This window comes from Schistocerca americana, chromosome X, assembly GCF_021461395.2.
Source record: "Schistocerca americana isolate TAMUIC-IGC-003095 chromosome X, iqSchAmer2.1, whole genome shotgun sequence".
In the NCBI taxonomy this organism is placed as follows: Eukaryota; Metazoa; Arthropoda; class Insecta; order Orthoptera; family Acrididae; genus Schistocerca; species Schistocerca americana.
This window is the reverse complement of record NC_060130.1, coordinates 70479819-70623997: the sequence shown is the minus strand read 5'-3', so window position 1 is coordinate 70623997 and position 144179 is coordinate 70479819.

Here is a 144179-nt window from a genome sequence, read left to right as displayed (position 1 = left end):
ACATAAGTCGGCATTGTACCTTTTGTATTAAATTCTGATGCAATTTCTGTGTTTCATTGGCAATAAGAAGGTGCTAGAGATACAGTAAACCTGAAGTGAAGCATCGGAATCTAAAACTGGACACACAGGAGAGGTTCAAATCATAGAATGTTAGTCAGTCCTCTTGTACTTAAGTCGGCATTGTGCCTTTTGTATTAAATTCGGATGCAATTTCTGTGTTTCATCGTGAATAAGAAGCTCCAAGGGAGACAGTAAACCTGAAGTGAAGCATCGGAATCTAAAACTGGACTCACAGGAGAGTTTCAAATCATAGAAAGTTAGAGTGTCAGTCCCCTTGTACTTAATTCGGCATTGTGCCTTTTGAATTTAATTCCAGTGCAATTTCTGTGTTTCATTGTCTATAAGAAGTTCCAAGGTATACAGTAAAAATGAAGTGAAGCATCGGAATCTAGAACTGGAATCCCAGGACAGGTTAAAATCATAGAAAGTGTAAGTGTCAGTCCTCTTGTACGTAAATCGGCATTGTGCCCTTTGTATTAAATTCGGATGCGATTTCTGTGTTTCATCGTCAATAAGAAGGTCCAAGGGATACAGTGTACCTGAAGTGAAGCATCGGAATTTAAAACTGGACACACAGGAGAGGTTCAAATCATAGAATTTTAGTCAGTCCTCTTGTACATAAGTCGGCATTGTGCCTTTTGTATTAAATTCGGATGCAATTTCTGTGTTTCAACGTGAATAAGAGGCTCCAAGGGAGACAGTAAACCTGAAGTGAAGCATCGGAATCTAAAACTGGACTCACAGGAGAGGTTCAAATCATAGAAAGTTAGAGTGTCAGTCCTCTTGTACTTAAGTCGGCATTGTGCCTTTTGTATTAAATTCGGATGCTAATTTTGTGTTGCATCGTCAATAAGAAGGTCCAAGGGATACAGTAAATTGAACTGAAGCATTGGAATCTAAAACTGGACTCACAGGAGAGGTTCAATTCATGGAAAGTTAGTGTGTCGGTCCTCTTGTACTTAAGTCGGCATTGTGCCCTTTGTATTAAATTCTGATGCGATTTCTGTGTTTCATCGTCAATAAGAAGGTCCAAGGGATACAGTAAACCTGAAGTGAAGCATCGGAATCTAAAACTGGACACACAGGAGAGGTTCAAATCATAGAATGTTAGTCAGTCCTCTTGTACTTAAGTCGGCTTTGTGCCTTTTGAATTTAATTCCGATGCTATTTCTGTGTTTCCTCGTGAATAAGAAGCTCCAAGGGATACAGTAAACCTGAAGTGAAGCATCGGAATCTAAAACTGAATTCACAGGAGAGGGTCAAACCCTAGGAAGTTAGAGTGTCAGTCATCTTGTACTTATGCCGGCATTGTGTCTTTTGTATTAAATTCGGATGCAATTTCTGTGTTTCATCGTTAATAAGATGGTCCAAGGGATACAGTAAACCAGAAGTGAAGCATCGGAATCTGAAACTGGACTCACAGGAGAGGTTCAAATCATAGAAAGTTAGAGTGTCAGTCCTCTTGTACTTAAGTCGGCATTGTGCCTTTTGTATTAAATTCGGATGCTATTTTTGTGTTGCATCGTCAATAAGAAGGTCCAAGGGATACAGTAAATTGAAGTGAAGCATCGGAATCTAAAACTGGACTCACAGGAGAGGTTCAATTCATGGAAAGTTAGAGTGTCAGTCCTCTTGTACTTAAGTCGGCATTGTGCCTTTTGAATTTAATTCTGATGCAATATCTGTGATTCATCGTCAATAAGAAGGTCCAAGGGAAACAGTAAACCAGAAGTGAAGCATCAGAATCTAAAACTGGACTCACAGGAGAGGTTCAAATCATAGAAAGTGAGAGTGTCAGTCCTCATGTACTTAAGTCGGCATTGTGCCTTTTGTATTAAATTCGGTTGCACTTTAAGTGTTTCATGGTCAATAAGAAGGTCCGAGGGATACAGTAAACCTGAAGTGAAGCATCGGAATCGAAAACTGGACACACATTAGAGGTTCAAATCATAGAAAGTTAGAGTGTCAGTCCTCTTGTACTTAAGTCCGCATTGTGCCTTTTGAATTTAATTCCAATGCAATTTCTGTGTTTCATCGTCAATAAGAAGTTCCAAGGTATACAGGAAACCTGAAATGAAGCATCGGAACCTAAAACTGGACTCACAGGAGAGTTTCAAATCATAGAAAGTTAGAGTGTCAGTCCTCTTGTACTTAAGTCGGCATTGTGCCTTTTGTATTAAATTCGGATGCAATTTCTGTGTTTCATCGTGAATAAGAAGCTCCAAGGGAGACAGTAAACCTGAAGTGAAGCATCGGAATCTAAAACTGGACTCACCGGAGGGGTTCAAATCATAGAAATTTAGAGTGTAAGTCCTCCTGTACTTAAGTCGGCATTGTGCCTTTTGTATTAAATTCGGATGCTATTTTTGGGTTGCATCGTCAATAAGAAGCTCCAAGGGATACAGTAAATTGAAGTGAAGCATCGGAATCTAAAACTGGACTCACAGGACAGGTTCAAATCATAGAAAGTGTGAGTGTCGCTCCTCTTGTATTTAAATCGGCATTGTTCCTTTTGTATTAATTTCGCATGCAATTTCTGTGTTTCATGGTCAATAAGAAGGTCCTAGGTATACAGTAAACCTGAAGTGAAATATCGGAATCTTAAACTGGACTCACAGGTGGGGCTCAAATCATAGAAAGTTAGAGTGTCAGTCCTCTTGTACTTAAGTCGGGATTGTGCCTTTTGAATGTAATTCCGATGCAATTTCTGTGTTTCATCGTCAATAAGAAGTTCCAAGGTATACAGTAAACCTGAAGTGAAGCATCTGAATCTAAAACTGGACTCACAGGAGAGGTTCCATTCGTAGAAAGTGAGAGTGTCAAGCCTCTTGTACTTAAGTTGGCATTGAGCCTTTTATATTAGATTCGGATGCAATTTGTGTGTTTCATCGTCTATAAGAAGGTACAAGGGATACAGTAAACCTGAAGTGAAGCATCGGAATCTAAAACTGGACTCACAGGAGAGGTTCAAATCATAGAAAGTGAGAGTGTCATTCCTCTTGTACTTAAGTCGGCATTGTGCTTTTTGTATTAAATTCGGATGCAATTTCTGTGTTTCATCGTCAATAAGAAGGTCCAAGGTATACAGTAAACCTGAAGTGAAGCATCGGAATCTAAAACTGGACTCGCAGGAGAGATTCAAATCATAGAAAGTTAGAGTGTCCTCTTGTACTTAAGTCGCCAAAGTGCCATTTGAATTTAATTCCGATGCAATTTCTGTGTTTCATCGTCACTAAGAAGTTCCAAGGTATACACTACAACTGAAGTGAAGCATCAGAATCTACAACTGGAGTCTCAGGACAGGTTCAAATCATAGAAAGTGTGAGTGTCAGTCCTCTTGCACTTAATTAGGCATTGTGCCCTTTGTATTAAATTCGGATGCGATTTCTGTGTTTCATCGTCAATAAGAAGGTCCAAGGGATACAGTAAACCTAAAGTGACTCATCGGAATCTAAAAGTGGACACACAGGAGAGGTTCAAATCATAGAAAGTTAGAGTGTCAGTCCTCTTGTACTTAAGTCGGCATTGTGCCTTTTGTATTAAATTCGGATGCAATTTCTGTGTTTCACTCGTCAATATGAAGGTCCAAGGGATACAGTAAACCTGAAGTGAAGCATCGGAATCTAAATCTGGACTCACAGGATAGGTTCAAATCATAGCAAGTTACAGTGTCAGTCCTCTTGTACTTAAGTCGGCATTGTGCCTTTTGAATTTAATTCCGATGCAATTTCTGTGTTTTAACGTCAATAAGAAGTTCCAAGGTATACAGTAAACCTGAAGTGAAGCATCGGAATCTAAAACTAGACTCACAGGAGAGGTTCAAATCATGGAAAGTTAGAGTGTCAGTCCTCTTGTACTTAAGTCGGCATTGTGCCTTTTGTATTAAACTCGGATGCAAATTCTGTGTTTCATCGTGAATAAGAAGCCCCAAGGGATACAGTAAACCTAAAGTGATGCATCGGAATTAAAAACTGCACTCACAGGAGTGGTTCAAACCATAGAAAGTTACAGCGTCAGTCCTCTTGTACTTAAGTCGGCATTGTGAATTTTGAATTTAATTCCGATGCAATTAATGTGTTTCATCGTCAATAAGAAGTTCCAAGGGATACAGTAAAACTGAAGTGAAGCATCGGATTCTAAAACTGGACTCACAGGAGAGGTTCAAATCATAGAAAGTTAGAGTGTCAGTCCTCTTGTACTTAAGCCGGCATTGTGCCATTTGTATCAAATTCGGATGCAATTTCTGTGTTTCATCGTTAATAAGAAGGTCCAAGGGATACAGTAAACCTGAAGTGAAGCAGCGGAATCTAAAACTGGACTCACAGGAGAGGTTCAAATCATAGAAAGTTAGAGTGTCAGTCCTCTTGTACTTATGTCGGCAATGTGCCTTTTGAATTTAATTCCGATTCTATTTCTGTGTTTCATCCTCAATAAGAAGTTCCAAGGTATACAGTAAACCTGAAGTGAAGCATCGGAATCTAAAGCTGGACTCACAGGAGAGGTTCAAATCATAGAATGTTAGAGTGTCAGTCCTCTTGTACTTAAGTCGGCATTGTGCTTTTGTATTAAATTCGGATGCAATTTCGTTGTTTCATTGTCAATAAGAAATACCAAGGTATACAGTAAATCTGAAGTGAAACATCGGAATCTAAAACTGGACTCACAGCTGAGATAGATATCAGAGAAAGTGAGAGAGTTAGTCCTCTTGTACATAAGTTGGCATTGTACCTTTTGTATTAAATTCTGATGCAATTTCTGTGTTTCATTGTCAATACGAAGGTCCTAGGGATACAGTAAACCTGAAGTGAAGCATCGCAATCTAAAACTGGACTCACAGGAGAGTTGTAAATCATAGAAAGTTAGAGTGTCAGTCCTCTTGTACTTAAGCCGGCATTGTGCCTTTTGTATAAAATTCGGATGCAATTTCTGTGTTTCATCGTTAATAAGAAGGTCCAAGAGATACAGTAAACCTTAAGTGAAGCATCGGAATTTAAAACTGGACTCACTGGAGAGGTTCAAATCATAGAAAGTTAGAGTGTCACTCCTCTTGTACTTAAGTCGGCATTGTGCCTTTTGTATTAAATTCGGATGCAATTTCTGTGATTCATCGTCAATAAGAAGGTCCAAGGGATACAGTAAACCTGAAGTGAAACATCGGAATCTAAAACTGGACTCACAGGAGAGGTTCAAATCATAGAATGTTAGTGTGTCATTCCTCTTGTACTTAAGTCGGCATTGTGCCTTTGTATAAAATTCGGATGCAATTTCTGTGTTTCATCGTCAATAAGAAGGTCCAAGGTATACAGTAAATCTGAAGTGAAGCATCGGAATCTAAAACTGGACTCACAGCAGAGATTGAAATCATAGAAAGTGTGAGTGTTAGTCCTCTTGTACATAAGTCGGCATTGTACCGTTTGTATTAAATTCTGATGCAATTCCTGTGTTTCATTGTCAATAAGAAGGTCCTAGAGATACAGTAAACCTGAAGTGAAGCATCGGAATCTAAAACTGGACTCACAGGAGAGTTTGAAATCATAGAAAGTTAGAGTGTCAGTCCCCTTGTACTTAAGTCGGCATTGTGCCTTTTGAATTTAATTCCGATGCAATTTCTGTGTTTCATTGTCTATAAGAAGTTCCAAGGTATACAGTAAAACTGAAGTGAAGCATCGGAATCTAGAACTGGAATCCCAGGACAGGTTCAAATCATAGAAAGTGTAAGTGTCAGTCCTCTTGTACGTAAATCGGCATTGTGCCCTTTGTGTTAAATTCGGATGCGATTTCTGTGTTTCATCGTCAATAAGAAGGTCCAAGGGATACAGTATACCTGAAGTGAAGCATCGGAATCTAAAACTGGACACACAGGAGAGGTTCAAATCATAGAATGTTAGTCAGTCCTCTTGTACTTAAGTCGGCATTGTGCCTTTTGTATTAAATTCGGATGCAATTTCTGTGTTTCATCGTGAATAAGAAGCTCCAAGGGAGACAGTAAACCTGAAGTGAAGCATCGGAATCTAAAACAGGACTCACGAGAGAGGTTCGAATCATAGAAAGTTAGAGTGTCATTCCTCTTGTACTTAAGTCGGCATTGTGCCTTTTGTATTAAATTCGGATGCTATTTTTGTGTTGCATCGTCAATAAGAAGGTCCAAGGGATACAGTAAATTGAAGTGAAGAATCGGAATCTAAAACTGGACTCACAGGAGTGGTTCAATTCATGGAAAGTTAGTGTGTCAGTCCGCTTGTACTTAAGTCGGCATTGTGCCCTTTGTATTAAATTCGGATGCGATTTCTGTGTTTCATCGTCAATAAGAAGGTCCAAGGGATACTGTATACCTGAAGTGAAGCATCGGAATCTAAAACTGGACACACAGGAGAGGTTCAAATCATAGAATGTTAGTCAGTCCTCTTGTACTTAAGTCGGCTTTGTGCCTTTTGAATTTAATTCCGATGCAATTACTGTGTTTCATCGTCAATAAGAAGTTCCAAGGTATAGAGTAAACCTGAAGTGTAGCATCGGAATCTAAAACAGGACTCACAGGAGAGGTTCAAATCATAGAGAGTTAGAGTGTCAGTCATCTTGTACTTCAGTCGGCATTGTGCCTTTTGTATTAAATTCGGAAGCTATTTTTGTGTTGCATCGTCAATAAGAAGGTCCAAGGGATACAGTAAATTCAAGTGAAGCATCGGAATCTAAAACTGGACTCACAGAAGAGGTTCAATTCATGGAAAGTTAGAGTGTCAGTCCTCTTGTACTTAAGTCGGCATTGTGCCTTTTGAATTTAATTCTGATGCAATATCTGTGTTTCATCGTGAATAAGAAGGTCCAAGGGAAACAGTAAACCTGAAGTGAAGCATCGGAATCTAAAACTGGACTCACAGCAGAGGTTGAAATCATAGAAAGTGAGAGTGTTAGTCCTCTTGTACTTAAGTCGGCATTGTGCCTTTTGAATTTAATTCCGATGCAATTTCTGTGTTTCATCGTCAATAAGAAGTTCCAAGGTATACAGTTAACCTGAAGTGAAGCATCGGAATCTAAAACTGGACTCACAGGACAGGTTCCAATCATAGATAGTGTGGGTGTCAGTCCTCTTGTGCTTAAACGGCTTTGTGCCTTTTGTATTAAATTCGGATGCAATTTCTGTAATTCATCGTCAATACGATGGTCCAAGGGATACAGTAAACCTGAAGTGAAGCATCGGAATCTAAAACTGGACTCACAGGAGGGGTTCAAATCATAGAAAGTCAGAGTGTCAGTCCTCTTGTACTTAAGTCGGCATTGTGCCTTTTATATTAAATTCGGATGCAATTTGTGTGTTTAATCGTCAATAAGAAGGTACAAGGGGTACAGTAAATCTGAAGTGAAGCATCGGAAACTAAAACTGGACTCACAGGAGAGGTTCAAATCATAGAAAGTTAGAGTGTCAGTCCTCTTGTACTTAAGTCGGCATTGTGCCTTTTGAATTTAATTCGGATGCAATTTCTGTGTTTCATCGTCAATAAGAAGGTCCAAGGGAAACAGTAAACCTGAAGTGAAGCATCGGAATCTAAAACTAGACTCACAGGAGAGGTTCAAATCAAGGAAAGTTAGAGTGTCAGTCCTCTTGTACTTAAGTCAGAATTGTGCCTTTTGAATTTAATTCCGATGCAGTTTCTGTGTTTCAACGTCAATAAGAAGTTCCAAGGAATACAGTAAACCTGAAGTGAAGCATCGAAATCTTACAATGGACCTACAGGAGAGGTTCAAATCATAGAAAGTTAGAGTGTCAGAGTTCTTGTACTTAAGTCGGCATTGTGCCTTTTGTATTAAATTCGGATGCGATTTCTGTGTTTCATCGTCAATAAGATGGTCCAAGGGATACAGTAAACCTGAAGTGAAGCATCGGAATCTAAAACTAGACTCACAGGAGAGGTTCAAATCATAGAAAGTTAGAGTGTCAGAGTTCTTGTACTTAAGTCGGCATTGTACCTTTTGTATTAAATTCGGATGCGATTTCTGTGTTTAATCGTCAATAAGAAGGAACAAGGGATACAGTAAATCTGAAGTGAAGCATCGGAAACTAAAACTGGACTCACAGGAGAGGTTCAAATCATAGAAAGTTAGAGTGTCAGTCCTCTTGTACTTAAGTCGGCATTGTGCCTTTTGAATTTAATTCGGATGCAATTTCTGTGTTTCATCGTCAATAAGAAGGTCCAAGGGAAACAGTAAACCTGAAGTGAAGCATCGGAATCTAAAACTGGACCCACAGCGGAAGTTGAAATCATAGAAAGTGAGAGTGTTAGTCCTCTTGGACTTAAGTCGGCATTGTGCCTTTTGTGTTAAATACGGATGCAATTTTTGTGTTTCATCTTCAATAAGAAAGTCCAAGGGATACAGTAAACCTGATGTGAAGCATCGGAATCTAAAACTGGACTCACAGGAGAGTTTCAAATCATAGAAAGTTAGAGTGTCAGTCCTCTTGTACTTAAGTCGGATTTGTGCCTTTTGAATTTAATTCCGATGCAGTTTCTGTGTTTCATCGTCAATAAGATGTTCCAAGGAATACAGTAAACCTGAAGTGAAGCATCGAAATCTTAAACTGGACCAACAGCAGAGGTTCAAATCATAGAAAGTTAGAGTGTCAGAGTTCTTGTACTTAAGTCGGCATTGTCCCTTTTGTATTAAATTCGGATGCGATTTCTGTGTTTCATCGTCAATAAGAAGGTCCAAGGGATACAGTAAACCTGAAGTGAAGCATCGGAATCTAAAACTAGACTCACAGGAGAGGTTCAAATCACAGAAAGTCAGAGTGTCAGTCCTCTTGTACTTAAGACGGCATTGTGCCTTTTGAATTTAATCCCGATGCAATTTCTGTCTTTCATCGTCAATAGGAAGTTCCAAGGTATACAGTAAACCTGAAGTAAAGCATCGGAATCTAAAACTAGACTCACAGGAGAGGTTCAAATCAAGGAAAGTTAGAGTGTCAGACCTCTTGTACTTAACTCGGCATTGTGCCTTTTGTATTAAATTCGAATGCAATGTCTGTGTTTCATCGTGAATAAGAAGCTCCAAGGGATACAGTAAACCTGAAGTGAAGCATCGGAATCTAAAACTGCACTCACAGGAGAGGTTCAACCATAGAGAGTTAGAGTGTCAGTTCTCTTGTACTTAAGTCGGCATTGTGCCTTTTGAATTTTATTCCGATGCAATTTCTGTGTTTCATCGTCAATAAGAAGGTCCAAGGTATACAGCAAACCTGAAGTGAAGTATCGGAATCAAAAACTGGACTCACAGGTGAGGTTCAAATCATAGAAAATTAGAGTGTCAGTCCTCTTGTACTTAAGTCGGCAGTTTGCCTTTAGAATTTAATTCCGATGCAATTTCTGTGTTTCATCGTCAATAAGAAGTTCCAAGGTATACAGTAAACCTGAAGTGAAGCATCGGAATCTGAAACTGGACACACAGGAGAGGTTCAAATCATAGAAAGTTAGAGTGTCACACCACTCGTACTGAAGTCGGCATTGTGCCTTTGTATAAAATTGGGATGCAATTTCTGTGTTCCATTGTCAATACGAAGGTCCAAGGGATACAGTAAACCTGAAGTGAAGCAACGGAATCTAAAACTGGACTCACAGCAGAGATTAAAATCATAGAAAGTGAGAGTGTTAGTCCTCTTGTACATAAGTTGGCATTGTTCCTTTTGAATTTAATTCCGAAGCAATTTCTGTATTTCATCGTCAATAAGAAGTTCCAAGGTATACAGTACACCTGAAGTGAAGCTTCGGAATCTAAAACTAGACTCACAGGAGAGGTTCAAATCAAGGAAAGTTAGAGTGTCAGTCCGCTTGTACTTAACTCGGCATTGTGCCTTTTGTTTTAAATTTGGATGCGATTTCTGTGTTTCATCGTCAATAAGAAGGTCCAAGGGATACAGTAAACCTGAAGTGAAGCATCGGAATCTAAAACTAGACTCACAGGAGAGGTTCAAATCATAGAAAGTTAGAGTGTCAGTCCTCTTGTACTTAAGTCGGCATTGTGCCTTTTGAATTTATTTCCGATGCAATTTCTGTGTTTCATCGTCAATAAGAAGTTCCAAGGTATACAGTAAACCTGAAGTGAAGCATCGGAATCTAAAACTAGACTCAAAGGAGAGGTTCAAATCAAGAAAAGTTAGAGTGTCAGTCCTCTTGTACTTAACTCGGCATTGTGCCTTTTGTATTAAATTCGGATGCAATATCTGTGTTTCGTCGTGAATAAGAAGCTAAAAGGAATACAGTGAACATGAAGTGAAGCATCGGAATCTAAAACTGCACCCACATGAGAGTTCCAAATCATAGAATGTTAGAGTGTCAGTCCTCTTGTACTTAAGTCGGCATCGTGCCTTTTGAATTTAATTCCGATGCAAAATCTGTGTTTCATCGTCAACAAGAAGTTCCAAGGCATACAGCAAACCTGAAGTGAAGCATCGGAAACTAAAACTGGAGTCACAGGAGAGGTTCAACTCATAAAAAGTTAAAGTGTCAGTCCTCTTGTACTTAATCGGCATTGTGCCTTTTGCATTAAATTCGGATACAATTTCTGTGTTTCATCGTCAATAAGAAGGTCCAAGGGATACAGTAAACCTGAAGTGAAGCATCGGAATCAAAAAGTGGACTCACAGGAGAGGTTCGTATCATAGACAGTTAGAGTTTCAGTCCTCTTGTACTTAAGTCGGCATTGTGCCTTTTGATTTTAATTCCGATGCAACTTCTGTGTTTCATCGTCAATAAGAAGTTCCAAGGAATACAGTAAACCTGAAGTGAGGCATCGGAATCTATAACTGGACTTACAGGAGAGTTTCAAATCATAGAAAATTTGTGTGTCAGTCCTCTTGTACTTAAGTCGGCATTGTGTCTTTTGAATTTAATTCCGATGCAATTTCTGTGTTTCATCGTCAATAAGAAGGTCCAAGGGATACAGTAAACCTGAAGTGAAGCATCGGAATCTAAAACTGGACCCACAGGAGAGGTTCAAATCATAGAAAAATAGAGTGTCAGTCCACTTGTACTTAAGTCGGCATTGTGCCTTTTGAATTTAATTCCGATGCAATTTCTGTATTTCATCGTCAATAAGAAGTTCCAAGGTATACAGTAAACCTGAAGTGAGGCATCGGAATCTATAATTGGACTTACAGGAGAGTTTCAAATCATAGAAAATTAGAGTGTCAGTCTTCTTGTACTTAAGTCGGCATTGTGTCTTTTGTACTAAATTCGGATGCAATTTCTGTGTTTCATCGTTAACAAGAAGGTCCAAGGCATACAGTAAACCTGAAGTGAAGCATCTGAAACTAAAACTGGAGTCACAGGAGAGGTTCATATCATAAAAAGTTAAAGTGTCAGTCCTCTTGCACTTATGTCAGCATTGTGCCTTTTGCATTAAATTCGGATGCAATTTCTGTGTTTCATCGTCAATAACAAGGTCCAAGGGATACAGTAAACCTGAAGTGAAGCATCGGAATCAAAAAGTGGACTCACAGGAGAGGTTCAAATCATAGAAAGTTAGAGTGTCAGTCCTCTTGTACTTAAGTCGGCATTGTGCCTTTTGAAATTAATTCCGATGCAATTTCTGTGTTTCATCGTCAATAAGAAGTTCCAAGGTATACAGTAAACCTGAAGTGAAGCATCGGAATCTAAAACTAGACTCAAAGGAGAGGTTCAAATCAAGAAAAGTTAGAGTGTCAGTCCTCTTGTACTTAACTCGGCATTGTGCCTTTTGTATTAAATTCGGATGCAATGTCTGTGTTTCATCGTGAATAAGAAGTTCCAAGGAATACAGTGAACATGAAGTGAAGCATCGGAATCTAAAACTGCACCCACATGAGAGTTTCAAATCATAGAATGTTAGAGTGTCAGTCCTCTTGTACTTAAGTCGGCATTGTGCCTTTTGAATTTAATTCCGATGCAAAATCTGTATTTCATCGTCAACAAGAAGTTCCAAGGCATACAGTAAACCTGAAGTGAAGCATCGGAAACTAAAACTATAGTCACAGGAGAGGTTCAACTCATAAAAAGTTAAAGTGTCAGTCCTCTTGTACTTAAGTCGGCATTGTGCCTTTTGCATTAAATTCGGATACAATTTCTGTGTTTCATCGTCAATAAGAAGGTCCAAGGGATACAGTAAACCTGAAGTGAAGCATCGGAATCAAAAAGTGGACTCACAGGAGAGGTTCAAATCATAGACAGTTAGAGTTTCAGTCGTCTTGTACTTAAGTCGGCATTGTGCCTTTTGAATTTAATTCCGATGCAACTTCTGTGTTTCATCGTCAATAAGAAGTTCCAAATAATACAGTAAACCTGAAGTGAGGCATCGGAATCTATAACTGGACTTACAGGAGAGTTTCAAATCATAGAAAATTTGTGTGTCAGTCCTCTTGTACTTAGGTCGGCATTGTGCCATTTGTATCAAGTTCGGATGCAATTTCTGTGTTTCATCGTTAATAAGAATGTCCAAGGGATACAGTAAACCTGAAGTGAAGCAGCGGAATCTAAAACTGGACTCACAGGAGAGGTTCAAATCATAGAAAGTTAGAGTGTCAGTCCTCTTGTATTTTAGTCGGCATTGTGCCTTTTGAATTTAATTCCGATGCAATTTCTGTGTTTCATCGTCAATAAGAAGTTCCAAGGTATAAAGTAAACCTGAAGTGAGGCATCGGAAACTATAACTGGACTTACAGGAGAGTTTCAAATCATAGAAAATTAGAGTGTCAGTCCTCTTGTACTTAAGTCGGCATTGTGTCTTTTGTATTAAATTCGGATGCAATTTCTGTGTTTCATCGTTAATAAGAAGGTCCAAGGGATACAGTAAACCAGAAGTGAAGCATCGGAATCTAAAACTGGACTCACAGGAGAGGTTCAAATCATAGAAAGTTAGAGTGTCAGTCCTCTTGTACTTAAGTCGGCATTGTGCCTTTTGTATTAAATTCGGATGCTATTTCTGTGTTGCATCGTCAATAAGAAGGTCCAAGGGATACAGTAAATTGAAGTGAAGCATCGGAATCTAAAACTGGACTCACAGCAGAGGTTGAAATCATAGAAAGTGAGAGTGTTAGTCCTCTTGTACTTAAGTCGGCCTTGTAACTTTTATGTTAAATTCGGATGCAATTTCTGTGTTTCATCTTCAATAAAAAAGTCCAAGGGATACAGTAAACCTGAAGTGAAGCATCGGAATCTAAAACTGGACTCACAGGAGCGGTTCAAATCATGGAAAGTTAGAGTGTTTGTCCTCTTGTACTCAAGTCGGCATTGTGCCTTTTGAATTTAATTCCGATGCAATTTCTGTGTTTCATAGTCAATAAGAAGTTCCAAGGTACACAGTAAACCTGAAGTGTAGCATCGGAATCTAAAACTGGACTTACAGGACAGGTTCAAATCATAGAAAGTGTGAGTGTCAGTCTTCTTATACTTAAACGGCATTGTGCCTTTTGTATTAAATTCGGATGCAATTTCTGTAATTCATCGTCAATATGAAAGTCCAAGGGATACAGTATACCTGAAGTGAAGCATCGGAATCTAAAACTGGACTCACAGGAGAGGATCAAATCATAGAAAGTGAGAGTGTCAGTCCTCATGTACTTAAGTCGGTTTTGTGCCTTTCATATTAAATTCGGATGCAATTTGTGTGTTACATCGTAAATAAGAAGGTACAAGGGATACAGTAAACCTGAAGTGAAGCATCGGAAACTAAAACTCGACTCACAGGAGAGGTTCAAATCATAGAAAGTTAGAGTATCAGTCCTCTTGTACTTAAGTCGGCATTATGCCTTTTGAATTTAATTCGGATGCAATTTCTGTGTTTCATCGTCAATAAGAAGGTCCAAGGGAAACAGTAAACCTGAAGTGAAGCATCGGAATCTAAAACTAGACTCACAGGAGAGGTTCAAATCATAGAAAGTTACAGTGTCAATCCTCTTGTACTTTAGTCGGCATTGTTCCTTTTGAATTTAATTCCGATGCAATTTCTGTATTTCATCGTCAATAAGAAGTTCCAAGGTATACAGTAAACCTGAAGTGAAGCATCGGAATCTAAAACTAGACTCACAGGAGAGGTTCAAATCAAGGAAAGTTAGAGTGTCAGTCCTCTTGTACTTAACTCGGCATTGTTCCTTTTGTTTTAAATTCGGATGCGATTTCTGTGTTTCGTCGTCAATAAGAAGGTCCAAGGGATACAGTAAACCTGAAGTGAAGCATCTGAATCTAAAACTAGACTCACAGGAGAGGTTCAAATCATAGAAAGTTAGAGTGTCAGTCCTCTTGTATTTTAGTCGGCATTGTGCCTTTTGAATTTAATTCCGATGCAATTTCTGTGTTTCATCGTCAATAAGAAGCTCCAAGGTATACAGTAAACCTGAAGTGAAGCATCGGAATCTAAAACTAGACTCACAGGAGAGGTTCAAATCAAGTAAAGTTAGAGTGTCAGTCCTCTTGTACTTAACTCGGCATTGTGCCTTTTGTATTAAATTCGGATGCAACGTCTGTGTTTCATCGTGAATAAGAAGCTCCAACGGATACAGTGAACATGAAGTGGAGCATCGGAATCTAAAACTGAACTCACAGGGGAGGTTCATACCATAGAAAGTTAGAGTGTCAGTCCTCTTGTACTTAAGTCGGCATTGCGCCTTTTGAATTTTATTCCGATGAAATTTCTGTGTTTCATCGTCAATAAGAGGGTCCAAGGTACACAGTAAACCTGAAGTGGAGCATCGGAATCTAAAACTGGACTCACAGGTGAGGTTCAAGTCATAGAAAGTTAGAGTGTCAGTCCTCTTGTACTTAAGTCGGCAATGTGCCATTAGAATTTAATTCCGATGCAATTTCAGTGTTTCATCGTCAATAAGAAGGTCCAAGGGAAACAGTAAACCTGAAGTGAAGCATCGGAATCTAAAACTAGACTCACAGGAGAGGTTCAAATCATAGATAGTTAGAGTGTCAATCCTCTTGTTCTTAAGTCGGCATTGTATCTTTTGAATTTAATTCCGATGCAATTTCTGTATTTCATCGTCAATAAGAAGTTCCAAGGTATACAGTAAACCTGAAGTGAAGCATCGGAATCTAAAACTAGACTCACAGGAGAGGTTCAAATCAAGGAATGTTAGAGTGTCAGTCCTCTTGTACTTAACTCGGCATTGTGCCTTTTGTTTTAAATTCGGATGCGATTTTTGTGTTTCATCGTCAATTAGAAGGTCCAAGGGATACAGTAAACCTGAAGTGAAGCATCGGAATCTAAAACTGGACTAACATTAGAGGATCAAATCATAGAAAGTGAGAGTGTCAGTCCTCTTGTACTTAACTCGGCATTGTGCCTTTTGTATTAAATTCGGATGCAATGTCTGTGTTTCATCGTGAATAAGAAGCTCCAAGGAATACAGTGAACATGAAGTGAAGCATCGGAATCTAAAACTGCACTCACAGGAGAGGTTCATACCGTAGAAAGTTAGAGAGTAAGTCCTCTTGTACTTAAGTCGGCATTGTGCTTTTTCAATTTTATTCCGATGCAATCTCTGTGTTTCATCGTCAATAAGAAGGTCCAATGTATACAGTGAACCTGAAGTGAAGCATCGGAATCTAAAACTGGACTCACAGGTGAGGTTCAAATCATAGAAAGTTAGAGTGTCAGTCCTCTTGTACTTAAGTCGGCAATGTGCCTTTAGAATTTAATTCCGATGCAATTTCTGTGTTTCATCGTCAATAAGACGTTCCAAGGTATACAGTAAACCTGAAGTGAACCATCGGAATCTGAAACTGGACTCACAGGAGAGGTTCAAATCATAGAATGTTAGAGTGTCAGTCCTCTTGTACTTAAATCGGCATTGTGCCTTTTGAATTTAATTCCGATGCAAATTCTGTGTTTCATCGTCAATAAGAAGGTCCAAGGGATACAGTAAACCTGAAGGGAAGCATCGGAATCTAAAACTGGACTCACAGCAGAGATTAAAATCATAGAAAGTGAGAGTGTTAGTCCTCTTGTACATAAGTCGGCATTGTGCCTTTTGTATTAAATTCTGATGCAATTTCTGTGTTTCATTGGCAAAAAGAAGGTAAAAGGGATACAGTAAACCTGAAGTGAAGCATCGGAATCTAAAACTGGACTCACATGTGACTTTCAAATCATAGAATGTTAGAGTGTCAGTCCTCTTGTACTTAAATCGGCATTGTGCCTTTTGAATTTAATTCCGATGCAAATTCTGTGTTTCATCGTCAACAAGAAGTTCCAAGGCATACAGTAAACCTGAAGTGAAGCATCGGAATCTAAAACTGGAGGCACAGGAGAGGTTCAAATCATAAAAAGTTAAAGTGTCAGTCCTCTAGTACTTAAGTCGGCATTGTGCCTTTTGAATTTAATTCCGATGCAATTTCTGTGTTTCATCGTCAATAAGAAGGTCCAAGGTATACGGTAAACCTGAAGGGAAACATCGGAATCTAAAACTCGACTCACAGGTGACATTTAAATCATAGAAAGGTAGAGTGTCGGTCCTCTTGTACTTAAGCCGTCATTGTGCCTTTTGTATTAAATTCGGATGCAATTTCCGAATTTCATCGTTAATGAGAAGGTCCAAGGGATACAGTAAACCAGAAGTGAAGCATCGGAACCTAAAACTGGACTCACAGGAGAGGTTCAAATCATAGAAAGTTAGAGTGTCAGTCCTGTTGTACTTAAGTCGGCATTGTGCCTTTTGTATTAAATTCGGATGCTATTTCTGTGTTGCATCGTCAATAAGAAGGTCCAAGGGATACAGTAAATTGAAGTGAAGCATCGGAATCTAAAACTGGACTCACAGGAGAGTTTCAAATCTTAGAAAGTTAGAGTGTCGGTCCTCTTGTACTTAAGCCTCCATTGTGCCTTTTGATATTAAATCCGATGCAATTTCTGTGTTTCATCGTCAATAAGATGTTCCAAGGTATACAGTAATCCTGAAGTGAAACATCGGAATCTAAAACTGGACTCACAAGACAGTTTCAAATCATAGAAAGTGTGAGTGTCAGTCCTCTTGTACTTAAGTCGGCATTGTGCCTTTTGTATTAAATTCGGATGCTATCTCTGTGTTGCATCGTCAATAAGAAGGTCCAAGGGATACAGTAAATTGAAGTGAAGCATCGGAATCTAAAACTGGACTCACAGGAGAGGTTCAAAACAAGGGAGTGTCAGTCCTCTTGTACTTAAATCGGCATTGTGCCTTTTGAATTTAGTTCTGATGCAATATCTGTGTTTCATCGTCAATAAGATGGTCCAAGGGAATCAGTAAACCTGAAGTTTAGCATCGGAATCTAAAACTGGACTCACAAAAGAGGTTGAAATCATAGGAAGTGAGAGTGTTAGTCCTCTTGTACTCAAGTCGGCCTTGTAACTTTTGTGTTACATTCGGATGCAATTTCTGTGTTTCATCTTTAATAAAAAGAAGTCCAAAGGATACAGTAAACCCGAAGTGAAGCATCGGAATCTAAAACTGGACTCACAGGAGCGGTTCAAATCATGGAAAGTTAGAGTGTTTGTCCTCTTGTACTTAAGTCGGCATTGTGCCTTTTGAATTTAATTCCGATGCAATTTCTGTGTTTCATCGTCAATAAGAAGTTCCAAGGTATACAGTAAACCTGAAGTGAAGCATCGGAATCTAAAACTGGACTCACAGAACAGGTTCAAATCATAGAAATTGTGAGTGTCAGTCCTCTTATACTTAAACGGCATTGTGCCTTTTGTTTTAAATTCGGATGCAATTTCTGTAATTCATCGTCAATACGAAAGTCCAAGGGATACAGTAAACCTGAAGTGAAGCATCGGAATCTAAAACTGGACTCACAGGAGAGGATCAAATCATAGAAAGTGAGAGTGTCACTCCTCTTGTACTTAAGTCGGTTTTGTGCCTTTCATATTAAATTCGTATGCAAATTGTGTGTTTCATCGTAAATAAGAAGGTACAAGGGATACAGTAAACCTGAAGTGAAGCATCGGAAACTAAAACTGGACTCACAGGAGACGTTCAAATCATAGAAAGTTAGAGTGTCAGTCGTCTTGTACTTAACTCGGCATTGTGCCTTTTGAATTTAATTCCGATGCAATTTCTGTGTTTAATCGTCAATAACAATTTCCAAGGTATACAGTAAACCTGAAGTGAGGCATCGGAATCTATACCTGGACTTACAGGACAGTTTCAAATCATAGAAAATTAGAGTGTCTGTCCTCTTGTACTTAAGTCGGCATTGTGCCTTTTGAATTTAATTCCGATGCAATTTCTGTGTTTCATCGTCAATAAGAAGTTCCAAGGTATACAGTAAACCTGAAGTGAAACATCGGAATCGAAAACTGGACTCACAGGAGAATTTCTAATCATAAAAAGTTGGAGTGTCAGTCCACTTGTACTTAAGTCGGCATTGTGCCTTTTGTATTAAATTCGGATGCTATTTCTGTGTTGCATCGTCAATAAGAAGGTCCAAGGGATACAGTAATTTGAAGTTAAGCATCGGAATCTAAAACTGTACTCACAGGAGAGGTTCAAAACAAGGAAAGTTAGAGTGTCAGTCCTCTTGTACTTAAGTCGGCATTGTGCCTTTTGAATTTAATTCGGATGCAATTACTGTGTTTCATCGTCAATAAGAAGGTCCAAGGGAAACAGTAAACCTGAAGTGAAGCATCGGAATCTAAAACTAGACTCACAGGACTGGTTCAAATCATTGAAAGTTAGAGTGTCAATCCTCCAGTATTTAAGTCGGCATTGTGCCTTTTGAATTTAATTCCGATGCAATTTCTGTGTTTCATCGTCAATAAGAAGTTCCTAGGTATACAGTAAACCTGAAGTGAAGCATCGGAATCTAAAACTAAACTCACAGGAGAGGTTCAATTCAAGAAATGTTAGATTGTCAGTCCTCTTGTACTTAACACGGCATTGTGCCTTTTGTATTAAATTCGGATGCAATGTCTGTGTTTCATCGTCAATAAGAAGCTCCAAGGGATACAGTAAACCTGAAGTGAGGCATCGAAATCTAAAACTGCACTCACAGGAGAGGTTCAAACCATAGAAAGTTAGAGTGTCAGTCCTCTTGTACTTAAGTCCGCATTGTGCCTTTTGAATTTTATTCCGATGCAATTTCTGTGTTTCATCATCAATAAGAAGGTCCAAGGTATACAGTAAACCTGAAGGGAAACATCGGAATCTAAAACTGGACTCACAGGTGACATTTAAATCGTAGAAAGTTAGAGTGTCAGTCCTCTTGTACTTAAGTCGGCAATGTGCCTTTTGAATTTAATTCCGATGCTATTTCTGTGTTTCATCGTCAATAAGAAGTTCCAAGGTATACAGTAAACCTGAAGTGAAGCATCGGAATTTAAAACTGGACTCACAGGTGAGGTACAAATCATAGAAAGTTGGAGTGTCAGTCCTCTTGTACTTAAGCCGTCATTGTGCCTTTTGTATTAAATTCGGATGCAATTTCCGTGTTTCATCGTTAATAAGAAGGTCCAAGGGATACAGTAAACCAGAAGTGAAGCATCGGAACTAAAACTGGCCTCACAGGAGAGGTTGAAATCATAGAAAGTTAGAGTGTCAGTCCTCTTGTACTAAGGTCGGCATTGTGCCTTTTGTATTAAATTCTGATGCAATTTCTGTGTTTCATTGTCAATAAGAAGGTCCAAGGGATACAGTAAACCTGAAGTAAAGCATCGGAATCTAAAACTGGACTCACAGGAGAGTTTCAAATCATAGAAAGTTAGAGTGTCAGTCCTCTTGTACTTAAGTCGGCATTGTGCCTTTTGAATTTAATTCCGATGCAAAATCTGTGTTTCATCGTCAACAGAAAGTTCCAAGGTATACAGTAAACCTGAAATGAAGCATCGGAATCGAAAACTGGAATCACAGGTGAGTTTCAAATCATATAAAGTTGGAGTGTCAGTCCTCTTGTACTTAAGTCGGCATTGTGCCTTTTGAATTTAATTCCGATGCAATTTGTGTGTTTCATCGTCAATAAGAAGTTCCAAGGTATACAGTAAACCTGAAGTGAATCATCGGAATCTAAAACTGGACTCACAGGTGAGGTTCAAGTCATAGAAAGTCAGAGTGTCAGTCCTCTTGTACTTAAGCCGTCATTGTGCCTTTTGTATTAAATTCGGATGCAATTTCCGTGTTTCATCGTTAATAAGAAGGTCCAAGGGATACAGTAAAACAGAAGTGAAGCATCGGAATCTAAAACTGGACTCACAGGAGAGGTTCAAAGCAAGGAAAGTTAGAGTGTCAGTCCTCTTGTACTTAAGTCGGCATTGTGCATTTTGAATTTAATTCTGATGCAATATCTGTGTTTCATCGTCAATTAGAAGGTCCAAGGGAATCAGTAAACGTGAAGTGTAGCATAGCAATCCAAAACTGGACTCACAGCAGAGGTTGAAATCATAGAAAGTGAGAGTGTTAGTCCTTTTGTACTTAAGTCGGCATTGTAACTTTTGTGTTAAATTCGGATGCAATTTCTGTGTTACATCTTCAATAAAAAAGTCCAAGGTATACAGTAAACCTGAAGTGAAGCATCGGAATCTAAAACTGGAGTCACAGGACACGTTCAAATCATAGATAGTGTGAGTGACAGTCATCCTATACTTAAACGGCATTGTGCCTTTTGTGTTAAATTCGGATGCAATTTCTGTAATTCATCGCCAATAAGAAAGTCCAAGGGATACAGTAAACCAGAAATGAAGCTTAGGAATCTTAAACTGGACTCACAGGAGAGTTTCAAATCTTAGAAAGTTAGAGTGTCGGTCCTCTTGTACTTAAGCCTCCATTGTGCCTTTTGAATTTAATTCCGATGCAATTTCTGTGTTTCATCGTCAATAAGATGTTCCAAGGTATACAGTAATCCTGAAGTGAAGCATCGGAATCTAAAACTGGACTCACAAGGCAGGTTCAAATCATAGAAAGTGTGAGTGTCAGTCCTATTGTACTTAAATCGGCATTGTGCCTTTCGTATTAAATTCGGATGCAATTTCTGTGTTTCATCGTCAATAAGAAGGTCCGAGGGATACAGTAAACCTGAAGAGTTGCATCGGAATTTAAAACTGGACTCACAGGAGAGGTTCAAATCATATCAAGTTAGAGGGTCAGTCCTCTTGTACTTAAGACGGCATTGTGCCTTTTGAATTTAATTCCGATGCAATTTCTGTGTTTATCGTCAATAAGAAGTTCCAAGGTATACAGTAAACCAGAAGTGAAGCATCGGAATCTAAAACTGGAATCACAGGAGAGGTTCAAATCATAGAAAGTTGGAGCGTCAGTCCTCTTGTACTTAAGTAGGCATTGTGCCTTTTGTATTAACTTCGGATGCCATTTCTGTGTATCATCGTCAATAAGAAGGTCCAAGGGATACAGTAAACCTGAAGTGAAGTTCGGAATCTAAAACTGGACTCATAGGAGAGGTTCAAATCATAGAAAGTTAGAGTGTCAGTCCTCTTGTACTTAAGTCGGCATTGTGCATTTTGTATTAAATTCGGATGCAATTTCTATGTTTCATCGTTAATAAGAAGGTCCAAGGGATACAGTAAACCCGAAGAGAAGCATCAGAATCTAAAACTGGACCCACAGGAGAGGTTCAAATCATAGAAAATTAGAGTGTCAATCCTCTTGTACTTAAGTCGGCATTGTGCCTTTTTTATTTAATTCCGATGCAATTTCTGTGTTTCATCCCAATAAGAAGTTCCAAGGTATACAGTAAACCGGAAGTGAAGCATAGGAAACTAAAACTGGACTCACAGGAGAGGTTCAAATCATAGAGAGTTAGAATGTCAGTCCTCTTGTACTTATGTCAGCATTGTGCCTTTTGTATTAAATTCGGGTGCAATTTCTGTGTTTCATCGTCAATAAGAAGGTCCAAGGGTTAAAGTAAACCTGAAGTGAAGCATCGGAATCTAAAACTGGACTCGCAGGAGAGGTTCAAATCGTACAAAGTTAGAATGTCAGTCCTCTTGTACTTAAGTCGGCATTGTGCTTTTGTATTAATTTCGGATGCAATTTCTGTGTTTCATCGTCAATAAGAACGTCCAAGAGATACAGTAAACCTGAAGTGAGGCATCGGAATCTAAAACTGGACTCACAGGAGAGGTTCATATCATTGAAAGTTAGATTGTCAGTCCTCATGTACATAAGTCGGCATTGTGCGTTTTGATTTTAATCCCGATGCAATTTCGGTGTTTCATCGTCAATAGGAAGTTCCAAGGTATTCAGTAAACCTGAAGTGAAACATCGGAATCGAAAACTGGACTCACAGGAGAATTTCAAATCATAAAAAGTTGGAGTGTCAGTCCTCTTGTACTTAAGTCGGCATTGTGCCTTTTGTATTAAATTCGGATGCTATTTCTGTGTTGCATCGTCAATAAGAAGGTCCAAGGGATACAGTAAATTGAAGTTAAGCATCGGAATCTAAAACTGTACTCACAGGAGAGGTTCAAAACAAGGAAAGTTAGAGTGTCAGTCCTCTTGTACTTAAGTCGGCATTGTGCCTTTTGAATTTAATTCTGATGCAATGTCTGTGTTTCATCGTCAATGAGAAGGTCCAAGGGAATCTGTAATCCTGAAGTGTAGCATCGGAATCTAAAACTGGACTCACATGTGACTTTCAAATCATAGAATGTTAGAGTGTCAGTCCTCTTGTACTTAAATCGGCATTGTGCCTTTTGAATTTAATTCCGATGCAAATTCTGTGTTTCATCGTCAACAAGAAGTTCCAAGGCATACAGTAAACCTGAAGTGAAGCATCGGAATCTAAAACTGGAGGCACAGGAGAGGTTCAAATCATAAAAAGTTAAAGTGTCAGTCCTCTTGTACTTAAGTCGGCATTGTGCCTTTTGAATTTAATTCCGATGCAATTTCTGTGTTTCATCGTCAATAAGAAGGTCCAAGGTATACGGTAAACCTGAAGGGAAACATCGGAATCTAAAACTCGACTCACAGGTGACATTTAAATCATAGAAAGGTAGAGTGTCGGTCCTCTTGTACTTAAGCCGTCATTGTGCCTTTTGTATTAAATTCGGATGCAATTTCCGAATTTCATCGTTAATGAGAAGGTCCAAGGGATACAGTAAACCAGAAGTGAAGCATCGGAACCTAAAACTGGACTCACAGGAGAGGTTCAAATCATAGAAAGTTAGAGTGTCAGTCCTGTTGTACTTAAGTCGGCATTGTGCCTTTTGTATTAAATTCGGATGCTATTTCTGTGTTGCATCGTCAATAAGAAGGTCCAAGGGATACAGTAAATTGAAGTGAAGCATCGGAATCTAAAACTGGACTCACAGGAGAGTTTCAAATCTTAGAAAGTTAGAGTGTCGGTCCTCTTGTACTTAAGCCTCCATTGTGCCTTTTGATATTAAATCCGATGCAATTTCTGTGTTTCATCGTCAATAAGATGTTCCAAGGTATACAGTAATCCTGAAGTGAAACATCGGAATCTAAAACTGGACTCACAAGACAGTTTCAAATCATAGAAAGTGTGAGTGTCAGTCCTCTTGTACTTAAGTCGGCATTGTGCCTTTTGTATTAAATTCGGATGCTATCTCTGTGTTGCATCGTCAATAAGAAGGTCCAAGGGATACAGTAAATTGAAGTGAAGCATCGGAATCTAAAACTGGACTCACAGGAGAGGTTCAAAACAAGGGAGTGTCAGTCCTCTTGTACTTAAATCGGCATTGTGCCTTTTGAATTTAGTTCTGATGCAATATCTGTGTTTCATCGTCAATAAGATGGTCCAAGGGAATCAGTAAACCTGAAGTTTAGCATCGGAATCTAAAACTGGACTCACAAAAGAGGTTGAAATCATAGGAAGTGAGAGTGTTAGTCCTCTTGTACTCAAGTCGGCCTTGTAACTTTTGTGTTACATTCGGATGCAATTTCTGTGTTTCATCTTTAATAAAAAGAAGTCCAAAGGATACAGTAAACCCGAAGTGAAGCATCGGAATCTAAAACTGGACTCACAGGAGCGGTTCAAATCATGGAAAGTTAGAGTGTTTGTCCTCTTGTACTTAAGTCGGCATTGTGCCTTTTGAATTTAATTCCGATGCAATTTCTGTGTTTCATCGTCAATAAGAAGTTCCAAGGTATACAGTAAACCTGAAGTGAAGCATCGGAATCTAAAACTGGACTCACAGGACAGGTTCAAATCATAGAAATTGTGAGTGTCAGTCCTCTTATACTTAAACGGCATTGTGCCTTTTGTGTTAAATTCGGATGCAATTTCTGTAATTCATCGTCAATACGAAAGTCCAAGGGATACAGTAAACCTGAAGTGAAGCATCGGAATCTAAAACTGGACTCACAGGAGAGGATCAAATCATAGAAAGTGAGAGTGTCACTCCTCTTGTACTTAAGTCGGTTTTGTGCCTTTCATATTAAATTCGTATGCAAATTGTGTGTTTCATCGTAAATAAGAAGGTACAAGCGATACAGTAAACCTGAAGTGAAGCATCGGAAACTAAAACTGGACTCACAGGAGACGTTCAAATCATAGAAAGTTAGAGTGTCAGTCGTCTTGTACTTAACTCGGCATTGTGCCTTTTGAATTTAATTCCGATGCAATTTCTGTGTTTAATCGTCAATAACAATTTCCAAGGTATACAGTAAACCTGAAGTGAGGCATCGGAATCTATACCTGGACTTACAGGACAGTTTCAAATCATAGAAAATTAGAGTGTCTGTCCTCTTGTACTTAAGTCGGCATTGTGCCTTTTGAATTTAATTCCGATGCAATTTCTGTGTTTCATCGTCAATAAGAAGTTCCAAGGTATACAGTAAACCTGAAGTGAAACATCGGAATCGAAAACTGGACTCACAGGAGAATTTCTAATCATAAAAAGTTGGAGTGTCAGTCCACTTGTACTTAAGTCGGCATTGTGCCTTTTGTATTAAATTCGGATGCTATTTCTGTGTTGCATCGTCAATAAGAAGGTCCAAGGGATACAGTAATTTGAAGTTAAGCATCGGAATCTAAAACTGTACTCACAGGAGAGGTTCAAAACAAGGAAAGTTAGAGTGTCAGTCCTCTTGTACTTAAGTCATCATTGTGCCTTTTGAATTTAATTCGGATGCAATTACTGTGTTTCATCGTCAATAAGAAGGTCCAAGGGAAACAGTAAACCTGAAGTGAAGCATCGGAATCTAAAACTAGACTCACAGGACTGGTTCAAATCATTGAAAGTTAGAGTGTCAATCCTCCAGTATTTAAGTCGGCATTGTGCCTTTTGAATTTAATTCCGATGCAATTTCTGTGTTTCATCGTCAATAAGAAGTTCCTAGGTATACAGTAAACCTGAAGTGAAGCATCGGAATCTAAAACTAAACTCACAGGAGAGGTTCAATTCAAGAAATGTTAGATTGTCAGTCCTCTTGTACTTAACACGGCATTGTGCCTTTTGTATTAAATTCGGATGCAATGTCTGTGTTTCATCGTCAATAAGAAGCTCCAAGGGATACAGTAAACCTGAAGTGAGGCATCGAAATCTAAAACTGCACTCACAGGAGAGGTTCAAACCATAGAAAGTTAGAGTGTCAGTCCTCTTGTACTTAAGTCCGCATTGTGCCTTTTGAATTTTATTCCGATGCAATTTCTGTGTTTCATCATCAATAAGAAGGTCCAAGGTATACAGTAAACCTGAAGGGAAACATCGGAATCTAAAACTGGACTCACAGGTGACATTTAAATCGTAGAAAGTTAGAGTGTCAGTCCTCTTGTACTTAAGTCGGCAATGTGCCTTTTGAATTTAATTCCGATGCTATTTCTGTGTTTCATCGTCAATAAGAAGTTCCAAGGTATACAGTAAACCTGAAGTGAAGCATCGGAATCTAAAACTGGACTCACAGGTGAGGTACAAATCATAGAAAGTTGGAGTGTCAGTCCTCTTGTACTTAAGCCGTCATTGTGCCTTTTGTATTAAATTCGGATGCAATTTCCGTGTTTCATCGTTAATAAGAAGGTCCAAGGGATACAGTAAACCAGAAGTGAAGCATCGGAACTAAAACTGGCCTCACAGGAGAGGTTGAAATCATAGAAAGTTAGAGTGTCAGTCCTCTTGTACTAAGGTCGGCATTGTGCCTTTTGTATTAAATTCTGATGCAATTTCTGTGTTTCATTGTCAATAAGAAGGTCCAAGGGATACAGTAAACCTGAAGTAAAGCATCGGAATCTAAAACTGGACTCACAGGAGAGTTTCAAATCATAGAAAGTTAGAGTGTCAGTCCTCTTGTACTTAAGTCGGCATTGTGTCTTTTGAATTTAATTCCGATGCAAAATCTGTGTTTCATCGTCAACAGAAAGTTCCAAGGTATACAGTAAACCTGAAATGAAGCATCGGAATCGAAAACTGGAATCACAGGTGAGTTTCAAATCATATAAAGTTGGAGTGTCAGTCCTCTTGTACTTAAGTCGGCATTGTGCCTTTTGAATTTAATTCCGATGCAATTTGTGTGTTTCATCGTCAATAAGAAGTTCCAAGGTATACAGTAAACCTGAAGTGAATCATCGGAATCTAAAACTGGACTCACAGGTGAGGTTCAAGTCATAGAAAGTCAGAGTGTCAGTCCTCTTGTACTTAAGCCGTCATTGTGCCTTTTGTATTAAATTCGGATGCAATTTCCGTGTTTCATCGTTAATAAGAAGGTCCAAGGGATACAGTAAAACAGAAGTGAAGCATCGGAATCTAAAACTGGACTCACAGGAGAGGTTCAAAGCAAGGAAAGTTAGAGTGTCAGTCCTCTTGTACTTAAGTCGGCATTGTGCCTTTTGAATTTAATTCTGATGCAATATCTGTGTTTCATCGTCAATTAGAAGGTCCAAGGGAATCAGTAAACGTGAAGTGTAGCATAGCAATCCAAAACTGGACTCACAGCAGAGGTTGAAATCATAGAAAGTGAGAGTGTTAGTCCTTTTGTACTTAAGTCGGCATTGTAACTTTTGTGTTAAATTCGGATGCAATTTCTGTGTTACATCTTCAATAAAAAAGTCCAAGGTATACAGTAAACCTGAAGTGAAGCATCGGAATCTAAAACTGGACTCACAGGACACGTTCAAATCATAGATAGTGTGAGTGACAGTCATCCTATACTTAAACGGCATTGTGCCTTTTGTGTTAAATTCGGATGCAATTTCTGTAATTCATCGCCAATAAGAAAGTCCAAGGGATACAGTAAACCAGAAATGAAGCTTAGGAATCTTAAACTGGACTCACAGGAGAGTTTCAAATCTTAGAAAGTTAGAGTGTCGGTCCTCTTGTACTTAAGCCTCCATTGTGCCTTTTGAATTTAATTCCGATGCAATTTCTGTGTTTCATCGTCAATAAGATGTTCCAAGGTATACAGTAATCCTGAAGTGAAGCATCGGAATCTAAAACTGGACTCACAAGACAGGTTCAAATCATAGAAAGTGTGAGTGTCAGTCCTATTGTACTTAAATCGGCATTGTGCCTTTCGTATTAAATTCGGATGCAATTTCTGTGTTTCATCGTCAATAAGAAGGTCCGAGGGATACAGTAAACCTGAAGAGTAGCATCGGAATTTAAAACTGGACCCACAGGAGAGGTTCAAATCATATCAAGTTAGAGGGTCAGTCCTCTTGTACTTAAGACGGCATTGTGCCTTTTGAATTTAATTCCGATGCAATTTCTGTGTTTATCGTCAATAAGAAGTTCCAAGGTATACAGTAAACCAGAAGTGAAGCATCGGAATCTAAAACTGGAATCACAGGAGAGGTTCAAATCATAGAAAGTTGGAGTGTCAGTCCTCTTGTACTTAAGTAGGCATTGTGCCTTTTGTATTAACTTCGGATGCCATTTCTGTGTATCATCGTCAATAAGAAGGTCCAAGGGATACAGTAAACCTGAAGTGAAGTTCGGAATCTAAAACTGGACTCATAGGAGAGGTTCAAATCATAGAAAGTTAGAGTGTCAGTCCTCTTGTACTTAAGTCGGCATTGTGCATTTTGTATTAAATTCGGATGCAATTTCTATGTTTCATCGTTAATAAGAAGGTCCAAGGGATACAGTAAACCCGAAGAGAAGCATCAGAATCTAAAACTGGACCCACAGGAGAGGTTCAAATCATAGAAAATTAGAGTGTCAATCCTCTTGTACTTAAGTCGGCATTGTGCCTTTTTTATTTAATTCCGATGCAATTTCTGTGTTTCATCCCAATAAGAAGTTCCAAGGTATACAGTAAACCGGAAGTGAAGCATAGGAAACTAAAACTGGACTCACAGGAGAGGTTCAAATCATAGAGAGTTAGAATGTCAGTCCTCTTGTACTTATGTCAGCATTGTGCCTTTTGTATTAAATTCGGGTGCAATTTCTGTGTTTCATCGTCAATAAGAAGGTCCAAGGGTTAAAGTAAACCTGAAGTGAAGCATCGGAATCTAAAACTGGACTCGCAGGAGAGGTTCAAATCGTACAAAGTTAGAATGTCAGTCCTCTTGTACTTAAGTCGGCATTGTGCTTTTGTATTAATTTCGGATGCAATTTCTGTGTTTCATCGTCAATAAGAACGTCCAAGAGATACAGTAAACCTGAAGTGAGGCATCGGAATCTAAAACTGGACTCACAGGAGAGGTTCATATCATTGAAAGTTAGATTGTCAGTCCTCATGTACATAAGTCGGCATTGTGCGTTTTGATTTTAATCCCGATGCAATTTCGGTGTTTCATCGTCAATAGGAAGTTCCAAGGTATTCAGTAAACCTGAAGTGAAACATCGGAATCGAAAACTGGACTCACAGGAGAATTTCAAATCATAAAAAGTTGGAGTGTCAGTCCTCTTGTACTTAAGTCGGCATTGTGCCTTTTGTATTAAATTCGGATGCTATTTCTGTGTTGCATCGTCAATAAGAAGGTCCAAGGGATACAGTAAATTGAAGTTAAGCATCGGAATCTAAAACTGTACTCACAGGAGAGGTTCAAAACAAGGAAAGTTAGAGTGTCAGTCCTCTTGTACTTAAGTCGGCATTGTGCCTTTTGAATTTAATTCTGATGCAATGTCTGTGTTTCATCGTCAATGAGAAGGTCCAAGGGAATCTGTAATCCTGAAGTGTAGCATCGGAATCTAAAACTGGACTCACAGCAGAGGTTGAAATCGTAGAAAGTGAGAGTGTTAGTTTTCTTGTACTTAAGTCGGCATTGTGCCTTTTGTATTAAATTCGGATGCTATTTCTGTGTTGCATCGTCAATAAGAAGGTCCAAGGGATACAGTAATTTGAAGTGAAGCATCGGAATCTAAAACTAGACTCACAGGAGTGGTTCAAATCATTGAAAACTAGAGTGTCAATCCTATTGTACTTAAGTCGGCATTGTGCCTTTTGAATTTAATTCCGATGCAATTTCTGTGTTTCATCGTCAATAAGAAGTTCCTAGGTATACAGTAAACCTGAAGTGAAGCATCGGAATCTAAAACTAAACTCACAGGAGAGGTTCAAATCAAGGAATGTTAGATTGTCAGTCCACTTGTACTTAACTCGGCATTGTGCCTTTTGTATTAAATTCGGATGCAATGTCTGTGTTTCATCGTGAATAAGAAGCTCCAAGGGATACAGTAAACCTGAAGTGAGGCATCGGAATCTAAAACTGCACTCACAGGAGAGGTTCAAACCATAGAAAGTTAGTGTGTCAGTCCTCTTGTACTTAAGTCGGCATTGTGCCTTTTGAATTTTATTCCGATGCAATTTCTGTGTTTCATCGTCAATAAGAAGGTCCAAGGTATTCAGTAAACCTGAAGGGAAACATCGGAAACTAATACAGGACTCACAGGTGACATTTAAATCATAGAAAGTTAAAGTGTCAGTCCTCTTGTACTTAAGTCGGCAATGTGCCTTTTGAATTTAATTCCGATGCAATTTCTGTATTTAATCGTCAATAAGAAGTTCCAAGGTATACAGTAAACCTGAAGTGAAGCATCGGAATCTGAAACTGGACTCACAGGAGAGGTTCAAATCATAGTAGTTAGAGTTTCACTCCTCTTGTACTAAAGTCGGCATTGTGCCTCTGTATAAAATTGGGATGCAATTTCTGTGTTTCATCGTCAATAAGAAGGTCCAAGGGATACAGTAAACCTGCAGTGAAGCATCGGAGTCTAAAACTGGACTCACAGCAGAGATTAAAATCACAGAAAGTGAGAGTGTTAGTCCTCTTGTACATAAGTCGGCATTGTGCCTTTTGTATTAAATTCTGATGCAATATCTGTGTTTCATTGTCAATAAGAAGGTCCAAGCGATACAGTAAACCTGAAGTGAAGCATCGGAATCTAAAACTGGACTCACAGGAGAGTTTCAAATCATAGAAAGTTAGAGTGTCAGTCCTCTTGTACTTAAGTCGGCATTGTGCCTTTTGAATTTAATTCCGATGCAAAATCTGTGTTTCATCGTCAACAGGAAGTTCCAAGGTATACAGTAAACCTGAAGTGAAGCATCGGAATCGAAAACTGGAATCACAGGAGAGTTTCAAATCATATAAATTTGGAGTGTCAGTCTTCTTGTACTTAAGTTGGCATTGTGCCTTTTGAATTTAATTCCGATGCAATTTCTGTGTTTCATCGTCAATAAGAAGTTCCAAGGTATACAGTATACCTGAAGTGAAGCATCGGAATCTAAAACTGGACTCACAGGTGAGGTTCAAATCATAGAAAGTTAGAGCGTCAGTCCTCTTGTACTTAAGCCGTCATTGTGCCTTTTGTATTAAATTCGGATGCAATTTCCGTGTTTCATCGTTAATAAGAAGGTCCAAGGGATACAGTAAACCAGAAGTGAAGCATCGGAATCTAAAGCTGGACTCACAGGAGAGGTTCAAAACAAGGAAAGTTAGAGTGTCAGTCCTCTTGTACTTAAGCCTCCATTGTGCCTTTTGAATTTAATTCCGATGCAATTTCTGTGTTTCATCGTCAATAAGATGTTCCAAGGTATACAGTAATCCTGAAGTGAAGCATCGGAATCTAAAACTGGTCTCACAAGACAGGTTCAAATCATAGAAAGTGTGAGTGTCAGTCCTCTTGTACTTAAATCGGCATTGTGCCTTTCGTATTAAATTCGGATGCAATTTGTATGTTTCATCGTCAATACGAAGGTCCAAGGGATACAGTAAACCAGAAGTGAAGCATCGGAATCTAAAACTGGACTCACAGGAGAGGTTCAAATCATAGAAAGTTAGAGTGTCAGTCCTCTTGTACTTAAGCCGTCATTGTGCCTTTTGTATTAAATTCGGATGCAATTTCCGTGTTTCATCGTTAATAAGAAGGTCCAAGGGATACAGTAAACCAGAAGTGAAGCATCGGAATCTAAAACTGGACTCACATTAGAGGTTCAAATCATAGAAAGTTAGAGTATCAGTCCTGTTGAACTTAAGTCGGCATTGTGCCTTTTGTATTAAATTCGGATGCAATTTCTGTGTTTCATCGTCAATAAGAAGGTTCAAGGGAAACAGTAAACCTGAAGTGAAGCATCGGAATCTAAAACTAGACACACAGGTGTGGTTCAAATCATTGAAAGTTAGAGTGTCAATCCTCTTGTACTTAAGTCGGCATTGTGCCTTTTGAATTTAATTCCGATGCAATTTCTTTGTTTCATCGTCAATAAGAAGTTCCAAGGTATACAGTAAACCTGAAGTGAAGCATCGTAATCTAAAACTAGACTCACAGGAGCGGTTCAAATCAAGGAAAGTTAGAGTGTCAGTCATCTTGTACTTAAGTCGGCATTGTGCCTTTTGAATTTTATTCCGATGCAATTTCTGTGTTTCATCGTCAATAAGAAGGTCCAAGGTATACAGTAAACCTGAAGGGAAACGTAGGAATCTAAAACTGGACTCACAGGTGACATTTAAATCGTAGAAAGTTAGAGTGTCAGTCCTCTTGTACTTAAGTCGGCAATGTGCCTTTTGAATTTAATTCCGATGCAATTTCTGTGTTTCATCGTCAATAAGAAGTTCCAAGGTATACAGTAAACCTGAAGTGAAGCATCGGAATCTAAAACTGGACTCACAGGTGAGGTTCAAATCATAGAAAGTTGGAGTGTCAGTCCTCTTATACTTAAGCCGTCATTGTGCATTTTGTATTAAATTCGGATGCAATTTCCGTGTTTCATCGTTAATAAGAAGGTCCAAGGGATACAGTAAACCAGAAGTGAAGCATCGGAATCTAAAACTGGCCTCACAGGAGAGGTTGAAATCATAGAAAGTTAGAGTGTCAGTCCTCTTGTACTAAAGTCGGCATTGTGCATCTGTATAAAATTGGGATGCAATTTCTGTGTTTCATCGTCAATAAGGAGGTCCAAGGGATACAGTAAACCTGAAGTGAAGCATCGGAGTCTAAAACTGGACTCACAGCAGAGATTAAAATCACAGAAAGTGAGAGTGTTAGTCCTCTTGTACATGTGTCGGCATTGTGCCTTTTGTATTAAATTCTGATGCAATTTCTGTGTTTCATTGTCAATAAGAAGGTCCAAGATATACAGTAAACCTGAAGTGAAGCATCGGAATCTAAAACTGGACTCACAGGAGAGTTTCAAATCATAGAAAGTTAGAGTGTCAGTCCTCTTGTACTTAAGTCGGCATTGTGCCTTTTGAATTTAATTCCGATGCAAAATCTGTGTTTCATCGTCAACAGAAAGTTCCAAGGTATACAGTAAACCTGAAATGAAGCATCGGAATCGAAAACTGGAATCACAGGAGAGTTTCAAATCATATAAAGTTGGAGTGTCAGTCCTCTTGTACTTAAGTCGGCATTGTGCCTTTTGAATTTAATTCCGATGCAATTTGTGTGTTTCATCGTCAATAAGAAGTTCCAAGGTATACAGTAAACCTGAAGTGAATCATCGGAATCTAAAACTGGACTCACAGGTGAGGTTCAAATCATAGAAAGTCAGAGTGTCAGTCCTCTTGTACTGAAGCCGTCGTTGTGCCTTTTGTATTAAATTCGGATGCAATTTCCGTGTTTCAGCGTTAATAAGAAGGTCCAAGGGATACAGTAAATCAGAAGTGAAGCATCGGAATCTAAAACTGGACTCACAGGAGAGGTTCAAATCATAGAAAGTTAGAGTGTCAGTCCTGTTGTACTTAAGTCGGCATTGTGCCTTTTGTATTAAATTCGGATGCTATTTCTGTGTTGCATCGTCAATAAGAAGGTTTAATGGATACAGTAAATTGAAGTGAAGCATCGGAATCTAAAACTGGACTCACAGGAGAGGTTCAAAGCAAGGAAAGTTAGAGTGTCAGTCCTCTTGTACTTAAGTCGGCATTCTGCCTTTTGAATTTAATTCTGATGCAATATCTGTGTTTCATCGTCAATAAGAAGGTCCAAGGGAATCAGTAAACGTGAAGTGTAGCATAGCAGTCCAAAACTGGACTCACAGCAGAGGTTGAAATCATAGAAAGTGAGAGTGTTAGTCCTTTTGTACTTAAGTCGGCATTGTAACTTTTGTGTTAAATTCGGATGCAATTTCTGTGTTACATCTTCAATAAAAAAGTCCAAGGGATACAGTAAACCTGAAGTGAAGCATCGGAATCTAAAACTGGACTCACAGGAGCGGTCCAAATCATGGAAAGTTAGAGTGTCGGTCCTCTTGTACTTAAGCCTCCATTGTGCCTTTTGAATTTAATTCCGATGCAATTTCTGTGTTTCATCGTCAATAACAAGTTCCAAGGTATACAGTAAACCTGAAGTGAAGCATCGGAATCTAAAACTGGACTCACAGGACACGTTCAAATCATAGAAAGTGTGAGTGTCAGTCATCTTATACTAAAAACGGCATTGTGCCTTTTGTGTTAAATTCGGATGCAATTTCTGTAATTCGTCGCCAATAAGAAAGTCCAAGGGATACAGTAAACCAGATATGAAGCGTAGGTATCTAAAACTGGACTCAGAGGAGAGTTTCAAATCTTAGAAAGTTAGAGTGTCGGTCCTCTTGTACGTAAGCCTCCATTGTGCCTTTTGAATTTAATTCCCATGCAATTTCTGTGTTTCATCGTCAATAAGATGTTCCAAGGTATACAGTAATCCTGAAGTGAAGCATCGGAATCTAAAACTGGACTCACAAGACAGTTCAAATCATAGAAAGTGTGAGTGTCAGTCCTATTGTACTTAAGTCGGCATTGTGCATTTTGTATTAAATTCGGATGCAATTTCTGTGTTTCATCGTCAATTAGAAGGTCCAAGGGATACAGTAAACCTGAAGAGTAGCATCGGAATTTAAAACTGGACTCACAGGAGAGGTTCAAATCATATCAAGTAAGAGGGTCAGTCCTCTTGTACTTAAGACCGCATTGTGCCTTTTGAATTTAATTCCGATGCAATTTCTGTGTTTATCGTCAATAAGAAGTTCCAAGGTATACAGTAAACCAGAAGTGAAGCATCGGAGTCTAAAACTGGAATCACAGGAGAGGTTCAAATCATAGAAAGTTGGAGTGTCAGTCCTCTTGTACTTAAGTCGGCATTGTGCCTTTTGTATTAAATTCGGATGCCATTTCTGTGTTTCATCGTCAATAAGAAGGTCCAAGGGATACAGTAAACCTGAAGTGAAGTTCGGAATCTAAAACTGGACTCATAGGAGAGGTTCAAATCATAGAAAGTTAGAGTGTCAGTCCTCTTGTACTTAAGTCGGCATTGTGCATTTTGTATTAAATTCGGATGCAATTTCTATGTTTCATCGTTAATAAGAAGGTCCAAGGGATACAGTAAACCCGAAGAGAAGCATCAGAATCTAAAACTGGACCCACAGGAGAGGTTCAAATCATAAAAAATTAGAGTGTCAGTCCTCTTGTACTTAAGTCGGCATTGTGCTTTTTGTATTAAATTCGGATGCAATTTCTGTGCTTCATCGTCTATAAGAGGGTCCAAGGGATACAGTAAACCTGAAGTGAAGCACAGGAATTTAAAACTGGACTCACAGGAGAGGTTCAAATCATATAAAGTTAGAGTGTCAGTCCTCTTGTACTTAAATCGGCATTGTGCCTTTTGAATTTAATTCCGTTGCTTTTTCTGTGTTGATCGTCAATACGAAGTTGCAAGGTATGCAGTAAACCTGAAGTGAAGCATCGGAATCTAAAACTGGACGCTCAGGAGAGGGTCAAATCATAGGAAGTTAGAGTGTCAGTCCTCTTGTACTTATGTCGGCATTGTGCCTTTTGTATTAAATTCGGATACCATATCTGTGTTTCATCGTCAATGAGTAGGTCCAAGGGATACAGTAAACCTGAGGTGAGGCATCGGAATCTAAAACTGGACTCACAGGAGAGGTTCAAATCATAGAAAGTTAGAATGTCAGTCCTCTTGTACTTAAGTCAGCATTGTGCCTTTTGTATTAAATTCGGGTGCAATTTCTGTGTTTCATCGTCAATAAGAAGGTCCAAGGGTTAAAGTAAACCTGAAGTGAAGCATCGGAATCTAAAACTGGACTCACAGGAGAGGTTCAAATCGTACAAAGTTAGAATGTCAGTCCTGTTGTACTTAAGTCGGCATTGTGCTTTTGTATTAAATTCGGATGCAATTTCTGTGTTTCATCGTCAATAAGAACGTCCAAGAGATACAGTAAACCTGAAGTGAGGCATCGGAATCTAAAACAGGACTCACAGAAGAGGTTCATATCATTGAAAGTTAGATTGTCAGTCCTCATGTACATAAATCGGCATTGTGCGTTTTGATTTTAATCCCGATGCAATTTCGGTGTTTCATCGTCAATAGGAAGTTCCAAGGTATTCAGTAAACCTGAAGTGAAACATCGGAATCTAAAACTGGACTCACAGGAGAGGTTCAAATCATTGAAAGTTAGAGTGTCAGTCCTCTTGCACTTAAGTCGGCATTGTGCCTTTTGTATTAAATTCGGATGCAATTTCTGTGTTTCTTCGTCAATAAAAAGGTCCTAGGGATACAGTAAACCTGAAGTGAAGCATCGGAGACTAAAACTGGACTCACAGGAAAGTTTCAAATCATAGAAAGTAAGAGTGTCAGTCCTCTTGCACTTAAGTCGGCATTGTGCATTTTGAATTTAATGCCGATGCAATTTCTGTGTTTCATCGTCAATAAAAAGTTAAATGGTATACAGTAAACCTGAAGTGAAGCATCGGAATCGAAAACTGGACTCACAGGAGAGGTTCAAATCATAGAAAGTTAGTGTGTCAGTCCTCCTGTACTTAAGTCGGCATTGTGCCTTTTGAATTTAATTCCGATGCAATTTCTGTGTTTGATCGTCAATAAGAAGTTCCAAGGTATACAGTAAACCAGAAGTGAAGCATCGGAATCTAAAACTGGACTCACAGGAGAGGTTCAAATCGTAGAAACTTAGAGTGTCAGTCCTCTTGTACTTAAGTCGGCATTGTTCTTTTGTATTAAATTCGGATGCAATTTCTGTCTTTCATCGTGAATAAGAAGGTACAAGGGATACAGTAATCCTGAAGTGAAGCATCGGAATCTAAAACTGGACTCACAGGAGAGGTCCACATCATAGAAAGTTAGAGTGTCAGTCCTCTTGTCCTCAAGTCGGCATTGTGCCTTTGAATTTAATCGGATGCAATTTCTGTGTTTCATCGTCAATAAGACGTTCCAAGGTATACAGTAAACCTGAAGTGAAGCATCGGAATCTAAAACTGGACTCACAGGAGAGGTTCAAATCATAGAAAGTTAGAGTGTCAGTCCTCTTGTACTTAAGTCGGCATTGTGCCTTTTGAATTTAATTCCGATGCAATTTCTGTGTTTCATCGTCAATAAGAAGTTCCAAGGTAAACAGTGAACCTGAAGTGAAGCATCGGAATCTAAAACTGGACTCACAGGAGAGGTTCAAATCATAGATACTTAGAGTGTCAGTCCTCTTGTACATAAGTCGGCATTGTGCCTTTTGAATTTAATTTCGATGCAATTTCTGTGGTCCATCGTCAATACGAAGTTCTAAGGTATACAGTAAACCTGAAGTGAAGCATCGGAATCTAAAACTGGACTCACAGGAGAGGTTCAAATCATAGAATGTTAGAGTGTCAGTCCTCTTGTACTTAAGTCGGCATTGTGCCTTTTGTATTAAATTGGGGTGCAATTTCTGTCTTTCATCGTCAATAAGGAGGTCCAAGGGATTCAGCAAACCTGAAGTGAAGCATCGGAATCTAAAACTGGACTCACAGGACAGGTTCAAATCATAGAATGTTAGAGTGGCAGTCCTCTTGTACTTAAATATGCATTGTGCCTTTTGAATTTGACTCCGATGCAATTTCTGTGTTTCATCTCAATAAGAAGGTCAAAGGGATACAGTAAAATTGAAGTGAAGCATCGGAATCTAAAACTGGACTCACAGGAGAGGATCAAATAATAGAAAGTTAGAGTGTCAGTCCTCTTGTACTTAAGTCGGAATTGTGCCTTTCGATTTTAATTCCGATGCAATTTCTGTGTTTCATCGTCAATGGGAAGTTCCAAGGTATACAGTAAACCTGAAGTGAAGCATCGGAATCTAAAACTGGACCCACAGGAGAGGTTCAAATCATAGAAAGTTAGAGTGTCAGTCGTCTTGTACTTAAGTCGGCATTGAGCCTTTTGTATTAAATTCGGATGCAATTTCTGTGTTTCAACCTCAATAAGAAGGTCCAAGGGATACAGTAAACCTGAAGTGAAGCATTGGAATCTAAAACTGGACTCACAGGAGAGGTTCAAATCGTAGAAAGTTAGAGTGTCGGTCCTCTTGTACTTAAGTCGGCATTGTGCTTTTTGAATTTAATTCCGATGCAATTTTTCTGTTTCATCGTCAATAAGAAGTTTCAAGGTATACAGTAAACCTGACGTGAAGCATCGGAATCTAAAACTGGACTCACAGGAGAGGTTCCAATCATAGAAAGTTAGAGTGTCAGTCCTCTTGTACTTAAGTCGGCATTGTGCCTTTTGTAGTAAATTCGGATGCAATTTCTGTGCTTCATCGTCAATAAGAAGGTCCAAGGGTTACAGTAAAGCTGAAGTGAAGCATCGGAATCTAAAACTGGACTCACAGGAGAGGTTCAAATCATAGAAAGTTAGAGTGTCAGTCCTCTTGTACTTAAGTCGGCATTGTGCCTTTTGAATTTAATTCCGATGCAATTTCTGTGTTTCATCGTCAATAAGAATTTCCAAGGTAAACAGTGAACCTGAAGTGAAGCATCGGAATCTAAAACTGGACTCACAGGAGAGGTTCAAATCATAGATACTTAGAGTGTCAGTCCTCTTGTACATAAGTCGGCATTGTGCCTTTTGAATTTAATTTCGATGCAATTTCTGTGGTCCATCGTCAATAAGAAGTTCTAAGGTATACAGTAAACCAGAAGTGAAGCATCGGAATCTAAAACTGGACTCACAGGAGAGGTTCAAATCATAGAATGTTAGAGTGTCAGTCCTCTTGTACTTAAGTCGGCATTGTGCCTTTTGTATTAAATTGGGGTGCAATTTCTGTCTTTCATCGTCAATAAGGAGGTCCAAGGGATTCAGCAAACCTGAAGTGAAGCATCGGAATCTAAAACTGGACTCACAGGACAGGTTCAAATCATAGAAAGTTAGAGTGGCAGTCCTCTTGTACTTAAATATGCATTGTGCCTTTTGAATTTGACTCCGATGCAATTTCTGTGTTTCATCGTCAATAAGAAGGTCAAAGGGATACAGTAAAATTGAAGTGAAGCATCGGAATCTAAAACTGGACTCACAGGAGAGGATCAAATAATAGAAAGTTAGAGTGTCAGTCCTCTTGTACTTAAGTCGGAATTGTGCCTTTCGAATTTAATTCCGATGCAGTTTCTGTGTTTCATCGTCAATGAGAAGTTCCAAGGTATACAGTAAACCTGACGTGAAGAATCGGAATCTAAAACTGGACGCACAGGAGAGGTTCAAATCATAGAAAGTTTGAGTGTCAGTCCTCTTGTACTTAAGTCGGCATTGTGACTTTTGTATCAAATTCGGATGCAATTTCTGTGTTTCTTCGTCAATAAGAAGGTCCAAGGGATACAGTAAACCTGAAGTGAAGCATCGGAATCTAAAACTGAACTCACAGGAGAGGTTCAAATCATAGAAAGTTAGAGCGTCAGTCCTCTTGTACTTAAGTCGGCATTGTTCCTTTTGAATTTACTTCCGATGCAATTTCTGTGTTTCATCGTCAATATCAAGTTCCAAGGTATACAGTAAACCTGAAGTGAAGCATCGGAATCTAAAACTGGACTCACAGGAGAGGTACAAATCATAGAAAGTTAGAGTGTCAGTCCTCTGGTACTTAAGTCGGCATTGTGCCTTTTGTATTAAATTGGGGTGCAATTACTGTCTTTCATCGTCAATAAGGAGGTCCAAGGGATTCAGCAAACCTGAAGTGAAGCATCGGAATCTAAAACTGGACTCACAGGACAGGTTCAAATCATAGAAAATTAGAGTGGCAGTCCTCTTGTACTTAAGTCGGAATTGTGCCTTTTGAATTTAACTCCGTTGCAATTTCTGTGGTTCATCGTCAATAAGAAGTTCCAAGGTATACAGTAAACCTGACGTGAAGAATCGGAATCTAAAACTGGACGCACAGGAGAGGTTCAAATCATAGAAAGTTTGAGTGTCAGTCCTCTTGTACTTAAGTCGGCATTGTGAAATTTGTATCAAATTCGGATGCAATTTCTGTGTTTCTTCGTCAATAAGAAGGTCCAAGGGATACAGTAAAGCTGAAGTGAAGCATCGGAATCTAAAACTGGACTCACAGGAGTGATTCAAAACATAGAAAGTTAGAGTGTCAGTCTTCTTGTTCTTAAATATGCATTGTGCCTTTTGAATTTGACTCCGATGCAATTTCTGTGTTTCATCGTCAATAAGAAGGTCAAAGGGATACAGTAAAATTGAAGTGAAGCATCGGAATCTAAAACTGGACTCACAGGAGAGGTTCAAATAATAGAAAGTTAGAGTGTCAGTCCTCTTGTACTTATGTCGGAATTGTGCCTTTTGAATTTAATTCCGATGCAATTTCTGTGTTTCATCGTCAATGGGAAGTTCCGAGGTATACAGTAAACCTGAAGTGAAGCATCGGAATCTAAAACTGGACTCACAGGAGAGGATCAAATCATAGAAAGTTAGAGTGTCAGTCGTCTTGTACTTAAGTCAGCATTGTGCCTTTTGTATTAAATTCGGATGCAATTTCTGTGTTTCAACCTCAATAAGAAGGTCCAAGGGATACAGTAAACCTGAAGTGAAGCATCGGAATCTAAAACTGGACTCACAGGAGAGGTTCAAATTGTAGAAAGTTAGAGTGTCGGTCCTCTTGTACATAATTCGGCATTGTGCTTTTTGAATTTAATTCCGATGCAATTTTTCTGTTTCATCGTCAATAAGAAGTTTCAAGGTATACAGTAAACCTGACGTGAAGCATCGGAATCTAAAACTGGACTCACAGGAGAGGTTCCAATCATAGAAAGTTAGAGTGTCAGTCCTCTTGTACTTAAGTCGGCATTGTGCCTTTTGTAGTAAATTCGGATGCTATTTCTGTGCTTCATCGTCAATAAGAAGATCCAAGGGTTACAGGAAAGCTGAAGTGAAGCATCGGAATCTAAAACTGGACTCACAGGAGAGTTTCAAATCATAGAAAGTTAGAGTCTCAGTCTTCTTGTACTTAAGACGTCATTGTGCCTTTTGAATTTGATTCCGATGCAATTTCTGTGTTTTTTTCTTCAATAAGAAGTTCCAAGGTATACAGTAAACCTGAAGTGAAGCATCGGAACCGAAAACTGGACTCACAGGAGAGGTTCGAATCATAGAAAGTTAGAGTGTCAGTCCTCTTGTACTTAAGTCGGCATTGTGCCTTTTGAATTTAATTCCGATGCAATTCCTGTATTTCATCGTCAATAACAAGTTCCAAGGTATGCAGAAAACCTGAAGTGAAGCATTGGAATCTAAGACTGGACTCACAGGAGAGGTTCGAATCATAGAAAGTTAGAGTGTCAGTCCTCTTGTACTTAAGTCGGCATTGTGCCTTTTGAATTTAATTCCGATGCAATTTCTGTGTTTCATCGTCAATAAGAAGTTCCAAGTTATACAATGAACTTGAAGTGAAGCATCGGAATCTAAAACTGGACTCACAGGAGAGGTTCAAATCATAGAAAGTTAGAGTGTCAGTCCTCTTGTACATAAGTCGGCATTGTGCATTTTGAATTTAATTTCGATGCAATTTCTGTGGTCCATCGTCAATAAGAAGTTCTAAGGTATACAGTAAACCTGAAGTGAAGCATCGGAATCTAAAACTGGACTCACAGGAGAGGTTCAAATCATAGAATGTTAGAGTGTCAGTCCTCTTGTACTTAAGTCGGCATTGTGCCTTTTGTATTAAATTCGGATGCAATTTCTGTCTTTCATCGTCAATAAGGAGGTCCAAGGGATTCAGTAAACCTGAAGTGAAGCATCGGAATCTAATACTGGATTCACAGGAGAGGTTCAAATCATAGAAAGTTAGAGTGGTAGTCCTCTTGTACTTAAATCGGAATTGTGCTTTTTGAATTTAATTCCGATGCAATTTCTCTGTTTCAGCGTCAATAAGAAGTTCCAAGGTTTACAGTAAACCTGAAGTGAAGAATCGGAATCTAAAACTGGACTCACAGGGGACGTTCAAATCATAGAAAATTAGAGTGTCAGTCCTCATGTACTTAAGTCGGCATTGTGCCTTTTGTGTTAAATTCGGATGCAATATCTGTGTTTCATCGTCAATAAGAAGGTCCAAGGGATACAGTAAACCTGAAGTGAAGCATCGGAATCTAAAACTGGACTCACAGGAGAGGTTCAAATCATAGAAAGTTCGAGTGTCACTCCTCTTGTACTTAAGTCGGCATTGTGCCTTTTGAATTTAATTCCGATGCAATTTCTGTGTTTCATCGTCAATAAGAAGTTCCAAGGTATACAGTAAACCTGAAGTGAAGCATCGGAATCTAAAACTGGACTCACAGGAGAGGTTCAATCATAGAAGGTTAGAGTGTCAGTCCTCTTGTACATAAGTCGGCATTGTGCCTTTTGAATTTAATTTCGATGCAATTTCTGTGTTCCATCGTCAACAACAAGTTCTAAGGTATACAGTAAACCTGAAGTGAAGCATCGGAATCTAAAACTGGACTCACAGGAGAGGTTCAAATCATAGAATGTTAGAGTGTTAGTCCTTTTGTACTTAAGTCGTTATTGTAACTTTTGTGTTAAATTCGGATGCAATTTCTGTGTTACATCTTCAATAAAAAAGTCCAAGGGATACAGTAAACCTGAAGTGAAGCATCGGAATCTGAAACTGGACTCACAGGAGCGGTCCTAATCATGGAAAGTTAGAGTGTCAGTCCTCTTGTTCTTAAATATGCATTGTGCCATTTGAATTTGACTCCGATGCAATTTCTGTGTTTCATCGTCAATAAGAAGGTCAAAGGGATACGGTAAAATTGAAGTGAAGCATCGGAATCTAAAACTGGACTCACAGGAGAGGATCAAATAATAGAAAGTTAGAGTGTCAGTCCTCTTGTACTTAAGTCGGAATTGTGCGTTTCGATTTTAATTCCGATGCAATTTCTGTGTTTCAACGTCAATGAGAAGTTCCAAGGTATACAGTAAACCTGAAGTGAAGCATCGGAATCTAAAACTGGACTGACAGGAGAGGTTCAAATCATAGAAAGTTAGAGTGTCAGTCCTCTTGTACTTAAGTCGGCATTGTGCCTTTTGTATTAAATTCGGATGCAATTTCTGTGTTTCAACCTCAATAAGTAGGTCCAAGGGATACAGTAAACCTGAAGTGAAGCATCGGAATCTAAAACTGCACTCACAGGAGAGGTTCAAATCATAGAAAGTTAGAGCGTCAGTTATCTTGTACTTCAGTCGGCATTGTGCCTTTTGAATTTAACTCCGTTGCACTTTCTGTGTTTCATCGTCAATAAGAAGTTCCAAGGTATACAGTAAACCTGACGTGAAGAATCGGAATCTAAAACTGGACTCACAGGAGAGGTTCAAATCATAGAAAGTTAGAGTGTCAGTCCTCTTGTACTTAAGTCGGCATTGTGACTTTTGTATCAAATTGGGATGCAATTTCTGTGTTTCTTCGTCAATAAGAAGGTCCAAGGGATACAGTAAAGCTGAAGTGAAGCATCGGAATCTGAAACTGGACTCGCAGGAGTGATTCAAAACATAGAAAGTTAGAGTGTCAGTCTTCTTGTTCTTAAATATGCATTGTGCCTTTTGAATTTGACTCCGATGCAATTTCTGTGTTTCATCGTCAATAAGAAGGTCAAAGGGATACAGTAAAATTGAAGTGAAGCATCGTAATCTAAAACTGGACTCACAGGAGAGGTTCAAATAATAGAAAATTAGAGTGTCAGTCCTCTTGTACTTATGTCGGAATTGTGCCTTTTGAATTTAATTCCGATGCAATTTCTGTGTTTCATCGTCAATGGGAAGTTCCAAGGTATACAGTAAACCTGAAGTGAAGCATCGGAATCTAAAACTGGACCCACAGGAGAGGTTCAAATCATAGAAAGTTAGAGTGTCAGTCGTCTTGTACTTAAGTCGGCATTGTGCCTTTTGTATTAAATTCGGATGCAATTTCTGTGTTTCAACCTCAATAAGAAGGTCCAAGGGATACAGTAAACCTGAAGTGAAGCATTGGAATCTAAAACTGGACTCACAGGAGAGGTTCAAACCGTAGAAAGTTAGAGTGTCGGTCCTCTTGTACTTAAGTCGGCATTGTGCTTTTTGAATTTAATTCCGATGCAATTTTTCTGTTTCATCGTCAATAAGAAGTTTCAAGGTATACAGTAAACCTGACGTGAAGCATCGGAATCTAAAACTGGACTCACAGGAGAGGTTCCAATCATAGAAAGTTAGAGTGTCAGTCCTCTTGTACTTAAGTCGGCATTGTGCCTTTTGTAGTAAATTCGGATGCAATTTCTGTGCTTCATCGTCAATAAGAAGGTCCAAGGGTTACAGTAAAGCTGAAGTGAAGCATCGGAATCTAAAACTGGACTCACAGGAGAGTTTCAAATCATAGAAAGTTAGAGTCTCAGTCTTCTTGTACTTAAGACGTCATTGTGTCTTTTGAATTTGATTCCGATGCAATATCTGTGTTTTTTTCGTCAATAAGAAGTTCCAAGGTATACAGTAAACCTGAAGTGAAGCATCGGAACCGAAAACTGGACTCACAGGAGAGGTTCGAATCATAGAAAGTTAGAGTGTCAGTCCTCTTGTACTTAAGTCGGCATTGTGCCTTTTGAATTTATTTCCGATGCAATTCCTGTATTTCATCGTCAATAACAAGTTCCAAGGTATACAGTAAACCAGAAGTGAAGCATCGGAATCTAAAACTGGACTCACAGGAGAGGTTTAAATCGTAGAAATTTAGAGTGTCAGTCCTCTTGTACTTAAGTCGGCATTGTTCTTTTGTATTAAATTCGGATGCAATTTCTGTGTTTCATCGTCAATAAGAAGGTACAAGGGATACAGTAATCCTGAAGTGAAGCATCGGAATCTAAAACTGGACATACAGGAGAGGTCCACATCATAGAAAGTTAGAGTGTCAGTCCTCTTGTCCTCAAGTCGGCATTGTGCCTTTGAATTTAATCGGATGCAATTTCTGTGTTTCATCGTCAATAAGACGTTCCAAGGTATACAGTAAACCTGAAGTGAAGCATCGGAATCTAAAACTGGACTCACAGGAGAGGTTCAAATCATAGAAAGTTAGAGTGTCAGTCCTCTTGTACTTAAGTCGGCATTGTGCCTTTTGAATTTAATTCCGATGCAATTTCTGTGTTTCATCGTCAATAAGAATTTCCAAGGTAAACAGTGAACCTGAAGTGAAGCATCGGAATCTAAAACTGGACTCACAGGAGAGGTTCAAATCATAGATACTTAGAGTGTCAGTCCTCTTGTACATAAGTCGGCATTGTGCCTTTTGAATTTAATTTCGATGCAATTTCTGTGGTCCATCGTCAATAAGAAGTTCTAAGGTATACAGTAAACCTGAAGTGAAGCATCGGAATCTAAAACTGGACTCACAGGAGAGGTTCAAATCATAGAATGTTAGAGTGTCAGTCCTCTTGTACTTAAGTCGGCATTGTGCCTTTTGTATTAAATTGGGGTGCAATTTCTGTCTTTCATCGTCAATAAGGAGGTCCAAGGGATTCAGCAAACCTGAAGTGAAGCATCGGAATCTAAAACTGGACTCACAGGACAGGTTCAAATCATAGAAAGTTAGAGTGGCAGTCCTCTTGTACTTAAATATGCATTGTGCCTTTTGAATTTGACTCCGATGCAATTTCTGTGTTTCATCGTCAATAAGAAGGTCAAAGGGATACAGTAAAATTGAAGTGAGGCATCGGAATCTAAGACTGGACTCACAGGAGAGGATCAAATAATAGAAAGTTAGAGTGTCAGTCCTCTTGTACTTAAGTCGGAAATGTGCCTTTCGAATTTAATTCCGATGCAGTGTCTGTGTTTCATCGTCAATGAGAAGTTCCAAGGTATACAGTAAACCTGACGTGAAGAATCGGAATCTAAAACTGGACGCACAGGAGAGGTTCAAATCATAGAAAGTTTGAGTGTCAGTCCTCTTGTACTTAAGTCGGCATTGTGACTTTTGTATCAAATTCGGATGCAATTTCTGTGTTTCTTCGTCAATAAGAAGGTCCAAGGGATACAGTAAACCTGAAGTGAAGCATCGGAATCTAAAACTGAACTCACAGGAGAGGTTCAAATCATAGAAAGTTAGAGCGTCAGTCCTCTTGTACTTAAGTCGGCATTGTGCCTTTTGAATTTAACTCCGTTGCAATTTCTGTGGTTCATCGTCAATAAGAAGTTCCAAGGTATACAGTAAACCTGACGTGAAGAATCGGAATCTAAAACTGGACGCACAGGAGAGGTTCAAATCATAGAAAGTTTGAGTGTCAGTCCTCTTGTACTTAAGTCGGCATTGTGAATTTTGTATCAAATTCGGATGCCATTTCTGTGTTTCTTCGTCAATAAGAAGGTCCAAGGGATACAGTAAAGCTGAAGTGAAGCATCGGAATCTAAAACTGGACTCACAGGAGTGATTCAAAACATAGAAAGTTAGAGTGTCAGTCTTCTTGTTCTTAAATATGCATTGTGCCTTTTGAATTTGACTCCGATGCAATTTCTGTGTTTCATCGTCAATAAGAAGGTCAAAGGGATACAGTAAAATTGAAGTGAAGCATCGGAATCTAAAACTGGACTCACAGGAGAGGTTCAACTAATAGAAAGTTAGAGTGTCAGTCCTCTTGTACTTATGTCGGAATTGTGCCTTTTGAATTTAATTCCGATGCAATTTCTGTGTTTCATCGTCAATGGGAAGTTCCGAGGTATACAGTAAACCTGAAGTGAAGCATCGGAATCTAAAACTGGACTCACAGGAGAGGATAAAATCATAGAAAGTTAGAGTGTCAGTCCTCTTGTACTTAAGTCAGCATTGTGCCTTTTGTATTAAATTCGGATGCAATTTCTGTGTTTCAACCTCAATAAGAAGGTCCAAGGGATACAGTAAACCTGAAGTGTAGCATCGGAATCTAAAACTGGACTCACAGGAGAGGTTCAAATTGTAGAAAGTTAGAGTGTCGGTCCTCTTGTACATAATTCGGCATTGTGCTTTTTGAATTTAATTCCGATGCAATTTTTCTGTTTCATCGTCAATAAGAAGTTTCAAGGTATACAGTAAACCTTACGTGAAGCATCGGAATCTAAAACTGGACTCACAGGAGAGGTTCCAATCATAGAAAGTTAGAGTGTCAGTCCTCTTGTACTTAAGTCGGCATTGTGCCTTTTGTAGTAAATTCGGATGCTATTTCTGTGCTTCATCGTCAATAAGAAGGTCCAAGGGTTACAGGAAAGCTGAAGTGAAGCATCGGAATCTAAAACTGGACTCACAGGAGAGTTTCAAATCATAGAAAGTTAGAGTCTCAGTCTTCTTGTACTTAAGACGTCATTGTGCCTTTTGAATTTGATTCCGATGCAATTTCTGTGTTTTTTTCTTCAATAAGAAGTTCCAAGGTATACAGTAAACCTGAAGTGAAGCATCGGAACCGAAAAGTGGACTCACAGGAGAGGTTCGAATCATAGAAAGTTAGAGTGTCAGTCCTCTTGTACTTAAGTCGGCATTGTGCCTTTTGAATTTAATTCCGATGCAATTCCTGTATTTCATCGTCAATAACAAGTTCCAAGGTATGCAGAAAACCTGAAGTGAAGCATTGGAATCTAAGACTGGACTCACAGGAGAGGTTCGAATCATAGAAAGTTAGAGTGTCAGTCCTCTTGTACTTAAGTCGGCATTGTGCCTTTTGAATTTAATTCCGATGCAATTTCTGTGTTTCATCGTCAATAAGAAGTTCCAAGTTATACAATGAACTTGAAGTGAAGCATCGGAATCTAAAACTGGACTCACAGGAGAGGTTCAAATCATAGCAAGTTAGAGTGTCAGTCCTCTTGTACATAAGTCGGCATTGTGCATTTTGAATTTAATTTCGATGCAATTTCTGTGGTCCATCGTCAATAAGAAGTTCTAAGGTATACAGTAAACCTGAAGTGAAGCATCGGAATCTAAAACTGGACTCACAGGAGAGGTTCCAATCATAGAATGTTAGAGTGTCAGTCCTCTTGTACTTAAGTCGGCATTGTGCCTTTTGTATTAAATTCGGATGCAATTTCTGTCTTTCATCGTCAATAAGGAGGTCCAAGGGATTCAGTAAACCTGAAGTGAAGCATCGGAATCTAATACTGGATTCACAGGAGAGGTTCAAATCATAGAAAGTTAGAGTGGTAGTCCTCTTGTACTTAAATCGGAATTGTGCTTTTTGAATTTAATTCCGATGCAATTTCTCTGTTTCAGCGTCAATAAGAAGTTCCAAGGTTTACAGTAAACCTGAAGTGAAGAATCGGAATCTAAAACTGGACTCACAGGGGACGTTCAAATCATAGAAAATTAGAGTGTCAGTCCTCATGTACTTAAGTCGCCATTGTGCCTTTTGTGTTAAATTCGGATGCAATATCTGTGTTTCATCGTCAATAAGAAGGTCCAAGGGATACAGTAAACCTGAAGTGAAGCATCGGAATCTAAAACTGGACTCACAGGAGAGGTTCAAATCATAGAAAGTTCGAGTGTCACTCCTCTTGTACTTAAGTCGGCATTGTGCCTTTTGAATTTAATTCCGATGCAATTTCTGTGTTTCATCGTCAATAAGAAGTTCCAAGGTATACAGTAAACCTGAAGTGAAGCATCGGAATCTAAAACTGGACTCACAGGAGAGGTTCAATCATAGAAGGTTAGAGTGTCAGTCCTCTTGTACATAAGTCGGCATTGTGCCTTTTGAATTTAATTTCGATGCAATTTCTGTGTTCCATCGTCAACAACAAGTTCTAAGGTATACAGTAAACCTGAAGTGAAGCATCGGAATCTAAAACTGGACTCACAGGAGAGGTTCAAATCATAGAATGTTAGAGTGTTAGTCCTTTTGTACTTAAGTCGTTATTGTAACTTTTGTGTTAAATTCGGATGCAATTTCTGTGTTACATCTTCAATAAAAAAGTCCAAGGGATACAGTAAACCTGAAGTGAAGCATCGGAATCTAAAACTGGACTCACAGGAGCGGTCCAAATCATGGAAAGTTAGAGTGTCAGTCCTCTTGTACTTAAGTCGGCATTGTGCCTTTTGAATTTAATTCCGATGCAATTTCTGTGTTTCACCGTCAATAAGAAGTTCCAAGGTATACAGTAAACCTGAAGTGAAGCATCGGAATCTAAGACTGGACTCACAGGACACGTTCAAATCATAGAAAGTTTGAGTGTCAGTCATCTTATACTTAAACGGCATTGTGCCTTTTGTGTTAAATTCGGATGCAATTTCTGTAATTCATCGCCAATAAGAAAGTCCAAGGGATACAGTAAATCAGAAATGAAGCTTAGGAATCTAAAACTGGACTCACAGGAGAGTTTCAAATCTTAGAAAGTTAGAGTGTCGGTCCTCTTGTACTTAAGCCTCCATTGTGCCTTCTGAATTTAATTCCGATGCAATTTCTGTGTTTCATCGTCAATAAGATGTTCCAAGGTATACAGTAATCCTGAAGTGAAGCATCGGAATCTAAAACTGGACTCACAAGACAGGTTCAAATCATTGAAAGTGTGAGTGCCAGTCCAATTGTACTTAAATCGGCATTGTGCCTTTCGTATTAAATTCGGATGCAATTTCTGTCTTTCATCGTCAATAAGAAGGTCCAAGGGATACAGTAAAGCTGAAGAGTAGCATCGGAATTTAAAACTGGACTCACAGGAGAGGTTCAAATCATATCAAGTTAAAGGGTCAGTCCTCTTGTACTTAAGACGGCATTGTGCCTTTTGAATTTAATTCCGATGCAATTTCTGTGTTTATCGTCAATAAGAAGTTCCAAGGTATACAGTAAACCAGAAGTGAAGCATCGGAATCTAAAACTGGAATCACAGGAGTGGTTCGAATCATAGAAAGTTGGAGTGTCAGTCCTCTTGTACTTAAGTCGGCATTGTGCCTTTTGTATTAAATTCGGATGCCATTTCTGTGTTTCGTCGTCAATAAGAAGGTCCAAGGGATACAGTAAACCTGAAGTGAAGTTCGGAATCTAAAACTGGACTCATAGGAGAGGTTCAAATCATAGAAAGTTAGAGTGTCAGTCCTCTTGCACTTAAGTCGGCATTGTGCATTTTGTATTAAATTCGGATGCAATTTCTATGTTTCATCGTTAATAAGAAGGTCCAAGGGATACAGTAAACCCGAAGAGAAGCATCACAATCTAAAACTGGACCCACAGGAGAGGTTCAAATCATAAAAAATTAGAGTGTCAGTCCTCTTGTACTTAAGTCGGCATTGTGCTTTTTGTATTAAATTCGGATGCAATTTCTGTGTTTCATCGTCTATAAGAGGGTCCAAGGGATACAGTAAACCTGAAGTGAAGCATCGGAATCTAAAACTGGACTCACAGGAGAGTTTCAAATCATAGAAAATTAGAGTGTCAGTCCTCTTGTACTTAAGTCGGCATTGTGCCTTTTGTATTAAATTCGGGTGCAATTTCTGTGTTTCATCGTCAATAAGAAGGTCCAAGGGATACAGTAAACCTGAAGTGTAGCATCGGAATTTAAAACTGGACTCACAGGAGAGGTTCAAATCATATAAAGTTAGAGTGTCAGTCTTCTTGTACTTAAGTCGGCATTGTGCCTTTTGAATTTAATTCCGTTGCTTTTTCTGTGTTGATCGTCAATACGAAGTTGCAAGGTATGCAGTAAACCTGAAGTGAAGCATCGGAATCTAAAACTGGACTCACAGGAGAGGGTCAAATCATAGAAAGTTAGAGTGTCAGTCCTCTTGTACTTATGTCGGCATTGTGCCTTTTGTATTAAATTCGGATACCATATCTGTGTTTCATCGTCAATAAGTAGGTCCAAGGGATACAGTAAACCTGAGGTGAGCCATCGGTATCTAAAACTGGACTCACAGGAGAGGTTCAAATCATAGAAAGTTAGAGTGGCAGTCCTCTTGTACTTAGGTCGGCATTGTGCCTTTGATATTAAATTCGGATGCAATTTCTGTGTTTCATCGTCAATAAGAAGGTTCAAGGGATACAGTAAACCAGAAGTGAAGCATCGGAATCTAAAACTGGACTCACAGGAGAGGTTCAAATCATAGAAAATTAGAGTGTCAATCCTCTTGTACTTAAGCCGGCATTGTGCCTTTTTTATTTAATTCCGATGCAATTTCTGTGTTTCATCCCAATAAGAAGTTCCAAGGTATACAGTAAACCGGAAGTGAAGCATAGGAAACTAAAACTGGACTCACAGGAGAGGTTCAAATCATAGAGAGTTACAATGTCAGTCCTCTTGTACTTAAGTCAGCATTGTGCCTTTTGTATTAAATTCGGGTGCAATTTCTGTGTTTCATCGTCAATAAGAAGTTCCAAGGGTTAAAGTAAACCTGAAGTGATGCATTGGAATCTAAAACTGGACTCACAGGAGAGGTTCATATCATTGAAAGTTAGATTGTCAGTCCTCATGTACATAAGTCGGCATTGTGCGTTTTGATTTTAATCCCGATGCAATTTCGGTGTTCCATCGTCAATAGGAAGTTCTAAGGTATACAGTAAACCTGAAGTGAAGCATTGGAATCTAAAACTGGACTCACAGGAGAGGTTCAAATCATTGAAAGTTAGAGTGTCAGTCCTCTTGCACTTAAGTCGGCATTGTGATATTTGGATTAAATTCGGATGCAATTTCTGTGTTTCTTCGTCAATAAAAGGGTCCTAGGGATACAGTAAACCTGAAGTGAAGCATCGGAGTCTAAAACTGGACTCACAGGAAAGTTTCAAATCATAGAAAGTAAGAGTGTCAGTCCTCTTGCACTAAAGTCGGCATTGTGCATTTTGAATTTAATGCCGATGCAATTTCTGTGTTTCATCGTCAATAAAAAGTTAAATGGTATACAGTAAACCTGAAGTGAAGCATCGGAATCGAAAACTGGACTCACAGGAGAGGTTCAAATCATAGAAAGTTAGTGTGTCAGTCCTCCTGTACTTAAGTCGGCATTGTGCCTTTTGAATTTAATTCCGATGCAATTTCTGTGTTTCATCGTCAATAAGAAGTTCCAAGGTATACAGTAAACCACAAGTGAAGCATCGGAATCTAAAACTGGACTCACAGGAGAGGTTCAAATCGCAGAAATTTAGAGTGTCAGTCCTCTTGTACTTAAGTCGGCATTGTTCTTTTGTTTTAAATTCGGATGCAATTTCTGTGTTTCATCGTCAATATGAAGGTACAGGGGTTACAGTAATCCTGAAGTGAAGCATCGGAATCTAAAACTGGACTCACAGGAGAGGTCCACATCATAGAAAGTTAGAGTGTCAGTCCTCTTGTCCTCAAGTCGGCATTGTGCCTTTGAATTTAATCTGATGCAATTTCTGTGTTTCATCGTCAATAAGACGTTCCAAGGTATACAGTAAACCTGAAGTGAAGCATCGGAATCTAAAACTGGACTCACAGGAGAGGTTCAAATCATAGAAAGTTAGAGTGTCAGTCCTCTTGTACTTAAGTCGGCATTGTGCCTTTTGAATTTAATTCCGATGCAATTTCTGTGTTTCATCGTCAATAAGAAGTTCCAAGGCAAACAGTGAACCTGAAGTGAAGCATCGGAATCTAAAACTGGACTCACAGGAGAGGTTCAAATCATAGATACTTAGAGTGTCAGTCCTCTTGTACATAAGTCGGCATTATGCCTTTTGAATTTAATTTCGATGCAATTTCTGTGGTCCATCGTCAATAAGAAGTTCTAAGGTATACAGTAAACCTGGAGTGAAGCATCGGAATCTAAAACTGGACTCACAGGAGAGGTTCAAATCATAGAATGTTAGAGTGTCAGTCCTCTTGTACTTAAGTCGGCATTGTGCCTTTTGTATTAAATTGGGGTGCAATTTCTGTCTTTCATCGTCAATAAGGAGGTCCAAGGGATTCAGCAAACCGGAAGTGAAGCATCGGAATCTAAAACTGGACTCGCAGGACAGGTTCAAATCATAGAAAGTTAGAGTGGCAGTCCTCTTGTACTTAAATATGCATTGTGCCTTTTGAATTTGACTCCGATGCAATTTCTGTGTTTCATCATCAATAAGAAGGTCAAAGGGATACAGTAAAATTGAAGTGACGCATCGGAATCTAAAACTGGACTCACAGGAGAGGATCAAATAATAGAAAGTTTAAAACTGGACTCACAGGAGAGGTTCAAATCATAGAATGTTAGAGTGTCAGTCCTCTTGTACTTAAGTCGGCATTGTGCCTTTTGTATTAAATTGGGGTGCAATTACTGTCTTTCATCGTCAATAAGGAGGTCCAAGGGATTCAGCAAACCTGAAGTGAAGCATCGGAATCTAAAACTGGACTCACAGGACAGGTTCAAATCATAGAAAGTTAGAGTGGCAGTCCTCTTGTACTTAAGTCGGAATTGTGCCTTTTGAATTTAACTCCGTTGCAATTTCTGTGTTTCATCGTCAATAAGCAGTTCCAAGGTATACAGTAAACCTGACGCGAAGAATCGGAATCTAAAACTGGACTCACAGGAGAGGTTCAAATCATAGAAAGTTAGAGTGTCAGTCCTCTTGTACTTAAGTCGGCATTGTGACTTTTGTATCAAATTCGGATGCAATTTCTGTGTTTCTTCGTCAATAAGAAGGTCCAAGGGATACAGTAAAGCTGAAGTGAAGCATCGGAATCTAAAACTGGACTCACAGGAGTGATTTAAAACATAGAAAGTTAGAGTGTCAGTCTTCTTGTTCTTAAATATGCATTGTGCCTTTTGAAATTGACTCCGATGCAATTTCTGTGTTTCATCGTCAATAAGAAGGTCAAAGGAATACAGTAAAATTATAGTGAAGCATCGGAATCTAAAACTGGACTCACAGGAGAGGTTCAAATAACAGAAAGTTAGAGTGTCAGTCCTCTTGTACTTATGTCGGAATTTTGCCTTTTGAATTTAATTCCGATGCAATTTCTGTGTTTCATCGTCAATGAGAAGTTCCAAGGTATACAGTAAACCTGAAGTGAAGCATCGGAATCTAAAACTGGACTCACAGGAGAGGTTCAAATCATAGAAAGTTAGAGTGTCAGTCGTCTTGTACTTAAGTCGGCATTGTGCCTTTTGTATTAAATTCGGATGCAATTTCTGTGTTTCAACCTCAATAAGAAGGTCCAAGGGATACAGTAAACCTGAAGTGAAGCATCGGAATCTAAAACTGGACTCACAGGAGAGGTTCAAATCGTAGAAAGTTAGAGTGTCGGTCCTCTTGTACTTAAGTCGGCATTGTGCTTTTTGAATTTAATTCCGATGCAATTTTTCTGTTTCATCGTCAATAAGAAGTTTCAAGGTATACAGTAAACCTGACGTGAAGCATCGGAATCTAAAACTGGTCTCACAGGAGAGGTTCCAATCATAGAAAGTTAGAGTGTCAGTCCTCTTGTACTTAAGTCGGCATTGTGCCCTTTGTAGTAAATTCGGATGCAATTTCTGTGCTTCATCGTCAATAAGAAGGGCCAAGGGTTACAGTAAAGCTGAAGTGAAGCATCGGAATCTAAAACTGGACTCACAGGAGAGGTTCAAATCATAGAAAGTTAGAGTCTCAGTCTTCTTGTACTTAAGACGTCATTGTGCCTTTTGAATTTGATTCCGATGCAATTTCTGTGTTTTTTTCGTCAATAAGAAGTTCCAAGGTGTACAGTAAACCTGAAGTGAAGCATCGGAACCGAAAACTGGACTCACAGGAGAGGTTCGAATCATAGAAAGTTAGAGTGTCAGTCCTCTTGTACTTAAGTCGGCATTGTGCCTTTTGAATTTAATTCCGATGCAATTCCTGTATTTCATCGTCAATAACAAGTTCCAAGGTATGCAGAAAACCTGAAGTGAAGCATCGGAATCTAAGACTGGACTCACAGGAGAGGTTCGAATCATAGAAAGTTAGAGTGTCAGTCCTCTTGTACATAAGTCGGCATTGTGCGTTTTGAATTTAATTCCGATGCAATTTCTGTGTTTCATCGTCAATAAGAAGTACCAAGTTATACAATGAACTTGAAGTGAAGCATCGGAATCTAAAACTGGACTCACAGGAGAGGTTCAAATCATAGAAAGTTAGAGTGTCAGTCCTCTTGTACATAAGTCGGCATTGTGCGTTTTGAATTTAATTTCGATGCAATTTCTGTGGTCCATCGTCAATAAGAAGTTCTAAGGTATACAGTAAACCTGAAGTGAAGCATCGGAATCTAAAACTGGACTCACAGGAGAGGTTCAAATCATAGAATGTTAGAGTGTCAGTCCTCTTGTACTTAAGTCGGCATTGTGCCTTTTGTATTAAATTCGGATGCAATTTCTGTCTTTCATCGTCAATGAGGAGGTCCAAGGGATTCAGTAAACCTGAAGTGAAGCATCGGAATCTAAAACTGGATTCACAGGAGAGGTTCAAATCATAGAAAGTTAGAGTGGCAGTCCTCTTGTACTTAAATCGGAATTGTGCCTTTTAAATTTAATTCCGATGCAATTTCTCTGTTTCAGCGTCAATAAGAAGTTCCAAGGTTTACAGTAAACCTGAAGTGAAGAATCGGAATCTAAAACTGGACTCACAGGAGACGTTCAAATCATAGAAAATTAGAGTGCCAGTCCTCATGTACTTAAGTCGGCATTGTGCCTTTTGTGTTAAATTCGGATGCAATATCTGTGTTTCATCGTCAATAAGAAGGTCCAAGGGATACAGTAAACCTGAAGTGTAGCATCGGAATCTAAAACTGGACTCACAGGAGAGGTTCAAATCATAGAAAGTTCGAGTGTCAGTCCTCTTGTACTTAAGTCGGCATTGTGCCTTTTGAATTTAATTCCGATGCAATTTCTGTGTTTCATCGTCAATAAGAAGTTCCAAGGTATACAGTAAACCTGAAGTGAAGCATCGGAATCTAAAACTGGACTCACAAGAGAGGTTCAATCATAGAAGGTTAGGGTGTCAGTCCTCTTGTACATAAGTCGGCATTGTGCCTTTTGAATTTAATTTCGATGCAATTTCTGTGTTCCATCGTCAACAACAAGTTCTAAGGTATACAGTAAACCTGAAGTGAAGCATCGGAATCTAAAACTGGACTCACAGGAGAGGTTCAAATCATAGAATGTTACAGTGTCAGTCCTCTTGTACTTAAGTCGGCATTGTGCTTTTTGTATTAAATTCGGATGCTATTTCTGTGTTTCATCGTCAATAAGAAGGTCCAAGGGATACAGTAAAGCTGAAGTGAAGCATCGGAATCTAAAACTGGACTCACAGGAGAGGTTCAAATAATAGAAAGTTAGAGTATCCGTCCTCTTGTACTTAAGTCGGAATTGTGCCTTTTGAATTTAATTCCGATGCAATTTCTGTGTTTCATCGTCGATAAGAAGAAACCAGATGGCAGTTATAAGAGTCGAGGGACATGAAAACGAAGCAGTGGTTGGGAAGGGAGTAAGACAGGGTTGTAGCCTGTCCCCGATGTTGTTCAATCTGTATATTGAGCAAGCAGTAAAGGAAACAAAAGAAAAATTCGGATTAGGTATTAAAATTCATGGAGAAGAAATAAAAACTTTGAGGTTCGCCGATGACATTGTAATTCTGTCAGAGACAGCAAAGGTCTTGGAAGAACCGTTGAATGGAATGGACAGTGTCTTGAAAGGAGGATATAAGATGAACATCAACAAAAGCAAGACAAGGATAATGGAATGTAGTCTAATTAAGTCGGGTGATGCTGAGGGAATTAGATTAGGAAATGAGGCACTTAAAGTTGTAAAGGAGTTTAGCTATTTGCGGAGCAAAATAACTGATGATGGTCGAAGTAGAGAGGATACAAAATGTAGGCTGGCAATGGCAAGGAAAGCGTTTCTGAAGAAGAGAAATTTGTTAACATCCAGTATTGATATAAGTGTCAGGAAGTCATTTCTGAAAGTATTCGTATGGAGTGTAGCCATGTATGGAAGTGAAACATGGACGACAAATAGTTTGGACAAGAAGAGAATAGAAGCTTTCGAAATGTGGTGCTACAGAAGAATGCTGAAGATTAGATGGGTAGATCACATAACTAATGAGGAAGTATTGAATAGGATTGGGGAGAGGAGAAGTTTGTGGCACAACTTGACCAGAAGAAGGGATCGGTTGGTAGGACATGTTCTGAGGCATCAAGGGATCACCAATTTAGTATTGGAGGGCAGCGTGGAGGGTAAAATCGTAGGGGGAGACCAAGAGATGAATACACAAAGCAGATTCAAAAGGATGTAGGTTGCAGTTGGTACTGGGAGATGAAAAAGCTTGCACAGGACAGAGTGGCATGGAGAGCTGCATCAAACCAGTCTCAGGACTGAAGACCACAACAACAACAACAAGAAGTTCCAAGGAATACAGTAAACCTGAAGTGAAGCATCGGAATCTAAAACTGGACTCACAGGAGAGGTTCAAATCATAGAAAGTTAGAGTGTCAATCCTCTTGTACTTAAGTCGGCATTGTGCCTTTTGTATTAAATTCGGATGCAATTTCTGTGTTTCATCGTCAATAAAAAGGTCCAAGGGATGCAGTAAACCTGAAGTGAAGCATCGGAATCTAAAACTGGAACTGGACTCACAGGAGAGGTTCAAATCATAGAAAGTTAGAGTGCCAGTCCTCTTGTACTTAAGTCGGCATTGTGCCTTTTGTAGTAAATTCGGATGCAATTTCTGTGTGTCAACGTCAATAAGAAGGTCCAAGGGATACAGTAAAGCTGAAGTGAAGCATCGGAATCTAAAACTGGACTCACAGGAGAGTTTCAAATCATAGAAAGTTAGAGTGTCAGTCTTCTTGTACTTAAGTCGGCATTGTGCCTTTTGAATTTGATTCCGATGCAATTTCTGTGTTTCATCGTCAATAAGAAGTTCCAAGTTATACAGGGAACGTGAAGTGAAGCATCGGAATCTAAAACTGGACTCACAGGAGAGGTTCAAATCATAGAAAGTTAGAATGTCAGTCCTCTTGTACACAAGTCGGCATTGTGCCTTTTGAATTTAATTTCGATGCAATTTCTGTGGTCCATCGTCAACAACAAGTTCTAAGGTATACAGTAAACCTGAAGTGAAGCATCGGAATCTAAAACTCGACTCACAGGAGAGGTTCAAATCATAGAAAGTTAGAGTGGCAGTCCTCTTGTACTTAAATCGGAATTGTGCCTTTTGAATTTAATTCCGATGAAATTTCTGTGTTTCATCGTCAACAAGATGTTCCAAGGTATACAGTAAACCTGAAGTGAAGAATCGGAATCTAAAACTGAACTCACACGAGACGTTCAAATCATAGAAAGTTAGAGTGTCAGTCCTCATGTACTTAAGTCGGCATTGTGCCTTTTGTATTAAATTCGGATGCAATTTCTGTGTTTCATCGTCAATAAGAAGGTCCAAGTGATACAGTACAGCTGAAGTGAAGCATCAGAATCTAAAACTGGACTCACAGGAGAGATTCAAATCATAGAAAGTTAGAGTGTCAGTCTTCTTGTACTTAAGTCGGCATTGTGCCATTTGAATTTGATTCCGATGCAATTTCTGTGTTTCATCGTCAATAAGAAGATCCAAGGTATACAGTAAACCTGAAGTGAAGCATCGGAATCTAAAACTGGACTCACAGGAGAGGTTCAAATCATAGAAAAGTAGAGTGTCAGTCCTCTTGTACTCAAGTCGGCATTGTGCCCTTTGTATTAAATTCGGATGCAATTTCTGTGTTTATTCGTCAATAAGAAGGTCCAAGAGATACAGTAAACCTGAAGTGAAGCATCGGAATCCAAAACTGGACTCACAGGAGAGGTTCAAATCATAGAAAGTTAGAGTGTCAGTCCTCTTGTACTTAAGTCGGCATTGTGCCTTTTGAATTTAATTCCGATGCAATTTCTGTGTTTCATCGTCAATAAGAATTTCCAAGTTATACAGTGAACCTGAAGTGAAGCATCGGAATCTAAAACTGGACTCACAGGAGAGGTTCAAATCATAGAAAGTTAGAGTGTCAGTCCTCTTGTACACAAGTCGGCATTGTGCCTTTTGAATTTAATTTCGATGCAATTTCTGTGGTCCATCGTCAATAACAAGTTCTAAGGTATACAGTAAACCTGAAGTGAAGCATCGGAATCTAAAACTGGACTCACAGGAGAGTTTCAAATCATAGAATATTAGAGTGTCAGTCCTCTTGTACTTAAGTCGGATGCAATTTCTGTCTTTCATCGTCAATAAGGAGGTCCAAGGGATTCAGTAAACCTGAAGTGAAGCATCGGAATCTAAAACTGGACTCACAGGAGAGGTTCAAATCATAGAAAGTTAGAGTAGCAGTCCTCTTGTACTTAAATCGGAATTGTGCCTTTTGAATTTAATTCCGATGAAATTTCTGTGTTTCATCGTCAATAAGAGGTTCCAAGGTATACAGTAAACCTGAAGTGAAGCATCTTAATCTAAAACTGGACTTACAGGAGAGGATCAAATCATAGAAAGTTAGAGTGTCAGTCCTCTTGTACTTAAGCCGGCATTGTGCCTTTTGTATTAAATTCGGATGCAATTTCTGTGTTTCATCGTCAAGAAGAAGGTCCAAGGGATACAGTAAACCTGAAGTAAAGCATCGGATTCTAAAACTGGACTCACAGGAGAGGTTCAATCATAGAGAGTTAGAGTGTCAGTCTTATTGTACTTATGTCGGCATTGTGCCTTTTGAATTTGATTCCGATGCAATTTCTGTGTTTCATCGTCAATAAGAAATTCCACGGTATACAGTAAACCTGACGTGGAGCATCGGAAACGGTAACTGGACTCACAGGAGAGGTTCAAATCATAGAAAGTTAGAGTGTCAGTCCTCTTGTACTTAAGTCGGCATTGTGCCTTTTGAATTTAATTCCGCTGCAATTCCTATGTTTCATCGTCAATAAGAAGTTCCAAGGTATACTGTAAACCTGAAGTGAAGCATCGGAATCTAAAACTGGACTCACAGGAGAGGTTCAAATCATAGAAAGTTAGAGTGTCAATCCTCTTGTACTTAAGTCGGCATTGTGCCTTTTGTATTAAATTCGGATGCAATTTCTGTGTTTCATCGTCAATAAGAAGGTCCAAGGGATCCAGTAAACCTGAAGTGAAGCATCGGAATCTAAAACTGGAACTGGACTCACAGGAGAGGTTCAAATCATAGAAAGTTACAGTGTCAGTCCTCTTGTACTTAAGTCGGCATTGTGCCTTTTGAATTTAATTCCGATGCTATATCTCTGTTTCATCGTCAATAAGAAGTTTCAAGGTATACAGTAAACCTCACGTGAAGCATCGGAATCTAAAACTGTACTCACAGGAGTGGTTCAAATCATAGAAAGTTAGAGTGCCAGTCCTCTTGTACTTAAGTCGGCATTGTGCCTTTTGTAGTAAATTCGGCTGCAATTTCTGTGTGTCAACGTCAATAAGAAGGTCCAAGGGATACAGTAAAGCTGAAGTGAAGCATCGGAATCTAAAACTGGACTCACAGGAGAGTTTCAAATCATAGAAAGTTAGAGTGTCAGTTTTCTTGTACTTAAGTCGGCATTGTGCCTTTTGAATTTGATTCCGATGCAATTTCTGTGTTTCATCGTCAATAAGAAGTTCCAAGTTATACAGTGAACGTGAAGTGAAGCATCGGAATCTAAAACTGGACTCACAGGAGAGGTTCAAATCATAGAAAGTTAGAGTGTCAGTCCTCTTGTACACAAGTCGGCGTTGTGCCTTTTGAATTTAATTTCGATGCAAGTTCTGTGGTCCATCGTCAATAACAAGTTCTAAGGTATACAGTAAACCTGAAGTGAAGCATCGGAATCTAAAACTCGACTCACAGGAGAGGTTCAAGTCATAGAATGTTAGAGTGTCAGTCCTCTTGTACTTAAGTCGGATGCAATTTCTGTCTTTCATCGTCAATAAGGAGGTCCAAGGGATTCAGTAAACCTGAAGTGAAGCATCGGAATCTAAAACTGGACTCACAGGAGAGGTTCAAATCATAGAAAGTTAGAGTGGCAGTCCTCTTGTACTTAAATCGGAATTGTGCCTTTTGAATTTAATTCCGATGAAATTTCTGTGTTTCATCGTCAACAAGTTGTTCCAAGGTATACAGTAAACCTGAAGTGAAGAATCGGAATCTAAAACTGAACTCACACGAGACGTTCAAATCATAGAAAGTTAGAGTGTCAGTCCTCATGTACTTAAGTCGGCATTGTGCCTTTTGTATTAAATTCGGATGCAATTTCTGTGTTTCATCGTCAATAAGAAGGTCCAAGGGATACAGTACAGCTGAAGTGAAGCATCAGAATCTAAAACTGGACTCACAGGAGAGATTCAAATCATAGAAAGTTAGAGTGTCAGTCTTCTTGTACTTAAGTCGGCATTGTGCCATTTGAATTTGATTCCGATGCAATTTCTGTGTTTCATCGTCAATAAGAAGATCCAAGGTATACAGTAAACGTGAAGTGAAGCATCGGAATCTAAAACTGGACTCACAGGAGAGGTTCAAATCATAGAAAAGTAGAGTGTCAGTCCTCTTGTACTCAAGTCGGCATTGTGCCCTTTGTATTAAATTCGGATGCAATTTCTGTGTTTCATCGTCAATAAGAAGGTCCAAGGGATACAGTAAACCTGAAGTGAAGCATCGGAATCTAAAACTGGACTCACAGGAGAGGTTCAAATCATAGAAAGTTAGAGTGTCTGTCCTCTTGTACTTAAGTCGGCATTGTGCCTTTTGAATTTAATTCCGATGCAATTTCTGTGTTTCATCGTCAATAAGAAGTTCCAAGTTATACAGTGAACCTGAAGTGAAGCATCGGAATCTAAAACTGGACTCACAGGAGAGGTTCAAATCATAGAAAGTTAGAGTGTCAGTCCTCTTGTACACAAGTCGGCATTGTGCCTTTTGAATTTAATTTCGATGCAATTTCTGTGGTCCATCGTCAATAACAAGTTCTAAGGTATACAGTAAACCTGAAGTGAAGCATCGGAATCTAAAACTGGACTCACAGGAGAGGTTCAAATCATAGAATGTTAGAGTGTCAGTCCTCTTGTACTTAAGTCGGATGCAATTTCTGTCTTTCATCGTCAATAAGGAGGTCCAAGGGATTCAGTAAACCTGAAGTGAAGCATCGGAATCTAAAACTGGACTCACAGGAGAGGTTCAAATCATAGAAAGTTAGAGTAGCAGTCCTCTTGTTCTTAAATAGGAATTGTGCCTTTTGAATTTAATTCCGATGAAATTTCTGTGTTTCATCGTCAATAAGAAGTTCCAAAGTATACAGTAAACCTGAAGTGAAGAATCGGAATCTAAAACTGAACTCACACGAGACGTTCAAATCATAGAAAGTTAGAGTGTCAGTCCTCATGTACTTAAGTCGGCATTGTGCCTTTTGTATTAAATTCGGATGCAATTTCTGTGTTTCATCGTCAATAAGAAGGGCCAAGGGATACAGTAAACCTGAAGTGAAGCATCAGAATCTAAAACTGGGCTCACAGGAGAGATTCAAATCGTAGAAAGTTAGAGTGTCAGTCCTCTTGTACTTAAGTCGGCATTGTGCCTTTTGAATTTCATTCCGTTGCAATTTCTGTGTTTTTTAATCGTCAATAAGAAGTTCCAAGGTATACAGTAAACCTGAAGTGAAGCATCGGAATCTAAAACTGGACTCACAGGAGAGGTTCAAATCATGGAAAGTTAGAGTGTCAGTCCTCTTGTACTTAAGTCGGCATTGTGCCTTTTGTGGTAATTTCGGATGCAATTTCTGTGTATCTTCGTCAATAAGAAGGTCCAAGGGATACAGTAAAGCTGAGGTGAAGCATCGGAATCTAAAACTGGACTCACAGGAGAGATTCAAATCATAGAAAGTTAGAGTGTCAGTCTTCTTCTACTTAAGTCGGCATTGTGCCATTTGAATTTGATTCCGATGCAATTTCTGTGTTTCATCGTCAATAAGATGTTCCAAGGAATAACAGTAAACCTGAAGTAAAGCATCGGAATCTAATACTGGACTCACAGGAGAGGTTCAAATCATAGAAAGTTAGAGTGTCAGTCCATTTGTACTTAAGTCGGCATTTTGCCTTTTGAATTTAATTCCGATGCAATTTCTGTGTTTCATCGTCAATAAGAGGTTCCAAGGTATACAGTAAACCTGAAGTGAAGCATCTTAATCTAAAACTGGACTTACAGGAGAGGATCAAATCATAGAAAGTTAGAGTGTCAGTCCTCTTGTACTTAAGCCGGCATTGTGACTTTTGTATTAAATTCGGATGCAATTTCTGTGTTTCATCGTCAAGAAGAAAGTCCAAGGGATACAGTAAACCTGAAGTAAAGCATCGGATTCTAAAACTGGACTCACAGGAGAGGTTCAATCATAGAGAGTTAGAGTGTCAGTCTTCTTGTACTTAAGTCGGCATTGTGCCTTTTGAATTTGATTCCGATGCAATTTCTGTGTTTCATCGTCAATAAGAAATTCCAAGGTATACAGTAAACCTGAAGTGAAGCATCAGAAACTAAAACTGGACTCACAGGAGAGGTTCAAATCATAGAAAGTTAGAGTGTCAGTCCTCTTGTACTTAAGTCGTCATTGTGCCTTTTGAATTTAATTCCGATGCAATTACTGTGTTACATCGTCAATAAGAAGTTCCAAGGTATAGAGTGAACCTGAAGTGAGCGTCGGAATCTAAAACTGGACTCACAGGAGAGGTTCAAATCATAGAAAGTTAGAGTGTCAGTCCTCTTGAACATGAGTCGGCATTGCGCCTTTTGAACTTAATTTCGATGCATATTCTGCGTTCCATCGTCAATAAGAAGTTCTAAGGTATACAGTAACCTGAAGTGAAGCATCGGAATCTAAAACTGGACTCACAGGAGAGGTTCATATCATAGAATGTTAGAGTGTTAGTCCTCTTGTACTTAAGTCGGCATTGTGCCTTTTGTATTAAATTCGGATGCAATTTCTGTGTTTCATCGTTAATAAGAAGGTCCAAGGGATACAGTAAACCTGAAGTGAAGCATCGGAATCTAAAACTGGACTCACAATAGAGGTTCAAATCATAGAAAGTTAGAGTGTCAGTCCTCTTGTACTTAAGTCGGAATTTTGCCTTTTGAATTCAATTCCGATGCAATTTCTGTGTTTCATCGTCAATAAGAAGTTCCAAGGTATACAGTAAACCTGCAGTCAAGCAACGGAATCCAAAACTGAACTCACAGGAGAGGTTCAAATCATAGAAAGTTAGAGTGTCACTCCTGTTGTACTTAAGTCGGCATTGTGCTTTTGAATTTAATTCCGATGCAATTTCTGTGTTTCTTCCACAATAACAAGTTCCAAGGTATAGAGTGAACCTGAAGTGAGCATCGGAATCAAAAACTGGACTCACAGGGGAGGTTCAAATCACAGAAACTTGAAGTGACAATCCTCCTGTACTTAAGTCGGCATTGTGCCTTTTGAATTTAATTCCGATGCAATTCCTGTGTTTCATCGTCAATAAGAAGTTCCAAGGTATACAGTAAACCTGAAGTGAAGCATCGGAATATAAAATTGGACTCACAAGTGAAGTTCAAATCATAGAAAGTTAGAGTGTCTGGCCTCTTGTGCTTAAGTCGGCATTGTGCCTTTTGTATTAAATTCGGAAGCAATTTCTGTGTTTCATCGTCAATAAGAAGGTCCAAGGGATACAGTAAACCTGAAGTGAAGCATCAGAATCTACAACAGGACTCACAGCAGAAGTTCAAATCATAGAAAGTTAGAGTGTCAGTCCTCTTGTACATAAGTCGGCATTGTGCCTTTTGAATTTAATTTCGATGCAATTTCTGTGTTCCATCGTCAATAAGAATTTCTAAGGTATCCAGTAAACCTGAAGTGAAGCATCGGAATCAAAAACTTGACTTACAGGAGATGTTCAAGTAAAGGAAAGTTAGAGTGTCAGTCCTCTTGTACTTAAGTCGGCATTGTTCCTTTTGAATTTAATTCCGCTGCAAATTCTGTGTTTCATCGTCAATAAGAGGTTCCAAGGTATACAGTAAACCTGAAGTGAAGCATCGGAATCTAAAACTTGACTCACAGGAGCGGTTCAAATCATAGAAAGTTAGTGTGTCAGTCCTCTTGTTCTTAATTAGGCATTGTGCCTTTTGAATTTAATTCCGATGCAATTTCTGTGTTTCATCGTGAATAAGAAGTTCCAAGGTATACAGTGAACCCGAAGTGAAGCATCGGAATCTAAAACAGGCCTCACAGGAGAGGTTCAAATCATAGAAAGTTAGAGTGTCAGTCCTCTTGTACATAAGTCGGCATTGTGCCTTTTGAATTAAATTCGGATGCAATTTCTGTCTTTCATCGTCAATATGAAGGTCCAAGGCATACAGTAAACCTGAAGTAAAGCATCGGAATCTAAAACTGGACTCACAGGAGAGGTTCAAATCATAGAAAGTTAGAGTGTCAGTTCTCTTTTACTTAAGTCGAAATTGTGCCTTTTGAGTTTAATTCCGATGCAATTTCTGTGTTTCATCATCAATAAGAAGTTCCAAGGCATACAGTAATCCTGAAGTGAAGCATCGGAATCCAAAACTGGACTCACTGGAGAGGTTCAAATCATAGAAAGTTAGAGTGTCAGTCCTCTTGTACTTAAGTCGGCATTGTGCCTTTTGTATTAAATTCGGATGCAATTTCTGTGTTTAACGTCAATAAGAAGGTCCAAGGGATACAGTAAACCTGAAGTGAAGCATCGGAATCTAAAACTTGATTCACAGGAGAGGTTCAAATCATAGAGAGTTAGAGTGTCAGTCCTCTTGTATTTAAGTCGGCATTGTGCCATTTGAATCTAATTCCGATGCCATTTCTGTGTATTTTAATCGTCAATATGAAGTTCCAAGGTATACAGTAGACCCGAAGTGAAGCATCGGAATCTAAAACTGGACTCACAGGGGAGGTTCAAATCATAGAAAGTTAGAGTGTCAGTCCTCTTGTACTTAAGTCGGCATTGTGCCTTTTGTAGCAAATTCGGATGCAATTTCTGTGTTTCATCGTCAATAAGAAGATCCAAGGGATACAGTAAAGCTGAAGTGAAGCATCGGAATCTAAAACTGGGCTCACAGGAGAGTTTCAAATCATAGAAAGTTAGAGTGTCAGTCTTCTTGTACTTAAGTCGGCATTGTGCCTTATGAACTTGATTCCGATGCAATTTCTGTGTTTCATCGTCAATAAGAAGTTCCAAGGTATACAGTAAACCTGAAGTGAAGCATCGGAATCTAAAACTGGACTCACAGGAGAGGTTCAAATCATAGAAAGTTAGTGTGTCAGTCCTCTTGTACTTAAGTCGGCATTGTGCCTTTTGAATTTAATTCCGATGCAATTTCTGTGTTTCATCGTCAATAAGAAGTTCCAAGGAATAACAGTAAACCTGCAGTAAAGCATCGGAATCTAATACTGGACTTACAGGAGAGGTTCAAATCATAGAAAGTTAGAGTGTCAGTCCATTTGTACTTAAGTCGGCATTGTGCCTTTTGTATTAAATTCGGATGCAATTTCTGTGTTTCATCGTCAATAAGCAGTTACAAGGTATACAGTGAACCTAAAGTGAAACATCGGAATCTAAAACTGGACTCACAGGAGAGGTTCAAATCATAGAAATTTAAAGTGTCAGTCCTCTTTTACATAAGTCGGTATTGTGCTTTTTGATTTTAATTTCGATGCAATCTCTGTGTTCCATCGCCAATAAGATGTTCTAAGGTATACAGTAAACCTTAAGTGAAGCATCGGAATCTAAAGCTGGACCCACAGGAGAGGTTCAAATCATAGAATGTTAGAGTGTCAGTCCTCTTGTACTTAAGTCGGCATTGTGCCTTTTGTATTAAATTCGGATGCAATTTCAGTGTTTCATCGTCAATAAGCAGTTCCAAGGTATACAGTGAACCTGAAGTGAAGCATCGGAATCTAAAACTGGACTTACAGGAGAGGTTTAAATCTTAGAAATTTAGAGTGTCAGACTTCTTGTACATAAGTCGGCATTGTGCCTTTTGAATTTAATTCCGATGCAATTTCTGTGTTTCATCGTCAATAAGAAGTTCCAAGGTATACAGTGAACCTAAAGTGAAACATCGGAATCTAAAACTGGACTCACAGGAGAGGTTCAAATCATAGAAATTTAAAGTGTCAGTCCTCTTTTACATAAGTAGGGTATTGTGCTTTTTGATTTTAATTCGATGCAATTTCTGTGTTACATCGCCAATAAGAAGTTCTAAGGTATACAGTAAACCTGAAGTGAAGCATCGGAATCTAAAGCTGGATCCACAGGAGAGGTTTAAATCATAGAATGTTAGAGTGTCAGTCCTCTTGTACTTAAGTCTGCATTGTGCCTTTTGTATTAAATTCGGATGCGATTTCTGCGTTTCATCGTCAATAAGCAGTTCCAAGGTATACAGTCGGAATCTAAAACTGGACTCACAGGCGAGGTTCAAATCATAGAAAGTTAGAGTGTCAGTCCTCTTGTACTTAAGTTGGTATTGTGCCATTTGAATTTAATTCCGATGCAATTTCTGTGTTTCATCGTCAATAAGAAGTTCCAAGGTATACAGTAAACCTGAAGTGAAGCATCGGAATCTAAAACTGGACTCACAGGAGAGGTTCAAATCATAGAAAGTTAGTGTGTCAGTCCTCTTGTACTTAAGTCGGCGTTGTGCCTTTTGAATTTAATTCCAATGCAATTTCTGTGTTTCATCGTCAATAAGATGTTCCAAGGAATAACAGTAAACCTGAAGTAAAGCATCGGAATCTAATACTGGACTCACAGGAGAGGTTCAAATCATAGAAAGTTAGAGTGTCAGTCCGTTTGTACTTAAGTCGGCATTGTGCCTTTTCAATTTATTTCCGATGCAATTTCTGTGTTTCATCGTCAATAAGAAGATCCAAGGTATACAGTGAACCTGAAATGAAGCATTGGTATCAAAAACTGGACTCACAGGAGAGGTTCAAATCACAGAAATTTAAAGTGTCAGTCCTCTTGTACATAAGTCGGTATTGTGCTTTTGATTTTAATTTCGATGCAATCTCTGTGTTGCATCGCCAATAAGATCTTCTAAGGTATACAGTAAACCTGAAGTGAAGCATCGGAATCTAAGGCTGGACCCACAGGAGAGGTTCAAATCATAGAATGTCAGAGTGTCAGTCCTCTTGTACTTAAGTCGGCATTGTGCCTTTTGTATTAAATTCGGATGCAATTTCTGTGTTTCATCGTCAATAAGCAGCTCCAAGGTATAGAGTGAACCTGAAGTGAAGCATCGGAATCTAAAACTGGACTCACAGGAGAGGTTCAAATCGTAGAAATTTAGAGTGTCAGTCTTCTTGTACATAAGTCGGCATTGTGCCTTTTGAATTTAATTCCCATGCAATTTCTGTGTTTCATCGTCAATAAGAAGTTCCAAGGTATACAGTGAACCTAAAGTGAAACACCGGAATCTAAAACTGGACTCACAGGAGAGGTTCAAATCATAGAAATTTAAAGTGTCAGTCCTCTTTTACATAAGTAGGGTATTGTGCTTTTTGATTTTAATTCGATGCAATTTATGTGTTACATCGCCAATAAGAAGTTCTAAGGTATACAGTAAACCTGAAGTGAAGCATCGGAATCTAAAGCTGGACCCACAGGAGAGGTTTAAATCATAGAATGTTAGAAAGTCAGTCCTCTTGTACATATGTTGGTATTGTGCCTTTGGAATTTAATTTCGATGCAATTTCTGTGTTCCATCGTCAATAAGAAGTTCTAAGGTATACAGTAAACCTTAAGTGAAGCATCGGAATCGCAAACTGGACTCACTGGAGAGGTTCAAATCATAGAATGTTAGAGTGTCAGTGCACTTGTACTAAAATCGGTATTGTGCCGTTTGTATTAAATTCGGATGCAATTTCTGTCTTTCATCGTCAATAAGAAGGTCTAAGGGATACAGTAAACCTAAAGTGAAGCATCGGAATCTGAAACTGGACTCACAGGAGAGGTTCAAATCATAGAAAGTTAGAGTGTCAGTTCTCTTGCATTTAAGTCGGCATTGTGCCTTTTGAATTTAATTCCGATGCACCTTCTGTGTTTTTTAATCGTCAATAAGAAGTTCTAAGGTATACAGTAAACCTGAAGTAAAGCATCGGAATCTAAAACTGGACTCACAGAAGAGGTTCCAATCATAGAAAGTTAGAGTGACAGTCCTCTTGTACTTAAGTCGGCATTGTGCCGTTTGTAGCAAATTCGGATGCAATTTTTGTGTTTCATCGTCAATAAGAAGGTCCAAGGGGTACAGTTAGGCTGAAGTGAAGCATCGGAATCTAAAACTGGACTCACAGGAGAGGTTCAAATCATAGAAAGTTAGAGTGTCAGTCCTCTTGAACTTAAGTCGGCATTCTGCCTTTTGTATTAAATTCGGATGCAGTTTCTGTGTTTCATCGTCAATAAGACGTTCCAAGGTATACAGTGAACCTGAAGTGAAGCATCGGAATCTAAAACTGGACTCACAGGACAGGTTCAAATCATAGAAATTTAAAGTGTCAGTCCTCTTGTACATAAGTCGGGGATTGTGCTTTTTGATTTTAATTTCGATGCAATTTCTGTGTTCCATGGCCAATAAGAAGTTCTAAGGTATACAGTAAACCTGAAGTGAAGCATCGGAATCTAAAGCTGGACCCTCAGGAGAGGTTCAAATCATAGAATGTTAGAGTGTCAGTCCTCTTGTACTTAAGCCGGCATTGTGCCTTTTGTATTAAATTCGGATGCAATTTCTGTGTTTCATCGTCAATAAGCAGTTCCAAGGTATACAGTGAACCTGAAGTGAAGCATCGGAATCTAAAATTGGACTCAAAGGAGACGTTCAAATCACAGTAAGTTAGAGTCTCAGTCCTCTTGTACATAAGTCGGCATTGTGCCTATTGAATTTAATTTAGATGCAATTTCTGTGTTCCATCGTCAATAAGAAGTTCTAAGGTATACAGTAAACCTGAAGTGAAGCATCGGAATCTAAAACTGGACTCACTGGAGAAGTTCAAATCATAGAATGTTAGAGGGTCAGTCCACTTGTACTAAAGTCGGCATTGTGCCTTTTGTATTAAATTCGGATGCAATTTCTGCCTTTCATCGTCAATAAGAAGGTCCAAGTGATACAGTAAGCCTAAAGTGAAGCATCGGAATCTAAAACTGGACTCACAGGAGAGGTTCAAATCATAGAAAGTTAGAGTGTCAGTACTCTTGCAATTAAGTCGGAATTGTGCCCTTTGAATTTAATTCCGATGCAATTTCTGTGTTTCATCGTCAATAAGAAGTTCAAGGTATACAGTAAACCTGAAGTGAAGCATCGGAATCTAAAACTGGACTCACAGGAGAGGTTCAAATCATAGAGAATTAGAGTGTCAGTACTTATGTACTTAGGTCGGCATTGTGCATTTTGTATTAAATTCGGATGCAATTTCTGTGTTTCATCGTCAATAAGAAGGTCCAAGGGATACAGTAAACCTGAAGTGAAGCATTGGAATCTAAGACTGGACTCACTGGAGAGGTTCAAATCATAGAAAGCTAGAGTGTCAGTCCTCTTGTATTTAAGTCGGCACTGTGCCTTTTGAATTTAATTCCGATGCAACTTCTGTGTTTTTTAATCGTCAATAAGAAGTTCTAAGGTATACAGTAAACCTCAAGTGAAGCATCGGAATCTAAAACTGGACTCACAGGAGAGGTTCAAATCATAGAAAGTTAGAGTGACAGTCCTCTTGTACTTAAGTCGGCATTGTGCCATTTGTAGCAAAATTCGGATGCAATTTCTGTGTTTCATCGTCAAGAAGAAGGTCCAAGGGATACAGTAAGGCTGAAGTGAAGCATCGGAATCTAAAACCGGACTCACAGGAGAGTTTCAAATCATAGATAGTTAGAGTGTCAGTCCTATTGCACTTAAGTCTACATTGTGCCTTTTGTATTAAATTCGGATGCAATTTCTGTGTTTCATCGTCAATAAGAAGGTCCAAGGGATACAGTAAACCTGAAGTGAAGCATCGGAATCTAAAACTGAACTCACAGGAGCGGTTCAAAGCATAGAAAGTTAGAGTGGCAGTCCTCTTGTACTTATGTCGGCATTGTGCCTTTTGAATTTAATTCTGATGCAATTTCTGTGTTTCACCGTCAATAAGAAGTTCTAAGGTATACAGTAAACCTGAAGTGAAGCATCGGAATCTAAGGCTGGACCCACAGGAGAGGTTCAAATCATAGAATGTTAGAGTGTCAGTCCTCTTGTACTTAAGTCGGCATTGTGCCTTTTGTATTAAATTCGGATGCAATTTCAGTGTTTCGTCGTCAATAAGCAGTTCCAAGGTATACAGTGAACCTGAAGTGAAGCATCGGAATCTAAAACTGGACTCACAGGAGAGGTTCAAATCTTAACAATTTAGAGTGTCAGACTTCTTGTACATAAGTCGGCATTGTGCCTTTTGAATTTAATTCCGATGCAATTTCTGTGTTTCATCGTCAATAAGAAGTTCCAAGGTATACAGTGAACCTAAAGTGATTCATCGGAATCTAAAACTGGACTCACAGGAGAGGTTCAAGTCATAGAAATTTAAAGTGTCAGTCCTCTTTTACATAAGTAGGGTATTGTGCTTTTTGATTTTAATTCGATGCAATTTCTGTGTTACATCGCCAATAAGAAGTTCTAAGGTATACAGTAAACCTGAAGTGAAGCATCGGAATCTAAAGCTGGACCCACAGGAGAGGTTTAAATCATAGAATGTTAGAGTGTCAGTCCTCTTGTACTTAAGTCGGCATTGTGCCTTTTGTATTAAATTCGGATGCAATTTCTGCGTTTCATCGTCAATAAGCAGTTCCAAGGTATACAGTGAACCTGAAGTGAAGCATCGGAATCTAAAACTGGACTCACAGGCGAGGTTCAAATCATAGAAAGTTAGAGTGTCAGTCCTCTTGTACTTAAGTTGGTATTGTGCCATTTGAATTTAATTCCGATGCAATTTCTGTGTTTCATCGTCAATAAGAAGTTCCAAGGTATACAGTAAACCTGAAGTGACGCATCGGAATCTAAAACTGGACTCACAGGAGAGGTTCAAATCATAGAAAGTTAGTGTGTCAGTCCTCTTGTACGTAAGTCGGCGTTGTGCCTTTTGAATTGAATTCCGATGCAATTTCTGTGTTTCATCGTCAATAAGATGTTCCAAGGAATAACAGTAAACCTGAAGTAAAGCATCGGAATCTAATACTGGACTCACAGGAGAGGTTCAAATCATAGAAAGTTAGAGTGTCAGTCCATTTGTACTTAAGTCGGCATTGTGCCTTTTGTATTAAATTCGGATGCAATTTCTGTGTTTCATCGTCAATAAGCAGTTCCAAGGTATACAGTGAACCTGAAGTGAAGCATCGGAATCTAAAACTGGACTCACAGGAGAGGTTCAAATCGTAGAAATTTAGAGTGTCAATCTTCTTGTACATAAGTCGGCATTGTGCCTTTTGAATTTAATTCCCATGCAATTTCTGTGTTTCATCGTCAATAAGAAGTTCCAAGGTATACAGTGAACCTAAAGTGAAACACCGGAATCTAATACTGGACTCACAGGAGAGGTTCAAATCATAGAAATTTAAAGTGTCAGTCCTCTTTTACATAAGTAGGGTATTGTGCTTTTTGATTTTAATTCGATGCAATTTATGTGTTACATCGCCAATAAGAAGTTCTAAGGTATACAGTAAACCTGAAGTGAAGCATCGGAATCTAAAGCTGGACCCACAGGAGAGGTTTAAATCATAGAATGTTAGAAAGTCAGTCCTCTTGTACATAAGTTGGTATTGTGCCTTTGGAATTTAATTTCGATGCAATTTCTGTGTTCCATCGTCAATAAGAAGTTCTAAGGTATACAGTAAACCTTAAGTGAAGCATCGGAATCGCAAACTGGACTCACTGGAGAGGTTCAAATCATAGAATGTTAGAGTGTCAGTCCACTTGTACTAAAATCGGCATTGTGCCGTTTGTATTAAATTCGGATGCAATTTCTGTCTTTCATCGTCAATAAGAAGGTCTAAGGGATACAGTAAACCTAAAGTGAAGCATCGGAATCTGAAACTGGACTCACAGGAGAGGTTCAAATCATAGAAAGTTAGAGTGTCAGTTCTCTTGCATTTAAGTCGGCATTGTGCCTTTTGAATTTAATTCCGATGCACCTTCTGTGTTTTTTAATCGTCAATAAGAAGTTCTAAGGTATACAGTAAACCTGAAGTAAAGCATCGGAATCTAAAACTGGACTCACAGAAGAGGTACCAATCATAGAAAGTTAGAGTGACAGTCCTCTTGTACTTAAGTCGGCATTGTGCCATTTGTAGCAAATTCGGATGCAATTTCTGTGTTTCATCGTCAATAAGAAGGTCCAATTGGTACAGTTAGGCTGAAGTGAAGCATCGGAATCTAAAACTGGACTCACAGGAGAGGTTCAAATCATAGAAAGTTAGAGTGTCAGTCCTCTTGAACTTAAGTCGGCATTCTGCCCTTTGTATTAAATTCGGATGCAGTTTCTGTGTTTCATCATCAATAAGACGTTCCAAGGTATACAGTGAACCTGAAGTGAAGCATCGGAATCTAAAACTGGACTCACAGGACTGGTTCAAATCATAGAAATTTAAAGTGTCAGTCCTCTTGTACATAAGTCGGGTATTGTGCTTTTTGATTTTAATTTCGATGCAATTTCTGTGTTCCATGGCCAATAAGAAGTTCTAAGGTATACAGTAAACCTGAAGTGAAGCATCGGAATCTAAAGCTGGACCCTCAGGAGAGGTGCAAATCATAGAATGTTAGAGTGTCAGTCCTCTTGTACTTAAGTCGGCATTGTGCCTTTTGTATTAAATTCGGATGCAATTTCTGTGTTTCATCGTCAATAAGCAGTTCCAAGGTATACAGTGAACCTGAAGTGAAGCATCGGAATCTAAAATTGGACTCACAGGAGACGTTCAAATCACAGTAAGTTAGAGTCTCAGTCCTCTTGTACATAAGTCGGCATTGTGCCTATTGAATTTAATTTAGATGCAATTTCTGTGTTCCATCGTCAATAAGAAGTTCTAAGGTATACAGTAAACCTGAAGTGAAGCATCGGAATCTAAAACTGGACTCACTGGAGAAGTTCAAATCATAGAATGTTAGAGGGTCAGTCCACTTGTACTAAAGTCGGCATTGTGCCTTTTGTATTAAATTCGGATGCAATTTCTGCCTTTCATCGTCAATAAGAAGGTCCAAGTGATACAGTAAGCCTAAAGTGAAGCATCGGAATCCAAAACTGGACTCACTGGAGAGGTTCAAATCATAGAAAGTTAGAGTGTCAGTCCTCTTGTACTTAAGTCGGCATTGTGCCTTTTGTATTAAATTCGGATGCAATTTCTGTGTTTAACGTCAATAAGAAGGTCCAAGGGATACAGTAAACCTGAAGTGAAGCATCGGAATCTAAAACTTGATTCACAGGAGAGGTTCAAATCATAGAGAGTTAGAGTGTCAGTCCTCTTGTATTTAAGTCGGCATTGTGCCATTTGAATTTAATTCCGATGCAATTTCTGTGTATTTTAATCGTCAATATGAAGTTCCAAGGTATACAGTAGACCCGAAGTGAAGCATCGGAATCTAAAACTGGACTCACAGGGGAGGTTCAAATCATAGAAAGTTAGAGTGTCAGTCCTCTTGTACTTAAGTCGGCATTGTGCCTTTTGTAGCAAATTCGGATGCAATTTCTGTGTTTCATCGTCAATAAGAAGATCCAAGGGATACAGTAAAGCTGAAGTGAAGCATCGGAATCTAAAACTGGGCTCACAGGAGAGTTTCAAATCATAGAAAGTTAGAGTGTCAGTCTTCTTGTACTTAAGTCGGCATTGTGCCTTATGAATTTGATTCCGATGCAATTTCTGTGTTTCATCGTCAATAAGAAGTTCCAAGGTATACAGTAAACCTGAAGTGAAGCATCGGAATCTAAAACTGGACTCACAGGAGAGGTTCAAATCATAGAAAGTTAGTGTGTCAGTCCTCTTGTACTTAAGTCGGCATTGTGCCTTTTGAATTTAATTCCGATGCAATTTCTGTGTTTCATCGTCAATAAGAAGTTCCAAGGAATAACAGTAAACCTGCAGTAAAGCATCGGAATCTAATACTGGACTCACAGGAGAGGTTCAAATCATAGAAAGTTAGAGTGTCAGTCCATTTGTACTTAAGTCGGCATTGTGCCTTTTGTATTAAATTCGGATGCAATTTCTGTGTTTCATCGTCAATAAGCAGTTCCAAGGTATACAGTGAACCTAAAGTGAAACATCGGAATCTAAAACTGGACTCACAGGAGGGGTTCAAATCATAGAAATTTAAAGTGTCAGTCCTCTTTTACATAAGTCGGTATTGTGTTTTTTGATTTTAATTTCGATGCAATCTCTGTGTTCCATCGCCAATAAGATGTTCTAAGGTATACAGTAAACCTGAAGTGAAGCATCGGAATCTAAAGCTGGACCCACAGGAGAGGTTCAAATCATAGAATGTTAGAGTGTCAGTCCTCATGTACTTAAGTCGGCATTGTGCCTTTTGTATTGAATTCGGATGCAATTTCAGTGTTTCATCGTCAATAAGCAGTTCCAAGGTATACAGTGAACCTGAAGTGAAGCATCGGAATCTAAAACTGGACTCACAGGAGAGGTTCAAATCTTAGAAATTTAGAGTGTCAGACTTCTTGTACATAAGTCGGCATTGTGCCTTTTGAATTTAATTCCGATGCAATTTCTGTGTTTCATCGTCAATAAAAAGTTCCAAGGTATACAGTGAACCTAAAGTGAAACATCGGAATCTAAAACTGGACTCACAGGAGAGGTTCAAATCATAGAAATTTAAAGTGTCAGTCCTCTTTTACATAAGTAGGGTATTGTGCTTTTTGATTTTAATTCGATGCAATTTCTCTGTTACATCGCCAATAAGAAGTTCTAAGGTATACAGTAAACCTGAAGTGAAGCATCGTAATCTAAAGCTGGACCCACAGGAGAGGTTTAAATCATAGAATGTTAGAGTGTCAGTCCTCTTGTACTTAAGTCGGCATTGTGCCTTTTGTATTAAATTCGGATGCAATTTCTGCGTTTCATCGTCAATAAGCAGTTCCAAGGTATACAGTGAACCTGAAGTGAAGCATCGGAATCTAAAACTGGACTCACAGGCGAGGTTCAAATCATAGAAAGTTAGAGTGTCAGTCCTCTTGTACTTAAGTTGGTATTGTGCCATTTGAATTTAATTCCGATGCAATTTCTGTGTTTGATCGTCAATAAGAAGTTCCAAGGTATACAGTAAACCTGAAGTGAAGCATCGGAATCTAAAACTGGACTCACAGGAGAGGTTCAAATCATAGAAAGTTAGTGTGTCAGTCCTCTTGTACTTAAGTCGGCGTTGTGCCTTTTGAATTTAATTCCGATGCAATTTCTGTGTTTCATCGTCAATAAGATGTTCCAAGGAATAACAGTAAACCTGAAGTAAAGCATCGGAATCTAATACTGGACTCACAGGAGAGGTTCAAATCATAGAAAGTTAGAGTGTCAGTCCATTTGTACTTAAGTCGGCATTGTGCCTTTTCAATTTAATTCCGATGCAATTTCTGTGTTTCATCGTCAATAAGAAGATCCAAGGTATACAGTGAACCTGAAATGAAGCATTGGTATCAAAAACTGGACTCACAGGAGAGGTTCAAATCACAGAAATTTAAAGTGTCAGTCCTCTTGTACATAAGTCGGTATTGTGCTTTTTGATTTTAATTTCGATGCAATCTCTGTGTTCCATCGCCAATAAGATGTTCTAAGGTATACAGTAAACCTGAAGTGAAGCATCGGAATCTAAGGCTGGACCCACAGGAGAGGTTCAAATCATAGAATGTCAGAGTGTCAGTCCTCTTGTACTTAAGTCGGCATTGTGCCTTTTGTATTAAATTCGGATGCAATTTCTGTGTTTCATCGTCAATAAGCAGTTCCAAGGTATACAGTGAACCTGAAGTGAAGCATCGGAATCTAAACTGGACTCACAGGAGAGGTTAAAATCGTAGAAATTTAGAGTGTCAGTCTTCTTGTACATAAGTCGGCATTGTGCCTTTTGAATTTAATTCCGATGCAATTTCTGTGTTTCATCGTCAATAAGAAGTTCCAAGGTATACAGTGAACCTAAAGTGAAACACCGGAATCTAAAACTGGACTCACAGGAGAGGTTCAAATCATAGAAATTTAAAGTGTCAGTCCTCTTTTACATAAGTAGGGTATTGTGCTTTTTGATTTTAATTCGATGCAATTTATGTGTTACATCGCCAATAAGAAGTTCTGAGGTATACAGTAAACCTGAAGGGAAGCATCGGAATCTAAAGCTGGACCCACAGGAGAGGTTTAAATCATAGAATGTTAGAGTGTCAGTCCTCTTGTACATAAGTTGGTATTGTGCCTTTGGAATTTAATTTCGATGCAATTTCTGTGTTCCATCGTCAATAAGAAGTTCTAAGGTATACAGCAAACCTTAAGTGAAGCATCGGAATCGCAAACTGGACTCACTGGAGAAGTTCAAATCATAGAATGTTAGAGGGTCAGTCCACTTGTACTAAAGTCGGCATTGTGCCTTTTGTATTAAATTCGGATGCAATTTCTGCCTTTCATCGTCAATAAGAAGGTCCAAGTGATACAGTAAGCCTAAAGTGAAGCATCGGAATCCAAAACTCGACTCACTGGAGAGGTTCAAATCATAGAAAGTTAGAGTGTCAGTCCTCTTGTACTTAAGTCGGCATTGTGCCTTTTGTATTAAATTCGGATGCAATTTCTGTGTTTAACGTCAATAAGAAGGTCCAAGGGATACAGTAAACCTGAAGTGAAGCATCGGAATCTAAAACTTGATTCACAGGAGAGGTTCAAATCATAGAGAGTTAGAGTGTCAGTCCTCTTGTATTTAAGTCGGCATTGTGCCATTTGAATTTAATTCCGATGCAATTTCTGTGTATTTTAATCGTCAATATGAAGTTCCAAGGTATACAGTAGACCCGAAGTGAAGCATTGGTATCAAAAACTGGACTCACAGGAGAGGTTCAAATCACAGAAATTTAAAGTGTCAGTCCTCTTGTACATAAGTCGGTATTGTGCTTTTTGATTTTAATTTCGATGCAATCTCTGTGTTCCATCGCCAATAAGATGTTCTAAGGTATACAGTAAACCTGAAGTGAAGCATCGGAATCTAAGGCTGGACCCACAGGAGAGGTTCAAATCATAGAATGTCAGAGTGTCAGTCCTCTTGTACTTAAGTCGGCATTGTGCCTTTTGTATTAAATTCGGATGCAATTTCTGTGTTTCATCGTCAATAAGCAGTTCCAAGGTATACAGTGAACCTGAAGTGAAGCATCGGAATCTAAACTGGACTCACAGGAGAGGTTAAAATCGTAGAAATTTAGAGTGTCAGTCTTCTTGTACGTAAGTCGGCATTGTGCCTTTTGAATTTAATTCCGATGCAATTTCTGTGTTTCATCGTCAATAAGAAGTTCCAAGGTATACAGTGAACCTAAAGTGAAACACCGGAATCTAAAACTGGACTCACAGGAGAGGTTCAAATCATAGAAATTTAAAGTGTCAGTCCTCTTTTACATAAGTAGGGTATTGTGCTTTTTGATTTTAATTCGATGCAATTTATGTGTTACATCGCCAATAAGAAGTTCTGAGGTATACAGTAAACCTGAAGGGAAGCATCGGAATCTAAAGCTGGACCCACAGGAGAGGTTTAAATCATAGAATGTTAGAGTGTCAGTCCTCTTGTACATAAGTTGGTATTGTGCCTTTGGAATTTAATTTCGATGCAATTTCTGTGTTCCATCGTCAATAAGAAGTTCTAAGGCATACAGCAAACCTTAAGTGAAGCATCGGAATCGCAAACTGGACTCACTGGAGAGGTTCAAATCATAGAATGTTAGAGTGTCAGTCCACTTGTACTAAAATCGGCATTGTGCCGTTTGTATTAAATTCGGATGCAATTTCTGTCTTTCATCGTCAATAAGAAGGTCTAAGGGATACAGTAAACCTAAAGTGAAGCATCGGAATCTGAAACTGGACTCACAGGAGAGGTTCAAATCATAGAAAGTTAGAGTGTCAGTTCTCTTGCATTTAAGTCGGCATTGTGCCTTTTGAATTTAATTCCGATGCACCTTCTGTGTTTTTTAATCGTCAATAAGAAGTTCTAAGGTATACAGTAAACCTGAAGTAAAGCATCGGAATCTAAAACTGGACTCACAGAAGAGGTTCCAATCATAGAAAGTTAGAGTGACAGTCCTCTTGTACTTAAGTCGGCATTGTGCCATTTGTAGCAAATTCAGATGCAATTTCTGTGTTTCATCGCCAATAAGAAGGTCCAAGGGGTACAGTTAGGCTGAAGTGAAGCATCGGAATCTAAAACTGGACTCACAGGAGAGGTTCAAATCATAGAAAGTTAGAGTGTCAGTCCTCTTGAACTTAAGTCGGCATTCTGCCTTTTGTATTAAATTCGGATGCAGTTTCTGTGTTTCATCGTCAATAAGACGTTCCAAGGTATACAGTGAACCTGAAGTGAAGCATCGGAATCTAAAACTGGACTCACAGGACAGGTTCAAATCATAGAAATTTAAAGTGTCAGTCCTCTTGTACATAAGTCGGGTATTGTGCTTTTTGATTTTAATTTCGATGCAATTTCTGTGTTCCATGGCCAATAAGAAGTTCTAAGGTATACAGTAAACCTGATATGAAGCATCGGAATCTAAAGCTGGACCCTCAGGAGAGGTTCAAATCATAGAATGTTAGAGTGTCAGTCCTCTTGTACTTAAGTCGCCATTGTGCCTTTTGTATTAAATTCGGATGCAATTTCTGTGTTTCATCGTCAATAAGCAGTTCCAAGGTATACAGTGAACCTGAAGTGAAGCATCGGAATCTAAAATTGGACTCACAGGAGACGTTCAAATCACAGTAAGTTAGAGTCTCAGTCCTCTTGTACATAAGTCGGCATTGTGCCTATTGAAATTAATTTAGATGCAATTTCTGTGTTCCATCGTCAATAAGAAGTTCTAAGGTATACAGTAAAAATGAAGTGAAGCATCGGAATCTAAAACTGGACTCACTAGAGAAGTTCAAATCATAGAATGTTAGAGGGTCAGTCCACTTGTACTAAAGTCGGCATTGTGCCTTTTGTATTAAATTCGGATGCAATTTCTGCCTTTCATCGTCAATAAGAAGGTCCAAGTGATACAGTAAGCCTAAAGTGAAGCATCGGAATCTAAAACTGGACTCACAGGAGAGGTTCAAATCATAGAAAGTTAGAGTCTCAGTACTCTTGCAATTAAGTCGGAATTGTGCCCTTTGAATTTAATTCCGATGCAATTTCTGTGTTTCATCGTCAATAAGAAGTTCAAGGTATACAGTAAACCTGAAGTGAAGCATCGGAATCTAAAACTGGACTCACAGGAGAGGTTCAAATCATAGAGAATTAGAGTGTCAGTCCTCTTGTACTTAAGTTGGCATTGTGCCTTTTGTATTAAATTCGGATGCAATTTCTGTGTTTCATCGTCAATACGTAAGTCCAAGGTTTACAGTAAACCTGAAGTGAAGCATCGGAATCTAAAACTGGGCTCACAGGAGAGGTCCAAATCATAGAAAGTTAGAGTGTCAGTCCTCTTGTACTTAAGTCGGCATTGTGCCTTTTGAATTTAATTAAGATGCAATTTCTGTGTTTCATCGTCAATAAGACGCTCCAAGGTATACAGTAAACCCGAAGTGAAGCATCGTAATCTAAAACTGGGCTCACAGGAGAGGTTCAAATCATATAAAGTTAGAGTGTCTGTCCTCTTGTACTTAAGTCGGCATTGTGCCTGTTGAATTTAATTCCGATGCAATTTCTGTGTTCCATCGTCAATAAGATGTTCCAAGGTATACAGTAAACCTGAAGTGAAGCATCGGAATCTAAAACTGGACTCACAGGAGAGGTTCAAATCATAGAAAGTTTGAGTGTCAGTCCTCTTGTACTTACCTCGGCATTGTTCATTTTGTATTAAATTCGGATGCAATTTCTGTGTTTCATCGTCAATAAGATGGTCCAAGGGATACAGTAAACCTGAAGTGAAGCATCGGAATCTAAAACTTAATTCACAGGAGAGGTTCAAATCATAGGGAGTTAGAGTGTCAGTCCTCTTGTATTTAAGTCGGCATTGTGCCATTTGAATTTAATTCCGATGCAATTTCTGTGTATTTTAATCGTCAATATGAAGTTCCAAGGTATACAGTAGACCTGAAGTGAAGCATCGGAATCTAAAACTGGACTCACAGGAGAGGTTCAAATCATAGAAAGTTAGAGTGTCTGTTCTCTTGTACTTAAGTCGGCATTGTGCCTTTTGTAGCAAATTCGGATGCAATTGCTGTGTTTCATCGTCAATAAGAAGATCCAAGGGATACAGTAAACCTGAAGTGAAGCATCGGAATCTAAAACTTGATTCACAGGAGAGGTTCAAATCATAGGGAGTTAGAGTGTCAGTCCTCTTGTATTTAAGTCGGCATTGTGCCATTTGAATTTAATTCCGATGCAATTTCTGTGTATTTTAATCGTCAATATGAAGTTCCAAGGTATACAGTAGACCTGAGGTGAAGCATCGGAATCTAAAACCGGACTCACAGGAGAGTTTCAAATCATAGATAGTTAGAGTGTCAGTCCTCTTGTACTTAAGTCGGCATTGTGCCATTTATAGCAAAATTCGGATGCAATTTCTGTGTTTCATCGTCAAGAAGAAGGTCCAAGGGGTACAGTAAGGCTGAAGTGAAGCATCGGAATCTAAAACCGGACTCACAGGAGAGTTTCAAATCATAGATAGTTAGAGTGTCAGTCCTATTGCACTTAAGTCGGCATTGTGCCTTTTGTATTAAATTCGGATGCAATTTCTGTGTTTCATCGTCAATAAGAAGGTCCAAGGGATACAGTAAACCTGAAGTGAAGCATCGGAATCTAAAACTGAACTCACAGGAGCGGTTCAAAGCATAGAAAGTTAGAGTGGCAGTCCTCTTGTACTTATGTCGGCATTGTGCCTTTTGAATTTAATTCTGATGCAATTTCTGTGCTTCATCGTCAATAAGAAGTTCTTAGGTATACAGTAAACCTGAAGTGAAGCATCGGAATCTAAAGCTGGACCCACAGGAGAGGTTCAAATCATAGAATGTTAGAGTGTCAGTCCTCTTGTACTTAAGTCGGCATTGTGCCTTTTGTATTAAATTCGGATGCAATTTCAGTGTTTCATCGTCAATAAGCAGTTCCAAGGTATACAGTGAACCTGAAGTGAAGCATCGGAATCTAAAACTGGACTCACAGGAGAGGTTCAAATCTTAGAAATTTAGAGTGTCAGACTTCCTGTACATAAGTCGGCATTGTGCCTTTTGAATTTAATTCCGATGCAATTTCTGTGTTTCATCGTCAATAAGAAGTTCCAAGGTATACAGTGAACCTAAAGTGAAACATCGGAATCTAAAACTGGACTCACAGGAGAGGTTCAAGTCATAGAAATTTAAAGTGTCAGTCCTCTTTTACATAAGTAGGGTATTGTGCTTTTTGATTTTAATTCGATGCAATTTCTGTGTTACATCGCCAATAAGAAGTTCTAAGGTATACAGTAAACCTGAAGTGAAGCATCGGAATCTAAAGCTGGACTCACAGGAGAGGTTCAAGTCGAGGAAAGTTAGTGTGTCAGTCCTCTTGTACTTAAGTTGGCATTGTGCCTTTTGTATTAAATTCGGATGCAATTTCTGTGTTTCATCGTCAATACGTAAGTCCAAGGTTAACAGTAAACCTGAAGTGAAGCATCGGAATCTAAAACTGGGCTCACAGGAGAGGTTCAAATCATATAAAGTTAGAGTGTCTGTCCTCTTGTACTTAAGTCGGCATTGTGCCTGTTGAATTTAATTCCGATGCAATTTCTGTGTTCCATCGTCAATAAGATGTTCCAAGGTATACAGTAAACCTGAAGTGAAGCATCGGAATCTAAAACTGGACTCACAGGAGAGGTTCAAATCATAGAAAGTTTGAGTGTCAGTCCACTTGTACTTAAGTCGGCATTGTTCCTTTTGTATTAAATTCGGATGCAATTTCTGTGTTTCATCGTCAATAAGATGGTCCAAGGGATACAGTAAACCTGAAGTGAAGCATCGGAATCTAAAACTTGATTCACAGGAGAGGTTCAAATCATAGGGAGTTAGAGTGTCAGTCCTCTTGTATTTAAGTCGGCATTGTGCCATTTGAATTTAATTCCGATGCAATTTCTGTGTATTTTAATCGTCAATATGAAGTTCCAAGGTATACAGTAGACCTGAAGTGAAGCATCGGAATCTAAAACTGGACTCACAGGAGAGGTTCAAATCATAGAAAGTTAGAGTGTCTGTTCTCTTGTACTTAAGTCGGCATTGTGCCTTTTGTAGCAAATTCGGATGCAATTGCTGTGTTTCATCGTCAATAAGAAGATCCAAGGGATACAGTAAAGCTGAAGTGAAGCATCGGAATCTAAAACTGGACTCACAGGAGAGTTTCAAATCATAGAAAGTTAGTGTGTCAGTCTTCTTGTACTTAAGTTCGCATTGTGCCTTATGAATTTGATTCCTATGCAATTTCTGTGTTTCATCATCAATAAGAAGTTCCAAGGTATACGGTAAACCTGAAGTGAAGCATCGGAATCTAAAACTGGACTCACAGGAGAGGTTCAAATCATAGAAATTTATAGTGTCAGTCCTCTTGTACTTAAGTTGGTATTGTGCCTTTTGAATTTAACTCCGATGCAATTTCTGTGTTTCATCGTCAATAAGAAGTTCCAAGGTAAAACAGTAAACTTGAAGTAAAGCATCGGAATCTAAAACTGGACTCACAGGAGAGGTTCAAATCATAGAAAGTTAGTGTGTCAGTCCTCTAGTACTTAAGTCGGCATTGCGCCTTTTGAATTTAATTCCGATGCAATTTCTGTGTTTCATCGTCAATAATAAGTTCCAAGGAATAACAGTAAACCTGAAATAAAGCATCGGAATCTAATACTGGACTCACAGGAGAGGTTCAAATCATAGGAAGTTAGAGTGTCAGTTCTCTTGTACTTAAGTCGGCATTGTGCCTTTTGTAGCAAATTCGGATGCAATTTCTGTGTTTCATCGTCAATAAGAAGATCCAAGGGATACAGTAAAGCTGAAGTGAAGCATCGGAATCTAAAACTGGACTCACAGGAGAGTTTCAAATCATAGAAAGTTAGAGTGTCAGTCTTCTTGTACTTAAGTCGGCATTGTGCCTTATGAATTTGATTCCGATGCAATTTCTGTGTTTCATCGTCAATAAGAAGTTCCAAGGTATACGGTAAACCTGAAGTGAAGCATCGGAATCTAAAACTGGACTCACAGGAGAGGTTCAAATCATAGAAATTTATAGTGTCAGTCCTCTTGTACTTAAGTTGGTATTGTGCCTTTTGAATTTAATTCCGATGCAATTTCTGTGTTTCATCGTCAATAAGAAGTTCCAAGGTATACAGTAAACCTGAAGTGAAGCATCGGAATCTAAAACTGGACTCACAGGAGAGGTTCAAATCATAGAAATTTATAGTGTCAGTCCTCTTGTACTTAAGTTGGTATTGTGCCTTTTGAATTTAATTCCGATGCAATTTCTGTGTTTCATCGTCAATAAGAAGTTCCAAGGTATACAGTAAACCTGAAGTGAAGCATCGGAATCTGAAACTGGACTCACAGGAGAGGTTCAAATCGTAGAAATTTAGAGTGTCAGTCTTCTTGTACATAAGTCGGCATTGAGCCTTTTGAATTTAATTCCGATGCAATTTCTGTGTTTCATCGTCAATAAGAAGGTCCAAGGTATACAGTGAACCTAAAGTGAAACATCGGAATCTAAAACTGGACTCACAGGAGAGGTTCAAATCATAGAAATTTAAAGTGTCAGTCCTCTTTTACATAAGTAGGGTATTGTGCTTTTTGATTTTAATTCGATGCAATTTCTGTGTTACATCGCCAATAAGAAGTTCTAAGGTACACAGTAAGCCTGAAGTGAAGCATCGGAATTTAAAGCTGGACCCACAGGAGAGGTTTAAATCATAGAATGTTAGAGTGTCAGTCCTCTTGTACTGAAGTCGGCATTGTGCCTTTTGTATTAAATTCGGATGCAATTTCTGTGTTTCATCGTCAATAAGCAGTTCGAAGGTATACAGTGAACCTGAAGTGAAGCATCGGAATCTAAAACTGGACTCACAGGAGTGGTTCAAATCATAGAAAGTTTGAGTGTCAGTCCTCTTGTACATAAGTTGGTATTGTGCTTTTTGAATTTAATTTCGTTGCAATTTCTGTGTTCCATCGTCAATAAGAAGTTCTAAGGTATAGAGTAAACCTAAAGTGAAGCATCGGAATCTGAAACTGGACTCACAGGAGAGGTTCAAAACATAGAAAGTTAGAGTGTCAGTCCTCTTGTATTTAAGTCGGCATTGTGCCTTTTGAATTTAATTCCGATGCACCTTCTGTGTTTTTTAATCGTCAATAAGAAGTTCTAAGGTATACAGTAGACCTGAAGTAAAGCATCGGAATCTAAAACTGGACTCACAGAAGAGGTTCAAATCATAGAAAGTTAGAGTGACAGTCCTCTTGTACTTAAGTCGGCATTGTGCCATTTGTAGCAAATTCGGATGCAATTTCTGTTTTTCATCGTCAATAAGAAGGTCCAAGGGGTACAGTAAAGCTGAAGTGAAGCATCGGAAATTAAAACTGGACTCGCAGGAGAGGTTCAAGTCATAGAAAGTTAGAGTGTCAGTCCTCTTGAACTTAAGTCATCATTCTGCCTTTTGTATTAAATTCGGATGCAGTTTCTGTGTTTCATCGTCAATAAGAAGTTCCAAGGTATACAGTGAACCTGAAGTGAAGCATCGGAATCTAAATCTGGACTCACAGGACAGGTTCAAATCATAGAAATTTGAAGTGTCTGTCCTCTTGTATATAAGTCGGGTATTGTGCTTTTTGATTTTAATTTCGATGCAATTTCTGTGTTCCATGGCCAATAAGAAGTTCTAAGGTATACAGTGAACCTGAAGTAAGCATCGGAATCTAAAGCTGGACCCACAGGAGAGGTTCAAATCATAGAATGTTAGAGTGTCAGTCCTCTTGTACTTAAGTCGCCATTGTGCCATTTGTATTAAATTCGGATGCAATTTCTGTGTTTCATCGTCAATAAGCAGTTCCAAGGTATACAGTGAACCTGAAGTGAAGAATCGGAATCTAAAATTGGACTCACAGGAGAGGTTCAAATCATAGAAAGTTAGAGTGTCAGTCCTCTAGTACATAAGTCGGCATTGTGCCTTTTGAATTTAATTTGGATGCGATTTCTGTGTTCCATCGTCAACCAGAAGTTCTAAGGTATACAGTAAACCTGAAGTGAAGCATCGGAATCGAAAACTGGACTCACAGGAGAGGTTCAAATCATAGAAAGTTAGAGTGTCAGTCTTTTTGTACTAATGTCGGCATTGTGCCTTTTGAATTTAATTCCGATGCAATTTCTGTGTTTCATCGTCAATAAGAAGTTCCAAGGTATACAGTGAACCTGAAGTGAAACATCGGAATCTAAAACTGGACTCACAGGAGAGGTTCAAATCGTAGAAATTTAAAGTGTCAGTCCTCTTGTACATAAGTAGGGTATTGTGCTTTTTGATTTTAATTTCGATGAAATTTCTGTGTTCCATCGCCAATAAGAAGTTCTAAGGTATACAGTAAACCTGAAGTGAAGCATCGGAATCTAAAGGTGGACCCACAGGAGAGGTTCGAATCATAGAATGTTAGAGTGTCAGTCCTCTTGTACTTAAGTCGGCATTGTGCCTTTTGTATTAAATTCGGATGCAATTTCTGTGTTTCATCGTCAATAAGCAGTTCCAAGGTATACAGTGAACCTGAAGTGAAGCATTGGAATCTAAAACCGGACTCACAGGAGAGGTTCAAATCATAGAAAATTAGAGTGTCAGTTCTCTTGTACATAAGTTGGCATTGTGCCCCTTTGAATTTAATTTCGATGCAATTTCTGTGTTCCATCGTCAATAAGAAGTTCTAAGGTATACAGTAAAACTGAAGTGAAGCATCGGAATCTAAAACTGGACTCACTGGAGAGGTTCAAATCAAAGAATGTTAGAGTGTCAGTCCACTTGTACTAAAGTCGGCATTGTGCCTTTTGTATTAAATTCGGATGCAATTTCTGTATTTCATCGTCAATTAGAAGGTCCAAGTCATACAGTAAGCCTAAAGTGAAGCATCGGAATCTAAAACTGGACTCACAGGAGAGGTTCAAATCATAGAGAATTAGAGTGTCATTACACTTGCACTTAGGTCGGCATTGTGCATTTTGTATTAAATTCGGATGCAATTTCTGTGTTCCATCGTCAATAAGAAGTTCAAGGTATACAGTTAACCTGAAGTGAAGCATCGGAATCTAAAACTGGACTCAATGGAGAGGTTCAAATCATAGAATGTTAGAGTGTCAGTTCTCTTGTACTGAAGCCGGCATTGTGCCTTTTGAATTTAATTCCGATGCAATTTCTGCGTTTCATCGTGAAGAAGAAGGTCCAAGGGATACAGTAAAGCTGAAGTGAAGCATCGGAATCTAAAACCGGACTCACAGGAGATTTTCAAATCATAGAAAGTTAGAGTGTCAGTCCTATTGCACTTATGTTGGCATTGTGCCTTTTGTATTAAATTCGGATGCAATTTCTGTGTTTCATCGTCAATAAGAAGGTCCAAGGGATACAGTAAACCTGAAGTGAAGCATCGGAATCTGAAACTGATCTCACAGGAGAGGTTCAATGCATAGAAAGTTAGAGTGTCAGTCCTCTTGTACTTAAGTCGGCATTGTGCCTTTTGAATTTGATTCCGATACAATTTCTGTGTTTCATCGTCAATAAGCAGTTCCAAGGCATACAGTAAACCTGAAGTGAGGCATCGGAATCTAAAACTGGACGCACAGGAGAGGTTCAAATCATAGAAAGTTAGAGTGTCTGTCCTCTTGTACTTAAGTCGGCATTGTTTTTTTTGTATTAAATTCGGATGCAATTTCTGTGTTTCATCGTCAATAAGAAGGTCCAAAGGATACAGTAAACCTGAAGTGAAGCATCGGAATCTCAAACTGAACTCACAGGAGAGGTTCAAATCATAGAAAGTTAGAGTGTCAACCCTCTTGTATTTAAGTCGGCATTGTGCCTTTTGAATTTACTTCCGATGCAATTTCTGTGTTTTTTAATCGTCAATAAGAAGATCCAAGGTATACAGTAAACCTGCAGTGAAGCATCGGAATCTAAAACTGGACTCACAGGAGAGGTTCAAATCATAGAAAGTTAGAGTGTCAGTTCTCTTGTACTTAAGTCGGCATTGTGCCTTTTGTAGCAAATTCGGATGTAATTTCTGTGTTTCATCGTCAATAAGAAGATCCAAGGGATACAGTAAAGCTGAAGTGAAGCATCGGAATCTAAAACTGGACTCACAGGAGAGTTTCAAATCATAGAAAGTTATAGTGTCAGTCTACTTGTACTTAAGTCGGCATTGTGCCTTTTGAATTTGATGCCGATGCAATTTCTGTGTTTCATCGTCAATAAGAATTTCCAAGGAAAACAGTAAAGCAGAAGTGAAGCATCGGAATCTAAAACTGGACTCACAGGAGAGGTTCAAGTCAAGGAAAGTTAGAGTGTCAGTCCTCTTGTACTTAAGTTGGCATTGTGCCTTTTGTATTAAATTCGGATGCAATTTCTGTGTTTCATCGTCAATACGTAAGTGCAAGGATTACAGTTAACCTGAAGTGAAGCATCGGAATCTAAAACTGGGCTCACAGGAGAGGTCCAAATCAAAGAAAGTTAGAGTGTCAGTCCTCTTGTACTTAAGTCGGCATTGTGCCTTTTGAATTTAATTAAGATGCAATTTCTGTGTTTCCTCGTCAATAAGACGTTCCAAGGTATACAGTAAACCTGAAGTGAAGCATCGGAATCTAAAACTGGACTCACAGGAGAGGTTCAAATCATAGAAATTTAGAGGGTCAGTCCTCTTGTACATAAGTCGGTATTGTGCTTTTTGATTTTAATTTCGATGCAGTTTCTGTGTTCCATCGCCAGTGAGAAGTTCTAAGGTATACAGTAAACCTGAAGTGAAGCATCGGAATCTAAAGCTGGACCCACATTAGAGGTTCAAATCATAGAAAGTTAGAGTGTCAGTCCTCTTGTACTTAAGTCGGCATTGTGCCTTTTGTATTAAATTCGGATGCAATTTCTGTGTTTCATCGTCAATAAGCAGTTCCAAGGCATACAGTAAACCTGAAGTGAAGCATCTGAATCTAAAACTGGACTCACAGGAGAGGTTCAAATCATAGAAAGTTAGAGTGTCATTCCTCTTGTACTTAAGTCGGCATTGTTCCTTTTGTATTAAATTCGGATGCAATTTCTGTGATTCATCGTCAATAAGAAGGTCCAAGGGATACAGTAAACCTGAAGTGAAGCATCGCAATCTCAAACTGGACTCACAGGAGAGGTTCAAATCATAGAAGGTTAGAGTGTCAACCCTCTTGTATTTAAGTCGGCATTGTGCCTTTTGAATTTTATTCCGATGCAATTTCTGTGTTTTTTTTTCGTCAATAAGAAGTTCCAAAGTATACAGTAAACCTGCAGTGTAGCATCGGAATCTAAAACTGGACTCTCAGGAGAGGTTCAAATCATAGAAACTTAGAGTGTCAGTTCTCTTGTACTTAAGTTGGCATTGTGCCTTTTGTTGCAAATTCGGATGTAATTTCTGTGTTTCATCGTCAATAAGAAGATCCATGGGATACAGTAAAGCTGAAGTGAAGCATCAGAATCTAAAACTGGACTCACAGGAGAGTTTCAAATCATAGAAAGTTAGAGTGTCAGTCTACTTGTACTTAAGTCGGCATTGTGCCATTTGTATTAAATTCGGATACAATTTCTGTGTTTCATCGTCAATACGTAAGTGCAAGGTTTACAGTAAACCTGAAGTGAAGCATCGGAATCTGCAACTGGGCTCACCGGAGAGGTCCAAATCAAAGAAAGTTAGAGTGTCAGTCCTCTTGTACTTAAGTCGGCATTGTGCCTTTTGAATTTAATTAAGATGCAATTTCTGTGTATCATCGTCAGTAAGAAGTTCTTAGGTATACCGTAAAACTGAGGTGAAGCATCGGAATCTAAAACTGGACTCACAGGAGAGGTTCAATTCATAGAAAGTTAGAGTGTCAGTCCTCTTGTACTTAAGTCGGCATTGTGCCTTTTGAATTTAATTCCGACGCAATTTCTGTGTTTCATCGTCAATAAGAAGTTCTAAGGTATACAATAAACCTGAAGTGCAGCATCGGAATCTAAAACTGGACTCACAGGAGAGGTTCAAATCATAGAATGTTAGAGTGTCAGTCCTCTTGTACTGAAGTCGGCATTGTGCCTTTTGTATTAAATTCGGATGCAATATCTGTGTTTCATCGTCAATAAGAAGGTCCAAAGGATACAGTAAACCTGAAGTGAAACTTCGGAATCTAAAACTGGACTCACATTAGAGGTTCAAATCATAGAAAGTTAGAGTGGCAGTCCTCTTGTACTTAAGTCGGAATTGTGCCTTTTGAATTTAATTCCGATGCAATTTCTGTGTTTCATCGTCAATAAGAAGATCCAAGTTATACAGTAATCCTGAAGTGAAGCATCGGAATCCAAAACTGGACTCACAGGAACGGTTCAAATCAGAGAAAGTTAGAGTGTCAGTCCTCTTGTACTTATGTCGGCATTGTGCATTTCGTATTAAGTTCGGAACCAATTTCTGTGCTTCATCGTCAATGAGAAGGTCCAAGGGATACAGTAAACCGGAATTGAAGCATCGGAATCTAAAACTAGACTCAGAGGAGAGGTTTAAATCATAGGAAGTTAGAGTGTCAGTCCTCTTTTACTTAAGTCGGCATTGTGGCTTTTGAATTTAATTTGGATGCAATTTCTGTGTTCCATCGTCAATAAGAAGTTCCAAGGTATACAGTTAACCTGAAGTGAAGCATCGGAATCTAAAACTGGACTCACAGGAGAGGTTCAAATCATAGTAAGTTAGAGTGTCAGTCTTCTTGTACATAAGTCGGCATTGTGCCTTTTGAATTTGATTCCGATGCAATTTCTGTGTATCATCGTCAATAAGAAGTACCAAGGTATGCAGTAAACATGAAGTGAAGCATCGGAATCGAAAACTGGACTCACAGGAGAGGTTCAAATCATAGAATGTTAGAGTGTCAGTCCTCTTGTACTTAAGTCGGCATTGTACCTTTTGAATTTAATTCCGATGCAATTCCTGTGTTTCATCGTCAATAAGAAGTTCCAGGGTATACAGAAAAACCTGAAGTGAAGCATCGGAATCTAAAACTGGACTTACTGGAGAGGTTCAAATCAAAGAAAGTTAGAGTGTCAGTCCTCTTGTACTTAAGTCGGCATTGTGCCTTTTGAATTTAATTCCGATGCAATTCCTGTGTTTCATCGTCAATAAGAAGTTCCAGGGTATACAGAAAAACCTGAAGTGAAGCATCGGAATCTAAAACTGGACTTACAGGAGAGGTTCAAATCAAAGAAAGTTAGAGTGTCAGTCTTCTTGTACTTAAGTCGGCATTGTGCCTTATGAATTTGATTCCGATGCAATTTCTGTGTATCATCGTCAATAAGAAGTACCAAGGTATACAGTAAACATGAAGTGAAGCATCGGAATCGAAAACTGGACTCACAGGAGATGTTCAAATCATAGAATGTTAGAGTGTCAGTCCTCTTGTACTTAAGTCGGCATTGTACCTTTTGAATTTAATTCCGATGCAATTCCTGTGTTTCATCGTCAATAAGAAGTTCCAAGGAATACAGAAAAACTTGAGGTGAAGCATCGGAATCTAAAACTGGACTCACAGGAGAGGTTCAAATCATAGAAAGTTAGAGTGTCAGTCCTCTTGTACTTAAGTCGGCATTGTGCCTTTTGAATTTAATTCCGATACAATTTCTGTGTTTCATCGTCAATAAGAGGTTCCAAGGTATACAGTTATCCTGAAGTGAAGCATCGGAATCTAAAACTGGACTCACAGGAGAGGTTCAAATCATAGAAAGTAAGAGTGTCAGTCCTCTTCTACTTAAGTCGGCATTGTGCCTTTCGAATTTAATTCCGATGCAATTTCTGTGTTTCATCGTCAATAAGAAGGTCCACGGGATACAGTAAAGCTGAAGTGAAGCATCGGAATCTAAAACTGGACTCACAGGAGAGTTTCAAATCGTAGAAAGTTAGAGTGTCAGTCTTCTTGTACTTAAGTCGTCATTTTGCCTTTAGAATTTGATTCCGATGCAATTTCTGTGTTTCATCGCCAATAAGAAGTTCTTAGGTATACAGTAAACCAGAAGTGAAGCATCGGAATCGAAACTGGACTCACAGGAGAGGTTAAAATCATAGAAAGTTAGAGTGTCAGTCCTCTTGTACTTAAGTCGGCATTGTACCTTTTGAATTTAATTCCGATGCAATTTCTGTGTATCATCGTCAATAAGAAGTACCAAGGTATACAGTAAACATGAAGTGAAGCATCGGAATCTAAAACTGGACTCACAGGAGAGGTTCAAATCATAGAATGTTAGAGTGTCAGTTCTCTTGTACTGATGTCGGCATTGTGCTTTTGTATTAAATTCGGATGCATTTTGTGTGTTTCATCGTCAAAAAGAAGTTCCAAGGGATACAGTAAACCTTAAGTGAAGCATCGGAATCTAAAACTGGACTCACAGGAGAGGATCAAATCATAGAAAATTAGAGTGTCAGTCCTCTTTTACTTATGTCGGCATTGTGCCTTTTGAATTTAATTCCGATGCAATTCCTGTGATTCATCGTCAATAAGAAGTTCCAAGGTATACAGTTAACCTGAAGTGAAGGATCGGAATCTAAAACTGGACTCACAAGTGAGGCTCAAATCATAGAAAGTTAGAGTGTCAGTCCTCTTGTACTTATGTCGGCATTGTGCATTTCGTATTAAGTTCGGAACCAATTTCTGTGCTTCATCGTCAATAAGAAGGTCCAAGGGATACAGTAAACCGGAATTGAAGCATCGGAATCTAAAACTAGACTCAGAGGAGAGGTTTAAATCATAGGAAGTTAGAGTGTCAGTCCTCTTTTACTTAAGTCGGCATTGTGGCTTTTGAATTTAATTTGGATGCAATTTCTGTGTTCCATCGTCAATAAGAAGTTCCAAGGTATACAGTTAACCTGAAGTGAAGCATCGGAATCTAAAACTGGACTCACAGGAGAGGTTCAAATCATAGTAAGTTAGAGTGTCAGTCTTCTTGTACATAAGTCGGCATTGTGCCTTTTGAATTTGATTCCGATGCAATTTCTGTGTATCATCGTCAATAAGAAGTACCAAGGTATACAGTAAACATGAAGTGAAGCATCGGAATCGAAAACTGGACTCACAGGAGAGGTTCAAATCATAGAATGTTAGAGTGTCAGTCCTCTTGTACTTAAGTCGGAATTGTACCTTTTGAATTTAATTCCGATGCAATTCCTGTGTTTCATCGTCAATAAGAAGTTCCAGGGTATACAGAAAAACCTGAAGTGAAGCATCGGAATCTAAAACTGGACTTACAGGAGAGGTTCAAATCAAAGAAAATTAGAGTGTCAGTCTTCTTGTACTTAAGTCGGCATTGTGCCTTATGAATTTGATTCCGATGCAATTTCTGTGTATCATCGTCAATAAGAAGTACCAAGGTATACAGTAAACATGAAGTGAAGCATCGGAATCGAAAACTGGACTCACAGGAGATGTTCAAATCATAGAATGTTAGAGTGTCAGTCCTCTTGTACTTAAGTCGGCATTGAACCTTTTGAATTTAATTCCGATGCAATTCCTGTGTTTCATCGTCAATAAGAAGTTCCAAGGAATACAGAAAAACTTGAGGTGAAGCATCGGAATCTGAAACTGGACTCACAGGAGAGGTTCAAATCATAGAAAGTTAGAGTGTCAGTCCTCTTGTACTTAAGTCGGCATTGTGCCTTTTGAATTTAATTCCGATACAATTTCTGTGTTTTTTAATCGTCAATAAGAAGATCCAAGGTATACAGTAAACCTGCAGTGAAGCATCGGAATCTAAAACTGGACTCACAGGAGAGGTTCAAATCATAGAAAGTTAGAGTGTCAGTTCTCTTGTACTTAAGTCGGCATTGTGCCTTTTGTAGCAAATTCGGATGTAATTTCTGTGTTTCATCGTCAATAAGAAGTACCAAGGTATACAGTAAACATGAAGTGAAGCATCGGAATCGAAAACTGGACTCACAGGAGATGTTCAAATCATAGAATGTTAGAGTGTCAGTCCTCTTGTACTTAAGTCGGCATTGAACCTTTTGAATTTAATTCCGATGCAATTCCTGTGTTTCATCGTCAATAAGAAGTTCCAAGGAATACAGAAAAACTTGAGGTGAAGCATTGGAATCTGAAACTGGACTCACAGGAGAGGTTCAAATCATAGAAAGTTAGAGTGTCAACCCTCTTGTATTTAAGTCGGCATTGTGCCTTTTGAATTTACTTCCGATGCAATTTCTGTGTTTTTTAATCGTCAATAAGAAGATCCAAGGTATACAGTAAACCTGCAGTGAAGCATCGGAATCTAAAACTGGACTCACAGGAGAGGTTCAAATCATAGAAAGTTAGAGTGTCAGTTCTCTTGTACTTAAGTCGGCATTGTGCCTTTTGTAGCAAATTCGGATGTAATTTCTGTGTTTCATCGTCAATAAGAAGATCCAAGGGATACAGTAAAGCTGAAGTGAAGCATCGGAATCTAAAACTGGACTCACAGGAGAGTTTCAAATCATAGAAAGTTATAGTGTCAGTCTACTTGTACTTAAGTCGGCATTGTGCCTTTTGAATTTGATGCCGATGCAATTTCTGTGTTTCATCGTCAATAAGAATTTCCAAGGAAAACAGTAAAGCAGAAGTGAAGCATCGGAATCTAAAACTGGACTCACAGGAGAGGTTCAAGTCAAGGAAAGTTAGAGTGTCAGTCCTCTTGTACTTAAGTTGGCATTGTGCCTTTTGTATTAAATTCGGATGCAATTTCTGTGTTTCATCGTCAATACGTAAGTGCAAGGATTACAGTTAACCTGAAGTGAAGCATCGGAATCTAAAACTGGGCTCACAGGAGAGGTCCAAATCAAAGAAAGTTAGAGTGTCAGTCCTCTTGTACTTAAGTCGGCATTGTGCCTTTTGAATTTAATTAAGATGCAATTTCTGTGTTTCCTCGTCAATAAGACGTTCCAAGGTATACAGTAAACCTGAAGTGAAGCATCGGAATCTAAAACTGGACTCACAGGAGAGGTTCAAATCATAGAAATTTAGAGGGTCAGTCCTCTTGTACATAAGTCGGTATTGTGCTTTTTGATTTTAATTTCGATGCAGTTTCTGTGTTCCATCGCCAGTGAGAAGTTCTAAGGTATACAGTAAACCTGAAGTGAAGCATCGGAATCTAAAGCTGGACCCACATTAGAGGTTCAAATCATAGAAAGTTAGAGTGTCAGTCCTCTTGTACTTAAGTCGGCATTGTGCCTTTTGTATTAAATTCGGATGCAATTTCTGTGTTTCATCGTCAATAAGCAGTTCCAAGGCATACAGTAAACCTGAAGTGAAGCATCTGAATCTAAAACTGGACTCACAGGAGAGGTTCAAATCATAGAAAGTTAGAGTGTCATTCCTCTTGTACTTAAGTCGGCATTGTTCCTTTTGTATTAAATTCGGATGCAATTTCTGTGATTCATCGTCAATAAGAAGGTCCAAGGGATACAGTAAACCTGAAGTGAAGCATCGCAATCTCAAACTGGACTCACAGGAGAGGTTCAAATCATAGAAGGTTAGAGTGTCAACCCTCTTGTATTTAAGTCGGCATTGTGCCTTTTGAATTTTATTCCGATGCAATTTCTGTGTTTTTTTTTCGTCAATAAGAAGTTCCAAAGTATACAGTAAACCTGCAGTGTAGCATCGGAATCTAAAACTGGACTCTCAGGAGAGGTTCAAATCATAGAAACTTAGAGTGTCAGTTCTCTTGTACTTAAGTTGGCATTGTGCCTTTTGTTGCAAATTCGGATGTAATTTCTGTGTTTCATCGTCAATAAGAAGATCCATGGGATACAGTAAAGCTGAAGTGAAGCATCAGAATCTAAAACTGGACTCACAGGAGAGTTTCAAATCATAGAAAGTTAGAGTGTCAGTCTACTTGTACTTAAGTCGGCATTGTGCCATTTGTATTAAATTCGGATACAATTTCTGTGTTTCATCGTCAATACGTAAGTGCAAGGTTTACAGTAAACCTGAAGTGAAGCATCGGAATCTGCAACTGGGCTCACCGGAGAGGTCCAAATCAAAGAAAGTTAGAGTGTCAGTCCTCTTGTACTTAAGTCGGCATTGTGCCTTTTGAATTTAATTAAGATGCAATTTCTGTGTATCATCGTCAGTAAGAAGTTCTTAGGTATACCGTAAAACTGAGGTGAAGCATCGGAATCTAAAACTGGACTCACAGGAGAGGTTCAATTCATAGAAAGTTAGAGTGTCAGTCCTCTTGTACTTAAGTCGGCATTGTGCCTTTTGAATTTAATTCCGACGCAATTTCTGTGTTTCATCGTCAATAAGAAGTTCTAAGGTATACAGTAAACCTGAAGTGCAGCATCGGAATCTAAAACTGGACTCACAGGAGAGGTTCAAATCATAGAATGTTAGAGTGTCAGTCCTCTTGTACTGAAGTCGGCATTGTGCCTTTTGTATTAAATTCGGATGCAATATCTGTGTTTCATCGTCAATAAGAAGGTCCAAAGGATACAGTAAACCTGAAGTGAAACTTCGGAATCTAAAACTGGACTCACATTAGAGGTTCAAATCATAGAAAGTTAGAGTGGCAGTCCTCTTGTACTTAAGTCGGAATTGTGCCTTTTGAATTTAATTCCGATGCAATTTCTGTGTTTCATCGTCAATAAGAAGATCCAAGTTATACAGTAATCCTGAAGTGAAGCATCGGAATCCAAAACTGGACTCACAGGAACGGTTCAAATCAGAGAAAGTTAGAGTGTCAGTCCTCTTGTACTTATGTCGGCATTGTGCATTTCGTATTAAGTTCGGAACCAATTTCTGTGCTTCATCGTCAATGAGAAGGTCCAAGGGATACAGTAAACCGGAATTGAAGCATCGGAATCTAAAACTAGACTCAGAGGAGAGGTTTAAATCATAGGAAGTTAGAGTGTCAGTCCTCTTTTACTTAAGTCGGCATTGTGGCTTTTGAATTTAATTTGGATGCAATTTCTGTGTTCCATCGTCAATAAGAAGTTCCAAGGTATACAGTTAACCTGAAGTGAAGCATCGGAATCTAAAACTGGACTCACAGGAGAGGTTCAAATCATAGTAAGTTAGAGTGTCAGTCTTCTTGTACATAAGTCGGCATTGTGCCTTTTGAATTTGATTCCGATGCAATTTCTGTGTATCATCGTCAATAAGAAGTACCAAGGTATACAGTAAACATGAAGTGAAGCATCGGAATCGAAAACTGGACTCACAGGAGAGGTTCAAATCGTAGAATGTTAGAGTGTCAGTCCTCTTGTACTTAAGTCGGCATTGTACCTTTTGAATTTAATTCCGATGCAATTCCTGTGTTTCATCGTCAATAAGAAGTTCCAGGGTATACAGAAAAACCTGAAGTGAAGCATCGGAATCTAAAACTGGACTTACTGGAGAGGTTCAAATCAAAGAAAGTTAGAGTGTCAGTCCTCTTGTACTTAAGTCGGCATTGTGCCTTTTGAATTTAATTCCGATGCAATTCCTGTGTTTCATCGTCAATAAGAAGTTCCAGGGTATACAGAAAAACCTGAAGTGAAGCATCGGAATCTAAAACTGGACTTACAGGAGAGGTTCAAATCAAAGAAAGTTAGAGTGTCAGTCTTCTTGTACTTAAGTCGGCATTGTGCCTTATGAATTTGATTCCGATGCAATTTCTGTGTATCATCGTCAATAAGAAGTACCAAGGTATACAGTAAACATGAAGTGAAGCATCGGAATCGAAAACTGGACTCACAGGAGATGTTCAAATCATAGAATGTTAGAGTGTCAGTCCTCTTGTACTTAAGTCGGCATTGTACCTTTTGAATTTAATTCCGATGCAATTCCTGTGTTTCATCGTCAATAAGAAGTTCCAAGGAATACAGAAAAACTTGAGGTGAAGCATCGGAATCTAAAACTGGACTCACAGGAGAGGTTCAAATCATAGAAAGTTAGAGTGTCAGTCCTCTTGTACTTAAGTCGGCATTGTGCCTTTTGAATTTAATTCCGATACAATTTCTGTGTTTCATCGTCAATAAGAGGTTCCAAGGTATACAGTTATCCTGAAGTGAAGCATCGGAATCTAAAACTGGACTCACAGGAGAGGTTCAAATCATAGAAAGTAAGAGTGTCAGTCCTCTTCTACTTAAGTCGGCATTGTGCCTTTCGAATTTAATTCCGATGCAATTTCTGTGTTTCATCGTCAATAAGAAGGTCCACGGGATACAGTAAAGCTGAAGTGAAGCATCGGAATCTAAAACTGGACTCACAGGAGAGTTTCAAATCGTAGAAAGTTAGAGTGTCAGTCTTCTTGTACTTAAGTCGTCATTTTGCCTTTAGAATTTGATTCCGATGCAATTTCTGTGTTTCATCGCCAATAAGAAGTTCTTAGGTATACAGTAAACCAGAAGTGAAGCATCGGAATCGAAACTGGACTCACAGGAGAGGTTAAAATCATAGAAAGTTAGAGTGTCAGTCCTCTTGTACTTAAGTCGGCATTGTGCGTTTTGAATTTAATTCCGATGCAATTCCTGTGTTTCATCGTCAAAAAGAAGTTCCAAGGTATACAGTTAACCTGAAGTGAAGCATCGGAATCTAAAACTGGACTCACAGGAGAGGTTCAAATCATAGAATGTTAGAGTGTCAGTTCTCTTGTACTGATGTCGGCATTGTGCTTTTGTATTAAATTCGGATGCATTTTGTGTGTTTCATCGTCAAAAAGAAGTTCCAAGGGATACAGTAAACCTTAAGTGAAGCATCGGAATCTAAAACTGGACTCACAGGAGAGGATCAAATCATAGAAAATTAGAGTGTCAGTCCTCTTTTACTTATGTCGGCATTGTGCCTTTTGAATTTAATTCCGATGCAATTCCTGTGATTCATCGTCAATAAGAAGTTCCAAGGTATACAGTTAACCTGAAGTGAAGGATCGGAATCTAAAACTGGACTCACAAGTGAGGCTCAAATCATAGAAAGTTAGAGTGTCAGTCCTCTTGTACTTATGTCGGCATTGTGCATTTCGTATTAAGTTCGGAACCAATTTCTGTGCTTCATCGTCAATAAGAAGGTCCAAGGGATACAGTAAACCGGAATTGAAGCATCGGAATCTAAAACTAGACTCAGAGGAGAGGTTTAAATCATAGGAAGTTAGAGTGTCAGTCCTCTTTTACTTAAGTCGGCATTGTGGCTTTTGAATTTAATTTGGATGCAATTTCTGTGTTCCATCGTCAATAAGAAGTTCCAAGGTATACAGTTAACCTGAAGTGAAGCATCGGAATCTAAAACTGGACTCACAGGAGAGGTTCAAATCATAGTAAGTTAGAGTGTCAGTCTTCTTGTACATAAGTCGGCATTGTGCCTTTTGAATTTGATTCCGATGCAATTTCTGTGTATCATCGTCAATAAGAAGTACCAAGGTATACAGTAAACATGAAGTGAAGCATCGGAATCGAAAACTGGACTCACAGGAGAGGTTCAAATCATAGAATGTTAGAGTGTCAGTCCTCTTGTACTTAAGTCGGAATTGTACCTTTTGAATTTAATTCCGATGCAATTCCTGTGTTTCATCGTCAATAAGAAGTTCCAGGGTATACAGAAAAACCTGAAGTGAAGCATCGGAATCTAAAACTGGACTTACAGGAGAGGTTCAAATCAAAGAAAATTAGAGTGTCAGTCTTCTTGTACTTAAGTCGGCATTGTGCCTTATGAATTTGATTCCGATGCAATTTCTGTGTATCATCGTCAATAAGAAGTACCAAGGTATACAGTAAACATGAAGTGAAGCATCGGAATCGAAAACTGGACTCACAGGAGATGTTCAAATCATAGAATGTTAGAGTGTCAGTCCTCTTGTACTTAAGTCGGCATTGAACCTTTTGAATTTAATTCCGATGCAATTCCTGTGTTTCATCGTCAATAAGAAGTTCCAAGGAATACAGAAAAACTTGAGGTGAAGCATCGGAATCTGAAACTGGACTCACAGGAGAGGTTCAAATCATAGAAAGTTAGAGTGTCAGTCCTCTTGTACTTAAGTCGGCATTGTGCCTTTTGAATTTAATTCCGATACAATTTCTGTGTTTCATCGTCAATAAGAGGTTCCAAGGTATACAGTTAACCTGAAGTGAAGCATCGGAATCTAAAACTGGACTCACAGGAGAGGTTCAAATCATAGAAAGTAAGAGTGTCAGTCCTCTTCTACTTAAGTCGGCATTGTGCCTTTCGAATTTAATTCCGATGCAATTTCTGTGTTTCATCGTCAATAAGAAGGTCCACGGGATACAGTAAAGCTGAAGTGAAGCATCGGAATCTAAAACTGGACTCACAGGAGAGTTTCAAATCGTAGAAAGTTAGAGTGTCAGTCTTCTTGTACTTAAGTCGTCATTTTGCCTTTAGAATTTGATTCCGATGCAATTTCTGTGTTTCATCGCCAATAAGAAGTTCTTAGGTATACAGTAAACCTGAAGTGAAGCATCGGAATCGAAACTGGACTCACAGGAGAGGTTCAAATCATAGAAAGTTAGAGTGTCAGTCCTCTTGTACTTAAGTCGGCATTGTGCGTTTTGAATTTAATTCCGATGCAATTCCTGTGTTTCATCGTCAAAAAGAAGGTCCAAGGGATACAGTAAACCTGAAGTGAAACATCGGAATCTAAAACTGGACTCACCTAGAGGTTCAAATCATAGAAAGTTAGAGTGTCAGTCGTCTTGTACTAAAGTCGGAATTGTGCCTTTTGAATTTAATTCCGATGCTATTTCTGTGTTTCAACGTCAATATGAAGTTCCAAGGTATACAGTAATCCTGAAGTGAGGCATCCGAATCCAATACTGGACTCACAGGAAAGGTTCAAATCATAGAAAATTAGAGTGTCAGTCCTCTTGTACTTATGTCGGCATTGTGCCTTTTGTATTTAATTCGAATGCAATTTCTGTGTTTCTTCGTCAATAAGAAGTTCCAAGGTATACAGTTAACCTGAAGTGAAGCATCGGAATCTAAAACTGGACTCACAGGAGAGGTTCAAATCATAGAATGTTAGAGTGTCAGTCCTCTTGTACTTAAGTCGGCATTGTGCCTTTCGTATTAAGTTCGGAAGCAATTTCTGTGTTTCATCGTCAAAAAGAAGGTCCATGGGATACAGTAAAGCTGAAGTGAAGCATCGGATTCTAAAACTGGACTCAGAGGAGAGGTTCAAATCATAGGAAGTTAGAGTGTCAGTCCTCTTGTACAAAAGTCGGCATTCTGCCTTTTGAATTTAATTCGGATGCAGTTTCTGTGTTCCATCGTCAACAAGAAGTTCCAAGGTATACAGTTAACCTGAAGTGAAGCATCGAAATCAAAAACTGGACTCACAGGAGAGGTTCAAATCATAGAAAGTTAGAGTGTCAGTCCTCTGCTACATAAGTCGTCATTGTGCCTTTTGAATTTAATTCTGAAGCAATTTCTGTGCTTCATCGTCAATAAGAAGTACCAAGGTATACAGTAACCCTGAAGTGAAGCATCGGAATCTAAAACTGGACTCACAGGAGAGGTTCAAATCATAGAAAGTTAGAGTGTCAGTCGTCTTGTACTAAAGTCGGAATTGTGCCTTTGGAATTTAATTCCGATGCTACTTCTGTGTTTCATCGTCAATATGAAGTTCCAAGGTATACAGTAATCCTGAAGTGAAGCATCCGAATCTAAAACTGGACCCACAGGAGAGGTTCTAATCATAGAATGTTAGAGTGTCAGTCCTCTTGTACATAAGTCTGCATTGTGCCTTTTGAATTTAATTCCGATGCAATTTCTGTGTACCATCGTCAATAAGAAGTTCTAAGGTATACAGTAAACCTGAAGTGAAGGATCGGAATCAAAAACTGGACTCACAGGAGGGGTTCAAATCATAGAATGTTAGAGTGTCAGTTCTCTTGTACTGAAGTCGGCATTGTGCCTTTTGTATTAAATTCGGATGCATTTTCTATGTTTCATCGTCAATAAGAAGGTCCAAGGGATACAGTAAACCTGAAGTGAAACTTCGGAATCCAAAACTGGACTCACAGGAGAGGTTCAAATCATAGAAAGTTTGAGTGTCAGTCGTCTTGTACTAAAGTCGGAATTGTGCCTTTTCAATTTAATTCCGATGCAATTCCTGTGTTTCATCGTCAATAAGAAGTTCCAGGGTATACAGCAAAACCTGAAGTGAAGCATCGGAATCTAAAACTGGACTTACAGGAGAGGTTCAAATCAAAGGAAGTTAGAGTGTCAGTCCTCTTGTACTTAAGTCGGCATTGTGCCTTTTGAATTTAATTCCGATGCAATTCCTGTGTTTCATCGTCAATAAGAAGTTCCAGGGTATACAGAAAAACCTGAAGTGAAGCATCGGGATCTAAAACTGGACTTACAGGAGAGGTTCAAATCAAAGAAAGGTAGAGTGTCAGTCTTCTTGTACTTAAGTCGGCATTGTGCCTTATGAATTTGATTCCGATGCAATTTCTGTGTATCATCGTCAATAAGAAGTACCAAGGTATACAGTAAACATGAAGTGAAGCATCGGAATCGAAAACTGGACTCACAGGAGATGTTCAAATCATAGAATGTTAGAGTGTCAGTCCTCTTGTACTTAAGTCGGCATTGTACCTTTTGAATTTAATTCCGATGCAATTCCTGTGTTTCATCGTCAATAAGAAGTTCCGAGGAAAACAGAAAAACCTGACGTGAAGCATCGGAATCTAAAACTGGACTCACAGGAGAGGTTCAAATCATAGAAAGTTAGAGTGTCAGTCCTCTTGTACTTAAGTCGGCATTGTGCCTTTTGAATTTAATTCCGATGCAATTTCTGTGTTCCATCGTCAATAAGAGGTTCCAAGGTATACAGTAAACCTGAAGTGAAGGATCGGAATCAAAAACTGGACTCACAGGAGAGGTTCAAATCATAGAATGTTAGAGTGTCAGTTCTCTTGTACTGAAGTCGGCATTGTGCCTTTTGTATTAAATTCGGATGCATTTTCTGTGTTTCATCGTCAATAAGAAGGTCCAAGGGATACAGTAAACCTGAAGTGAAACTTCGGAATCCAAAACTGGACTCACAGGAGAGGTTCAAATCATAGAAAGTTTGAGTGTCAGTCGTCTTGTACTAAAGTCGGAATTGTGCCTTTTCAATTTAATTCCGATGCAATTCCTGTGTTTCATCGTCAATAAGAAGTTCCAGGGTATACAGCAAAACCTGAAGTGAAGCATCGGAATCTAAAACTGGACTTACAGGAGAGGTTCAAATCAAAGGAAGTTAGAGTGTCAGTCCTCTTGTACTTAAGTCGGCATTGTGCCTTTTGAATTTAATTCCGATGCAATTCCTGTGTTTCATCGTCAATAAGAAGTTCCAGGGTATACAGAAAAACCTGAAGTGAAGCATCGGAATCTAAAACTGGACTTACAGGAGAGGTCCAAATCAAAGAAAGGTAGAGTGTCAGTCTTCTTGTACTTAAGTCGGCATTGTGCCTTATGAATTTGATTCCGATGCAATTTCTGTGTATCATCGTCAATAAGAAGTACCAAGGTATACAGTAAACATGAAGTGAAGCATCGGAATCGAAAACTGGACTCACAGAAGATGTTCAAATCATAGAATGTTAGAGTGTCAGTCCTCTTGTACTTAAGTCGGCATTGTACCTTTTGAATTTAATTCCGATGCAATTCCTGTGTTTCATCGTCAATAAGAAGTTCCAAGGAAAACAGAAAAACCTGACGTGAAGCATCGGAATCTAAAACTGGACTCACAGGAGAGGTTCAAATCATAGAAAGTTAGAGTGTCAGTCCTCTTGTACTTAAGTCGGCATTGTGCCTTTTGAATTTAATTCCGATGCAATTTCTGTGTTCCATCGTCAATAAGAGGTTCCAAGGTATACAGTTAACCTGAAGTGAAGCATCGGAATCTAAAACTGGACTCAATGGAGAGGTTCAAATCATAGTATGTTAGAGTGTCAGTACTCTTGTACTAAAGCCGGCATTGTGCCTTTTGTGTTAAATTCGGATGCATTTTGTGTGTTTCATCGTCAATAAGAAGGTCCAAGGGATACAGTAAACCTGAAGTGAAACATCGGAATCTAAAACTGGACTCACCTGAGAGGTTCAAATCATAGAAAGTTAGAGTGTCAGTCGTCTTGTACTAAAGTCGGAATTGTGCCCTCTTGAATTTAATTCCGATGCTATTTCTGTGTTTCATCGTCAATATGAAGTTCCAAGGTATACAGTAATCCTGAAGTGAAGCATCCGAATCCAATACTGGACTCACAGGAAAGGTTCAAATCATAGAAAATTAGAGTGTCAGTCCTCTTGTACTTACGTCGACATTGTGCCTTTTGTAGTAAATTCGGATGCAATTTCTGTGTTTCATCGTCAATAAGAAGGTCCAAGGGATACTGTAAAGCTGAAGTGAAGCATCAGAATCTAAAACTGGACTCACAGAAGAGTTTCAAATCACAGAAAGTTAGAGTGTCAGTCTTCTTGTATTTAAGTCGGCATTGTGCCTTTTGAATGTGACTCCGATGCAATTTCTGTGTTTCATCGCCAAGAAGAGGTTCCAAGGTATACAGTAAACCTGAAGTGAAGCATCGGATTCGAAAACTGGACTCACAGGAGAGGTTTAAATCATAGAAAGTTAGAATGTCAGTCCTCCTCTACTTAAGTCGGCATTGTGCCTTTTGAATTTCTTTCCGATGCAATTCCTGTGTTTCATCGTCAATAAGAAGTTCCAAGGTATACAGTAAACCTGAAGTGAAGCATCGGAATATAAAACTGGACTCACAAGTGAGGTTCAAATCATAGAAAGTTAGAGTGTCAGCCCTCTTGTACTTAAGTCGGCATTGTGCCTTTCGTATTAAGTTCGGAAGCAATTTCTGTGTTTCATCGTCAAAAAGAAGGTCCATGGGATACAGTAAACCTGAAGTGAAGCATCGGATTCTAAAACTGGACTCAGAGGAGAGGTTCAAATCATAGGAAGTTAGAGTGTCAGTCCTCTTGTACATAAGCCGGCATTCTGCCTTTTGAATTTAATTCGGATGCAGTTTCTGTGTTCCATCGTCAATAAGAGGTTCCAAGGTATACAGTTAACCTGAAGTGAAGCATCGAAATCAAAAACTGGACTCACAGGAGAGGTTCAAATCATAGAAAGTTAGAGTGTCAGTCCTCTGCTACATAAGTCGTCATTGTGCCTTTTGAATTTAATTCTGAAGCAATTTCTGTGCTTCATCGTCAATAAGAAGTACCAAGGTATACAGTAACCCTGAAGTGAAGCATCGGAATCCAAAACTGGACTCACAGGAGAGGTTCGAATCATAGAAAGTTAGAGTGTCAGTCGTCTTGTACTAAAGTCGGAATTGTGCATTTGGAATTTAATTCCGATGCTATTTCTGTGTTTCATCGTCAATATGAAGTTCCAAGGTATACAGTAATCCTGAAGTGAAGCATCCGAATCTAAAACTTTACCCACAGGAGAGGTTCTAATCATAGAATGTTAGAGTGTCAGTCCTCTTGTACATAAGTCTGCATTGTGCCTTTTGAATTTAATTCCGATGCAATTTCTGTGTACCATCGTCAATAAGAAGTTCTAAGGTATACAGTAAACCTGAAGTGAAGGATCGGAATCAAAAACTGGACTCACAGGAGAGGTTCAAATCATAGAATGTTAGAGTGTCAGTTCTCTTGTACTGAAGTCGGCATTGTGCCTTTTGTATTAAATTCGGATGCATTTTCTGTGTTTCATCGTCAACAAGAAGGTCCAAGGGATACAGTAAACCTGAAGTGAAACTTCGGAATCCTAAACTGGACTCACAGGAGAGGTTCAAATCATAGAAAGTTTGAGTGTCAGTCGTCTTGCACTAAAGTCGGAATTGTGCCTTTTGAATTTAATTCCGATGCAATTCCTGTGTTTCATCGTCAATAAGAAGTTCCAGGGTATACAGAAAAACCTGAAGTGAAGCATCGGAATCTAAAACTGGACTTACAGGAGAGGTTCAAATCAAAGGAAGTTATAGTGTCAGTCCTCTTGTACTTAAGTCGGCATTGTGCCTTTTGAATTTAATTCCGATGCAATTCCTGTGTTTCATCGTCAATAAGAAGTTCAAGGGTATACAGAAAAAACTGAAGTGAAGCATCGGAATCTAAAACTGGACTTACAGGAGTGGTTCAAATCAAAGAAAGGTAGAGTGTCAGTCTTCTTGTACTTAAGTCGGCATTGTGCCTTATGAATTTGATTCCCATGCAATTTCTGTGTATCATCGTCAATAAGAAGTACCAAGGTATACAGTAAACATGAAGTGAAGCATCGGAATCGAAAACTGGACTCACAGGAGATGTTCAAATCATAGAATGTTAGAGTGTCAGTCCTCTTGTACTTAAGTCGGCATTGTACCTTTTGAATTTAATTCCGATGCAATTCCTGTGTTTCATCGTCAATAAGAAGTTCCAAGGAATACAGAAAAACCTGAGGTGAAGCATCGGAATCTAAAACTGGACTCACAGGAGAGGTTCAAATCATAGAAAGTTAGAGTGTCAGTCCTCTTGTACTTAAGTCGGCATTGTGAGTTTTGAATTTAATTCCGATGCAATTTCTGTGTTCCCTCGTCAATAAGAGGTTCCAAGGTATACAGTTAACCTGAAGTGTAGCATCGGAATCTAAAACTGGACTCAATGGAGAGGTTCAAATCATAGAATGTTAGAGTGTCAGTACTCCTGTACTGAAGCCGGCATTGTGCCTTTTGTGTTAAATTCGGATGCATTTTGTGTGTTTCATCGTCAATAAGAAGGTCCAAGGGATACAGTAAACCTGAAGTGAAACATCGGAATCTAAAACTGGACTCACCTGAGAGGTTCAAATCATAGAAAGTTAGAGTGTCAGTCGTCTTGTACTAAAGTCGGAATTGTGCCCTCTTGAATTTAATTCCGATGCTATTTCTGTGTTTCATCGTCAATATGAAGTTCCAAGGTATACAGTAATCCTGAAGTGAAGCATCCGAATCCAATACTGGACTCACAGGAAAGGTTCAAATCATAGAAAGTTAGAGTGTCAGTCCACTTGTACTTACGTCGACATTGTGCCTTTTGTAGTAAATTCGGATGCAATTTCTGTGTTTCATCGTCAATAAGAAGGTCCAAGGGATACTGTAAAGCTGAAGTGAAGCATCAGAATCTAAAACTGGACTCACAGAAGAGTTTCAAATCATAGAAAGTTAGAGTGTCAGTCATCTTGTATTTAAGTCGGCATTGTGCCTTTTGAATTTGACTCCGATGCAATTTCTGTGTTTCATCGCCAATAAGAAGTTCCAAGGTAAACAGTAAACCTGAAGTGAAGCATCGGATTCGAAAACTGGACTCACAGGAGAGGTTTAAATCATAGAAAGTTAGAGTGTCAGTCCTCCTCAACTTAAGTCGGCATTGTGCCTTTTGAATTTCTTTCCGATGCAATTCCTGTGTTTCATCGTCAATAAGAAGTTCCAAGGTATACAGTAAACCTGAAGTGAAGCATCGGAATATAAAACTGGACTCACAAGTGAGGTTCAAATCATAGAAAGTTAGAGTGTCAGCCCTCTTGTACTTAAGTCGGCATTGTGCCTTTCGTAATAAGTTCGGAAGCAATTTCTGTGTTTCATCGTCAAAAAGAAGGTCCATGGGATACAGTAAACCTGAAGTGAAGCATCGGATTCTAAAACTGGACTCAGAGGAGAGGTTCAAATCATAGGAAGTTAGAGTGTCAGTCCTCTTGTACATAAGTCGGCATTCTGCCTTTTGAATTTAATTCCGATGCAATTTCTGTGTACCATCATCAATAAGAAGTTCTAAGGTATACAGTAAACCTGAAGTGAAGGATCGGAATCAAAAACTGGACTCACAGGAGAGGTTCAAATCATAGAATGTTAGAGTGTCAGTTCTCTTGTACTGAAGTCGGCATTGTGCCTTTTGTATTAAATTCGGATGCATTTTCTGTGTTTCATCGTCAACAAGAAGGTCCAAGGGATACAGTAAACCTGAAGTGAAACTTCGGAATCCAAAACTGGACTCACAGGAGAGGTTCAAATCATAGAAAGTTTGAGTGTCAGTCATCTTGTACTAAAGTCGGAATTGTGCCTTTTGAATTTAATTCCGATGCAATTCCTGTGTTTCATCGTCAATAAGAAGTTCCAGGGTATACAGGAAAACCTGAAGTGAAGCATCGGAATCTAAAACTGGACTCACCTGAGAGGTTCAAATCATAGAAAGTTAGAGTGTCAGTCGTCTTGTACTAAAGTCGGAATTGTGCCTTTTGAATTTAATTCCGATGCTATTTCTGTGTTTCATCGTCAATATGAAGTTCCAAGGTATACAGTAATCCTGAAGTGAAGCATCCGAATCCAATACTGGACTCACAGGAAAGGTTCAAATCATAGAAAATTAGAGTGTCAGTCCTCTTGTACTTACGTCGGCATTGTGCCTTTTGTATTAAATTCGAATGCAATATCTATGTTTCTTCGTCAATAAGAAGGTCCAAGGGATAAGGTAAACCTGAAGTGAAACATCGGAATCTAAAACTGGACTCACCTGAGAGGTTCAAATCATAGAAAGTTAGAGTGTCAGTCGTCTTGTACTAAAGTCGGAATTGTGCCCTCTTGAATTTAATTCCGATGCTATTTCTGTGTTTCATCGTCAATATGAAGTTCCAAGGTATACAGTAATCCTGAAGTGAAGCATCCGAATCCAATACTGGACTCACAGGAAAGGTTCAAATCATAGAAAGTTAGAGTGTCAGTCCACTTGTACTTACGTCGACATTGTGCCTTTTGTAGTAAATTCGGATGCAATTTCTGTGTTTCATCGTCAATAAGAAGGTCCAAGGGATACTGTAAAGCTGAAGTGAAGCATCAGAATCTAAAACTGGACTCACAGAAGAGTTTCAAATCATAGAAAGTTAGAGTGTCAGTCATCTTGTATTTAAGTCGGCATTGTGCCTTTTGAATTTGACTCCGATGCAATTTCTGTGTTTCATCGCCAATAAGAAGTTCCAAGGTAAACAGTAAACCTGAAGTGAAGCATCGGATTCGAAAACTGGACTCACAGGAGAGGTTTAAATCATAGAAAGTTAGAGTGTCAGTCCTCCTCAACTTAAGTCGGCATTGTGCCTTTTGAATTTCTTTCCGATGCAATTCCTGTGTTTCATCGTCAATAAGAAGTTCCAAGGTATACAGTAAACCTGAAGTGAAGCATCGGAATATAAAACTGGACTCACAAGTGAGGTTCAAATCATAGAAAGTTAGAGTGTCAGCCCTCTTGTACTTAAGTCGGCATTGTGCCTTTCGTAATAAGTTCGGAAGCAATTTCTGTGTTTCATCGTCAAAAAGAAGGTCCATGGGATACAGTAAACCTGAAGTGAAGCATCGGATTCTAAAACTGGACTCAGAGGAGAGGTTCAAATCATAGGAAGTTAGAGTGTCAGTCCTCTTGTACATAAGTCGGCATTCTGCCTTTTGAATTTAATTCCGATGCAATTTCTGTGTACCATCATCAATAAGAAGTTCTAAGGTATACAGTAAACCTGAAGTGAAGGATCGGAATCAAAAACTGGACTCACAGGAGAGGTTCAAATCATAGAATGTTAGAGTGTCAGTTCTCTTGTACTGAAGTCGGCATTGTGCCTTTTGTATTAAATTCGGATGCATTTTCTGTGTTTCATCGTCAACAAGAAGGTCCAAGGGATACAGTAAACCTGAAGTGAAACTTCGGAATCCAAAACTGGACTCACAGGAGAGGTTCAAATCATAGAAAGTTTGAGTGTCAGTCATCTTGTACTAAAGTCGGAATTGTGCCTTTTGAATTTAATTCCGATGCAATTCCTGTGTTTCATCGTCAATAAGAAGTTCCAGGGTATACAGGAAAACCTGAAGTGAAGCATCGGAATCTAAAACTGGACTCACCTGAGAGGTTCAAATCATAGAAAGTTAGAGTGTCAGTCGTCTTGTACTAAAGTCGGAATTGTGCCTTTTGAATTTAATTCCGATGCTATTTCTGTGTTTCATCGTCAATATGAAGTTCCAAGGTATACAGTAATCCTGAAGTGAAGCATCCGAATCCAATACTGGACTCACAGGAAAGGTTCAAATCATAGAAAATTAGAGTGTCAGTCCTCTTGTACTTACGTCGGCATTGTGCCTTTTGTATTAAATTCGAATGCAATATCTATGTTTCTTCGTCAATAAGAAGGTCCAAGGGATAAGGTAAACCTGTAGTGAAGCATCGGAATCGAAAACTGGACTCACAGGAGAGGTTCAAATCATAGAAAGTTAGAGTGTCAGTCCACTTGTACTTACGTCGACATTGTGCCTTTTGTAGTAAATTCGGATGCAATTTCTGTGTTTCATCGTCAATAAGAAGGTCCAAGGGATACTGTAAAGCTGAAGTGAAGCATCAGAATCTAAAACTGGACTCACAGGAGAGTTTCAAATCATAGAAAGTTAGAGTGTCAGTCTTCTTGTATTTAAGTCGGCATTGTGCCTTTTGAATTTGACTCCGATGCAATTTCTGTGTTTCATCGCCAATAAGAAGTTCCAAGGTATACAGTAAACCTGAAGTGAAGCATCGGAATCGAAAACTGGACTCACAGGAGAGGTTTAAATCATAGAAAGTTAGAGTGTCAGTCCTCCTCTACTTAAGTCGGCATTGTGCCTTTTGAATTTCTTTCCGATGCAATTCCTGTGTTTCATCGTCAATAAGAAGTTCCAAGGTATACAGTAAACCTGAAGTGAAGCATCGGAATATAAAACTGGACTTACAAGTGAGGTTCAAATCATAGAAAGTTAGAGTGTCAGCCCTCTTGTACTTAAGTCGGCATTGTGCCTTTCGTATTAAGTTCGGAAGCAATTTCTGTGTTTCATCGTCAAAAAGAAGGTCCATGGGATACAGTAAACCTGAAGTGAAGCATCGGATTCTAAAACTGGACTCAGAGGAGAGGTTCAAATCATAGGAAGTTAGAGTGTCAGTCCTCTTGTACATAAATCGGCATTCTGCCTTTTGAATTTAATTCGGATGCAGTTTCTGTGTTCCATCGTCAATAAGAAGTTCCAAGGTATACAGTTAACCTGAAGTGAAGCATCGAAATCAAAAACTGGACTCACAGAAGAGGTTCAAATCATAGAAAGTTAGAGTGTCAGTCCTCTGCTACATAAGTCGTCATTGTGCCTTTTGAATTTAATTCTGAAGCAATTTCTGTGCTTCATCGTCAATAAGAAGTACCAAGGTATACAGTAACCCTGAAGTGAAGCATCGGAATCTAAAACTGGACTCACAGGAGAGGTTCAAATCATAGAAAGTTAGAGTGTCAGTCGTCTTGTACTAAAGTCGGAATTGTGCCTTTTGAATTTAATTCCGATGCTATTTCTGTGTTTCATCGTCAATAAGAAGTTCCAAGGTATACAGTAATCCTGAAGTGAAGCATCCGAATCTAAAACTGGACCCACAGGAGAGGTTCTAATCATAGAATGTTAGAGTGTCAGTCCTCTTGTACATAAGTCTGCATTGTGCCTTTTGAATTTAATTCCGATGCAATTTCTGTGTACCATCGTCAATAAGAAGTTCTAAGGTATACAGTAAACCTGAAGGGAAGGATCGGAATCAAAAACTGGACTCACAGGAGAGGTTCAAATCATAGAATGTTAGAGTGTCAGTTCACTGGTACTGAAGTCGGCATTGTGCCTTTTGTATTAAATTCGGATGCATTTTCTGTGTTTCATCGTCAATAAGAAGGTCCAAGGGATACAGTAAACCTGAAGTGAAACATCGGAATCTAAAACTGGACTCACAGGAGAGGTTCAAATCATAGAAAGTTATAGTGTAAGTCCTCCTCTACTTAAGTCGGCATTGTGCCTTTTGAATTTGATTCCGATGCAATTTCTGTGTTTCATCGCCAATAAGAAGTTCCAAGGTATACAGTAAACCTGAAGTGAAGCATCGGAATCGAAAACTGGACTCACAGGAGAGGTTCAAATCATAGAAAGTTAGAGTGTCAGTCCTCCTCTACTTAAGTCGGCATTGTGCCTTTCGAATTTCTTTCCGATGCAATTCCTGTGTTTCATCGTCAATAAGAAGTTCCAAGGTATACAGTAAACCTGAAGTTAAGCATCCGAATATAAAAATGGACTCACAAGTGAGGCTCAAATCATAGAAAGTTAGAGTGTCAGTCCTCTTGTACTTAAGGCGGCATTGTGCCTTTCGTATTAAGTTCGGAAGCAATTTCTGTGTTTCATCGTCAATAAGAAGGTCCATGGGATACAGTAAACCTGAAGTGAAGCATCGGAATCTACAACTGGACTCACAGGAGAGGTTCAAATCATAGAAAGTTATAGTGTAAGTCCCCTTGTACTTAAGTCGGCATTGTGCCTTTTGAATTTAATTCCGATGCAATTCCGTTGTTTCATCGTCAATAAGAAGTTCCAAGGTATACAGTTAACCTGAAGTGAAGCATCGGAATCGAAAACTGGACTCACAGGAGACGTTCAAATCATAGAATGTTAGAGTGTCAGTCCTCTTGTACTTAAGTCGGCATTGTACCTTTTGAACTTAATTCCGATGCAATTCCTGTGTTTCATCGTCAATAAGAAGTTCCAAGGTATACAGAAAAACCTGAGGTGAAACATCGGAATCTAAAACTGGACTCACAGGAGAGGTTCAAATCATAGAAAGTTAGAGTGTCAGTCCTCTTGTACTTAAGTCGCCATTGTGCCTTTTGAATTTAATTCCGATGCAATTTCTGTGTTCCATCGTCAATAAGAGGTTCCAAGGTATACAGTTAACCTGAAGTGAAGCATCGGAATCAAAAACTGGACTCACAGGAGAGGTTCAAATCATAGAAAGTTAGAGTGTCAGTCCTCTTCTACTTAAGTCGGCATTGTGCCTTTCGAATTTAATTCCGATGCAATTTCTGTGTTTCATCGTCAATAAGAAGTTCCAAGGTATACAGTTAACCTGAAGTGAAGCATCGGAATCTAAAACTGGACTCACAGGAGAGGTTCAAATCATAGAATGTTAGAGTGTCAGTTCTCTTGTACTGACGTCGGCATTGTGCCTTTTGTATTAAATTCGGATGCATTTTCTGTGTTTCATCGTCAATAAGAAGGTCCAAGGGATACAGTAAACCTGAAGTGAAACATCGGAATCTAAAACTGGACTCACAGGAGAGGTTCAAATCATAGAAAGTTAGAGTGTCAGTCGTCTTGTACTAAAGTCGAAATCGTGCCTTTTGAATTTAATTCCGATGCTATTTCTGTGTTTCATCGTCAATATGAAGTTCCAAGGTATACAGTAATCCGGAAGTGAAGCATCCGAATCCAATACTGGACTCACAGGAAAGGTTCAAAACATAGAATATTAGAGTGTCAGTCCTCTTGTACTTATGACGGCATTGTGCCTTTTGTATTAAATTCGAATGCAATTTCTGTGTTTCTTCGTCAATAAGAAGGTCCAAGGGATAAGGTAAACCTGAAGTGAAGCATCGGAATCGAAAACTGGACTCACAGGAGAGGTTCAAATCATAGAAAGTTTGAGTGTCTGTCCTCTTGTACTTAAGTCGGCATTGTGCCTTTTGAATTTAATTCCGATGCAATTCCTGTGTTTCATCGTCAATAACAAGTTCAAAGGTATACAGTAAACCTGAAGTGAAGCATCGGAATCTACAACTGGACTCATAAGTGAGGTGCAAATCATAGAAAGTTAGAGTGTCAGACCTCTTGAACTTCAGTCGGCATTGTGCCTTTCGTATTAAGTTCGGAAGCAATTTCTGTGTTTCATCGTCAATAAGAAGGTCCAAGGGATACAGTAAACCTAAAGTGAAGCATCGGAATCTAAAACTGGACTCAGAGGAGAAGTTCAAATCATAGGAAGTTAGAGTGTCAGTCCTCTTAGACTTAGGTAGGCATTGTGCCTTTTGAATTTATTTCGGATGCAATTTCTGTGTCCCATCGTCAATAAGAATTTCCAAGGTATACAGTTAACCTGAAGTGAAGCATCGGAATCAAAAACTGGACTCACAGGAGAGGTTCAAATCATAGAAAGTTAGAGTGTCAGTCCACTTGTACTTACGTCGGCATTGTGCCTTTTGTAGTAAATTCGGATGCAATTTCTGTGTTTCATCGTCAATAAGAAGGTCCAAGGGATACTGTAAAGCTGAAGTGAAGCATCAGAATCTAAAACTGGACTCACAGGAGAGTTTGAAATCATAGAAAGTTAGAGTGTCAGTCTTCGTGTATTTAAGTCGGCATTGTGCCTTTTGAATTTGATTCCGATGCAATTTCTGTGTTTCATCGCCAATAAGAGGTTCCAAGGTATACAGTAAACCTGAAGTGAAGCATCGGAATCGAAAACTGGACTCACAGGAGAGGTTCAAATCATAGAAAATTAGAGAGTCAGTCCTTCTCTACTTAAGTCGGCATTGTGCCTTTTGAATTTCTTTCCGATGCAATTCCTGTGTTTCATCGTCAATAAGAAGTTCCAAGGTATACAGTAAACCTGAAGTGAAGCATCGGAATATAAAACTGGACTCACGAGTGAGGTTCAAATCATAGAAAGTTAGAGTGTCAGTCCTCTTGTACATAAGTCTGCATTGTGCCTTTTGAATTTAATTCCGATGCAATTTCTGTGTACCATCGTCAACAAGAAGTTCTAAGGTATACAGTAAACCTGAAGTGAAGGATGGGAATCAAAAACTGGACCCACAGGAGAGGTTCTAATCATAGAATGTTAGAGTGTCAGTCCTCTTGTACTTAAGTCGGCATTGTGCCTTTTGAATTTAATTCCGATGCAATTTCTGTGTTCCATCGTCAATTAGAAGTTCCAAGGTATACAGTAAACCTGAAGTGAAGCATCGGAATCTAAAACTGGACTCACAGGTGAGGTTGAAATCATAGAAAGTTAGAGTGTCAGTCCTCTTGTACTTAAGTCGGCATTGTGCCTTTTGAATTTAATTCCGATGCAATTCATGTGTTTCATCGTCAATAAGAAGTTCCAAGGTATACAGTAAACCTCAAGTGAAGCATCGGAATCTAAAACTGGACTCACAAGTGAGGTTCAAATCATAGAAAGTTAGAGTGTCAGTCCTCTTGTACTTAAGTCGGCATTGTGCCTATCGTATTAAGTTCGGCAGCAATTTCTGTGTTTCATCGTCAATAAGAAGGTCCGAGGGATACAGTAAACCTGAAGTGAAGCATCGGAATCTAAAACTGGACTCAGAGGAGAGGTTTAAATCATAGAAAAGTAGAGTGTCAGTCCTCTTGTACTTAAGTCGGCCTTGTGACTTTTTCATTATATTCGGATGCAATTTCTGTGTTTCATCGTCAATATGATGGTCCAAGGGATACTGTAAACCTGAAGTGAAGCATCGGAATCTAAAACTGGACTCGCAGGAGAGGTTCAAATCATAGAAAGTTAGAGTATCAGTTATCTTGTACTTAAGTCGGCATTGTACCTTTTGAATTTAATTCCGATGCAATATCTGTGTTACACCGTCAATAAGAAGTTCCAAGGTGTACAGTAAACCTGAAGTGAAGCATCGGAATCTAAAACTGGATTCACATTAGAGGTTCAAATCATAAAAAGTTAGAGTGTCAGTCCTCTTGTACTTAAGTCGGCATTGTGCCTTTTGAATTTAATTCCGATGCAATTTCTTTGTTTCATCGTCAGTAAGAAGTTCCAAGGTAAACAATAAACCTGACGTGAAGCATCGGAATCTAAGATTGGACTCACAGGAGAGGTTCATATATATAGAAATTTCGAGTGTCAGTCCTCTAGTTTTTAAGTATGCATTGTGCCTTTTAAATTTAATTCCGATGCAATTTCTGTGTTCCATCGTCAATAAGAAGTTCCAAGGTATACAGTAAAAGTGAAGTGAAGCATCGGAATCTAAAACTGGACTCACAGAAGAGGTTCAAATCATAGAAAGTTAGAGTGTCAGTCCTCTTGTACTTAAGTCGACATTGTGCCTTTTGTATTAAATTCGGGTGAAATTTCTGTGTTTCATCGTCAATAAGAAGGTCCTACGCATACAGTAAACCTGAAGTGAAGCATCGGAATCTAAAACTGGACTCACAGGAGAAGTTCAGATCATAGAAAGTTAGAGTGACAGTCCTCTTGTACTTAAGTCGGCATTGTGCCTTTTAAATTTAATTCCGATAAATTTCTGTGTTTCATCGTCAATAAGAAGTTCCAAGGTATACAGTAAACCTGAATTGAAGCATCGGAATCTAAAACTGGACTTACAGGAGAGGTTCAAATCATTGAAAGTTAGAGTGTCAGTCCTCTTCTACTTAAGTCGGCATTGTGCCTTTCGCATTAAATTCGGATGCAATTTCTGTGTTTTATCGTCAATACGATGGTCCAAGGGATACAGTAAACCTAATGTGAAGCATCGGAATCCAAAACTGGACTCAGAGGACAGGTTCAAATCATAGAAAGTTAGAGTGTCAGTCCTCTTGTACTTAAGTCGGCATTGTACCTTTTTTATTAAATTCGGATGCAATGTCTGTGTTTCATCGTCAACAAGAAGGTCCGAGGGGTCCAGTAAACCTGAAGTGAAACATCGGAATCTAAAACTGGACTCACAGGAGAGATTCAAATCATAGGAGGTTAGAGGGTCAGTTTTCTTGTACTTAAGTCGGCATTGTGCCTTTGCAATTTAATTCCGATGCAATTTCTGTGTTTCATCGTCAATAAGAAGTTCCAAGGTATACAGTAATCCTAAAAAGAAGCATCGGAATCTAAAACTGGACTCACAAGAGGGGTTCAAATCATAGAAAGTTAGAGAGTCAGTCCTCTTGTACTTAAGTCGGCATTGTGCCTTTTGAATTTAATTCCGATGCAATTTCTGTGTTCCATCGTATATAAGAAGTTCCAAGGTATACAGTAAACCTGAAGTGAAGCATCGGAATCTAAAACTGGGCAAACAGGAGAGGCTCAAATCATAGACAGTTGGAGTGTCAGTCCTCTTGTACTCAAGTCGGCATTGTACTTTTGAATTTAATTCCGATGCAATATCTGTGTTTCATCGTCAATAAGAAGTTCCAAGGTATACAGTAAACCTGAAGTGAAGCATCGGAATCTAAAACTGGATTCACAGGAGAGGTTCAAATCATTGAAAGTCAGAGTGTCAGTCCTCTTGTACTTAAGTCGGCATTGTGCCTTTTGTATTAAATTCGGATGCAATTTCTGTGTTTTATCGTCAATACGATGGTCCAAGGGATACAGTAAACCTGATGTGAAGCATCGGAATCCAAAACTGGACTGACAGGAGAGGTTCAAATCATAGAAAGTTAGAGTGTCAGTCCTCTTGTACTTAAGTCGGCATTGTGCCTTTTGAATTTAATTCCGATAAATTTCTGTATTTCATCGTCAATAAGAAGTTCCAAGGTATACAGTAAACCTGAAGTGAAGCATCGGAATCTAAAACTAGACTCACAGGAGAGGTTCAAAGCATTGAAAGTTATAGTGTCAGTCCTCTTGTACTTAAGTCGGCATTGTGCCTTATGAATTTTATTCCGATGCAATTTCTGTGTTGCATCGTAAATAAGAAGTTCCAAGGTATACAGTAAACCTGAAGTGAAGCATCGGAATCTAAGACTGGACTCACAGGAGAGGTTCAAAAAAATAGAAATTTCGAGTGTCAGTCCTCTTGTTTTTAAGTCGGCATTGTGCCTTTTGAATTTAATTCCGATGCAATTTCTGTGTTCCATCGTCTATAAGAAGTTCCAAGGTATACAGTAAACCTGAAGTGAAGCATCGGAATCTAAAACTGGACTCACAGAAGAGGTTGAAATCATAGAAAGTTAGTGTGTCAGTCCTCTTGTACTTAAGTCGACATTGACCCTTTTGTATTAAATTCGGGTGAAATTTCTGTGTTTCATCGTCAATAAGAAGGTCCTAGGGATACAGTAAACCTGAAGTGAAGCATCAGAATCTAAAACTGGACTCACAGGAGAGGTTCAAATCATGGAAAGTTAGAGTGTCAGTCCTTTTGTACTTAAGTCGGCATTGTGCCTTTTGAATTTAATTCCGATGCAATTTCTGTGTTCCATCGTCAATATGAAGTACCAAGGTATACAGTAAACCTGAAGTGAAGCATCGGAAACCAAAGCTGGGCTCACTGGAGATGTTCAAATCATAGAAAGTTAGAGTGTCATTCCTCATGTACTTAGGTCGGCATTGTGCCTTTTGTATTAAATTCGGATGCAACTTCTGTGTTTCATCGTCAATAAGAAGGTCCAAGGGATACAGTAAACCTGAAGTGAAGCATCGGAATCTAAAACTGGACTCACAGGAGAGATTCAAATCATAGGAAGTTAGATGGTCAGTTTTCTTGTACTTAAGTCGGCATTGTGTCTTTTGAATTTAAATCCGATGCAATTTCTGTGTTTCATCGTCAATAAGAAGTTCCAAGGTATACAGTAATCCTGAAAAGAAGCATCGGAATCTAAAACTGGACTCACAAGAGGGGTTCAAATCATAGAAAGTTAGAGAGTCAGTCCTCTTGTACTTAAGTCGGCATTGTGCCTTTTGAATTTAATTCCGATGCAATTTCTGTGTATCATCGTCAATAAGAAGTTCCAAGGTAAACAGTAAACCTGAAGTGAAGCATCGGAGTCTAAGACTGGACTCACAGGAGAGGTTCAAAAATATAGAAATTTCGAGTGTCAGTCCTCTTGTTTTTAAGTCGGCATTGTGCCTTTTGAATTTAATTCCGATGCAATTTCTGTGTTCCATCGTCAATAAGGAGTTCCAAGGTATACAGTAAACCTGAAGTGAAGCAACGGAATCTAAAACTGGACTCACAGGAGGGGTACAAATCATTGAAAGATAGATTGTCAGTCCTCTTGTACTTAAGTCGGCATTGTGCCTTTTGAATTTAATTCCGATGCAATTTCTGTGTATCATCGTCAATAAGAAGTTCCAAGGTAAACAGTAAACCTGAAGTGAAGCATCGGAATCTAAAACTGGACTCACAGGAGAGGTTCAAAAATATAGAAATTTCGAGTGTCAGTCCTCTTGTTTTTATGTCGGCATTGTGCCTTTTGAATTTAATTACGATGCAATTTCTGTGTTCCATCGTCAATAAGATGTTCCAAGGTATACAGTAAACCTGAAGTGAAGCATCGGAATCTAAAACTGGACTCACAGAAGAGGTTCATATCATAGAAAGTTAGAGTGTCAGTCCTCTTGTACTTAAGTCGACATTGTGCCTTTTGTATTAAATTCAGGTGAAATTACTGTGTTTCATCGTCAATAAGAAGCTCCTAGGGATACAGTAAACCTGAAGTGAAGCATCGGAATCTGAAACTGGACTCACAAGAGAGGTTCGAATCACAGAAAGTTAGAGTGTCAGTCCTTCTGTACTTAAGTCGGCATTGTGCCTTTTGAATTTAATTCCGATGCAATTTCTGTGTTCCATCGTCAATATGAAGTTCCAAGGTATACAGTAAGCCTGAAGTGAAGCATCGGAAACCAAAGCTGGACTCACTGGAGATGTTCAAATCATAGAAAGTTAGAGTGTCAATCCTCTTGTACTTAAGTCGGCATTGTGCCTTTTGTATTAAATTCGGATGCAATTTCTGTGTTTCATCCTCAATAAGAAGGTCCAAGGTAAACAGTAGACCTGAAGTGAAGCATCGGAATCTAAAACTGGACTCACAGGAGAGGTTCAAAAATATAGAAATTTCGAGTGTCAGTCCTCTTGTTTTTATGTCGGCATTGTGACTTTTGAATTTAATTCCGATGCAATTTCTGTGTTCCATCGTCAATAAGATGTTCCAAGGTATACAGTAAACCTGAAGTGAAGCATCGGAATCTAAAACTGGACTCACAGAAGAGGTTCAAATCATAGAAAGTTAGAGTGTCAGTACTCTTGTACTTAAGTCGACATTGTGCCTTTTGTATTAAATTCGGGTGAAATTACTGTGTTTAATCGTCAATAAGAAGGTCCTAGGGATACAGTAAACCTGAAGTGAAGCATCGGAATCTAAAACTGGACTCACAGGAGAGGTTCGAATCATAGAAAGTTAGAGTGTCAGTCCTTCTGTACTTAAGTCGGCATTGTGCCTTTTGAATTTAATTCCGATGCAATTTCTGTGTTCCATCGTCAATATGAAGTTCCAAGGTGTACAGTAAACCTGAAGTGAAGCATCGGAAACCAAAGCTGGACTCACTGGAGATGTTCAAATCATAGTAAGTTAGAGTGTCAATCCTCTTGTACTTAGGTCGGCATTGTGCCTTTTGTATTAAATTCGGATGCAACTTCTGTGTTTCATCGTCAATAAGAAGGTCCAAGGGATACAGTAAACCTGAAGTGAAGCATCGGAATCTAAAACTGGACACACAGGAGAGATTCAAATCATAGGAAGTTAGATGGTCAGTTTTCTTGTACTTAAGTCTGCATTGTGCCTTTTGAATTTAAATCCGATGCAATTTCTGTGTTTCATCGTCAATAAGATGTTCCAAGGTATACAGTAATCCTGAAAAGAAGCATCGGAATCTAAAACTGGACTCACAAGAGGGGTTCAAATCATAGAAAGTTAGAGAGTCAGTCCTCCTGTACTTAAGTCGGCATTGTGCCTTTTGAATTTAATTCCGATGCAATTTCTGTGTATCATCGTCAATAAGAAGTTCCAAGGTAAACAGTAAACCTGAAGTGAGGCATCGGAGTCTAAGACTAGACTCACAGGAGAGGTTCAAAAATATAGAAATTTCGAGTGTCAGTCCTCTTGTTTTTAAGTCGGCATTGTGCCTTTTGAATTTAAATCCGATGCAATTTCTGTGTTCCATCGTCAATAAGGAGTTCCAAGGTATACAGTAAACCTGAAGTGAAGCAACGGAATCTAAAACTGGACTCACAGGAGGGGTACAAATCATAGAAAGATAGAGTGTCAGTCCTCTTGTACTTAAGTCGGCATTGTGCCTTTTGAATTTAATTCCGATGCAATTTCTGTGTATCATCGTCAATAAGAAGTTCCAAGGTAAACAGTAAACCTGAAGTGAAGCATCGGAAACTAAGACTGGACTCACAGGAGAGGTTCAAAAATATAGAAATTTCGAGTGTCAGTCCTCTTGTTTTTATGTCGGCATTGTGCCTTTTGAATTTAATTCCGATGCAATTTCTGTGTTCCATCGTCAATAAGATGTTCCAAGGTATACAGTAAACCTGAAGTGAAGCATCGGAATCTAAAACTGGACTCACAGAAGAGGTTCAAATCATAGAAAGATAGAGTGTCAGTCCTCTTGTACTTAAGTCGACATTGTGCCTTTTGTATTAAATTCGGGTGAAATTACTGTGTTTCATCGTCAATAAGAAGGTCCTAGGGATACAGTAAACCTGAAGTGAAGCATCGGAATCTAAAACTGGACTCACAGGAGAGGTTCGAATCACAGAAAGTTAGAGTGTCAGTCCTTCTGTACTTAAGTCAGCATTGTGCCTTTTGAATTTAATTCCGATGCAATTTCTGTGTTCCATCGTCAAAATGAAGTTCCAAGGTATACAGTAAACCTGAAGTGAAGCATCGGAAACCAAAGCTGGACTCACTGGAGATGTTCAAATCATAGAAAGTTAGAGTGTCAATCCTCTTGTACTTAAGTCGGCATTGTGCCTTTTGTATTAAATTCGGGTGCAATTTCTGTGTTTCATCGTCAATAAGAAGGTCCAAGGTATACAGTAGACCTCAAGTGAAGCATCGGAATCTAAAACTGGACTCACAGGAGAGGTTCAAAAATATAGAAATTTCGAGTGTCAGTCCTCTTGTTTTTATGTCGGCATTGTGCCTTTTGAATTTAATTCCGATGCAATTTCTGTGTTCCATCGTCAATAAGATGTTCCAAGGTATACAGTCAACCTGAAGTGAAGCATCGGAATCTAAAACTGGACTCACAGAAGAGGTTCAAATCATAGAAAGTTAGAGTGTCAGTCCTCTTGTACTTAAGTCGACATTGTGCCTTTTGTATTAAATTCGGGTGCAATTACTGTGTTTCATCGTCAATAAGAAGGTCCTAGGGATACAGTAAACCTGAAGTGAAGCATCGGAATCTAAAACTGGACTCACAGGAGAGGTTCGAATCATAGAAAGTTAGAGTGTCAGTCCTTCTGTACTTAAGTCGGCATTGTGCCTTTTGAATTTAATTCCGATGCAATTTCTGTGTTCCATCGTCAATATGAAGTACCAAGGTATACAGTAAACCTGAAGTGAAGCATCGGAAACCAAAGCTGGACTCACTGGAGATGTTCAAATCATAGAAAGTTAGAGTGTCAATCCTCTTGTACTTAAGTCGGCATTGTGCCTTTTGTATTAAATTCGGATGCAATTTCTGTGTTTCATCGTCAATAAGAAGGTCCAAGGTATACAGTAGACCTGAAGTGAAGCATCGGAATCTGAAACTGGACTCACAGGAGAAGTTCAAATCATAGAAAGTTAGAGTGTCAGTCCTCTTGTACTTAAGTCGGCATTGTGCCTTTTGTATTAAATTCGGATGCAATTTCTGTGTTTTATCGTCAATACGATGGTCCAAGGGATACAGTCAACCTGATGTGAAGCACCGGAATCCAAAACTGGACTCACAGGAGAGGTTCAAATCATAGAAAGTTAGGGTGTCAGTCCTCTTGTACTTAAGTCGGCATTGTACCCTTTTTATTAAATTCGGATGCAATTTCTGTGTTTCATCGTCAACAAGAAGGTCCGAGGTGTCCAGGAAACCTGAAGTGAAACATCGGAATCTAAAACTGGACACACAGGAGAGATTCAAATCATAGGAAGTTAGAGGGTCAGTTTTCTTGTACTTAAGTCGGCATTGTGCCTTTTGAATTTAATTCCGATGCAATTTCTGTGTTTCATCGTCAATAAGAAGTTCCAAGGTATACAGTAATCCTGAAAAGAAGCATCGGAATCTAAAACTGGACTCACATGAGGGGTTCAAATCATGGAAAGTTAGAGAGTCAGTCCTTTTGTACTTAAGTCGGCATTGTGGCTTTTGAATTTAATTCCGATGCAATTTCTGTGTTCCATCGTCAATAAGAAGTTCCAAGGTATACAGTAAACCTGAAGTGAAGCATCGGAATCTAAAACTGGATTCACAGGAGAGCTTCAAATCATAGAAAGTTAGAGTGTCAGTCCTCTTGTACTTAAGTCGGCATTGTGCCTTTAGAATTTAATTCCGATGCATTTCTGTGTTTCATCGTCAATAAGAAGTTCGAAGGTATACATCAAACCTGAAGTGAAGCATCGGAATCTAAAACTGGACTCACAGGAGAGGTTCAAATGATAGAAAGTTAGAGTGTCAGTCCTCATGTACTTATGTCGGCATTGTGCCTTTTGAATTTAATTCCGATTCAATTCCTGTGTTCCTTCGTGAGTAAGAAGTTCCAAGGTATACAGTAAACCTGAAGTGAAGCATTGGAATCTAAAACTGGACTCACAGGAGAGGTTCAAATCATAGAAAGTTAGAGTGTCAGTCCTCTTGTACTAAGGTCGGCATTGTGCCTTTTGTATTAAATTCGGATGAAATTTCTGTGTTTCATCGTCAACCAGAAGGTCCGAGGGGTCCAGTAAACCTGAAGTGAAACATCGGAATCTAAAACTGGACTCACAGGAGAGATTCAAATCATAGGAGGTTAGAGGGTCAGTTTTCTTGTACTTAAGTCGGCATTGTGCCTTTTGAATTTAATTCCGATGCAATTTCTGTGTTTCATCGTCAATAAGAAGTTCCAAGGTATACAGTAATCCTAAAAAGAAGCATCGGAATCTAAAACTGGACTCACAAGAGGGGTTCAAATCATAGAAAGTTAGAGAGTCAGTCCTCTTGTACTTAAGTCGGCATTGTGCCTTTTGAATTTAATTCCGATGCAATTTCTGTGTTCCATCGTAAATAAGAAGTTCCAAGGTATACAGTAAACCTGAAGTGAAGCATCGGAATCTAAAACTGGACAAACAGGAGAGGCTCAAATCGTAGACAGTTGGAGTGTCAGTCCTCTTGTACTCAAGTCGGCATTGTACTTTCGAATTTAATTCCGATGCAATTTCTGTGTTTCATCGTCAATAAGAAGTTCCAAGGTATACAGTAAACCTGAAGTGAAGCATCGGAATCAAAAACTGGATTCACAGGAGAGGTTCAAATCATTGAAAGTTAGAGTGTCAGTCCTCAACTTAAGTCGGCATTGAGCCTTTTGTATTAAATTCGAATGCAATTTCTGTGTTTTATTGTCAATACGATGGTCCAAGGGATACAGTAAACCTGATGTGAAGCATCGGAATCCAAAACTGGACTCACAGGAGAGGTTCAAATCATAGAAAGTTAGAGTGTCAGTCCTCTTGTACTTAAGTCGGCATTGCGCCTTTTGAATTTAATTCCGATAAATTTCTGTATTTCATCGTCAATAAGAAGTTCCAAAGAATACAGTAAACCTGAAGTGAAGCATCGGAATCTAAAACTAGACTCACAGGAGAGGTTCAAAGCATTGAAAGTTATAATGTCAGTCCTCTTGTACTTAAGTCGGCATTGTGCCTTATGAATTTTATTCCGATGCAATTTCTGTGTTGCATCATAAATAAGAAGTTCCAAGGTATACAGTAAACCTGAAGTGAAGCATCGGAATCTAAGACTGGACTCACAGGAGAGGTTCGAAAAAATATTAATTTTGAGTGTCAGTCCTCATGTTTTTAAGTCGGCATTGTGCCTTTCGAATTTAATTCCGATGCAATTTCTGTGTTCCATCGTCTATAAGAAGTTCCAAGGTATACAGTAAACCTGAAGTGAAGCATCGGAATCTAAAACTGGACTCACAGAAGAGGTTGAAATCATAGAAAGTTAGTGTGTCAGTCCTCTTGTACTTAGGTCGACATTGACCCTTTTGTATTAAATTCGGGTGAAATTTCTGTGTTTCATCGTCAATAAGATGGTCCTAGGGATACAGTAAACCTGAAGTGAAGCATCAGAATCTAAAACTGGACTCACAGGAGAGGTTCAAATCATAGAAAGTTAGAGTGTCAGTCCTTCTGTACTTAAGTCGGCATTGTGCCTTTTGAATTTAATTCCGATGCAATTTCTGTGTTCCATCGTCAATATGAAGTACCAAGGTATACAGTAAACCTGAAGTGAAGCATCGGAAACCAAAGCTGGACTCACTGGAGATGTTCAAATCATAGAAAGTTAGAGTGTCAGTCCTCTTGTACTTAGGTCGGCATTGTGCCTTTTGTATTAAATTCGGATGCAACTTCTGTGTTTCATCGTCAATAAGAAGGTCCAAGGGATACAGTAAACCTGAAGTGAAGCATCGGAATCTAAAACTGGACTCACAGGAGAGATTCAAATCACAGGAAGTTAGATGGTCAGTTTTCTTGTACTTAAGTCGGCATTGTGCCTTTTGAATTTAAATCCGATGCTATTTCGGTGTTTCATCGTCAATAAGAAGTTCCAAGGTATACAGTAATCCTGAAAAGAAGCATCGGAATCTAAAACTGGACTCACAAGAGGGGTTTTAATCATAGAAAGTTAGAGAGTCAGTCCTCTTGTACTTAAGTCGGCATTGTGCCTTTTGAATTTAATTCCGATGCAATTTCTGTGTATCATCGTCAATAAGAAGTTCCAAGGTAAACAGTAAACCTGAAGTGAAGCATCGGAGTCCAAGACTGGACTCACAGGAGAGGTTCAAAAATATAGAAATTTCGAGTGTCAGTCCTCTTGTTTTTAAGTCGGCATTGTGCCTTTTGAATTAAATTCCTATGCAATTTCTGTGTTCCATCGTCAATAAGGAGTTCCAAGGTATACAGTAAACCTGAAGTGAAGCAACGGAATCTAAAACTGGACTCACAGGAGGGGTACAAATCATAGAAAGATAGAGTGTCAGTCCTCTTGTACTTAAGTCGGCATTGTGCCTTTTGAATTTAATTCCGATGCAATTTCTGTGTATCATCGTCAATAAGAAGTTCCAAGGTAAACAGTAAACCTGAAGTGAAGCATCGGAATCTAAGACTGGACTCACAGGAGAGGTTCAAAAATATAGAAATTTCGAGTGTCAGTCCTCTTGTTTTTATGTCGGCATTGTGCCATTTGAATTTAATTCCGATGCAATTTCTGTGTTCCATCGTCAATAAGATGTTCCAAGGTATACAGTAAACCTGAAGTGAAGCATCGGAATCTAAAACTGGACTCACAGAAGAGGTTCAAATCATAGAAAGTTAGAGTGTCAGTCCTCTTGTACTTAAGTCGACATTGTGCCTTTTGTATTAAATTCAGGTGAAATTACTGTGTTTCATCGTCAATAAGAAGGTCCTAGGGATACAGTAAACCTGAAGTGAAGCATCGGAATCTAAAACTCGACTCACAGGAGAGGTTCGAATCACAGAAAGTTAGAGTGTCAGTCCTTCTGTACTTAAGTCGGAATTGTGCCTTTTGAATTTAATTCCGATGCAATTTCTGTGTTCCATCGTCAATATGAAGTTCCAAGGTATACAGTAAACCTGAAGTGAAGCATCGGAAACCAAAGCTGGACTCACTGGAGATGTTCAAATCATAGAAAGTTAGAGTGTCAATCCTCCTGTACTTAAGTCGGCATTGTGCCTTTTGTATTAAATTCGGATGCAATTTCTGTGTTTCATCGTCAATAAGAAGGGTCAAGGTATACAGTAGACCTGAAGTGAAGCATCGGAATCTAAAACTGGACTCACAGGAGAAGTTCAAATCATAGAAAGTTAGAGTGTCAGTCCTCTTGTACTTAAGTCGGCATTGTGCCTTTTGAATTTAATTCCGATACATTTCTGTGTTTCATCGTCAATAAGAAGTTCCAAGGTAAACAGTAAACCTGAAGTGAAGCATCGGAATCTAAAACTGGACTCACAGAAGAGGTTCAAATCTTTGAAAGTTAGAGTGTCAGTCCTCTTGTACTTAAGTCGGCATTGTGCCTTTTGTATTAAATTCGGATGCAATTTCTGTGTTTTATCGTCAATACGATGGTCCAAGGGATACAGTCAACCTGATGTGAAGCACCGGAATCCAAAACTGGACTCACAGGAGAGGTTCAAATCATAGGAAGTTAGGGTGTCAGTCCACTTGTACTTAAGTCGGCATTGTACCCTTTTTATTAAATTCGGATGCAATTTCTGTGTTTCATCGTCAACAAGAAGGTCCGAGGTGTCCAGGAAACCTGAAGTGAAACATCGGAATCTAAAACTGGACACACAGGAGAGATTCAAATCATAGGAAGTTAGAGGGTCAGTTTTCTTGTACTTAAGTCGGCATTGTGCCTTTTGAATTTAATTCCGATGCAATTTCTGTGTTTCATCGTCAATAAGAAGTTCCAAGGTATACAGTAATCCTGAAAAGAAGCATCGGAATCTAAAACTGGACTCACAAGAGGGGTTCAAATCATAGAAAGTTAGAGAGTCAGTCCTTTTGTACTTAAGTCGGCATTGTGGCTTTTGAATTTAATTCCGATGCAATTTCTGTGTTCCATCGTAAATAAGAAGTTCCAAGGTATACAGTAAACCTGAAGTGAAGCATCGGAATCTAAAACTGGACTCACAGGAGAAGTTCAAATCATAGAAAGTTAGAGTGTCAGGCCTCTTGTACTCAAGTCGGCATTGTACTTTTGAATTTAATTCCGATGAAAATCTGTGTTTCATCGTCAATAAGAAGTTCCAAGGTATACAGTAAACCTGAAGTGAAGCATCGGAATCTAAAACTGGATTCACAGGAGAGGTTCAAATGATAGAAAGTTAGAGTGTCAGTCCTCTTGTACTTAAGTCGGCATTGTGCCTTTTGAATTTAATTCCGATTCAATTCCTGTGTTCCTTCGTGAGTAAGAAGTTCCAAGGTATACAGTAAACCTGAAGTTAAGCATTGGAACCAAAAAATGGACTCACAGGAGAGGTTCAAATCATAGAAAGTTAGAGTGTCAGTCCTCTTGTACTTAAGTCGGCATTGTGCCTTTTGTATTAAATTCGGATGCAATTTCTGTGTTTCATTGTCAATAAGAAGGTCCAAGGGATACAGTAAACCTGAAGTGAAGCATCGGAATCTATAACTGGACTCACAGGGGAAGTTAAAATCATAGAAAGTTAGAGTGGCAGTCCTCTTGTACTTAATTGGCATTGTGCCTTTTGAATTTAATCCGATAAATTTCTGTGTTTCATCGTCAATAAGAAGTTCCAAGGTAAACAGTAAACCTGAAGTGAAGCATCGGAATCTAATACTGGACTCACAGGAGAGGTTCAAATATGTAGAAATTTCGAGTGTCAGTCCTCCCTTACTTAAGTCAGCATTGTGCGTTTTTTATTAAATTCGGATGCAATTTCTGTGTTTCATCGTCAATAAGAAGGTCCAAGGGATACAGTAAACCTGAAGTGAAGCATCGGAATCTAAAACTGCACTCACAGGAGAGTTACAAATCATAGAAAGTTAGAGGGTCAGTCCTCTCGTACTTAAGTCGGCAATGTGCCTTTTGAATTTAATTCCGATGCAATTTCTGTGTTTCATCGTCAATAAGAAGTTCCAAGGTATACAGTAAACCGTAAGTGAAGCATCGGAATCTAAAACTGGACTGGCAGGAGAGGTTCAAAACATAGAAAGTTAGAGTGTCAGTCCTCTTGTACTTAAGTCGGCATTGTGCCTTTTGAATTTAATTCCGATGCAATTTCTGTGTTCCAACGTCAATAAAAAGTTCCCAATTATACAGTAAACCTGAAGTGAAGCATTGGAATCTAAAACTGGACTCACAGGAGAGGTTCAAATCATAGAAAGTTAGAGTGTCAGTCCTCCTGTACTGAAGTCGGCATTGTACTTTCTGAATTTAATTCCGAAGCAATATCTGTGTTTCATCGTCAATAAGAAGTTCCAAGGTATACAATAAACCTGAAGTGAAGCATCGGAATCTAAAACTGGATTCACAGGAGAGGTTCACATCATAGAAAGTTAGAGTGTCAGTCCTCTTGTACTTAAGTCGGCATTGTGCCTTTTCAATTTAATTCCGATGCAATTTCTGTGTTTCATCGTCAATTAGAAGTTCCAAGGTATACAGCAAACTTGAAGTGAAGCATCGGAATCTAAAACTGGACAACACAGGAGAGGTTCAAATCATAGAAAGTTAGAGTGTCATTCCTCTTGTACTTAAGTCGTCATTGTGCCTTTTGTATTAAATTCGGATGCAATCTGTGTTTCATCGTCAATAAGAAGGTCCAAGGGATACAGTAATCCTGAAGTGAAGCCTCGGAATCTAAAACTGGACTCACAGGAGAGGTTCAATTCATAGAAAGTTAGAGTGTCAGTCCTCTTGTACTTAAGTCGGCATTGTGCCTTTTGAATTTAGTTCCGATGCAATTTCTGTGTTTCATCGTCAATAAGAAGTTCCAAGGTATACAGTAGACCTGAAGTGAAGCATCGGAATCTAAAACTGGACTCACAGGACAGGTTCAAATCATAGAAAGCTAGAGTGTCAGTTCTCTTGTACGTATGTCGGCTTTGTGCCTTTTGTATTAAATTCGGATGCCATATCTGTGATCCATCGTCAATAAGAAGGTCCAAGGGATACAGTAAACCTGAAATGAAGCATTGAAATCTAAAACGGGACTCACAGGAGAGGTTCAAATCATACAAAGTTAGAGTGTCAGTCCTCTTGTACTTACGTCGGCATTGTGCGTTTTTTATTAAATTCGGATGCAATTTCAGTGTTTCATCGTCAATAAGAAGGTCCAAGGGATACAGTTAACCTGAAGTGAAGCATCGGAATCTAAAACTGGACTCACAGGAGAGTTTCAAATCATAGATAGTTAGAGGGTCAGTCCTCTTGTACTTAAGTCGGCATTGTGCCTTTTGAATTTAATTCCGATAACATTTCTGTGTTCCATCGTCAATTAGAAGTTCCACGGTATACCGTAAACCTGAAGTGAAGCATCGGAATCTAAAACTGGACTCACAGGAGAGGTTCAAATCATAGAAAGTTAGTGTCAGTCCTCTTGTACTTAAGTCGGCATTGTGCCTTTTGAATTTAATTCCGATGCAATTTCTGTGTTTCATCGTCAGTAAGAAGTTCCAAGGTATTCAGCAAACCTGAGGTGAAGCATCGGAATCTAAAACTGGACTCACAGGAGAGGTCCAAATCATAGAAAGTTAGAGTGTCAGTCCTCTTGTACTTAAGTCGGCATTCTGCCTTTTGTATTAAATTCGAATGCAATTTCTGTGTTTCATCGTCAATAAGAATGTCCAAGGGATACATTAAACCTGAAGTGAAGCATCGGAATATAAAACTGGACTCACAGGAGATGTTCAAATCATAGAACGTTAGAAAGTCAGTCCTCTTGTACTTAAGTCGGGAATTGTGCCTTTTGAATTTAATTCCGATGCAATTTCTGTGTTTCATCGTCAATAAGAAGTTCAAAGGTATACATTAAACCTGAAGTCAAGCAACGGAATCTAAAACTGGACTCACAGGAGGGGTACAAATCTTAGAAAGATAGAGTGTCAGTCCTCTTGTACTTAAGTCGGCATTGTGCCTTTTGATTTAATTCCGATGCAATTTCTGTGTATCATCGTCAATTAGAAGGTCCAAGGTATACAGGAAACCTGAAGTGAAGCATCGGAATCGAAAACTGGACTCACAGGAGAGGTTCTAAACATAGAAAGTTAGAGTGTCAGTCCTCTTGTACTTAAGTCGGCATTGTGCCTTTTGAATTTAATTCCGATGCAATTTCTGTGTATCATCGTCAATAAGAAGTTCCAAGGTAAACAATAAACCTGAAGTGAAGTATCGGAATCTAAGACTGGACTCACAGGAGAGGTTCATATATATAGAAATTTCGAGTGTCAGTCCTCTTGTTTTTAAGTATGCATTGTGCCTTTTGAATTTAATTCCGATGCAATTTCATTGTTCCATCGTCAATAAGAAGTTCCGAGGTATACAGTAAAAGTGAAGTGAAGCATCGGAATCTAAAACTGGACTCACAGAAGAGGTTCAAATCATAGAAAGTTAGAGTGTCAGTCCTCTTGTACTTAAGTCGACTTTGTGCCATTTGTTTTAAATTCGGGTGAAATTTCTGTGTTTCATCGTCAATAAGAAGGTCCTAGGGATACAGTAAACCTGAAGTGAAGCATCGGAATCTAAAACTGGACTCACAGGAGAGGTTCAAATCATAGAAAGTTAGAGTGTCAGTCCTTCTGTACTTAAGTCGGCATTGTGCCTTTTGAATTTAATTCCGATGCAATTTCTGTGTTCCATCGTCAATATGAAGTTCCAAGGTATACAGTAAACCTGAAGTGAAGCACCGGAATCCAAAGCGGAACTCACTGGAGATGTTCAAATCATAGAAAGTTAGAGTGTCAGTCCGCTTGTACTTAAGTCGGCATTGTGCCTTTTGTATTAAATTCGGATGCAATTTCTGTGTTTCATCGTCAATAAGAAGGTCCAAGGGATACAGTAAACCTAAAGTGAAGCATTGGAATCTAAAACTGGACTCACAGGAGAAGTTCAGATCATAGAAAGTTAGAGTGTCAGTCCTCTTCTACTTAAGTCGGCATTGTGCCTTTCGCATTAAATTCGGATGCAATTTCTGTGTTTTATCGTCAATACGATGGTCCAAGGGATACAGTAAACCTGATGTGAAGCATCGGAATCCAAAACTGGACTCACAGGAGAGGTTCAAATCATAGAAAGTTAGAGTGTCAGTCCTCTTATACTTAAGTCGGCATTGTACCTTTTTTATTAAATTCTGATGCAATTTCTGTGTTTCATCGTCAACAAGAAGGTCCTAGGGATACAGTAAAGCTGAAGAGAAGCATCGGAATCTAAAACTGGACTCACAGGAGAGGTTCGAATCACAGAAAGTTAGAGTGTCAGCCCTTCTGTACTTAAGTCCGCATTGCGCCTTTTGAATTTAATTCCGATGCAATTTCAGTGTTCCATCGTCAATATGAAGTTCCAAGGTAAACAGTAAACCTGAAGTGAAGCATCGGAGTCTAAGACTGGACTCACAGGAGAGGTTCAAAAATATAGAAATTTCGAGTGTCAGTCCTCTTGTTTTTATGTCGGCATTGTGCCTTTTGAATTTAATTCCGATGCAATTTCTGTGTTCCATCGTCAATAAGATGTTCCAAGGTATACAGTAAACCTGAAGTGAAGCATCGGAATCTAAAACTGGACTCACAGAAGAGGTTCAAATCATAGAAAGTTAGAGTGTCAGTCCTCTTGTACTTAAGTCGACATTGTGCCTTTTGTATTAAATTCGGGTGAAATTACTGTGTTTCATCGTCAATAAGAAGGTCCTAGGGATACAGTAAACGTGAAGTGAAGCATCGGAATCTAAAACTGTACTTACAGGAGAGGTTCGAATCATAGAAAGTTAGAGTGTCAGTCCTTCTGTACTTAAGTCGGCATTGTGCCTTTTGAATTTAATTCCGATGCAATTTCTGTGTTCCATCGTCAATATGAAGTTCCAAGGTATACAGTAAACCTGAAGTGAAGCATCGGAAACCAAAGCTGGACTCACTGGAGATGTTCAAATCATAGAAAATTAGAGTGTCAATCCTCTTGTACTTAAGTCGGCATTGTGCCTTTTGTATTAAATTCGGATGCAATTTCTGTGTTTCATCGTCAATAAGAAGGTCCAAGGTATACAGTAGACCTGAAGTGAAGCATCGGAATCTAAAACTGGACTCACAGGAGAGATTCAAATCATAGAAAGTTAGAGTGTCAGTCCTCTTGTACTTAAGTCGGCATTGTGCCTTTTGAATTTAATTCCGATACATTTCTGTGTTTCATCGTCAATAAGAAGTTCCAAGGTATACAGTAAACCTGAAGTGAAGCATCGGAATCTAAAACTGGACTCACAGAAGAGGTTCAAATCTTTGAAAGTTAGAGTGTCAGTCCTCTTGTACTTAAGTCGGCATTGTGCCTTTTGTATTAAATTCGGATGCAATTTCTGTGTTTTATCGTCAATACGATGGTCCAAGGGATACAGTCAACCTGATGTGAAGCACCGGAATCCAAAACTGGACTCACAGGAGAGGTTCAAATCATAGGAAGTTAGGGTGTCAGTCCACTTGTACTTAAGTCGGCATTGTACCCTTTTTATTAAATTCGGATGCAATTTCTGTGTTTCATCGTCAACAAGAAGGTCCGAGGTGTCCAGGAAACCTGAAGTGAAACATCGGAATCTAAATCTGGACACACAGGAGAGATTCAAATCATAGGAAGTTAGAGGGTCAGTTTTCTTGTACTTAAGTCGGCATTGTGCCTTTTGAATTTAATTCCGATGCAATTTGTGTGTTTCATCGTCAATAAGAAGTTCCAAGGTATACAGTAATCCTGAAAAGAAGCATCGGAATCTAAAACTGGACTCACAAGAGGGGTTCAAATCATAGAAAGTTGAGGAGTCAGTCCTTTTGTACTTAAGTCGGCATTGTGGCTTTTGAATTTAATACCGATGCAATTTCTGTGTTCCATCGTAAATAAGAAGTTCCAAGGTATACAGTAAACCTGAAGTGAAGCATCGGAATCTAAAACTGGACTCACAGGAGAGGCCCAAATCATAGACAGTTAGAGTGTCAGGCCTCTTGTACTCAAGACGGCATTGTACTTTTGAATTTAATTCCGATGCAAATCTGTGTTTCATCGTCAATAAGAAGTTCCAAGGTGTACAGTAAACCTGAAGTGAAGCATCGGAATCTAAAACTGGATTCACAGGAGAGGTTCAAATGATAGAAAGTTAGAGTGTCAGTCCTCTTGTACTTAAGTCGGCATTGTGCCTTTTGAATTTAATTCCGATTCAATTCCTGTGTTCCTTCGTGAGTAAGAAGTTCCAAGGTATACAGTAAACCTGAAGTGAAGCATTGGAATCTAAAACTGGACTCACAGGAGAGGTTCAAATCATAGAAAGTTAGAGTGTCAGTCCTCTTGTACTTAAGTCGGCATTGTGCCTTTTGTATTAAATTCGGATGCAATTTCTGTGTTTCATCGTCAATAAGAAGGTCCAAGGGATACAGTAAACCTGAAGTGAAGCATCGGAATCTATAACTGGACTCACAGGGGAAGTTCAAATCATAGAAAGTTAGAGTGGCAGTCCTCTTGTACTTAATTGGCATTGTGCCTTTTGAATTTAATCCGATAAATTTCTGTGTTTCATCGTCAATAAGAAGTTCCAAGGTAAACAGTAAACCTGAAGTGAAGCATCGGAATCTAATACTGGACTCACAGGAGAGGTTCAAATATGTAGAAATTTCGAGTGTCAGTCCTCCCTTACTTAAGTCGGCAATGTGCGTTTTTTATTAAATTCGGATGCAATTTCTGTGTTTCATCGTCAATAAGAAGGTCCAAGGGATACAGTAAACCTGAAGTGAAGCATCGGAATCTAAAACTGCAATCACAGGAGAGTTACAAATCATAGAAAGTTAGAGGGTCAGTCCTCTCGTACTTAAGTCGGCAATGTGCCTTTTGAATTTAATTCCGATGCAATTTCTGTGTTTCATCGTCAATAAGAAGTTCCAAGGTATACAGTAAACCGTAAGTGAAGCATCGGAATCTAAAACTGGACTGGCAGGAGAGGTTCAAAACATAGAAAGTTAGAGTGTCAGTCCTCTTGTACTTAAGTCGGCATTGTGCCTTTTGAATTTAATTCCGATGCAATTTCTGTGTTCCAACGTCAATAAAAAGTTCCAAATTATACAGTAAACCTGAAGTGAAGCATTGGAATCTAAAACTGGACTCACAGGAGAGGTTCAAATCATAGAAAGTTAGAGTGTCAGTCCTCCTGTACTGAAGTCGGCATTGTACTTTCTGAATTTAATTCCGATGCAATATCTGTGTTTCATCGTCAATAAGAAGTTCCAAGGTATACAATAAACCTGAAGTGAAGCATCGGAATCTAAAACAGGATTCACAGGAGAGGTTCACATCATAGAAAGTTAGAGTGTCAGTCCTCTTGTACTTAAGTCGGCATTGTGCCATTTCAATTTAATTCCGATGTAATTTCTGTGTTTCATCGTCAATTAGAAGTTCCAAGGTATACAGCAAACTTGAAGTGAAGCATCGGAATCTAAAACTGGACAACACAGGAGAGGTTCAAATCATAGAAAGTTAGAGTGTCAGTCCTCTTGTACTTAAGTCGTCATTGTGCCTTTTGTATTAAATTCGGATGCAATCTGTGTTTCATCGTCAATAAGAAGGTCCAAGGGATACAGTAATCCTGAAGTGAAGCCTCGGAATCTAAAACTGGACTCACAGGACAGGTTCAAATCATAGAAAGCTAGAGTGTCAGTTCTCTTGTACGTAAGTCGGCTTTGTGCCTTTTGTATTAAATTCGGATGCCATATCTGTGATTCATCGTCAATAAGAAGGTCCAAGGGATACAGTAAACCTGAAATGAAGCATTGGAATCTAAAACGGGACTCACAGGAGAGGTTCAAATCATACAAAGTTAGAGTGTCAGTCCTCTTGTACTTAAGTCGGCATTGTGCGTTTTTTATTAAATTCGGATGCAATTTCAGTGTTTCATCGTCAATAAGAAGGTCCAAGGGATACAGTAAACCTGAGGTGAAGCATCGGAATCTAAAACTGTTCTCACAGGAGAGTTTCAAATCATAGATAGTTAGAGGGTCAGTCCTCTTGTACTTAAGTCGGCATTGTGCCTTTTGAATTTAATTCCGATGCCATTTCTGTGTTCCATCGTCAATTAGAAGTTCCACGGTATACCGTAAACCTGAAGTGAAGCATCGGAATCTAAAACTGGACTCACAGGAGAGGTTCAAATCATAGAAAGTTAGAGTGTCAGTCCTCTTGTACTTAAGTCGGCGTTGTACCTTTTGAATTTAATTCCGATGCAATATCTGTGTTACATCGTCAATAAGAAGTTCCAAGGTGTACAGTAAACCTGAAGTGAAGCATCGGAATCTAAAACTGGATTCACATTAGAGGTTCAAATCATAGAAAGTTAGAGTGTCAGTCCTCTTGTACTTATGTCGGCATTGTGCCTTTTGAATTTAATTCCGATGCAATTTCTGTGTTTCATTGTCAGTAAGAAGTTCCAAGGTATTCAGCAAACCTGAGGTGAAGCATCGGAATCTAAAACTGGACTCACAGGAGAGGTTCAAATCATAGAAAGTTAGAGTGTCAGTCCTCTTGTACTTAAGACGGCATTCTGCCTTTTGTATTAAATTCGAATGCAATTTCTGTGTTTCATCGTCAATAAGAATGTCCAAGGGATACATTAAACCTGAAGTGAAGCATCGGAATATAAAACTGGACTCACAGGAGATGTTCAAATCATAGAACGTTAGAAAGTCAGTCCTCTTGTACTTAAGTCGGGAATTGTGCCTTTTGAATTTAATTCCGATGCAATTTCTGTGTTTCATCGTCAATAAGAAGTTCCAAGGTATACATTAAACCTGAAGTCAAGCAACGGAATCTAAAACTGGACTCACAGGAGGGGTACAAATCTTAGAAAGATAGAGTGTCAGTCCTCTTGTACTTAAGTCGGCATTGTGCCTTTTGATTTAATTCCGATGCAATTTCTGTGTATCATCGTCAATTAGAAGGTCCAAGGTATACAGGAAACCTGAAGTGAAGCATCGGAATCGAAAACTGGACTCACAGGAGAGGTTTTAAACATAGAAAGTTAGAGTGTCAGTCCTCTTGTACTTAAGTCGGCATTGTGCCTTTTGAATTTAATTCCGATGCAATTTCTGTGTATCATCGTCAATAAGAAGTTCCAAGGTAAACAATAAACCTGAAGTGAAGTATCGGAATCTAAGTCTGGACTCACAGGAGAGGTTCATATATATAGAAATTTCGAGTGTCAGTCCTCTTGTTTTTAAGTATGCATTGTGCCTTTTGAATTTAATTCCGATGCAATTTCATTGTTCCATCGTCAATAAGAAGTTCCAAGGTATACAGTAAAAGTGAAGTGAAGCATCGGAATCTAAAACTGGACTCACAGAAGAGGTTCAAATCATAGAAAGTTAGAGTGTCAGTCCTCTTGTACTTAAGTCGACTTTGTGCCATTTGTTTTAAATTCGGGTGAAATTTCTGTGTTTCATCGTCAATAAGAAGGTCCTAGGGATACAGTAAACCTGAAGTGAAGCATCGGAATCTAAAACTGGACTCACAGGAGAGGTTCAAATCATAGAAAGTTAGAGTGTCAGTCCTTCTGTACTTAAGTCGGCATTGTGCCTTTTGAATTTAATTCCGATGCAATTTCTGTGTTCCATCGTCAATATGAAGTTCCAAGGTATACAGTAAACCTGAAGTGAAGCACCGGAAACCAAAGCTGGACTCACTGGAGATGTTCAAATCATAGAAAGTTAGAGTGTCAGTCCGCTTGTACTTAAGTCGGCATTGTGCCTTTTGTATTAAATTCGGATGCAATTTCTGTGTTTCATCGTCAATAAGAAGGTCCAAGGGATACAGTAAACCTAAAGTGAAGCATTGGAATCTAAAACTGGACTCACAGGAGAAGTTCAAATCATAGAAAGTTAGAGTGACAGTCCTCTTGTACTTAAGTCGGCATTGTGCCTTTTAAATTTAATTTCGATAAATTTCTGTGTTTCATCGTCAATAAGAAGTTCCAAGGTATACAGTAAACCTGAATTGAAGCATCGGAATCTAAAACTGGACTTACAGGAGAGGTTCAAATCATTGAAAGTTAGAGTGTCAGTCCTCTTCTACTTAAGTCGGCATTGTGCCTTTCGCATTAAATTCGGATGCAATTTCTGTGTTTTATCGTCAATACGATGGTCCAAGGGATACAGTAAACCTGATGTGAAGCATCGGAATCCAAAACTGGACTCACAGGAGAGGTTCAAATCATAGAAAGTTAGAGTGTCAGTCCTCTTGTACTTAAGTCGGCATTGTACCTTTTTTATTAAATTCTGATGCAATTTCTGTGTTTCATCGTTAACAAGAAGGTCCTAGGGATACAGTAAACCTGAAGTGAAGCATCGGAATCTAAAACTGGACTCACAGGAGAGGTTCGAATCACAGAAAGTTAGAGTGTCAGTCCTTCTGTACTTAAGTCGGCATTGTGCCTTTTGAATTTAATTCCGATGCAATTTCTGTGTTCCATCGTCAATATGAAGTTCCAAGGTAAACAGTAAACCTGAAGTGAAGCATCGGAGTCTAAGACTGGACTCACAGGAGAGGTTCAAAAATATAGAAATTTCGAGTGTCAGTCCTCTTGTTTTTAAGTCGGCATTGTGCCTTTTGAATTTAATTCCGATGCAATTTCTGTGTTCCATCGTCAATAAGGAGTTCCAAGGTATACAGTAAACCTGAAGTGAAGCAACGGAATCTAAAACTGGACTCACAGGAGGGGTACTAATCATAGATAGATAGAGTGTCAGTCCTCTTGTACTTAAGTCGGCATTGTGCCTTTTGAATTTAATTCCGATGCAATTTCTGTGTATCATCGTCAATAAGAAGTTCCAAGGTAAACAGTAAACCTGAAGTGAAGCATCGGAATCTAAGACTGGACTCACAGGAGAGGTTCAAAAATATAGAAATTTCGAGTGTCAGTCCTCTTGTTTTTATGTCAGCATTGTGCCTTTTGAATTTAATTCCGATGCAATTTCTGTGTTCTATCGTCAATAAGATGTTCCAAGGTATACAGTAAACCTGAAGTGAAGCATCGGAATCTAAAACTGGACTCACAGAAGAGGTTCAAATCATAGAAAGTTAGAGTGTCAGTCCTCTTGTACTTAAGTCGACATTGTGCCTTTTGTATTAAATTCAGGTGAAATTACTGTGTTTCATCGTCAATAAGAAGGTCCTAGGGATACAGTAAACCTGAAGTGAAGCATCGGAATCTAAAACTGGACTCACAGGAGAGGTTCGAATCACAGAAAGTTAGAGTGTCAGTCCTTCTGTACTTAAGTCGGCATTGTGCTTTTTGAATTTAATTCCGATGCAATTTCTTTGTTCCATCGTCAATATGAAGTTCCAAGGTATACAGTAAACCTGAAGTGAAGCATCGGAAACCAAAGCTGGACTCACTGGAGATGTTCAAATCATAGAAAGTTAGAGTGTCAATCCTCCTGTACTTAAGTCGGCATTGTGCCTTTTGTATTAAATTCGGATGCAATTTCTGTGTTTCATCGTCAATAAGAAGGTCCAAGGTATACAGTAGACCTGAAGTGAAGCATCGGAATCTAAAACTGGACTCACAGGAGAGATTCAAATCATAGAAAGTTAGAGTGTCAGTCCTCTTGTACTTAAGTCGGCATTGTGCCTTTTGAATTTAATTCCGATACATTTCTTTGTTTCATCGTCAATAAGAAGTTCCAAGGTATACAGTAAACCTGAAGTGAAGCATCGGAATCTAAAACTGGACTCACAGAAGAGGTTCAAATCTTTGAAAGTTAGAGTGTCAGTCCTCTGTACTTAAGTCGGCATTGTGCCTTTTGTATTAAATTCGGATGCAATTTCTGTGTTTTATCGTCAATACGATGGTCCAAGGGATACAGTCAACCTGATGTGAAGCACCGGAATCCAAAACTGGACTCACAGGAGAGGTTCAAATCATAGGAAGTTAGGGTGTCAGTCCACTTGTACTTAAGTCGGCATTGTACCCTTTTTATTAAATTCGGATGCAATTTCTGTGTTTCATCGTCAACAAGAAGGTCCGAGGTGTCCAGGAAACCTGAAGTGAAACATCGGAATCTAAAACTAGACACACAGGAGAGATTCAAATCATAGGAAGGTAGAGGGTCAGTTTTCTTGTACTTAAGTCGGCATTGTGCCTTTTGAATTTAATTCCGATGCAATTTCTGTGTTTCATCGTCAATAAGAAGTTCCAAGGTATACAGTAATCCTGAAAAGAAGCATCGGAATCTAAAACTGGACTCACAAGAGGGGTTCAAATCATAGAAAGTTAGAGAGTCAGTCCTCTTGTACTTAAGTCGGCATTGTGGCTTTTGAATTTAATTCCGATGCAATTTCTGTGTTCCATCGTAAATAAGAAGTTCCAAGGTATACAGTAAACCTGAAGTGAAGCATCGGAATCTAAAACTGGACTCACAGGAGAGGCCCAAATCATAGACAGTTAAAGTGTCAGGCCTCTTGTACTCAAGTCGGCATTGTACTTTTGAATTTAATTCCGATGCAATTCTGTGTTTCATCGTCAATAAGAAGTTCCAAGGTATACAGTAAACCTGAAGTGAAGCATCGGAATCTAAAACTGGATTCACAGGAGAGCTTCAAATCATAGGAAGTTAGAGTGTCAGTCCTCTTGTACTTAAGTCGGCATTGTGCCTTTAGAATTTAATTCCGATGCATTTCTGTGTTTCATCGTCAATAAGAAGTTCCAAGGTATACATCAAACCTGAAGTGAAGCATCGGAATCTAAAACTGGACTCACAGGAGAGGTTCAAATGATAGAAAGATAGAGTGTCAGTCCTCTTGTACTTAAGTCGGCATTGTGCCTTTTGAATTTAATTCCGATTCAATTCCTGTGTTCCTTCGTGAGTAAGAAGTTCCAAGGTATACAGTAAACCTGAAGTGAAGCATTGGAATCTAAAACTGGACTCACAGGAGAGGTTCAAATCATAGAAAGTTAGAGTGTCAGTCCTCTTGTACTTAAGTCGGCATTGTGCCTTTTGTATTAAATTCGGATGCAATTTCTGTGTTTCATCGTCAATAAGTAGGTCCAAGGGATACAGTAAACCTGAAGTGAAGCATCGGAATCTATAACTGGACTCACAGCGGAAGTTCAAATCATAGAAAGTTAGAGTGGCAGTCCTCTTGTACTTAATTGGCATTGTGCCTTTTGAATTTAATCCGATAAATTTCTGTGTTTCATCGTCAATAAGAAGTTCCAAGGTATACAGTAAACCTGAAGAGAAGCATCGAAATCTAAAACTGGACTCACTGGAGAGGTTCAAATCATAGAAAGTTAGAGTGTCAGTCCTCTTGTACTTAAGTCGGCATTGTGCCTTTTGTATTAAATTCGGATGCAATTTCTGTGTTTTATCGTCAATACGAAGGTCCAAGGGATACAGTAAACCTGATGTGAAGCATCGGAATCCAAAACAGGACTCACAGGAGAGGTTCAAATCATAGAAAGTTAGAGTGTCTGTCCTCTCGTACTTAACTCGGCATTGTGCCTTTTGAATTTAATTCCGATGCAATTTCTGTGTATCATCGTCAATAAGAAGTTCCAAGGTAAACAGTAAACCTGAAGTGAAGCATCGGAATCTAAAACTGCACTCACAGGAGAGTTTCAAATCATAGAAAGTTAGAGGGTCAGTCCTCTCGTACTTAAGTCGGCAATGTGCCTTTTGAATTTAATTCCGATGCGATTTCTGTGTTTCATCGTCAATAAGAAGTTCCAAGGTATACAGTAAACCGTAAGTGAAGCATCGGAATCTAAAACTGGATTCACAGGAGAGGTTCACATCATAGAAAGTTAGAGTGTCAGTCCTCTTGTACTTAAGTCGGCATTGTGCCTTTTCAATTTAATTCCGATGCAATTTCTGTGTTTCATCGTCAATTAGAAGTTCCAAGGTATACAGCAAACTTGAAGTGAAGCATCGGAATCTAAAACTGGACAACACCGGAGAGGTTCAAATCATAATAAGTTAGAGTGTCGGTCCTCTTGTACTTAAGTCGTCATTGTGCCTTTTGTATTAAATTCGGATGCAATCTGTGTTTCATCGTCAATAAGAAGGTCCAAGGGATACAGTAATCCTGAAGTGAAGCCTCGGAATCTAAAACTGGACTCACAGGAGAGGTTCAATTCATAGAAAGTTAGAGTGTCAGTCCTCTTGTACTTAAGTCGGGATTGTGCCTTTTGAATTTAGTTCCGATGCAATTTCTGTGTTTCATCGTCAATAAGAAGTTCCAAGGTATACAGTAGACCTGAAGTGAAGCATCGGAATCTAAAACTGGACTCACAGGACAGGTTCAAATCATAGAAAGCTAGAGTGTCAGTTCTCTTGTATGTAAGTCGGCTTTGTGCCTTTTGTATTAAATTCGGATGCCATATCTGTGATTCATCGTCAATAAAAAGGTCCAAGGGATACAGTAAACCTGAAATGAAGCATTGGAATCTAAAACGGGACTCACAGGAGAGGGTCAAATCATACAAAGTTAGAGTGTCAGTCCTCTTGTACTTAAGTCGGCATTGTGCGTTTTTTATTAAATTCGGATGCAATTTCAGTGTTTCATCGTCAATAAGAAGGTCCAAGGGATACAGTAAACCTGAAGTGAAGCATCGGAATCTAAAACTGGACTCACAGGAGAGTTTCAAATCATAGATAGTTAGAGGGTCAGTCCTCTCGTACTTAAGTCGGCAATGTGCCTTTTGAATTTAATTCCGATGCAATTTCTGTGTTTCATCGTCAATAAGAAGTTCCAAGGTATACAGTAAACCGTAAGTGAAGCATCGGAATCTAAAACTGGACTGGCAGGAGAGGTTCAAAACATAGAAAGTTAGAGAGTCAGTCCACTTGTACTTAAGTCGGCATTGTGCCTTTTGAATTTAATTCCGATGCAATTTCTGCGTTCCAACGTCAATAAGAAGTTCCAAATTATACAGTAAACCTGAAGTGAAGCATTGGAATCCAAAACTGGACTCACAGGAGAGGTTCAAATCATAGAAAGTTAGAGTGTCAGTCCTCCTGTACTTAAGTCGGCATTGTACCTTTTGAATTTAATTCCGATGCAATATCTGTGTTACATCGTCAATAAGAAGTTCCAAGGTGTACAGTAAACCTGAAGTGAAGCATCGGATTCTAAAACTGGATTCACATTAGAGGTTCAAATCATAGAAAGTTAGAGTGTCAGTCCTCTTGTACTTAAGTCGGCATTGTGCCTTTTGAATTTAATTCCGATGCAATTTCTGTGTTTCATCGTCAGTAAGAAGTTCCAAGGTATTCAGCAAACCTGAGGTGAAGCATCGGAATCTAAAACTAGACTCACAGGAGAGGTTCAAATCATAGAAAGTTAGAGTGTCAGTCCTCTTGTACTTAAGTCGGCATTCTGCCATTTGTATTAAATTCGAATGTAATTTCTGTGTTGCATCGTCAATAAGAATGTCCAAGGGATACATTAAACCTGAAGTGAAGCATCGGAATATAAAACTGGACTCACAGGAGATGTTCAAATCATAGAAAGTTAGAAAGTCAGTCCTCTTGTACTTAAGTCGGGAATTGTGCCTTTTGAATTTAATTCCGATGCAATTTCTGTGTTTCATCGTCAATAAGAAGTTCCAAGGTATACATTAAACCTGAAGTCAAGCAACGGAATCTAAAACTGGACTCACAGGAGGGGTACAAATCTTAGAAAGATAGAGTGTCAGTCCTCTTGTACTTAAGTCGGCATTGTGCCTTTTGATTTAATTCCGATGCAATTTCTGTGTATCATCGTCAATTAGAAGGTCCAAGGTATACAGGAAACCTGAAGTGAAGCATCGGAATCGAAAACTGGACTCACAGGAGAGGTTCAAATCATAGAAAGTTAGAGTGTCTGTCCTCTTGTACTTAACTCGGCATTGTGCCTTTTGAATTTAATTCCGATGCAATTTCTGTGTATCATCGTCAATAAGAAGTTCCAAGGTAAACAATAAACCTGAAGTGAAGCATCGGAATCTAATACTGGACTCACAGGAGAGGTTCAAATATGTAGAAATTTCGAGTGTCAGTCCTCTTGTACTTAAGTCGGCATTGTGCGTTTTTTATTAAATTCGGATGCAATTTCTGTGTTTCATCGTCGATAAGAAGGTCCAAGGGATACAGTAAACCTGAAGTGAAGCATCGGAATCTAAAACTGCACTCACAGGAGAGTTTCAAATCATAGAAAGTTAGAGGGTCAGTCCTCTCGTACTTAAGTCGGCAATGTGCCTTTTGAATTTAATTCCGATGCAATTTCTGTGTTTCATCGTCAATAAGAAGTTCCAAGGTATACAGTAAACCGTAAGTGAAGCATCGGAATCTAAAACTGGACTGGCAGGAGAGGTTCAAAACATAGAAAGTTAGAGAGTCAGTCCTCCTGTACTTAAGTCGGCATTGTGCCTTTTGAATTTAATTCCGATGCAATTTCTGCGTTCCAACGTCAATAAGAAGTTCCAAATTATACAGTAAACCTGAAGTGAAGCATTGGAATCCAAAACTGGACTCACAGGAGAGGTTCGAATCACAGAAAGTTAGAGTGTCAGTCCTTCTGTACTTAAGTCGGCATTGTGCTTTTTGAATTTAATTCCGATGCAATTTCTTTGTTCCATCGTCAATATGAAGTTCCAAGGTATACAGTAAACCTGAAGTGAAGCATCGGAAACCAAAGCTGGACTCACTGGAGATGTTCAAATCATAGAAAGTTAGAG